The sequence below is a fragment of the Pinus tabuliformis genome, chromosome X (genome assembly GCF_031772625.1).
Source record: "Pinus tabuliformis cultivar Carrire ecotype Pingquan chromosome X, CPIR1, whole genome shotgun sequence".
Lineage (NCBI taxonomy): Eukaryota > Viridiplantae > Streptophyta > Pinopsida > Pinales > Pinaceae > Pinus > Pinus tabuliformis.
The window spans coordinates 679,959,522-680,103,700 of record NC_142308.1 but is presented as its reverse complement, the minus strand read 5'-3'; the positions used below and the strand labels follow the sequence as shown (position 1 = coordinate 680,103,700).

At 40.1% G+C, this 144,179-nt stretch overlaps 1 protein-coding gene and 1 pseudogene across 1 annotated transcript; one reads left to right on the top strand and one right to left on the bottom strand.

Moving 5' to 3' along the window:
- Positions 1 to 62,546: 62,546 nt before the first annotated feature.
- On the top strand, positions 62,547 to 64,134 carry LOC149141808 (THO complex subunit 1 pseudogene; annotated as a pseudogene).
- A 4,152-nt stretch (positions 64,135 to 68,286) lies between these two features.
- On the bottom strand, positions 68,287 to 138,725 carry LOC149141807 (nuclear pore complex protein NUP43-like). Its single transcript, XM_089449240.1, has 4 exons — positions 138,581 to 138,725; positions 138,171 to 138,408; positions 69,033 to 69,106; positions 68,287 to 68,784 (listed from the first exon to the last, which is right to left on the bottom strand). The coding sequence occupies exons 2-4, from the start codon at positions 138,211 to 138,213 to the stop codon at positions 68,731 to 68,733; spliced, it is 171 nt and encodes a 56-aa protein (XP_089305366.1). The 5' UTR covers positions 138,214 to 138,408; positions 138,581 to 138,725; the 3' UTR covers positions 68,287 to 68,730.
- Between the last annotated feature and the right edge of the window lie 5,454 nt (positions 138,726 to 144,179).

Here is a 144,179-nt window from a genome sequence, read left to right as displayed (position 1 = left end):
ACACTATTATTTAAATTTAAATAATATTGAATGATAATATATATATAGATTATTATTAATAAGAAAGGGATTATAAAAATTTTATATTTTAGATATACCCAAATTAACTAATGAACTCTCTTAATATATGAACTAATAATAATGAATTATAGGTTTTAGCTATTTCTAAGAATATTAATAGTTAAATTAGTGGTTTGACTAGGACCTCTGGTCAAATTAACCGTTGGAGTCTCTGCACACTCTATTTAATCAAGCTAAGCCGGATTGGTTCTTCAACTTGTCCTGACGATGAACCACACTGGTTGGTTCGAAACGCGTCGACAAAAGATTGGTTATGTGATTTTGCCGAAGATTTTCTAAACAACGATACAATATTTTATTAGTTGTTTTATTTTTGTGATGAAATTTTTGTCTTTATTATTTTTTTAATTTAATTAAGCTATATTTAAGCTAAGTTGCAGGTATTAGCTACTATGTAACCATTGTTATTATATTATTATCAGTTAATGTATCAAATATTTGTGCATGCATAGTTTGTGTATATATAAACACACTTGTTTATAAGAGGTAGGATATATATATATATATATATATATATAGGAGTTGTCTATAATGCGACTTTTTGAGATTCCGGTGACGGAATCCGGCGGAAGAAATTGAGATGAAATCATGATTTGTTGCAGTTAAAATGGTTTTTTTAACTGCATATTCGGATTCAGCACCCTGAAAAACCCCTGGGACGCTTTCATTGTGCAGAAATTAGCTATCAAACTTGGATTCCAATAAATTACTACCGGATTTTCACCGGAAAAAATCGCCAGAAAAGCTTTCAAAAAGTTGCGTTAAAGACTACTGCATATATATATATAGCAAGTGTCTCCTCATAATCCACTCCCACTCTCTAAGGAGAACCCTCTCTCATTAAATCTCACTTTGAACTTCTCAACACTACTATCTACAATATGTTTGATCTTATAGAGCCACATAGAGCTAACAACTAAATTCCCATTTGTTCTTGATATTATGTCATAAACATCATTCTTCATGGAGGTGTACTCCACTCTCACAGCCTTGCCAAACCTACTAGAGTACTAGTCCAAAATTGAATGCCTCACAATCCAAAATTTTGACATTATTTTTTCCATCTAACATTTTTTTATTATAATAAAAATAAATTAATTAATTAATTAAAATAATAATAAAAATTGATTGTTGGGATTGAGTCGTTGTATCTCCACTATTTATTAGTTCTCTAATTCAGCGATCCATCTGTCCTCATGATGAACCATGGTAAATGGTTCGAAAAGCGTCGACATTATAAGCTATATGTGATTTCTCTGGAAAATATTTGGTATAAATCTAGAATGTTGTTCATTAATAATGTTTAGTCTGGAAACTTCATTGAATGCCTACTCTCTTTAAAAGTGCTCCTAGGAGTCTTAAAATGCTCTTAAGCATCCCTCAATGTTTGAAAAAGTATCGACGTCTCCTGAGAAAAGTAGAAGGGGCTCTTATCTCCCCTGATCTCGAGACATTAATTTTCTTCTCTATCTGGTTTTCAACTAGATATTTGAACTCCTAAATCTTATTAAAGTCCTCATCCTTGGTCTTTAAGAATTAAATCCAATTCTTGCAAAAAAAATCATCAAGAAGGGAAACATAATGCATGCTTCCTATTATTGCCATTATTGACATCAATGCATAAACATCTAAATGTATTAGTTCTAAAATCGCCTTATATTCTCGTTTCTTAATTAAGAAGCCTTGGCATCCTTTCCAAATGTTCAACCTCTATATACGCCATGTTTCTCAACAATAAAATTTGGAAGGCCTGGAACTATCTCCCTCGAAATAGGCAATGCCTTGTGATGCAGGTGCCCCATTCTCTTGTGCCACAACTTGCACAAGTTGTCATTTTTATGCACCAAATCTCAAACAAGTTCACTCCACAACCTATAAAAAATGTCTTTTCTAACCCTTATTACTGATTTGTTAACTTTCATGAATATTCCACTGGACATTTCGTCACAACATATCTGATATATTATACTTAAAAAGCTGAAATCTAGATTATGAGGGTTTATTTCTCTTTAGATTTATGGATCTATAGTTTATTGTTTATTGCATATGCATGCAAATAAAATTATGCAAAAAATAATAAAAGTGAAATAAAAACTCATAAACCATGATTTGACACAAGAGATAACCTGGGAAACCCTTTTGAGAGAAAATCCAACTAGAAGGTGAGGCCTTTATGTTCTCTTTCTCTAAATATAAAATGGTTTCGAGTACAAATAAGTAAGGCCTATGACCTATGGACTACTATAGTCCACAATCCTCTCAATATTATCTCTCGCTATCCCTCTTGGCTACTCTGCTCATCTGTGGAAAAATTGCACTTCTCTTAGTGGCCCGATTATAACGCAACCTGATAGCCTAGTAGTGGTCAAGTTTGACTCCCTCAACTCTAAACCAGAGTAACAATATGGACTCTTCTAGAGTCTTCTTCATCATAATCATGTGGCTAGCTCCTTTTCCATGGGTTATGGGGGATGACGTGGAATTTTCTTGAATTATGGTCATCAAAATGAGGAGGTCAACTTCCAAGTGGCATAACTTTTGTACGCAAACTCCCATTGAGGCGATTCTTGCACTGTTAGAAATGTCTCTATGTAAAATATGAAAAAAAAGGTGTCGCACTATAGCAACAGAGTTGTACCCTCAAAAAATGTCGTTTGATGTCTCAAAATGCTCTTGGAAGGCTTCAAACCTCAATTTGCCAAACTGCGTTCTGCTGGTAAAAATGGTCCTATGAGTTGATTCCTTCACTTTTTCCATCTGAAAGATTTGAGATGGATTACAAACAATACCCTGATCCAATATGGATCACTTACCTTCGCTTTATTTTGGCTAGAATCCATTGACCCGATGATAAATTGTTGGTTCTTGCTACAAAATCCCTTATCGTCCATGACTAAAATTGAAAACAAATATTTCCTGAGAGCTAAAACAAACAAGACATCATCAAAATATAAAGAATTTTCCAACTAGTGTTGGAAGGGAATAATACCAACTCCTACTATTGAGTACTTGGAATCATCACCAAGCTCAACATGTACTCTTAAGTCCTCCTTCAAATTATAAAACAATTTCCAAATTTATGTCATATGTTAAGACGACCCACTATCCACATACCACACATCCCTCAAAATCACGTTAGTAAAAATATATTATTAATAAATCCTTCTCAAACATGGCAGCAAACTCATCTATTTAAGTTTCTATAGAGATTATTACATATTTCTACTACTACTTCCCTTTATCCTTCTTCTTCTCTAAACACTATGATGCATAATGATCGTGCCTATGACAAATGAAACACTTAGTTTTACTAAAGTCCTTTCCTAGTTGTGAACTTGACTCCTCACTCTTTCCCATACCTTGCTAGGTCCATTAGCTATGCCCTTGTTTGACTAACCAAATAGAGCTAGGTCATCACAACCCTTCTTGCTTGCCTTTGACTCCATTTGAATCTCCTCTTGGATGTAGCCATCCCAAAGCCTCTCAAAGCCAATAAATTTTTCCTAAGTGAAAGTACCTTTGAAAAATGGTTCCTATGATGTTAGGAAACCATTCAATTCCAAGTTCACTACCTATATATCTACAAACTTCTCCCCAACCATTGCAAAATGATCATGAATTTGTTTGATCTTCATAATGTAACTAGTGACTATGTTTGATCTAATCGCATCTATAGATCTGAGTTTGTTCTATAATATCATCTTCTTATTTGGTTCTAATTATTGAAGAAACTAACCAAGGCATTGGACATCTCCTTTGTCATAGTCTTATTGGATGCAAGAAGGATCATATGATCCTTTATGGCATTCAGGGTCATCCTTTTGGCCTTCACTTCCTCAATTGTCAAGGTCTTGTGAATCTATAAATAGAGTTACAATGTCCTTTACGATACTCCAAATATATTCTCTTTTGGTGAGTGTATACCTCACCTTCCATGCTAAGAAATTTGGGACACCATCCAATCTATCCTCACACCAAAGGGTTGTCGCTACCACCTCTGAGATCTATTGCACAAATTCTCAAATCAAAAAACAAAATTTTGGAACTATCTTATTGTTGGTCCTCCCAAGCAATAAATCTACTCATTCAAATTCCTGAGAATCTCAACCAAATATCAAGCTCTAATACCTTGTGAGAGTTCCAAACCCTTGGTTACTAATGTTTGTGTGATCTCAATCAAACAAGTAAAATGTTGAATTTAATTAAATTTGAAATTAAATTTTAGACCATAGCATCAATCACATAAGTTGGAAATTAAATAGTGGAAGCATAACAATTAATTTCACCCGTACATATGGAATTACTCCTTCAAATCAGCTTTCAATTCCTTCAAAAAGACTTCCAAGGAAGACTCCATAGACTGCCCAAAAAAAAAAAATTATACTAAAAACATCATAAATTTAGCATGTAGAGCCTATTAAAAATCCCATAACAATAGGAAACTATTATATGACCTACAAGACAACCTATATAGTCTGTCTATACAACTGTATGGATCCATACCAAACTTCCCCCATACGATTGTATGGATCCATATGATACTACCCCATACAACTAACAAATCCATACGGTTGTACAACTATATAAAATTGTTGTGTGGGACTATGTGCTACTAGATATGTCTATTTCCTCATTGTATACTCTCATTCTCCCTCTTTGTAGCTCAATTTCTCAAGTGTGTTGAAATTTTAGCAAAAACATTATTTTTAATATTACTCTAGTCTAAGCCATGCATGAGATACAATTTTAGACTCAACTACTTGTTGAATGGTGTTGTAATTGATGTCAACATATGTTATTGAATGCTCTTAATATTTGTTTGGATTACATTATTTGGAAGCTCCAATGGAAGGATGGTTGGAAACCCTAGAATCCCCACACTTGTTGAAGTATTTGGGGATGTAGATTAGTGATCTTGGAATCAGGACCATTGTCATTGGATGTTATTCATCATGTTGATTCCAACTGTATATCATGCCTCGTGGCTCATCGTGGTTTGCAAAATATGCCCTTCGTAATATCAAAGCACCACCTAGTGGTCCAAATCCCCAAAGGGAGCTGATATGGCAGTTTACTATTGGTTCATAAGCTTAGAAGAAATTTATCACAGTTGCAGAAATAATTATTAAATTAATGGTGGCTTCAATCTATAATTTGAATTCCATCTTCCTCCTTCATTAAATTCGGCCTAAGGTTAATAAAGGGTTTTGGCTCCAAAATAAAATAAAATAAAATATTTAAATTTTAAATTTTTCCTTCCCTCCATGTATTGTCGGCCTGACCCTCCAAAATCTAGTTCAACCTCTATAAATATTGTGCATCTACTCTCCAAATGGGCAAGTGAGTTTCACTATTCTCTTTGAAATTATTAACACAGTTAGCAGAGCGATTAGAGTTTGATCCGTTGAGCAAAGAGAATTGGTATTGCTGTTGAAAACCCTATGCCACTATTACAGATTGATAGAATTAGAAATTTGTTATTTTTGATGATTGATATTGAGCACAGTTGGATCCAGTCTGAAAAATGTGAAACGTAGTTTGTCGATTGATCAAGGTGGCAAGGCGGTGTGAGGTGTTGGAAAATAGGGAGGCTTATGATTTACTGTGATTCTCCTTTCTTTGATAATTGTTTGTGAATGTTGTTTACTTTCTTTTAATCTTTATTAAGTTCTTTTCATCAAACAATTACTAAAACGTAAACATGAAGATCATAGAAAACAAAAGTACAGAAGGTATAGATTCCTATCCATGGAAAAACCCCTCCAAGGGGAAAACCCAGAACAATTCTCTTCTTATAGAATAAAATCAAAGTGAGATATCCAAGACCCATGACGACAAAGATTCTAACCTTCTAGATGCCAAGTCAAACCCTTCCTTCCTTTTTCAACTTTAAACTTCGGCCCTCCTTCTTCTGCGAGATTTCAGAACCAATTGAGTGAATTTTGTGTGTCCAAATGAGCTCAAATCATCCTCTATTTATATTATCCATAGAGGTGTGAATAGACATGTCATTTAGGGATTGGTTAACTTGACAGGTAGGTCGACTTGGCATCTAGAGGGGTTTTAATCCAAATTAAATATTTAAAATTTATTTTTCCTTTTTCTTTACAATAGATTTGTTGATGATGTTGGACCCACCAACATTCAGGGGATCTCCTCGGTATGAAGTCCCAAATAGACCTCACATTATTTGTTGTAAGAGTCCCAGGTTGCCATTGTCTTAAAGGTTTGCCTTGGCTCCTACTTATCAGCACATGAGAGTGGCCTGCTTTATCTTCAAACAACGAGGTTCGCATGCCTAGTGAGTGCTTAGTGTTACTTGTGTCAAGGTTATTTCACCATAGAAGGAGAGGGTGGAAGTGAGTCTCAAGTCGAAAGGGAATAGTCCCAACTTTGTCAAAGGCACACAACACAGCAAGACATGTGCAGCTTTCAGCAGAGTAGTCCACACGGATGCGACAGTCACAAACACACAGTGAAAGAATAGCACGTACAACACCCAACGGAGTAGTCCACACGAGTGTGACAGTCATTATAACAAGTTTATGAGAATGGTTATGTCGAGCGTCTAGCGGTATATCCCACATAGGTGACACAACGTTAAAAAATTATAAAACACATTTTCCTAAGAATATGTATTAGAACAACCAAAATAGTTCAACTATTTTAACACAAGTTAAAGCAACATGCATTACAAGTGTCCAAAGAATAGTCTTACAAACAAATAAAATACATGTGTGAAAACGTGTTGGCCTGTTATCAGGCTTCTGAATTAAGTGAAAGTTCTAAGACACATTGGTACACCATTACATCACTAACCCCGATAGTGGGCGTTGGAGCCACTGCTTGCTCCTCAACGAAAAGACTACATACTCTCAAGGCTATGTGCGAGGAGCCAAGGTGAAAATTCTTTTGCATGTACAAATAAGGGGTATATATAGCCAAGGGTGAAACTGACCCTTGTAACTATTCAACTTCCATCGTGAATTTTTGACTTACATGACTCTTCAACTTTACATGTGGGTCTCTTGGACTTCCACGTTACATTACATTGATTACAACAGTATGGCCTACAGTAGTGATGTGGCCGAGATGACTCATGACATGACTCGACATGACGAAGCTGGTATCTTCATGCTATTGGTGGTGTTCAGGTCAAGTTGCAATGTAGTTGAGTGATGGATGTGCTCTTGGTGTATCATATCTTCACCTCCATATGGCAAGATGTGCAAAGTATTCGATGGTCTTGGTGTTCACTTGATGTTGCACATGCATGTCTCTCCTTTGCTTGTAATTGGCATGCTCAATGTGTTCGTCCGTTCGAACAAGTTTCCTTGCATGCGCTCCATGTTCATCATGTTCATCGTTGCGACATGTTTCATCCATGTACCTGAATCTGCAATCACTCATGACGAGACGACATCAAATCCAAAAATCTCCTAGTCTACCATGATGCATTATCTTTCACTTTTGGGTGCGGGTGACCAGCAGATACGACAAGGCTTTAAAACTTCGTAGAGCACATTTCAGGTCGGGATGCGGGCTCTGGGAACTGTACATGAAAATTGCGCAGAGGTCACTGGGAGGCTGAGATTGGCAACCCGAATCAGCAGTGATTATCTGTGGGATCTAGCTCGGCTTGAGGGCAGATCTGCACAATTTTTCCAGGGAGACAGTGCAAGCAGCAAGGGGAGACAGGCAGTGAAAACTGCACAGATTCTCTGGGGAGGCTGGCAGCGGGTTGCGGGAAGCTACTAGAAAAAATTGTGCAAAGTTGGGAGGTTGGCATGCAAGACATCCTTGCATAGTTTTTGGGTTGAGCGGGATGTTTTTGGTGACAGTTAGTCGAGTCAACTCCAGGATTGCACAGTGTAGACTGCTTGGGAAGCAACCTCAAGCTCTACACAATTCTAGGCAGCAGTACTTTTTTACTGAGGGCTGACACTGCACAGTGCAGCGCAGCGAAGGTTCGGTTTTTGGAGGGTGTTCCGTTCAAAAAATTACCAAGTGTGTGAATAAGCGACTTCGTACATGCATGACCTTGCGAACACACACTCAACATGACTTGAAGAAAAGATACCTCAAACCATCAAGACAACATACACTCAGTGTGATTGACTGACGGTGTAAGCGACAAGTGCAACACTTGTGATAGATCGTTGAACGACCACGACGACACTTGCATGATAGTGCATAAAACTTAGTGTGCAAGTGTGACAAATTCTTACATAGCAAATACAACTTGTACACACGAAGAGGGACCTTGTGCATAGCCAGAACATGGTTGCAAGCATGACATTGTGACCAACATGCTAAAAGATGTTTGTTGAATGGTCAAGCGAGGAGGGTGCAAAGACTCAACACGAGCTCACGGGATGAGCCCGAGTGCTTGCAAACATCAAGGAAAAACCCAAGGAAGGCTCTAAAATTGGATGCATACCAAAATTTTGGAGGGTGTTGCAGCCGCTACAACACTTGACGACACACTAGTTGAATTCCAGCTTCTCTGTTTTGGTTCATTGACAGCACAGGCCCTTGGTCTTTCAGGGAGTATTGAATCATTGTGTGGTTTACTTCGGCTTCCCCACTTACCCCATGGATAGACATGGTTCACCTTTCACCAACACAGTCAAACACAACGACAAGTTTCAACTTGATCACAGTGTTTCGAAATCAGGAAGGGTAGTATGGCTTGCTAGTTAAAAAAAATCAAAATATAAGTTTTCATCTTTGGTGTTGCTCCACTACCAGCAGGCTTGGACAGTGCCCCAGTGGAGTCACATAGGAACACATGCATTTCTCCACTGCCAGTGAGCCTGGCCAATACCCCGGTGGAGTTGCATGCTTCACCTCTCTTCGCAAGAATCCTTTCTCTTCTTTCCCCTTCGCTTTTTTTTTAAGAGGACTATGCATAGGCACTTATTTATTTTTGGGGTGGAAGAGGGATCCCGACTTATTGAGAGAAGAAGAGATTGTTCCTTCAAAGAAGCATGTAAGACCTTTGACAAAGGTTTGCTCGTCTAAATTTTTCTCTTCTCTATTTCTACTATTTGGATGTGCTTGAACACACAGAGCAGAAGGCTGAGTATAGGCATGGGTTTTCCCAGTGTGGACACAGGTTCATGGTTGGAACCAAGCTTCCCTTCTAGACGGTTCATATTTTCCATCAAGAATTCACCGACTGAAGGTTATAACCAAGCACAGAGAAGGCAGACACGGGACTAGCCTGATGCAATGTCACAAGACTCTTTGGATCTCATCCACATACTCATTAAAAAGCCAGTACTCAGTAGAGGATTGCACTTATTTGCAAAACCAAAAATAGAATGATACTAAGCAAACAAAACAAAAAAAAAACAAAAATAGTAAGCAAAGCGAAAAAAATAACATGCAGTAAACAAACTATGTACATGACGTGGGGCGTGGCCCAGCCTACTGAAAACAGAGTTTCAGATCTTGATCATTGATAGGAAGGTTGTCGACCCTCTCGTCAAGTGATTGTTGATGGTACGTGTGTGGGCCAAGCTTCTCCTGAACCAATATTAGACTCTCAGGTTCTACTACCAGAACTTGGTTGTATCTCGAAATACCATTAACTAAAGACAACATTCCTACTCCAAATACTACATGTAACATACGTTCTTATGACGGCACGGGGTAGTTGTTTTTGTTCTGGGAGCGGTTCAAGTTTCAGAAATCAATGCATAAGTGGATTCCCACAGATTTCTTATGTACAGAACTTAAATTAGAAACCCATGTAAAATAACGAACTTTGTAAGTGATTCGAGCGTCCAACAACTTAGTCAGTTATTTCTGTATCAGGGGTTCAAGTGACGGATGTACTTTCCGCAATTTGTGCTACAATGGCTTGACCCCTTCTTGATTGGAATCACGTGTTGGATTATTCGCATGTCGTATGTACTCAGGCCATCATGTGCCCACGCAAAAACATCCTAATACTGTTTGAACAAGCCGACAAAAACTTGTTGCTCCTGCGGTGTGTAGCACATACCGAGACTAATGAACTTTGGATCGTGGTCTGTTCTCAGATTGATCTATTCGTTCATCATGGTGGAACAGTGGGTTTTGCTATTTCTTGACCATTGAAAGTAGTTTTGCAAGTCATAAAGCCTTTTGAGAGAAACCACACCCTTGGGGATGAGGTTGCCTTTATTTTCATCAGTTATAGCTTGTAGGGATTGCTCGTCCTCACCTTCATCAGCCGTTGCATTCTTGAAGGCATCAATGATGTCCATGAAGTGCAGTATCTGTTTATCATTGTCAAAAGCACGTAGATTAGTTATGTTATCAAGATAGAAGGCTTATACAAAATTTTAATAGTAAATCTATCCCTAAGTAGTGACATGCTAGCAGCTGTGTTTGCTAAGGTATCAGCAGCTGCATTACATGTTCTTTGCACAACAATTATATTGAATGCTTGGAAGTTAGAGATTAGTCACCATACCTCTTGCTGGTAACTTTTGAGATGAGGTGATAAACAATGTATGGTGTTACGTAACTATCGTACCACAATTTTTGCATCGCCTACCACTTTGAGCACATCAAATTTGAGGGTAATGGCCTTTTGCAAGCCCAACAAGAGTGCTTCATATTTAGTAATGTTGTTTGTGTACTCGAACTCCAAGCGGCTCGAGACCAAGTTTTTCCTGTGCTTTGGGTAAATCAAGTCACACCTGGCTCCATAGCTATCCTATGTCTTTGATCTGTCAAAGTACATGGTCCACAACTCATCTGTACATGGACTATTCGATGCGCTTGTACTACTACTACTGTTGCCACTGCTACTGCTACTTCTACTAGTGTTACAATGTGTTGTACAAGTTTCATTTCCATCAGTTGGGCAAGGAAGGAGACCCAACTGTATGTCTGGTGGGGTTGGAGCTGGCTATGTGAGATAACACCCCAATGTTGTTTCCAAGAGGCAATTGCTGAACATGAGCTCTGCGAAGGCCAACGGTTCATTCTCACCATTGATGGGAGTGATGTTATGCCTCATGTATCTCTTGGATAACACCCGGATTTGATTTCTTTTTCCCTTATACAGAAGCCATAAGTGTGACCAGTCTGTAGCAAAGTACCCATTCAACTTGCTAGACCAGTCTCTGCTGAGCAGTAAGCCATATGCTTCTAGTATGTCCACAACAACAATGTTTATGCACTGGTGAACTCGGCCGTCATGAGATAGTCAGATGATCACATCCTAAAGTTCACTAATGGTTGGCACACATGTCCGATTGAGTTGGATGATCTGCGCGGATGTCTTGCTACATTAAGCATTGATCTTCTTGGCAATGGAGAGTGGCATGACATTAGCTAATGCGCCAGAATCAACCAAACAATTGTGAACATTGCAGTTAAAAATTTTGAATGAAAGAAAGAATGGAGGGAAAACAGAGTTTGCTTCTTCCATCCAGAGTGTGTTGAGCACAGTTGTGAGTGAACCAGGAGATGTGCTTGCTCCCTTGCTAGTAGAGGTTGCGTTGTCTGTAGATGTTTTCCCCAGTGCGCGCAGCAAAATATCCCGCTGACTTTGAATCTTAGCTAACTCGAACAAAGAGATGTTTGCGTGAGTTTTCTTCATGTCTTCCACAATGTTGTAGTCAAGAGCAGGTAGACTCACCGAGATGTTCAGGGTCAGACCTGTGTTCGTACTGTCTGTCGGAGTGTTCTGTAGTTTGCTTCTCATGGACGTACTCTTGTTCGTTGCTGTCTTCACGAGCTTGCTTTGTGTTTTCTACTTTTGGATGGCTGGTGGATCAACCTTCATCGGCAGTTCAAGCTTTTCTTGCTTTTCCCGAAATGTAGGGGGAGCCCCTTAACTTCTAATACTGTATCGACCACTTTGTTTTTGGGGCTGCTTCTCGATGTTTGTCTTCTGCGTTGCTTGCAGGAATTGATACATGTTGATTACCTTCCCAGTGTTGGATGCCTCGTCAGGTGAAACATCTTCGTCATCGTCTGTGTCTCTCAACTGGCCTGCGTACTGCTCACTATGTTTGGCATATGGTTTCATGCTGATTTTGCAACTCGTTTCCAATCCAAACAAGACCCTTCCGGGTGGTTGTCTTCATGGAATGAGCAAAATTCATCATTCGTGCACTGTTCTAACTAGAGCTCTACATAGTTTTAGCCGGGAAATAGTTGTTGCCTGATGACATGCTTCCTTTCTGTTGTCTGGGAGGCCAGTGGCTCACGGATGTGTCAATCATTCATGTTGGAATTTCTAAGTCTAACTGTTAGAAACCCTTCATGTACTTTACTTATTTATTCCTACCTACTTGTTTTGTTAATTAACAAGTTATTTACCATGTAAATACTAGAAATAAATACAAGTACATGCTCAACACATTACAGATCATCAATTGAAGGAAACATAAGCAAGCACACAAGTGACATCGTTGTTTTCAGACTAATGTCCCTAGAAAAACACAATGCGGGAAAACTAGTGCAGCTATCTGAGGGTTTGATTTATTAAGTAGTTTCAGAATACAATCTAGGTGCCAAATTCGACTCACCCAACAAAGAAAAATCTCGATGGTAGTACCTCTCTACTCGAAAGTATATATTCCAGTTGAAACCCCATATAAACACTCTGGCAGCACCACAGCTCCAATCTGCCCCACGAAACCCCAACGTTAGCCTCTAGGGATTGCGTCAGCTCTCTCTGGCCCAACATTAACCTTGTGTCACTCTGGCTTGGCCTGTGTCAGCCTCTGGAGGCACTACATCAGTCCTTTGGCCCTCTGCGTCACTCACGCTGGCCCTCTGAGGCACTGCGTAGCTCCTGGTTGCCTCTGCGTGAGCCCTTGCTGGCTCTGCGTGAACCCTTGGCTAGTTTTGTCCCTCTCTCCAGTTATTGTGTTGATCCTCCTGGTGCTATCTTTGCCTCTCTGCTTCTGTATTCACTGCCCCTCAGCTGCAACTCTGATCACTCTCTCAACTTTCTCAGCAAACCCAGCCCCAGAAAGTCAAAATCTTGATCTCTTGGTGTGTTCTCCAAGTGACCCTCAAGCCTCCTCTTATACTTTTCTTGTTGAAAAATCAACGGTCAATATTAAGTCCTTGATTGAAAATCAGTAAGTCTTTCCTGATTTTATCGAACCCAACTTATGTGATGTTAGGGCCTATCTTACCAAAAAAGGTGCACCCACCCTAGCTCTACCTTCTAAGTGGCTTTACCCAAGTTCCCTCACGGAGTTACTGAAGCAATATTCTCCTCGACCCATGGGTATTCCTATCTGAGTCCGGGGAGAATTTGGGTGAGGGTAGCGGATTCCTCGGTTTAAGTTAAGGTGGGCGGGGTCAAGGTGGTCATGTATAGGAGTGAGTGGTTGAAGGTGATTCTTTGGGTGAAGGTGGCTGGTCGAGTCATTATATCTGTGTGGGTGGGGATCCACATTTATATATGATTTCGAGATATGAGCTATTCACCCAGCAAGGGGGGAGGGACTAATATAAAGCCGACGACATATTTTTGTGACTCCACGAATGAATGGGCTTCTACCTAATGTATGTGGGCTTCTACCTGGGGTTCATGTGGGTCTCTTGGTGTGTTCTACAAGTTTATACTTAGGGACTCCATTAAAAATATTAATTATTTTAATATCTCCCAAACTGTTTAGAATCTGCCCAAACCCTTTCTGGGTATTGGAGATCTCATGTACCTTAGCCTCTCCACCAATTTCAGGTGGCTAGAGCACATCCGATGCTACCCAAAATCAACACTCCCTCTTAGCGAGGATTGTGCTCTAGCAATACTCCTCATTGAGTATCACCTTGATCATCTGACATCAGTCCCTGTGCTGATGCTAGGCCTACTGCCCATCATCTGCACTGTTGCATCGTGTACTACTGCCCATGGCCCTGCCACTACCACTACTTCATCTTCACTACAACCCCTCTTATCATGCTACATCGTGTTTCCCATAACACTGCCACTGCTAACTATTGCACTGCAACTCAGTTACTGAGAAGTAAGTAATTGATCTCCCAACTCTAACATCTCTGCCAGGCTAGAAAAACTCCCGATGCTGAAGCTCCCTCTGTCACTGACAAGTGCTCCCTCTCTGACCTCTGCATTGCTACAACTATTCCATGCATCTCACACCATTGCACACCTATCTGTGTCATCTTGCACTAGTGCAACACTCCCGTGCTTCTCACACTACTACCTCACGTTGTCTTGGGAATCCTGCACTATAGCTCCCTCTGTCACTCCATCCGCATCCGTCTCTATTGACATCCGCCAATACTGCTACTCCTCTTCGGGGCTCCCGTAGCAAGGTCTAATCCAAGAGGCTGGGTACCTCAAGGATCCTACCTCTCATCACCTGTAGTTCGTCTGACTATAGCATGATGTCTCCCCACTTCCGCTCAAGTGGTGTGTGTGCACTCATGGCACAGTCATCGTCTGTCTCCACTTCCTTCTCTGCCCTTGCTGGTGCAGCCTTGGTCTCGGAGGCCACTCCCTTGCTCTTCTTCCTTGGACATTGGGTTTCATAATGACCCAACTCCCCACAGTGGAAGCATTTGACCTTGGAGAGGTCCTTCTTCTTCTGTTTCTCCTGCTTTCCCTCAGATGCTAGGGCAACATCCACCTCCTCCTCCTTAATTCTGATCCCCTTGCCACTACTTCTCGTCTTGTTCAGGCTTCTGATCTCTTCTTGGCGAAGAGCAGCCCACATTTCCTCCCAATCTGGAAGGGTTGCCCTGCCCAATATGCTCTGGACAAACACCTCCCAGTCTTCTGAGACTGCGTTCAGGGTTGTTCTCACCATCAATTCTTGATTCGGCATGGCCCCTATGGAAGTCAGCTGATCCCAAATCTCCTTCAATCGACCGAGGAAGGGGTCAATATGTTCTCCCTTCTACATCTGGTATGATCACAACTAATTTTTTAGCAACATCCTTCTTTGCACAGAAGTATGTTGGTACAATTTCTTTAGGGCCTCCCACATCTCATTTGTCATGTCCTTTTCAGAAATATGTGGTACTACATGGTCCTTGACCCCGTCAAGAATGATGCTCTTGGCCCTCGCCATTGCCTCCTCATACTTGTCGTTATCATTTGTGTCAACTTGGATAGCTACCGTCCTCAAGGCGAAGTGCTTGACACGATTCCTGTCTAGAACGGATAGGATTCTAGCCTTCTAGACTACGAAGTTTAAGGCTCTGTCCAGTCTTTCCTAGTCTCTTACCCCGTTCACTGCCATCTCGCTTCTCCTCTACTTCCCTCTTGGAAGTTCTTGGTGTGACTCCCTCTGAGCCTCGATTTCCCTCCTGGAAACGCTTCTGCCAATGTCGATATGCCCCCACTCTGATCGTTAATGCAGGCGCACCACTGATTCAGATTTCTCAGCTATAAATCATTGGTAGCAACTCCCTCCTCCTTGGCCTTGCCCTGTTAGGTACTGTTCTAACTACAGTACCCCACCAGCTCCACTTTGCAACTTACCCACAGCCTCCTAAACCCCAGCAAACTGAAGGTTAGAGCTCCTAGGCTCTGCGCAATCCCAGCACTGGAAAATCAGCTTCCTAAGTCAACTGTGTTAGCCCTCCTAGCCTCTGCGTGGCTCTGCATGAGCCTGTCTTTGCCTCCCTCAGCCTCTGCGCTGCCTCTTCTTGGCTCGAACTTGATGACGCAGGCACTGCATCACCCCCTCCTTGCTGCTTCTCTACTAGGAACAACTTCTGTCACTCGGGACAACTGTTTTCTGTTGTTGCGGCTCTGCTCAGCTGATGTCCTCAGTTCTCTTGTGATCTGCGACCACGCTCTAATACCATGTTGGAATTTCTAAGTTTAACTATTAGAAACCCTTCATGTACTTTACTGATTTATTCCTACCTACTTATCTGTTAATTAACAAGTTATTTACCATGTAAATACTGGAAATAAATACAAGTACATGCTCAACACATTACAGATCATCAAGTGAAGGAAACAGAAATAAGCACACAAGTGACACCATTGTTTTTGGACTAATGTCCCGGAAAAACCCAATGCGGGAAAACCGGTGCAGATATCTAAGGGTTTGATTTATTAATTAGTTTCATAATACAATCTGGGTGATAAATCCGGCTCACCCAATAGAGAAAAATCTCAGTAGTAGTACCTCTCTACTCAGAAGCAAATATTTCGGCTGAAACCCCAGATAAACACTCCGGCAGCTCCACATCTCCAATCTGCCCCACAAAACCCCAGCGTCAGCCTCTAGGGATTGTGTCAGCTCTCTCTGGCCTAGCGTTATCCCAGTGTCACTCTGGCTTGGCCTCCGTCAGCCTATGGAGGCACTACATCAGTCCTCTGGCCCTCTGTGTCACTCATGCTCGCCCTCTGAGGCACTACGCAGCTCCTGGCTGCCTCTGCGTGAGCCCTGGCTGGATTTGTATGAACCCTTGGCTGGTTTTGCGTCCCTCTCTCTGGCTACTACACTGATCCTCCTGGTGCCATCTCTGCCTCTCTACTTCTGTATTCACTACCCCTCATCTGCAACTCTGATCACTCTCTCAACTTTCTCAGCAAACCCAGCCCTAGAAAGTCGAAATCTTGATCTCTTGGTGTGTTCTCCAAGTGACCCTCAAGCTTCCTCTTATACTTTCCTCGTTGACAAATCAACGGCCGAGATTAAGTCCCTAATCAATGGCTGATATTAGATCTGGCTCGATCCATGTCTTTTGGACCATTCTAACACAATTTTATATTAATTCACATTAATATTTTATTTTCCCTGTGTTTAGACTTAGGGACTCCATTAAAAATATTAATTATTTTAATATCTCCCAAACTGTTTAGAATCTACCCAAACCCTTTCTAGGTATTGGATATCTCATGCCTTAGCCTCTCCACCAATTTTCGTGGCTAGACCACATCTGATGCTACCCCAAATCAACAGTTCGTTGTTTCAACTCAGACACTTATGTTGCCAAGTTCTTGACAAGACGAGTAAAGGTTTCAATGTCACTTGCTTCCTTGTCTTTAGCCTTGCTCACCACAGCTTGGGGCTTTTTGCTCGCATCTCTGGAGTCTTTTGTAGGTTCATCATCCTTGATGACTCCAATCGCACGCAAGTCCTTCTCTACAATGATTGCCTCTTCACATTTTTCTAATAACATTGGTTTCACAACTCGCTTATACTGGTTGGCAGAGCGGACATGTAGTAGTCGATGATGATGGAGTCATGAGGTTTTGTGTCCACTGCAAACTTATTCAATATGCACAAAAAACTTTGATTGAAGTCTTTTACATTTTCTTTCACTCCTTCTTCAGACTGCCCAACCCTTTGAGTAACATGGTCGAGGTTTTGTCATCAACGAATTTTTCCAAAAATATTCGTTTGAACATAACCCAGTTATGGATGGAGTTGATAGGAAGGTTGTGATACCATACTGTTGTGTGGCCATCCATGGTACATGAGAACAGTCTGCACGCAATGTCGTTGTACTGTAACTCGAGTGTCTTCAGTTGTAGGTAGAAGTTGTCCAAGTTATCTTCTGCCTTCACTACTCTGTCAAGATCATACTTTGTGATCATTCTCTCTGAATTCTTTGGCATCCTGTGCAAAGCAACTGGGAGAGCCAATGGTCACTGACTCATCCATTCCAAGTTTTGGTCAGCCATGTATTCTTCTTCTTCGTCCTCCTCCTCTTCTTCATAATCTGATGGTTCTGGCTCTAAGTCTGTTGGTTCGTCTCCGCCTCCACCTCCTCTGTTGCCTTCCCCTCCGCCTCCTATACCGGAATCTGAGCCCAATATCATGAGGGTGTCTCGTTCTCCCTGTGGAAGACTGAAGGTTCCTCTTCGTTCTCAACGGCTCTGCCAAACTTTTGAGTGTGGCAAGAACTGCTTCTTCCACTGATGATACAACAACTCCTGTGGGAGTGTTCTTTGGCTTCCTTGATGCGTATGGAAGATCTTGTATTCTTGGGATCAATCTGACTGCTTTCGCAAACTGATGGGTGATGGGACAGACGGAGCAAAGACGCTGATATGAAATTTCATGTTCACGTCTGGGAGGTGAGGAGTAACCAACTTCAAAGTTGCGCATAGGTGAAAGGGAGTGCGAGTTACTACCTTGACTAGATGATTGATGAGTGCGAGTGAGAGGACATTCAGCCATAAACAACTGGCGGCCCTCCTTCTAGCACCATAAATGTCGACAGTGTTGGACCCACCAACATTCAGGGGATCGCCCCGGTATTAAGTCCCAAGTATACCTCACACTATTTGGTGTAGGAATCCCATCTAGTATGATGGCCCATTTCCATTGTCTTAAAGGTTTTCCTTAGCTCTTGCTTGTCAGCACATGAGAGTGGTTCGCTTTATCTTCGAACAGCGAGGTTCACGTGCCTAGTGAGTGCTTAGTGTTACTTATGTCAAGGTCCTTTCACCACAAAGGGAGAGGGTGGAAGTGAGTCTCAATTCGAAAGGGAATAGTCCCAACTCTGTCAGAGACACACTACACAGCAGGGTGTGCACAGCTTCCGACAGATTATTCCACATGGATGCAGCAGTCACAAACACACAATGAAAGGATAGCATGTACAACACCTAGCGGAGTAGTCCACACAAGTGCGACAGTCATTATAACAAGTTTATGAGAATGGTTATGTCGAGTGTCCGGCGGGATAGCCCACACGAGCGAGACAGCGTTAAAAACTTATACAACAAATTTTCGTAAGCATATTATTAGAACAACTGAAATAGTTCAATTGTTTTAATGCAAGTTAAAGTGACATGCATTACAAGTGTCCAAAGAATAGTCTTACAAACAAATAAAATACATGTGTGAAAACACGCTAGCATGTTATCAAGCTTTTAAATTAAGTGAAAGTTCCAAGACACATCGGTACACCATTACATCACTAACCCTAATAGTGGGGCATTGGAGCCACTGCTCACTACTCAAAGAAAATACTACAGACTCTCAAGCCTATGTGGGAGGAGCCAAGGTGAAAAGTCTTTTGCATGTACAAATGAGGGCTGTATATAGCCAAGGCTGAAACTGACCCTTGTGACTGTTCGACTTCCCTCATGACAGTTTGACTTACATAACTCTTCAACTTTACATGACTCTTCAAATTTACATGTGGATCTCTTGGAATTCCACGTTACATTACATTGATTACAACAGTATGGCCCAAAGTATTGATGTGGCCGAGATGACTCATGACATGATCGACACAACAAAGTTGGTATGTTCATGTTGCTGGTGGTGTCCATGTCAAGCTGCAATGTTGTTGGGTGATGGGTGTGCTCTTGGTGTATCATAGCTTCACCTCTGCATCGCAAGGCGTGTGGAGTCTTCGATGGTCTTGGTGTTCGCTTGATGTTGCACATGCATGTATATCCTTAGCTTGTACTTGGCATGCTCCATGTGTTCGTCCGTTTGCGAAAGAGTCTCCTTGCATGCGCTCCTTGTTCATCACGTTCGTCATCGCACCATGTTTCATCCATGTACCTATATCTGCAATCACTCATGATGAGACGACATCAAATTCAGAAATATCCTAGTCTAGCATGATGCATTATCTTTCGCTTTCAGGTGCAAGTGACCGAGAGAGAGGACAAGGCTCTAAAACTGCGCATAACACATTTTAGGCCGAGATGTGGGCTACTGGAACTATCCATGAAAATTTCACAGAGGTCACTGGGAGGCTAAGATGGGAAACCTGGATCAACAGCAACTATTTGCGGGATCTAGCTCGGCTGGAGTGCAGATCTGCGCAATTTTTCCAGGGAGATAGTGTAGGCAGCAGGGGGAGACTAGCAGTGAAAATTACGTAGATTCTTTGGGGAGGCTGGCAGCGGGTCGCAGGAGGCTGCTTGAAAAAACTGTGCAAAGTTGGGAGGCTAGCCTGCAGGACATCCCTACACAGTTTCTAGGCTGAGCAGGATGTTGGGCAACTGGGAGACTTCCAATGAAAATTGTGTAGTTTTCAAGAGGAGTAGCAGGGCAGCTAACAGGGTGACTGGCTGGAAAAGCTGCACAATTTTTTAAGACAGTGTAGTGACAGATAGCGGTGTTTGTCTAGCATGTCTGTGCAATTTCTTCAGTCAGCAGAAGCGGGCATGCTTGGCAGCTTCTATGCAATTTTTTGGGGGAGTGAGGCCCGGGGTCACTGCCCATTCAAACTCTTCGGTTGACCAGTTGGAGGCTTGATGATTTTGCTTGCAGGAAGCACAGATTAAGATGGCTTGCTGAGAAACTTCTGCGTTGTTCTGGGTGATAGTTAGTCGGGTCGACTCCAAGATTGCACAGTGTAGACTGTTTGGGAAGAAACCTCAAGCTCTACACAATTCTAGGCAGCAGTACATGTTACTGAGGGTTTAAACTGTGCAGTGCAGCTCAGTGAAGGTTTGACAATTGGAGGGTGGTCTAGTCGAAAATTGACCAAGTGTGTGAACGAGTGACTTCGTACATGCATGATCTTGCGAACACACACTCAACATGACTTGGCGACAAGACACCTCGAACCATCAAGACAACATACACTCAGTGTGACTGATCGATGGTGTGAGCGACAAGTGCGACACTTGTGATAGATCGTTGAACGACCGCGACGACACTTGCGCAACAATGCATACAACTTCGTGTGTGAGTGCAACAGATGCTTACATAGCGAATACAACTTGTACACATGAAGAGGGACCTTGTGCATAGCCAGAACATGGTTGCAAGCATGACATTGTGACCAACATGCTAAAAGATGTTCGGTGAATAGTCAAGTGAGGAGGGTGCAAAGACTCAACATGAGCTCACGGATGAGCCCAAGTGCTTGCAAACATCAAGGAAAAACCAAAGGAAGGATCTAAAATCGGATGTAGGCCAAAATTTTGGAGGGTGTTGCAATCGCTACAACTAGGTCCAAATATGGGTTTTTCTTATTGTTCTTTTACATAAAATATATAATGATATAGGTACAAATACCATTATGAAGACCAAACCTAGTTACTTTTCCAACACCCCCTTTTAACTAAGGAGGTATTCATAATGACTCAACAAGTTTATCTCAAGTTGAAATATTCATATAAGAAGGGATTTGGATTGATAAGAATCAATGATGATGGTATCATCATATCCAACATTGTCACATTACCAAGGCCTTGACAGGTACACTTTATCTCTCCACAATATCAAAGCACAATGTTGGGAGGTATTTAATAGGACACCACACCTCCTCTCTGAGGCACATACTCCACCTAGGATACTCGGAGTATGTCCTCCATCAAACCATTTCCCTCAAGGAAATGTTTGTCCACTGGACTATTATTTATCCAAGTCCATGTACTTGACTTAGGATGACAATCCTAATTCATCACAGTACATGACTTAGGAATGTTTGTCCAAGATGCTTATCCAATCCACCATTCTCCTTATCCATGTCCATGTACTTGACTTAGGATATTAATCCTAATTTGTCACAGTGCTTGACACAAGGAGAACCATGTGTCCAACCTAACTTCCTCTCAACCTGAGAGGAGAAAATCATGCTCACTCCCTCTTAATAGGGAGAGTGCATCAACAAGCCTCAACTTGTGTTAGAAGTACTCACACTACCCTTACATCAGCTACATGTTATCTTGTGGAGATTTGTTGTAGCTTCCTTAACCAGCCCTCTTATCATTGAGTTTATTCATATGCAACTTTCAAACTAGGGCTCCAAATCTGCCTCTTTAGAGATCATGATCCTGCACTTGAGGTCTTCACTTATTGCAACCAGCATAGCATCCTTCATTGCTTCCCATCCACCAAATCTTCCCATTTTCCATTCTTTAGGTCATTTCAGAAGACTGCTCCTAGGGACACCAAAAATTCCCTAAATTTGTGACAAATCAAATGCTCTTGTCACTTTTCTTAGGGTTTTCAGATCTTCCCAACTTGTCAACATTCTGGCTGCTCCATAATGTTGTACCTAGTGTTTGCATAGTCATCCCTCTAAATATCATTCCATCTTCACTGAAATACTCCATCATAGGGCTTCCGGATCTGACTACTATCTATCTTATTATTGCTTCAAAGATGATAGAACTTAGGACGTAACAATCTATCCCCATGTCAACAATATGCCTCCTTGCATTTATTGAACTAGGTCTTCATGCAACATCCCTCCTTTCACTAATTTGCAAACCCAAAACCACTTGAACTATAAATAACCCTCTTGACTGATGTTTTGTTATTCTGAAAGTTTGATCCTTAGGGCATATAAGCAACCCTCACTTAGCCATTTAACTTCTTATAAGTTATTGATCTTAGGGCTACTTATACCTCCACTAAGAGTCCAGAAAGGCAGTGTACTTAGGCTAATATAAATTGGTGTTCAACAACACATGTGAACAGACCTCCACCTAGCAATAACCCTCTACAATGATCAGCTCTCATAGACCTTCCTTGCCACGGCTACTTGTCCAGATACCTTTTATACCTTTGGTTATCATCTTCAGGCATGCAGCCTATATCTCCTCACTGTAACAACTCTATTTCTTGAGAGGTATTGCACTTGTGGTCAACTGTTGTCCTAAACCCTTTAGGACAGACCTCCACATCCAGTGCTTTTCTCCAATGATCATGACCTCTTTACTTCACTTCCAGTCACACACTTAAGATGTGATGCAGACTTCTTTTAAGGAGGAGACAAAGCCTAGAAACCTAGCGTAGGAGTATCCAGATCTGTGACTGCTTGACACAGTGTTTTCCAAACATCTGTCACAACTCCTTAGGGTCTCAACCCTCTACAACTTGAATATATATGATGCCTAACATACATACTTCTAGAATAGACACATGACGTGGCTAAGTATGCATTGGAGCAGCCCTAAAATAGGGCATGAATCACAGAAGTAACCTTCAAAATAACACAGAAAAATACCTTATTGAGGGCTGAAAAGTTTACAAATATTCTTCTCCTTAAGCTGAGCAAACTCATCTACCTTCCAGACATAAGACATACCTTCTTACTCCACTTTTCGTCCTCCTTACGTTATGTTAATTCCCAACGCTAGTCGATTCACATGAGAAAAAATGTGCTTGTCTTTCTAAATTTGATTCTAGTCACAACAAGATAAGCTCCTTTCGAATATCATTATCACAGGTTTGTTTTTGTTATATTGATGCTTCTAGTTATGTCAATTCCTTTAGAGATTATGTAGAGTATCTATTATAGTTATTTCTACCCTAGTCGCAAACTTCTTTTCCATGTTTCACAGACTTCTGGAACGTTACCATTGTCATACTAGGGTTACTTCTGGTCCTCTTAAACACATCAAAATCACTGTGTCATATGTCATTCTCTGTCAACATAGAGATGAAGAGTCTAAGCCAATGTAGTATGTGTACCGCAGGACTGCATGCGATCACAAGGATTTGTCAACGAGTCCCTTTTTTTTTTCTTTTTTTGTAGAATGTACCTTAACGAATCACAGGATAAGGAAACTAGGCATATGTGAGGATCTGTCAAATTCTCGCGCAACAGTTTTTTTGTCTATATATTACTCATTTTAATGTTGTTCATAGTTTCTCATTCTGTTGATAGGCCAATTCAATGTACAGGTCTGTGAAAATTTTCGGTGCCTCTGATCTAATGAAGTCATGTCATTGTGTGATGAATGTGATCTATACCACAACCATTGTGTGCCATTGATGCGATCCATAAATGTGATTTCAAACCAATGTTATGAGCCATTTCAATCATTATAAAATGATATGTGATTACTGTAATGTAAAGGAGCCATGTGATCACGGTTATGTGAGTTTCAGAATACGATCCTCAGAGATCATATATATAATTTGTGCCATAGAATGAGTATGATTAAGTAATGCTTCAGCATTAAGTACGACCCATTCAATAAAAATATGTGTCGTGTACTTTGAAGCGAGCTACAACAAAAGTGAACCATGGATAGAGTGATGCGAGTCACCCAAATACAATTAAGGTGTCATAGACATGAGCTTCTACAAAAAAAAATATGAACTCTAAATACAATACATGGATATATAGATCGGGCCACTAGATGGGTCATCTTGTTGAAATGTGAGTCACAAAATCTCAAAGAAATGCGGCCTATTTGATACTCTGTCACTGCGCATCTCTTGCATCATAATTTTTAGCGAATCTCTTGGAATCACAGTCTAGAGTTACCACAAAGCATTGTGGAACTCTTGCTGCATATCAGAATAATATGACTCATGCGAACAAGTGCTTAGAGCGAACCTCATAATCGAACCATCTCATATATAGATGCGAGTGACTTGTCTAAGCCTTAGATCTATAAAGTGCATTCTCGAGTCATCATAAATGTGAGCTTGTCTAAGCCTTAGATCTATAAAGTGCATTCTCGAGTCATCATAAATGTGAGCTTCAAATGCCACAGTGTGGTGCCATATTGACGATCCATACAATGTATATAAGCCACGGTTGGTAAATATGAATCTCAAATGTGAGTCACTTTGGAAATAACGAGCCAACTGTAAGAACAAGCAATCGATAATTTCAATGATCCAATGTAATGTTACCAAAGTGTAAAGTCATGCGAGACAGTTGACAGAAATATATATATATATCAAAGTGTAAAGTCAGGCGAGACAGTTCACAGAAATATATATATATATAGATGCGGACTTCAAGCATCGCACTTCGGTCTTTATTAATCGATCCTATTACAGTAATGCAAGCCCGGGAGGATACATGAACCATGCCACAGGGAGTATATGAACTTCTTCAGAAAACCGAGATTATTCAAAGATGCATCCCACTTCAAACCAAATGCCAACAAATTATGATCTTCAGACCTCTAGCTTCAAACCTTTGCTCTAATACCATGTTGGAAAATAGGGAGACTTATGATTTAGTTTGATTCTCATTTGACAACTACTTGTAAATTTTGTTTACTTTTTTTAATTTTTATTAAGTTATTTTTATCAAACAATTATCAAACTTAAACATGAAGATCATAGAAACAAAAGAACACAAGACATAGGCTCCAAGCCAAGGAAAAACCCCTCCAAAGGGAAAACCCGGAAAAAATATTTTCTTATAAAATCATATCAAAGTGAGATATTTAAGACCTGTGACCACAAATATTTTGACCTTCTAGATGTCAAGTCAAACCCTTCCTTCCTTCTTCAACTTCAGACTTCGACCCTCCTTCTGTGATATTTCAAAACGAATTGAGCGAATTGTGTCCGTTCAAATGAGCTCAAATCATCCTCTATTTATATTTTCCAAAGAGGTGCAAGTAAAGATGTCCTTTGGGGTTGTGCCGACATGGCAGGTAAGTTGACTTGGCATCTAGAGGGGTTTTGACCCAAATTACATATTTAAAAAAAAAAAAAAGCTTGTACTTTACAATAGGTTCAAATACGACTTTGACTCTTTGACTCAGAAAAACCTAGAAGCATGAATAACATGATTATCTAGTAAAATAATAATAATGAAAAAATAAATCTTCTTTTTCTTCATTTTCTTTTACATAAAATATGCAATGATATAAGTACAAGTACCATTATGAAAACTGAACCTAGTTACTTTTCCATCACAAGGCAGGAGAGTCGCCCTCTCCTTCATGTTGGAGCCCAATAACACTTCACGGTCACAAGGTTGTGCTAGGGCAGGTTGGAGCCTGCACAGGGCATTGGAGTGTTTGTCCAGTTGCAGCTAGTAAGGAGAGTGTTGGAGCATCCTTCAATATGGAGCTTGTAAACCAAGGCATTGGAGTGTCCTCCTAGATGTAGTTGGTAAATCAGGGCATTGGAGCATCCTATAACTTGGATCCTCCTCAGTTAAAGCTGAAAATATTTATGTAAATTTTATTGAAAGACAAATATTAGGAAGTGTTCAGTGGTTTTTGTTCTGAAGGGGTTTCCACCTAAAAAAAATTGTCTACTATCTTTATTATTGTGCATTTTTTAATGGTGTTGATGAATGTTTATATTTATCTTATGCTAATAACAATTAATGCTCTATAAAGTAAAAAATATACTAATTGATAAGAAATATTGATTCACCCCCCTCTCAGTATTTCCAACAATTGGTATCAGAGCCAAGTTCCTTCAGTTGCAGGTTAATAATTGGAATGCAGATATCAAGTTAATCAGTATGGGAAAGTCAAGGAAGCAATTCGCCAAGTGTTTAAAGGAATCAAAGGAAGTCCCTGATATTGAAACAACTTCAGAACCTATTATAATTGATGAAAAGAAATAGGTTGGTCCAATTCCTCTATTCAATGAATCGAATTTTGCATTTTGGAAAGCTAAAATGGAAGCCTATTTGCAAGCTCGTGGATATGAGGTACGACACTTTGTTGTATTTGGAGATAAATCTTACGACAAATCTAGAAGTTACAATAAAAAATCCATGATGGTAATTCTTAATACTCTGCGAGACACTGTAAAAGCAAAAGTCGGTCAATGCTCAACAACCAAACATTTTTGGGAGAAACTTCAAGATCTCTATGAAGGTCAAAAACATACAGTTCAAGATAAAGATGTTGATAATTTTGCAAATCCTCACATCAAATAATTTGACAATGATGATGCAGAAGAAGTAGAAGAGAACATGGAAAAATAATTAATTAAAGCCTTCAAGGAATGGGATAACACAGAAAAGGAAAATCGCACAACAAAAGAAGTTGTTCTCTTGAAACTCCAAGTGAAAGAATCATAAAAGAAAGAGAAAGATTTGGCGAGCCAATTAAAGGAATCTAATCAGAGGTATATATCTAAAATTGATCAAAAACAAAAGGAACTAGATGCATCTTCAATAGAAACAAGCTCAGAAAGGAAAATGAAAATTAGAAGGAACAAATACATGTTTTTTTTACAGAGAATCAAAAAAGGTCACTCTTCTAAAGCTATAAGTAGAAGAAGCAGAAGAAAGGAGAAAAGTCTTGAAAATTCAATTTCAAGAAGATATTAATCAAAATAAAAACAAACTTGATGTTTCCCTAAATGAAATAGACAATCTCAAGAAGGATTAACTGTTGGATGACAAAAGGAAGAATAATGGCATACCTCAATTGAAGATAAAGGCAAAAGAAGCAGGTAAATCTCCATGTAATGAAGGCACAAGCTCCAAGTTCCCATAAAGAAAGATTGATGAGAAAATTGACAACAGGATTCCTCAAAGATCAAATTGAGATAAAGGACAAAAGAAGGATAAAAATGTTATTGCTCCAAGAAGTAATCAACAAAAGGTTGCTCCTCATCCAAAGAAGGGTGACTACAAAAATTCATCAAGAAAAATCATATCATCCAAGTACACTAACATGTTTAATGGATATTTCTTTTCATGTTCTAACATTGGGAAGATGGCCAGGGATTGCAGAATGTATGATAAGGTTAACTTTCAAAGGTATTATCAAAACCCTAGAAGTAGGTTTGTTGGATCGCAAAACAAATTTCAAACAAACTCTGTCAGCTTAAAGTATATCTCACTAATTCAATTATTCAAGACCAACATTGAATGTTACTAATGCCATAACTATGGGCATATATCTCGCGATTGTAGGTTAAATATGGACTCTTATAACTCTAAGACTAGGTACAGGAAGTTTTAGAAAAGAAAATAGATGCAAGAAGACAAAGCAAATGAGAAAGTCTCTACAGTCATGCTTTCATGTTTTGTAAAAGAAAAAATCCATGATGAATCAACAAGAACATTGGAAGATGTCAAGATTCAAGATGATCTGACCGAATAATTGGTTCATACATTATTATAAAGAATCCAGCATGTTGACTCCCTATAAATATTGAAGAGGGGGGAGTCTTTGTAGTAGAAATTGTACTTTTGAAAATCTGTATTTTTTGAAAGGTTGATAGTTGGCAAATATGAAGAAGTATTTAGAGTGGAATTTTCAGTGGAATAGCTTTAGCAGATAAAGTTAAGTACAAAATCGCAAAAGGACTCATGTCGTTGATTTATAGACAGGTAGAATCAATTATGGAAATTTGTATGAAGCATAGCATGTTAGGGGGAGATAGGTTGTTTATTGCAACAAGAAGAGGAAGACATTTTTTCAGGGGGAGCAACGATATGTTACAAGAAAATAAAAGCAGACAACTTGTCAAGGGGAGTCACCCCTTTCCATTGATATCAAATGGGGAGAGAAATCAGGACGGGAATATCAAAGGCATGGAGTCAAGAATAGCATTGATCACAAGAGAAATATGTGTTTCCCTTAATGACAAAGGGGGAGGTTGTTAAATGGTGTTTTCATTGATGTCAACATATGTTATTTAGCGTTCATATTATTTTTCTGGATTGCATTAGTTGGATGCTCCAATGGAAGGATTGTTGGAAACCCTAGAAGCCATGCACTTGTTGAAGTATATGGGGATGGATATCAGGGACCCTTGAACAAGCAAGTAACTTAACATTGTGAAACACTGATTGTAATATATAAAATGATACTTTCATGAGGGGGGGAGACAAAAATGAACCTCTAGAAGGAAATAATAGTACTAACCTACAAGGGACACACAGGGAAAGAAATGTTTGTTAGTTATCTAGAGAAATAGTTCACATAGACACAACAATCATTAAACCACATAAAACACACCTTCAACAAGATAAGTACCAAGGCCATCGAAATAGTTGAATTTCCTTAGTACATATGAACGAAACATATATAGTAAAAATCTAAAGAATAGTCCTAAGACATTCAAAATACATACATGAAAATGTGTTGGCTCATCGAGCTTCAATTATAAGGTGAAAGATCCAAGTACACAGTTACAATGAGTAGTGGAACATTAATTCACTTCTTGTTTCTCCAAAGAATAGTTTTCTCTCCTATGCCAAGTAGAGAAGCCAAGACTATCTCTCCAAATCTTAAGCCTCCAAAATCCCTTTGCTTGAGTTATGAGGTTGCTTTTATAACAAGAGGAATGACCTTTCATAACCTCATGACTCTTGGACTATCCTCATGATTCTTGGACTTATACTATTTCCTTTGGACTTCTAAACAACTCTTAAACTTCCAAATGACATTTTGACTTCTCTAAATGACTTTTAAAATTCCATGAAACTCTTGTCCATATATGACTATGTGATTTTTCATATTCCACCTTTGACTCTTGGAGTTCCACACATTACATTTTTTCATTTTCCTTGAATATAGATCATTACATTCCATTTGATGATGTGGCATGACACATGGACACATATTAACTATTATGATGACACTTGTACAAGTTACAACTTGACAATGATGACATGGAATTCATGATGAGGTGGCAATGCCAAGTTGTCTCGGTCCATGATTTTCTTCATGTCCCCATGATATCTCTCTTTAGTGCTTCTTCTCCGTAGGTGTTTCTTTATGATTTCTCCTTGCTATCTGATTTGATCACTACCTTTTCATGTTGAGATCATAGTACTAATGCTAATGAAGATCATTCATGGCAAGGAAAAATCAGTCTTAAAGCATCTATTCTATCCCTACCTAGCTCATGGAATGATCAGATTATGATAGGTCTATTAGAGGGTTAAGAGAAGGCTTGATTAGGATGTCACAGTCAAACTCAGCAGTGGCTTAGGAAGACTCCAATATTCAATTTTATTGCACTGAAGGCAATGAAAGATCAAGGTTCACAAGAGGCCTTCAAGGTAAGCTTGTGAACTCAAGCAAGAGAGAGAAAACTCAAGGGCGTAGGGCGCAAGTCCGAAGCATGAAGAAAAATCACTCGTTCGTTTAGGGTGCCCTTGTGCACTCAAGGTACAAAGGAGGGCACAAGGGCGCACAACAAAGGAACAAGGGATTAGGCTTCGAGCCTTCCCGGTGCACTTATGTGCTCAAGAGGAACTAAGAGGATGCATTTCTTCGAGTTGAAGGAATGTGCTCAAATTAAGGATTCACACTTTGATACTACACCATGCGCCCTAAGGGAAGAGGGAAAGATGAAGGCTTCATGCTTTAAGAGTGCCCCAGAACTAACTTTGGTGATATGCAAAGGTTCGACACATGTAGAACTGAAAACAATAAAATTGACACCTACGACAGGAGGAAAACATAAGACGACACTTGCAAAATGTGACTGAACTTGAAAGAGGCACATGCGAGAGCGAAGATAACATGAATATGACACTTATCAAAGTGAAAACAAGCAAAAGCGACAACGGAAAACGTAAAAGCGACACTTTTGAATGCAATAGTATGCAAAAGCAAAAGTTGAGAAAACTCACTGAAATAGAAGTACAAATGCAATGAAAGTGAGGGATATTTTCAACGAAAGTGTGCATTGGCCATCAACATGAGCTAAACATCACACAAGAATGGTCTTGATGGAAGGTGCTATGCTTTTTCAAGCTAGCATAAAAGAAGCATGCTCCTAAACTCTTCAAATATTGAGCATGTGTTTGCAAGTGAATTGACATTTTAAATCCATGAATAATACTTAAACACTTTGTGAAACATTATTTGACCATGAAGGGACCATAGAGAAATAGATCATAAGATCCTCAGTAGGGTCCAAAATTCAAGTGTAGGCAAAATTTTGGAGGGTGTTGATCGCAACGTCAACACTTGGCAACATACTGGTATAACTCCAACTTCTCTATTTAGGTCTAATTCTCTAAGTGTAAGGTCTCCGTCTTTCAGGTTTCATCTTGGAGATTACCTTGGCTTCCCCATTTAACCCGCTCAAAGATATAGTCCCCTTCATTCCCTTACTCGGTTAAACAAATAACAAGTCTTGTCAAATCACAATCGTTTCGATCTAGGAAAGGATAATATATACATGTGAGTTGAAGATAATCAGAGTATGAGTTTTCATCTCTAGCGTTTCTCTATTGCTAGTAGGCCTAGATAGTACCCCAGCAGAGTCACTGCAGGAACACAATCATTGCTTCATTGCCAGCGAGTCTGAATAGTACCCCGGCGAAGTTACTTGTTTCACCTCTCTCCGCAAGAAGCCTTTCTCTTCTTTCACCCTTTATTTATTCTATTTACAAAACTATGCTTAGGAACTTATTTATTTACTGGGAAGGAAGAGGGATCCCAACTTATTGAGAGAAAGAGAGGTTGTTCCTTCAGAGAAGGTAATATAGACCTTTGATATTGGTTTTCTCGCTAATTGATTTTCCCCTTACCTTTCTCTACTCGATTGGATTAGCAAGAAAAACACTATTTACTTACAATGTCAGGTTGGGGAATGAGGATCATAGAATAAATACGGGCTTTATAGTTCAACCAAAGGCTTTCTGTTCAAATGTATCATATTTTCCATTTAGACATCATTGAATTTAAAGATATAGAAGAGGTAACAAATTAGCCAAGCATTGTTCGTCATCACAATTTCCCTTTTCAAGTTTTGTCACATTGTGTTTTGAGCCAAACAAGAGCATATTTCATGCAAAGTATTACTAAACAAAACAAAAATAAAATACATGACAAGACAACAAAACAAAATAGAAGAACAAAGAAAATGGAGGCGGAACATAAAACAACATGTAGAATATACAATAAGAAAACAAACAAATGCAAAGACTTGATGGAGAGCAGGATAGAGGGTGGATGCAATGTGAGGGAAACTAAATGAAACTAAGACTACTCCTTACCTAATCAACTAGAAGGTCAGGGATAAGTGTAATGATATGTCCAATGTAGTGATTGTCGTTCCCGACCTGCAACCACAAAGATACGAGCAATTAAAAGTTATATAAAACAATTTCCAATAGAAAAGATAAGAACTTTGAAAACTTGCACAACTGACTGAAGGTCTTTCTTATTAACAAAATAAGTTTCCATACTAATCGATTCTTGCAAACATCATAAAAGATCAAAACTTGTTATTTGCAATGCAACTTGTCAGGTAAAATTTCTCTAACCATTCAACAATTAGATCATGATATTCATGATCCAATTCAAGGTAAATTCTCATGATATCTAAAGACCCTAAGACTGATATTTGATCATGATATTTGATGATCCTAAGACTGATGAAAAGGTAAATTCTCAGTTAAAACATTCAAATCACAAAGAGAATCTCTAGTATAATTATGAAATTGGTCAATTAACATATAAGATTCTCGAACCTCTATTGGTTCCCTTTGTATCCAATTACATGCAAAATCAACAATAAGAAAGCTTAGGGAATTCAAAATAATTGTTGACATTGTGAATCCAGGAAACCAATCAGGATACTAAGTTGACAAGAGATTATAAAGATGTGTCAAATCAAACCCAATACTTATACCAATGTAAAGGTTTTAGTTGGTTAAATGATTGAATAAATTGCAATAACTCTAGAAAAGGAAACGTGACATGGAGATTACAGCTTCATGATATGCACAAAAGAGATAATATGATGATCAGATTTGAAAGAGTTTAAGGGAGAAAATCCTTTAACCCAAAATTACCTTTATCTCGATCATCAAAATGACAAGCCTTGAAATCATAAAAATCCATGAAAATGTGCTCTCCAACCCTCATTATAGCTGATGGGGTTGACATGAGAAGGAACTAACGAAACAAGAACCTTTCATTGGATCAGAATTCTATCTTGAAGATCCACTTGAAAAATATTGGAATTCCCTTAAGAATGAACTCATAACTAGTCGATGAATGTTAAGGAAATAATTATGCGTGAAAATTTGGATCCAACTTAGTTCAGATATCTCAATAGGATTGTGAGGACCCAACATAACCATCAGCAGAAGCTAAAGTGCCTCGACTTCCTGACAGATCTCAGAACTTTCTGATGGTGGATAATCAAATTTGAGTGGCTTAAAAACATCAAAAAGTAGACATGCACGAATATCATCTGATGTATTAATGAAAACACTATCAATGCCACTCGTTGATAAGATTTATGATTAAGAATATTAAACTCTTGAAGGATAGAAAATTGAGATACATCAATTTGAAAAATCCCTTGATCATTCAGAGTTGGAACATATTCCTCCTAGCTTACAAAATATTTACAGTTGAATAAATCATGAATAATAGATTCAAACTTTTCATCATCTTGTTGTAGTATCACACTATCTTGTACCTGATTGCACCCATGATTAGTCGAAAAAAGATCAGAAGGATTTAGGGGGGATGATGGTGTGACAAACTTATCAAACATATATGGGTACAATGAATAGTGTGCTAGAGGTGAATAAGGATTGAAAGACTCAGGAGGAGGAGGAGAAATTGTACTTAAATCATATTGAACTTCAAATAAAACTGGATCAACATCATTTTCATCAGTATAATGGTCAAATATAGGCATACCAATATGACACTCAGATTGACCAGGATCTTCCAAAGTTCCAAAAAACTAACAACTTACCACTTTAGATTTGTCATCCAAGGATGTATGAATGAAATAAGATTTAGGATCATTCTAAATTAAAAGAGCCTCCCAATTCACAATTGGAGATTGTAAACTGCGATAAATAGATTATGAATTAAGACCTTGCAAATCCAAGCCCTCAAAAGAAGAGAAGATATCATCTGATTTACTTGAATGTTCACGCCCACATGTATTAATGGAAGCAAGGATGTCATGGTGGTGGTCATCCAAATTATCAACTCATATGCGAGGTTCAGATTCATTTGATAGGTTATCAAGGTTAGAAGATCGGAGCTCAACTAGAAAGGCAAGATTATCATATTGAAAGAGGGAGGAAAGATAAGACATATCTTCAACACTTTGCTCCTCTACATGTGAAATACAACTACCTTGTTCTTGATTATCGCTTGAAACAACAGGTTGAACACCATTATGAGTTGAATTACATGAAACAAGCAGATCATGAAACAAGGAATCATGAATGATCCGAATTGGATCCATAGAAAGACTGTCAAGAACCATGACTGAATCAAGTCGAACAAATCTCTAAGGAAATCCAAAACAGTATCAAAAACACCCTGAACCAGTGGCAATGGCAGCTGATGTGGAATGACGAGGACCTCGGTCAAAGCGCGCTGACCGAGGCCCATGGAGACCGCGCAGGAGGCCAAAGTAGCCCCTGGGAGCCCCGAAATGGGAAAAGGGTGAGGTTTTTGATGCGCAATTAGTGCTTAGCTAATTGCGCATCACTAGGTGAATAGGGCCCTGAAGGGGAAGCCCGAGCACTCGGTCACATCAGGAGCCAGGAAAACCGCGGGCAGAAAAAGCGAAAAACGCTAACATATGAAGGCAGGACCCGCGCACTGGAAAACCAGCAGTATTGATCGAGGTGCCCTTGAACGGTAAGAGGTTTTGGACAGGACCGGAGTGATTCCATACACCGATCAACACGTGGTAGGCGGAGGTGAGAGAAAACCGTCGTTGATCACGCGCTATCAGTTGAGCAAGTCAATCGCGCGAAATGTGTGTATGGCGTCAGATCTGGAGGGCCCAAATCGGATGGCTGAGATTGCACCTGATGGAAAGAAGTGGAATCGACAGGGAATTAAGCCGCGTTCTAAAGGGATTTGGAATCCATTTGACCACCACGGTGGAGGAAGAATGCATCCACAGCGTAACTGAAGAAACGAACCGACGAAGCATGCTAGCACCATTTAGAGGAGGACAAGTGGCCACTCCCTGAGAATTCATGATGACGTCGAACAGGGAACTCCAAGTGCAGTTGCAAAAGGTGAATCGATAGAGGTGGAAGAGGAACTGAACAAGCATAGGGGATGGATGGATAAAAGCCATGAACAGAGACAGTCGAAAAAAGTCAAGTTAGACAGTTATTCGGAGTCGAGAGATTGAAGAAGTGGAATAGTGAACCCTGAGAGGAGGACTAAACATAGAGAACAGTAAAGCAAAGTAGAAGAGACAGAGGGCCGAGCTAACCAGAGGCAGCATCGAGCACCAGAGAGCTTGAAGATTCAAGCCATCCCATAGAGGATCTGTCCAGGCTTAGCACCACCTTGGGCTCTTGCCATTGTAGACCAGAAGGTCACAGAGCTGGCAGAAGAAGAAGAATCTGTGTACTCCAAGTGGCTTGGGGAATCCAAGAACCACCATGCCAAGCAAAATCTGCTTCAGGAGAACTCATATTGAGTCCCTGTATTGTAATTTTTCTGCTGAAAGACATAATAAAACAAGGCCACCACTAAAGCTGGACCGAAGACATAGCCCTAGAGAATAGGGTGAACTCCTTATTAAAATTGTTTGTGTCTTTGTCTTGCTTACTATATTTCTCTATTGTCTTTCCATTTTACTATCTGTGTATTGGAAATCTGATCGATCCGTTGTTTCAATAACACAGAACACACACCAGCACATGAGTCTGTAATACCTTAGTTTAATAAATCTTTAACTGATGTCACTCATAGGGTGAATATCAAATCAAGTGGTATCAGAGCTCTAGGCTGTAAGGTTAGACAAGCTTTTGTTGGTATAGCTGTGAATGCTCACAAGATCAAAGCTCAAATTAGGAGAAGGAGAGTTGGTGGAAACTAATCCTGAAATTGGGAGAGTCTATCCTTGAAATACCATGTCAGAAGAAAGTTCTATGGGGCCAGACCCTCAATTCATAGAGAGTTTCCTAGCTATAAAGTCTATGGTTGAAGAAATGTACAGAGACTTTAGAAAGCAAAAGGTGGAAGATGCATTCGGCTCTAAGCAAGAGAAAGAAGAAGATGAGTCTCACTTCCATGACAACTCCAAAGGAAAGGGGAAATAGGAAAACTTTCTCACACCTCCTAATAGACCTGTACATAATAAGAAAGCATCTTTGATTAAGTTAGATGTTAAATTTGATTTGCCTATATATGATGGAGAGCTAAATGCTGAAAAATTGGACAATTGGATTAGACAAATTGATGTGTATTGCAGGGTACAGAACATAAACTCAGACAAGAGTAAGATTCAGCTAGAAAGCCTACGCCTAGGAGGCACTGCCTTGGTTTGGTGGGAAGGTAGAACCCAAGCTGATATGAAAAGACATGGTAAGACCATCTCTGTCTGGAGTGACTTTGTTTCTGCAATCAAAAAACAGTTCTATCCATTGGCCTACATGTAGCAGGCCATGATGAGTTGGAAAACTCTTCGGCAGTTGAAGGGGAAAAGTGTACAAGGGTATACTCAAGAGTTCAGAAAGAGAGCATTGACGTTGGGTATCTCACTAGACTCACCAAAGACTCTTTTGAAGTACATTGGTAGTCTACATAGCTACATCAGGCATACCATCCTCATGTTTAATCCCACTAGTATAGATGAGGTATCTGTACAAGCTACTCATCTAGAGGCTAGAGGAAAGAATGGAAATCCAGAAGTTGGGGGACCACCCCAACCCACTGTAAGCAAGATCAAGGAGAAAAGAAAACAGAAGTGGAAAGCAAGGAAGGCTAACACTGCACAGAAAGCCAAAGCTTCATGCACTTACTGTAAAAAATAGGAGCATGATGATGAGCATTGTTGGATTCTGCATCCAGAGCTGAGACCTAAGAAGTATGAGGGCAAGAAGAAGAAGACAGCTACAGCTATTTAGAGAGATTTGGGGTCAGACTCAGGAGATGAAACAACTATAGCAGCCACAGGAATAAGAGGTAAGAATTCTGAAGCATCTACTAGTAATTTTGCTCAATTTTTTATTGATGAAGAAAATGAGAGAAAAAGACATGAGCTTTTCCATATTCGAGTTATTTCCAAAAATCAAAAGATTGATACTTTGTTTGATAGTGGCTCTCAAGTAAATTTGATTTCTGAAGCAATTGTAAAGAAATTGGGATTAGCAACTACACCTCACAAGAAACCATACCCATTAGGATGGTTGAATGATAAAGCACAACTACAAGTGACTAGACAGTGCAAACTCAAGTTTTCTTTTGGGTCAGCATTTGTAGATGAGGTTGAGTTAGACATAATTCCTTTGGATATATGTGGAATTGTTTTAGGAAATCCTTACGTGTATGATAGAAAGGATATTTTCTATAGAGCTGAGAACAAGTATCTACTGGTTAAAGATGGAATCGAATACTTTGTAAGAGCTCATAAGCTCAAGAATAATTATACTCTCATAAACTCAGGACAGATGAAAAGAATGATTAATTCTTGCAAACAATTCTTACTAATGGTTGTAAAGGAAAAGAAACCTGATAAAACCAATGCATTTGATGGCTGTAATGCTGAACAGCAAGCTGATATAGAAAAGGTTGTTTCAGAGTATGATGTCTTGTTTCAATAACCTAAAGGTCTGCCACCCAAAAATGGAATAGTACATGATATTATTTTGCAGCAAGATGTTCCATTGCCTAACATTGGGATGTACAGGTTGTCTGCTTTAGAGAATGTTGAAATGCAAGAGTTTCTCGAGAAGGGCTTCATTACGCCTAGCACATCACCATGTGGGTCACCAATCGTTTTGGTGAGAAAGAAAGATGGCTCGTGGAGAATGTGCATAGATTACCGAGCACTGAATAAGATAAAGATCAAAAATCGTTATCCCCTTCCTCACATAGATGATCTTTTAGATCAATTGAAAGAAGTTGTTTATTTCACCAAGCTGGATTTGCACAGTGGATACCATCAGGTCAGAGCTGCAGAGCAAGATGCATGGAAGACTGCTTTCAAAACAAAGCAGGGATTGTATGAATGGCTGGTTATGCCTTTTGGCTTAACTAACACTCCTGCTACTTTCATGAGATTAATGAATGATGTACTCAGACCTTTTCTTGATGATTTTTTTACTATGTATCTGGATGACATTCTGATTTTTAGTAAAATGTGGGAAGAACATTTAAAGCATGTTAAGCAGACATTAGATGTTTTGAAAAGAGAAACATTTTATGTTAAACTCTCAAAATGTGAATTTGGCAAAACATCTCTAAACTACTTGGGTCATATAGTAGGGGGAGGTGAATTGAAAATAGATCCCTCTAAAGTGGCAGTGATTGTGAACTGGCCTAAACCCCAAGTCTTCTACAGAAGTAAGAAGCTTCTTAGGAGTAGCACAATATTGGAGGAAGTTCATTCCTAACTTCTCCTCGATTACAGCTCCCTTACATGCTTTAACAGGATTGAATAAGGTGTTTCAGTGGGGAGGCAAACATCAGAAAGCCTTCGACACCTTGAAAGAGAAAATCAGTACAGCACCTGTACTAGCACTGCCAGATTTACAAAGACCATTTGAGATCCAAACTGATGCCAGTGACTATGCCATGGGAGCAGTGTTGACACAGCACGACAAACCCATATGTTATCATTCTGAGACTTTTAATCCTGCAGTAGTTAACTATCCTACATATGATAAAGAATTGTATGCATTAGTTCAGAGTGTGAAAAAGTGGAAACATTATTTAATGGGCAAAGAGACAGTAATACATACTGATCATCAACCACTTCAATATCTACACTCCCAAACTAAGTTGCAACAATCAAGACACTACAGATGGATGGGTTTTCTACAACAGTTTCACTTAGTCATCAGATATAAAAAAGGCATACATAACAAGGTTGCAGACATGTTATCTAGACCCATTATAAATGCATCTACCATACTTAAGCATAATTCTGTGCTACATGAAAGCTACATAGAACAATATGCTCAGGACATGGATTTTAAAGATGTATATGCAACTTTGAGTCAAGGCAAAAGAGTAGAAGAATTGGACTATCACATAAAGGACCGACTCTTATACCATTGTGGGAAACTCTGCATTCCACAAACTGAGAGAGTAAAGATAATTAGGGAAGCACACACTTCTCTGATATCAGGTCACTTTGGGGTAAGTAAAACAGTTGCACAGCTACAAAGATTCTGCTATTGGCCGAAAATGAATGAGACAGTTTCTAGATATGTAAGAGGGTGTGCCATGTGTGCTAAAAGCAAGCCCAGCAATAGAAAACTAGGCTTGTACACTCCATTGTCAGTTCCTTCTCACCCTTGGGAAAGTGTTTCCATGGATTTTGTTGGAGGACTGCCTAAATCTAGGAAAGGTCATGATTATCTATATGTTGTTGTGGATAGGTTCAGCAAAATGTGTATTTTGATACCTTGTAGTAAATAGATCACAACTGAACAAACTGCAAAATTGTTCTTTGAACATGTATGGGTTCATTTTGGATTACCCACTTCCATCGTATCTGATCGATACACCCGATTTTTGGGGAAGTTTTGGTCTAGTCTGTGGGAACTGATGGACACCAAATTGAAGAAAAGCACAGCTTTTCATCCACAAACAGATGGCCAAACAGAAGTAGTAAACAAGACTGTGATCTAGTTACTGAGAGGTTATTGCAGTAAACATCCTAAGCTTTGGGATGAACATTTGTGTTATGTGCAGCATGCTTAGAACAGATCCAAACACTCTTCTACACAGAGATCTCCTTTTGAGACCTGCTTTGGTTTCACACCAAGGTCTCCTTTGGATTTTGTCTTTGGTAAAGATACCATGGTTAATGGACACAGTGATGTGGACAAGGTAACTAGGTTCATTGAACAGATCCAGGAGATCCATCAGGCAGTATAGGAACAGCTGGAAAAGAGCAAGGCCAAGTACAAGGCTAGGCATGATAAGCATCGGATGGAGCATAGTTTTCAAGTTGGAGACCAAGTCTGGCTGTATATCGGCAAGGACAGGATGCAAGGTGAAGGTAAAAAGCTAAATCCTATCAGGTATGGACCTTTTAGGATACTTGAGAAAATTGGTGAAAATGCTTTTCACCTTGATCTACCAGCTTACATGCACATCTACTTAGTCGTAAATGCAGATTGTTTGAGATTGTTTGAACCTTCAATGATTGAGGACCCTGAAGAGCAAAGTCAATTACCTTCTATTGATGACCTGCTACCTGAATACCTCAATGAGTTGTAGGAAGACACAGTGCTGGATAGGAAGGTGAGGACAACGCGCAGGGGAGAAGTTGAATACCTCAGGATTGGGCTCAAAGGTTCAAAGCCAAGTAGTGCAAAGTGGATTGAGATTGGACAAGTGAGAATACAGTACCCTCACTTAGTCGATGCTTGAAAACCAACTTTTGGTGGTCCAAAAGCTTTTCAGTAGGGAGGCCGTGATCCGAATTGGATCCATAGAAAGACTGTCAAGAACCATGACTGAATCAAGTCGAACAAATCTCTAAGGAAATCCAAAACAGTATCAAAAACACCCTGAACCAGTGGCAATGGCAGTCGACGTGGAACGATGAGGACCTCGGTCAAAGCGTGCTGACCGAGGCCCATGGAGACCGCGCAGGAGGCCAAAGTAGCCCCTAGGAGCCCCGAAATGGGAAAAGGACAAGGTTTTTGATGCATCGCTAGGTGAACAGGGCCCTGAAGGGGAAGCCAAAGCACTAGGTCATATCGGGAGCCACAAAAACCGCGGGCGAAAAAAGCGAAAAATGCTAACGTACGAAGGCAGGACCCACGCACTGGAAAACCGGCGGTATTGATCAGGGTGCCTTTGAACGGTAAGAGGTTTTGGATAGGAGCAGAGCGATTCCATACACCGATCGATGCATGGCAAGTGGAGGTGAGAGAAAACTGTCATTGATCGCACGCTATCAGGCGAGCAAATCAACCACACGAAACGTGCGTATGGCATCAGATCTGGAGGGCCCAGATCGGACGGCTGAGATTGCACCTAGTGGAGGAAGAACGCATCCACGGCGTAACTGAAGAAACGAACTGACGAAGCATGCTAGTGTCATTTAGAGGAGGACAATTGGCCACTCCCTGAGCGTTCATGATGACGTCGAACAAGGAACTCCAAGCGCAGTTGCAGAATGTGAATTGATAGAGGCAGAAGAGGAACTGAACAGGCATAGGGGACGGATGACTAAAAGCCATGAACAGAGATAATCGAAAAAAGTAAAGTTAGACAGTTAATCGGAGTTGAGAGATGGAAGAAGTGGAACAGTGAACCCTGAGAGGAGGACTGAACAAAAAGAATAGTAAAGCAAAGTAGAAGAGAGAGAGGGTCGAGCTGACCAGAGGCAGCATCTAGCACCAGAGAGCTTGAAGATTTGAGCCATCCCATAGAGGATTCGTCCAGGCTGAGCACCAGCTTGGGCTCTTGCCATTGTAGACGAGAAGGTCACAAAGCTGGAAAAAGAAGAAGAGTTTGTGTACTCCAAGTAGCTTGGGGAATCCAAGAACCACCCTACCAAGCAAAATCTGCTTCAGGAGAACTCATATTGAGTCCCTGTATTGTAATTTTTTTGCTGAAAGACATAATAAAATAAGGCCACCACTTAAGCTGGACCGAAGACATAGCCCTGGAGAATAGGGTGAACTCTTTATTAAAATTGTTTGTGTCTTTGTGTTTCTTACTGTATTTCTCTGTTATCTTTCCATTTTACTGTCTATCTATTGGCAATCTGATCAATCTATTGTTTCAATAACACAGAACACACACCAGCACATGAGTCTGTAATACCTTAGTTTAATAAATCTTTAACTGATGTCACTCATAGGGTGAATATCAGATCAATGAATCATGGATGATGGAGGTTGAAGGGTATCAAAAATTAAATCAAATTCAAGAATTGAATTATGCACATTGATCCGATCTTGAAAACCAGAGGAATAAGTTTTCATTTTAGGCTCCATGCAATTATAGGACCATTCCAACTTTTCCTCAATAGGATGTGGATCATAAGAATTGGATGGAGGTTGAATGGATGAACCAACAGTTTGATATTCATATTCCCCAACTTTAACATCATCACTAGGGGGCATCCAAATTGGTACTGGAAAAGGAGGAGGATAAGGAAAAAAAGGAATAGTAGGTTCCTCCTCGGAAGATTGATGTATCCCATGGTTTGCAAAAGTTGGGGAGAGAGAATCATCCAAGGGTTCAGATGAAAAAGACCTCAAAGAGAGTAGAATCAAATTCTGAAATTTTTCCATAATGAAATTTGAATCAATAACTCCTTCAGGAAATTCAGAACAAAAGTGAAGAAATTGATTAAGAAAGTCCTCTGAAGATTCATCATGTTCCATTCTAAGAAAATCAATTCTATCACATACATCTTGATAATCATACATGTTGAAGGCTTCACGAAGCTCCTTAACAAGTTGCTCAAGTGAATGGATAGAAGCAGCAGGTAACGTATGACACCATTTCTTAACTCGACCTTCAAATGTGAGGGTGAACAACTTGGCCATGACATCTTCTTGTAGCGGCTACAACCACCCTCCAAAATTTTTCCTTAGCTTCGTTTTAGAGCCTCCCTACCAACCATCCTCAACAGCATGTCTTGCACTGTCAAATACGCGAGCTTCAGTGGTTTTCTAGCAGATTGCTAGCCTATGCATGGTATCTTGTTGCATCCCCCTCACAGGTTGTTTCTCCAGACTTGGTCCAGATGTAGGTTGATCAGCTCCCTCAAGAAATTGTGCAATTCTGGAGGGGAACTAGCCTTCCCTCTAGAAATTGCTTAATCCTCACTGGCAGCCCATTCGGCTCCAGAATTGTGCAATTCTGCCTGTCAAGCTTCACTGAAAAAACTATGCAATCTGTAATAGCAGGACTGCTCAGCCTAGAAATTGCGCAAATATGGGCAGTAGTTAGTTGCTCAGCTCAAAAATTGTGTAATCCCTCTAGGAAGCCAGCCCAGCACCCCTCACAGAAATGCGTAAATTTTCCCATCAGTCAAGCAAGTTGTTGCATGTGCCATTGGGTTGACTGGTTCCACCTAGGCCCGAGAAAAAATGGACTGCTTCTCCCAAGGTAGCATGCAAAGACATCCCTTAATTTAGGGATCTATTTTTAGTAGCTGCAGGTTACATGCAAGGATCATTTCAGAAACCTCCCGCCAAGTATCACTTTTGCTAGATTTGTGGCATGCGCGTCACAACCTCGATTTTATCAAAACTCATCAACTGGACGTTGCAGAGCTCGTTCCTCACATCGACCTTGCAGCTCTGACATCCCACATTGCATCTAGGAGTCTTCGGCACATTCAGCTCAGTTTTTTTGGGGTAAGCCTACATTTCATGTCTTGTGCTACATTTCTGTCACTTTGTGTGCATCGCTTCATGTGAGTGTTGTCTGCTTGATTTCAGTGAGCACTTGTTGTCGTTTTGATGTATGTTAACTTGTAGAAGCATCGTTTCAGTTTTTGTTTGCATTTCACGGTTGCTGCATGCATGACAATGTTTCGCATAGACGGTCACTGTTGCGGCAACTCACTTCACACACATGCATGCTTTCCCATTATCTAAATATTTCACTTGTTGTTTTCATGAATAATCATTCACTCTTGTTTGCCCTCATCTCACCATGCATCCAGACTTCTCATGTTTTTAGTCGTCCGTTGACCGGTCTTGGCTGCCTTGGCCTGGATCGTGCCCTACCCGACTAGCATTGTGCATTTCCGAAAGTGAAGGCTCTTCCTTCCCTCCAGAAATTGCGCAATACTGGCCCAGCACTAACCTCCGGACTTGCATTGCGTAATTCTTGGATCCAGTGTCCTAATGGCCAAAAAACTACGCAATGAAGTTTGTTGCTTGCATATCGCTGCTGACTAAAATTGCGCATTGCGTAGTTTTAGTCCTCAGCAAGCCAAGATGGACTATGCATTATGTAGTTCCAGCAGTCAGTCAGCCTCCTGACAGCCTGGACTATGCCGTGCGTAGTTTTGGCAGTCAGTCTCCCGACCTCGCGGCGGAAATTATGCAACCTTCACAATCAATCACACATGTATGTTGCAAGTCAACGCTCAAGTTTGTTTTGGTTTTCGATTGACAGATTGGTTGCCATGAGTGTTACTGTGTCTCCAGGCATCACAGGTGTTCGTCCATCTCTCAGCAGCCCAAGTACAATAGCCTTCAGGAGAGCAAAGTCAAAGGACACCGTTGAGAGCCCAACGGGGTTTGCAGCCAAGCAAGGGTCTATGAGCTCGCCTACCTATGAATACATCAAGTTGTTCGTAGACAAGGACATCAATACAATATGGCAAATTCATTATAGCAAGCAGCACCATCAGTAGCGGCAGAAGGCAGCACACCTACACGCAATGAAAGTAAGAGGACGGTTGTTGACAACACAGAGGCAGCAAAAGTTGCAAGCTCAAGTAGATCCACTAGTGATGAAAGAAACTTTGGAGACCGAGGCTACGAGGTGACGGCACGACATGAAGATCGCGCGAAGGCAGAGAATGGAACAGAGAAGTAGTTGCATGTACTGAATCAGCAACTCAAGGAAGAACAAGAGCTGCATAGATGAGAGAATGAGTTGTAGTGGGAACAGGTATAGCAGACAAGGTGAGCAGTGTTGTTGATCGCATGCAAGGGAATTCAGCAGCATGAATGTCATTGTGCGCACACATGCGATCCCACCCATTTGGCACACTCACCGAAGCGAAGACAAGAAGCAATTCCAACTAGAGCTAAACATGTATTTTGACAACTTGATGCACACGACCACTAGCACATTCTTAGAGAACAGTGTATACACTATGCATCAACATGTTATCGGTTCAGTCACACCCAGGACAACCATGTGCATGCTATCAGACGAGTTGGATAGAGGATCCATATCAGTGCACCAGGATGCAACGAAGGCAATAGTTCGCTTCAGCAAGATGTCACCATTGAGCGCACGGACACCATCACAGACAACCAAGCTTGGCATCATCTCACCACCTTCGACCATCATAATGTTGTCAGAAATTTGGTCACAACAGTCTGAGTGTCAGTGATGTCTTCCATGGCTTGCTCACACAATTTTGTCTCACATGGGCACATGTGCATTGTAATGTAACGTCTTATCAAGTGGAAGTTCAAGTGTCGATAGTTGAATGTAACAGTCATAGAGTAGTTGAAGAGTCATGAGGATAGATGAACGGTCTCAAAGGGGAATGTCAAGGGTCACCCCACCCTTTGCTATAAATAGTACCTCATAACTCATTGTATAGGCTTTTGCTCAGCCAAGCTTCCGATAGGAGTATCTTAGAGAAAGCTTGGACAATATTGTAACGAGCATTGGCTTCTTCACTGCGCATAGCTAGTATATCTCTTTGGAGGAGTAGGCGGTTGTGGTTGTAGCGTTGCGTTGTTGGAACTAGTGGTTGAAAATGGACGTATTGTATGACTAGAACTTACACTTCTTAATATAACAAAGCCAGCACATTTCATGCATATGTTGTATTGTATTTCAGCTATCTTGTGTACTCTAAATGATATATGTATATGTTTTCTTACGCATGCATGTGTAGCTCTTTCTGTATATGTATGTAAGAATCTTTCTGAAATGTTTTGTTGGTTTAACCATCACTTTGGATTGCTAGATAACTTTCCTTCCATGTTGTGATGCATCTTTGCTCGTGTGTTCTCTTCTTAACTCCATTCTATCACAGGTTTCCAAGGGGCGCACTCACCTCACCCTCCGTGTGTTAGAACCTCTCATGCACCTTCCTTGACTTACTGCATATGTCACACCCTTGCTACCAACAGGGACATCTTACTTGCCTCTGTGTGAAACCGTGGTCAAGGCATTACCGTATGACCCACTACTGGGACTCTTACACCAAACGGTATGAGGTCTAATTGGGACTTCTTACCGAGGAGAACCCTGACATGTTGGCGGGTCCAGTACCGTCAACATTTTGGCACTAGAAGGAGGGCCAGATGACAAGCTAAGTCCTCACATCTATTTTGAATCTCTGCATATCTATCATGACTAACTATAGAGTTTCTCTTCCGGAGTGTATGTCTTATGGAAACGACTTCATTATCTCGAAAAATCTCTCGGATAACTTGTCACATAAAACATACGATGGTGGAGGCCACGTAGCCTTGGTTAGGCACACGGTCGGCGTTGTAGGCTCATGTGAAAGACATGGAATATTTGAAGAATACATGACCTGCGCATTGTTCATCTACATGCTTCGAGGGCACCCAATGCACTGGTGTGCCACGCTGCCCGAAAAATCTATTCATTCTCTTGCTCATCTAGTCGCAGAGATAGACCATGATTTCAATCACTTTAACCGTAAAGCACTCGATAAAGAAATTCTGAAATTATGAAAAGCACCTGATGAATCCATTGAACAATTTCACACACTCTTTTGTCATCTTACATACCAATTTCCTGAAGATGAAATTGATTGGGAATTTCTCGATGCGAGATTTGAGTATCTTCTTTACATATTCGAAAATCCACAATTTTTGAAATCATTCGAATCCCGCTCAACACACTTTGGTGATGGAGCTATGCAATCACAAGCAGGCACAGTTGCTATCACAAGTGACTGTCTGCCTTCACCTCATCAGACAGCTCCACCACTGTAGAATGATGTGGGAGATTATGCACACACACCTGTTGAACTGTCACTTCCTCCCACCCCACCTTCTCTTGATATCTGCACAGATTTGGCTTACAATCCTATTGGTGTCACGTGGATTCATTCCTCCAACCTCCATCCCCGCATTCTATTGATCCTCTAGATTGTACTGTCTTGTGTTCTTCCATTCTGGACTCCTCACTTGTTGTGAACGAGGATCAATTTGTTGACGGAGTTAGTGTTTTGTAGCCAACCTGTGCCATCATTCATGATGAGTTTGTGTGGGAATCTAAAGAATAACCCATGGTGAAAGATGAGCCCCTTCCATCACCCGATTTATCTTGATATCCCTTTTTATTCTGCCACTGTTGATTTCCCACGTGAAAACTCATTTCTGGATGTTTCTACTTCTGATCATTCACAGGACACATTGGATGTCAGTGTATCATTACATTGCGGAGAGGACACATCTTCCTCCGAAAATCCATCCAATCTATCATCTATCATTTCTGAAAACACAGAGAGTGAACATACTTGCTCCTCATCTACCCCTCTGCATGATTCATCAAATCATGAGGATTCTGAAAAAATCCCGAATTTTCTTATCTTGTTTGTCATGATCTCTGTACTTCTTCATTCAATCACAATGTTGATTTAATCATTGTTAATATGTATAAGACACTGGTCTACGATGATCTATCTATCGACGAAGTCGAAACCCCCCAGATTGTCGAGGCACTTCAGCCCAAGCTGATGGTTATGTCAGGCCCTCGCTGTCCTGAGGTTGGTTTCACTTCCGATCAAGAAATTGTTGAAACACGTAAGGCTCCTCATCGCTCCCTGCTTTGCATTGAAGATCAACCAAACACTCAAATTTCGCTTCCTCCACTAGAATTACACGATCCCATCGTTCATGCATTGGAGGAATCTTACACAACAAGCACACTTGCGCAATGTAAGTGGTCTACCTTTCTCACGTTTTATTGCAAGTCACAATCAAGAGAATGCATACACTCAACATCTGCATGCAGTGTAGCACAACACCATGGCAAGTCCACAGAGTGCATGTCATGCACTTTCACTCATTTTTGTTCTGTGGATGCTTGTAAGATCGGAGTGTGTTTGTCTTCATCATTATATCTTTCATGCTTGTTGGTTTGCGCAACTATGAGGTTCGTGAACCATTCCTTCACCAACATGGGTCAACCAATGAATCAATGGCTGCACTGGAAATATCACTTCACGTGATCAAGCCCATGCACTGTTAGCTTAGGAGTAGTAGTGTGTGCTTTTGAGTTGTTGCAAGCATGCTTATTTTCTTACTTACTTCGCATGTTTGTTTGTCTGCTTTCTTGTTTGCTTTCCACTTTGCTTTCGCATTTACTTCTGCTTCTTCTTTGTTTTATATTTGTTTTCTTGTTTTGTGCTCGTAGGTTAGTTTCACATGAAACCGTGTATGACTCTTGAAACAAGCTAGGTAAAGTACAAGAGGACTTGTACAGCGATCAACATTTGGGTATCTGTTGTCCGCTCTCTTATGTAAGAACATGTTGTCTTCATTCCATGATACATCAATGGAAAATACATATTGTTCGAAGTGAACCTTCATGAAAACACAATGCTTTCGCGCTAACTAGTATCACCTACTCTAGTCAGTTGTTTTTAGGTTAATCCTTGATCCAAAATGGATCTTGGATAGAATTCTAAGTTTAAAGTGTTCCTCACAGAGGAAAATGAAAGTCCAAGGATGCTCCTGGAAATAGTTGCATTGCATAGATCCTTTCATTCTGAATCTGATGCAATTTGAATGGAATAAAACGGACTTCGGATGATGAAGTTATCGCAAAAAAAAAAGTTTGCCTTTGTTCCTTTGAAAAGGAGGCAAATTCTTCCAAAAATGGCATAAAAGGCCTTACAAAGAAAAATCGCATCGGAAAGGTTAAGCGGAAGACTTAATACAAGGGCAGAAGGAACCCCTGACTACAACCTCCGACTTATCGCATCGAAGGTAGGCCTTCGCCCAATATCAGAACCCCTGGGCCGTAGCGAATGCGATATGCCGATTGCGATTTGCGATTGGAGCCGATAGCGATGATTGGAGATATCAACAGTCGGCAGATCAGCGATCGGAGAAGGTTGAGGACCATGCCCCAAGGCCGTTGCGACAGCGATATGCAATATGTCGATGGGGGTCGATAGCGATACACCGATATCGGTGATCGGCGATCGTCGACCGGTAATCCTCGATACAAAGGCCCAATGCACTGCGATATGCCGATATGTGAATTGTGATAATGCGACCAAAGGTGGACCCGATAGGGATTATAGACCCGATTCATAAATTTTGAAATCCGCAAATTCGAGATTTCTGTGTATTCCCGTGTATTGAGGTTTTTAGACCTCCCACCTATGCAATTACGATGTGCCAATGAAAGGCGGACCCGATAGGGTTTATAGGGGCAATTTCATAGATTTTGAAGTCTGGGATTTTGCACCTGATAGTGCTTTTCCTGTGTATTTCCATTACAAGCCCGAAATGCGTTATTTCCTGGATTTTGTCCTCGAAAGAGGCCGCCTGTGTATTTCCTTTGTAACTGTCCCATTCTCCTTGCCACGCTGTAAGCAAGCGTTTGCAACAATGATGCAAGAATGCGCTACATGCATAGAGCCAGAGCCACAGAGCCAGAGCGCCAAAGGGCCAGATGCAGAGCCACAAATCCGGTGAGCTAGAGGGCCAATCGAAGAGCTGAAGAGCCACAAGCGAATGATTCCTCATGATGAGAGACAGAGGAACAGATGGGGGATCCACAGAGTCAGAAGATTCCATAAAATCAAAAATAGCACGATCAACAGGCGGCGCTCGATAAAGAGCTCAAGTTATGTGCACAGAGGCCGAGAGAAATGCGTAGAGGCAGCTTGGAGAAGCCCAGAGCTATTTGAACGCTGAGGAATCCAAAGGGAAAGCACAATGTATGCTGAGGGAGCGCAGAGAGTTTTGAAGGTCACTGGAAGGTTGCTGAGAATGCACGTAGAGGCTGAGAGAAGCTCGTGAGAGACAAAGCCAGAGCTAGAGTCGAGAGTGAGAGCACCAGAGCCGCAGATCCAGAGTGCTTGATAGAGGCATAGCCACCAGAGGTTGGAGGCAGAGCCTCAGAGCCAAAGAGCTCACAACAAACTTCTAGAGCTGTGATGCTATAGTGAAGCTGCAGAACAATAAAGGGTCGAAATGATCAGCTGTTGCTAGGGTCCAGAGTTGGCTGAAGACAAAAGAAGGCATTCCAGAGACAGTGAGGGAATTCTGAGGGAGTTGGTGCAAGCTAGAGTAAGATTGCTCAGAGCGCTGATTGAAGGAGTCAAGTCCAGAGAAGCCTAGACCTGTTTGCAGAGTGAGGGTAGCCAGTGGGATAAGATGGCATTCTAAACCCATAGGTTCAATGTAAACCAATGGAGTCGAGCATGGAGCTTGTAAAAGAATTTATGCCTTAATCCCAGAGAGCCTAGTTGAGTTGACTATAGCTCAAGGAGACGTACCACAAGGGTTTTGGGTGAACTCCATATTAAGCTTGTTGTCTTATGGTTTGTTTACTTGTTGCATCTATTGCTATGTGTATGATCAGTTTAAGTAAATAAACTAAAGGCATTTGGTCAATTAAAAATAAACACAAGCATACATCTATTTCAAGCATTATTAATTCCACAATTGGTTAATCATAACGTCTTGGGAATATTTAAGCTTTGGAAGTGGGAGAGGTTCTTGTAAGCTTGACAAGAAGCCTATAGTGCTCCATTTTCAAATCAGGTGGTATCGGAGCTAAGTTTGGTTAACCCCACCTTCAAGAAGGTGATATCAAAGCTGGTTATATCAGAGCAAGTGGTGTCAAATCAGAATGCTTGATTGACAGAGCAAGAATTGCTTGTCTAAAAGGTGTTTAAACAGTCAGAGGTTGATTGTATGCTTGTTGCGGATTGACTATTGTTTGAGTTTACAGAGGTGAAGGGAAAGCTATTGATAGCTAAGTCCAGGAGAGGAAAAGAAGGAAGAAGGGTTGAAGGCATTATTCTTATCCCAAAGGACCTCAAAGCAATCCTTGAAGCACAAGAAGGCTTCTACCTCAAGAGTGCGAAGATTGTATTCTTGGGGAATGCAATGGTGTGAAGCATACCTTGCAAAAAGAAGGTGTATATCAGCATACACTTGAACCAGAGAGTTGTGGAAACTATGAAAGCCTTGAAGAGATTGATGGTGTTCCAAGGGGAGCCACTTCTTCATTCAGTTCACCTCCTCAAGAAGGCAATAAAGGTGAAAAAGAAAGGTATAAATCTGGTTCTAACCATATTCCTTTTGATTATGTTCAGCATGATAAATTTCCATGTAAGCATTGGAAAAGAATTGCATGTTCCTTTTGTGGTTTGGATAACCATAATGTTTCTAGATGTTGGAAGAGAATGGCCATATACAGTAAAATTTTAAAGAAAATGAAGCAAGAAGCCAAAGGTTCAGTGAACAAGGCAAATCATGCTGTCAAGAGGATGCACATTTGTTGCACTTACTGCCATAAGCAAGGACATGTTGCTGCAAATTGTTGGACTCTGAATCTGACAACGCATCCACAAAACTTGAAGAAGGTGGAAAGAGAAAATGGCAGGAATGGAAAGGAAGATTCCATGATTGATGTGTTTTAGGATGATTCACATGTTGATGTTGATGTGCAGACAAAGGTAGCACCTTTGAAATGGATTGGTAAGAAATGGTTAGAGTTCTTATCCAATTAAGATTGCATGTCTTTTTGCATCTATTTTGCATTCTTTGTTAATGGAATGCAAGTTGCGGGATTTTTCCAAGAAGGTGAATGGAAAATTTGAGTAGGAGACTCACTTTATTGTTGCAACATTATATTCAGTTCAGCTTCGAAAGTACAATGTGCTTAAGCGAAAGTTGAAGGATGAAATGCATGCATGATCATGATATGCATGAACACAGGGATGTTGATGTTTTCCTTGTATTTGAACATGTATGTGTAATTAACTTGTAGGGTTGATTGCTTTGTTGTAACATGCACGTAATATTGACGTGAGAAAAGTTGATTTGGTCTCCAAGATGGAGATGATGATGAAGTGTTTCACCTTTTGAAAAGAATCCTTGAGATTTTTTCTACATGCTTGACTTGACAGGTCATTTGTTTTAAAGGCATCTTTGTGGGCTTGTTATCTAGTCCATCATTTGTATGTAGATGTAAGACACGGAGGTGTTCACAAGATGTGAAAATCTATTTCTTTTGTTGAATCAGGAGTTTAGGCCATCCAGTTGTTTTCTGTATTTCTGTTGTTGTTAACAGTTGTTGTTGACAGCTTGTGAAATAGGTACAAATGAAAATATTGTGAAGCAGATGAAACTTCACATTGGTTTGAGCCACCCTGGATTAATGATCAAGGAAGAGAAATTCAAACTACCTTTTGTGACCATCTCAGCAGGAGTTCTGCATGAAGTCAAGGAGGAAAACAGTTCTTCACAGGAGGACCAGCAAATCCAGGAAGGAAAGTGGTCAAAGGCTTTGGTTCAGAGGCACTATGCAAGGCAAGTGTATGAAGGCTAAAAGAAGAGTGTGTTGTTACTCTCATTTACTGTTCAGATCAGTATGTCAGTCTTTTGGAGACGAAAAGTCCTTTTAGTGGGAAGGCGTGATCCAAAATGGATCTTGGATAGACTTCTAAGTCTAAAGTGTTCCTCACAGAGGAAAATGAAAGTCCAAGGATGCTCCTGGAAATAGTCTCATTGCATAGATCTTTTCATTCTGAATCTGATGTAATTTGAATGGACTAAAATGAACTTCGGATGATGAAGTTATCGCAAAAAGAAGTTTGCCTTGTTCCTTTGAAAAGGAGGCAAATTCTTCCAAAAATGGCATAAAATGACTTATAAAGGAAAATCGCATCGGAAGGGTTAAGCAAAAGAATTAAGGCAAGGGCAGAAGGAACCCCTGACTATGACCTCCGACTTATCGCATCGGAGGTAGGCCTTTGCCCGATATTGGAACCCCTGGGCCATAGCGAATGCGATATGCAGATTGCGATTTGCGATTGGAGCCGATAGCGATGATCGAAGATATCGGCGGTCGCCAGAACGACAATCGGAGAAGGTTGAGGACCATGCCCCCGGGCCGTTTCCAAAGCGATATGTGATATGCCGATGGGGCCGATAGCGATACGCCAATATCAGCGACCGGTAATCCCCGATACCAAAGGGCTAATGTACTATGATATGCCGATATGTGAATTGCGATAATGCGTCCAAAGGTAGACCCGATAGGGATTATAGATCTGATTTCATAAATTTTGAAATCCAGGAATTCGGGATTTCTATGTATTCCCGTGTATTGAGGTTTTTAGACCTCCTACCTATGCGATTGCAATGTGCCGATGAAAGGCGGACCCAATAGGGTTTATAGGGGCGATTTCATAGATTTTGAAGTCCGGGATTTTGCGCCCGATAGTGCTTTTCATGTGTATTTCTGTTACAAGCCCGAAATGCGTTATTTCGTGGATTTTGTCCTCGAAAGAGGTTGCCTGTGTATTTCCTTTGTAACTGTCCCATTCTCCTTGCCACACTGTAAGTGGGCATTTGTAACAATGATGCAGGAATGTGTTACACGCAGAGAGCCACAGAGCCACAGAGCCAGATGGCCAGACGCAGAGCCACAAAGCCAGAGCACCAGAGGGCCAGACGCAGAGCCACAGAGCCAGTGAGCCAGAGGGCCAGTCGAAGAGCTGAAGAGCCGCAAGGGAATGATTCCTCATGATGAGAGACAGAGGAACGGATGGGGGATCCACAGAGTCGGAAGATTCCACAAAAATACAGAGAGCACAATTAACAGGCGGCGCTCAACAGAGAGCTCAATTTATGTGCACAGAGGCCAAGAGAAATGCGCAGAGGTAACTTGGAGAAGCCCAGAGCTGTTTGAACGTTGAGGAATCCAAAGGGAAAGATCAGTGTATGCCAAGGGAGCGCAGACAGTTTTGAAGGTCACTGGAAGGTTGTTGAGAATGCACGCAGAGCCAAGAGAAGCTCATGAGAGCTAGAGCCAGAGCCAAGAGCCAGAGCCAGAGCCGAGAGTGAGAGCACCAGAGCTGCAGAGCCAGAGTGCTTGATAGAGGCATAGCCACCAAAGGTTGGAGGCAGAGCCTCAGAGCCAAAGAGCTCACAGCAGAGTTCTAGAGCCGTGATGCTGTAGTGAAGCTGCATAATAGCAAAGGGTCAAAATGATTAGTTGTTTCTGGTGTCCAGAGTGGGTTGAAGACAGAAGAAGGCATTCCAAAGACAGTGAGGGAATTCTGAGGGAGTTGGTGCAAGCTAGAGCAAGATTGCTCAAAGCGCTGATTGAAGGAGTCAAGTCCAGAGAAGCCTAGACCTGTCTGCAGAGTGAGGGTAGCCAGCGGGATAAGATGGCATTCTAAACCCATAGGTTCAGTGTAAACCAATGGAGTTGAGAGTGGAGCTTGTAAAAGAATTTATGCCTTAATCCCAGAGAGCCTAGTTGAGTTGACTAAAGCTCAAGGAGACGTGGCCCAAGGGTTTTGGGTGAACTGCATATTAAGCTTGTTGTCTTATGGTTTGTTTACTTGTTGCTTCTATTTCTATGTGTATGATGTCGTTTGTTGCACTATCTCATTGTACATGTTGCATATCAGTTTAAGTAAATAAACTAAAGGCATTTGGTCAGTTAAAAATAAACACAAGCATACACCTATTTCAAGCATTATTAATTCTGCAATTGGTTAATCATAAGGTCTTGGGAATATTTAAGCTTTGGAAGTGGGAGAGGTTCTTGTAAGCTTGACAAGAAGCCTATAGTGCCCCATTTTCAGATCAATCCTTGTTAGGTCAGTCAAGTAGAGTAAGGTGAGGGGGAAAACCTTAACAAGCACGTCAGAGGTATACATAAACTACTTCTTTGAAGGAATGACCTCCTCTACTCTCAATAAGTCAGGACCCTCTTCCGTCTCTGAAATGAATAAGTTTTATGCACAGTTATGAAAACGAAAAATGAAAAAATGAAAAAGTGAAAATTTTCCAAAAAAATGAAAAATGAATCAAGTGAAAGAAGATAAAGGCTTCTTGCACAGAGAGGTGATGCAAGTAACTCCGCCAGGGTACTGAACAAGCTCACTAGCAGTGGAGGGATGCTTGTGTTCCTAAAAGACTCTGTCGGGGTAATGTTTAGGCCTCTTGGCAGCGGAGCAACACCAAAGATGAAAATAAAACTTTGACGACTATACTGCTTGTGCACCAATATACCCCTCATCCCCAATCGAAACAATTATGTTGGCTTGGCTTGGAATGTGTGTTGACCGACCAAGGGCTTGGCATATGCTACATCTTACAATCAACCAAGTGTGGAAACCAAGACGAACAGAGAACTGAACAATACTTCCGGAGGTGTTATACTTTCCCTTCACGAACAAGGTCCATTCAAAGAGCTAGAGTTATACCAGTGTGTCGCCAAGTGTTGTAGCAGCTACAACCACCCTCCAAAATTTTTCCTTCTCTTCGTTTTGTTTCCTCCCTACCAACCATCCTCAGCAGCATGTCTTGCACTGTCGAGTACACGATCTTCAGTGATTTTCTAGCATATTTCCAGCCTATGCGTGGTAGCTTGTTGCATCCCCCTCATAGGTTGTTTCTCCGGACTTGGTCCAGCTGCAGGCTGAGTAGCTCCCTCAAGAAATTGTGTAATTCTGGAGGGGAACAAGCCTTCCCTCCAGAAATTGTGCAATCCTGACTGGTAGCCTGTTGGGCTCCACAATTTCACAATTCTGCCTGTCAAGCTTCATTCGAAAAACTGCACAATTTGTCCCAGTAAGACTTCTCAGCCTAGAAATTGCGCAATTATGGGTAGCAGTCAGGTGGTCAGCCCAGATATTGCACAATCCCTCTCGGCAGCCAACCCAGCTCCCTCCCAGAAAGGGATAAATTTTCCCATCAGTCAAGTAGGTTATTGCATGTGCCATTGGGTTGACCATTTTCACCCTTGACCGAAAAAAAACTAATTTGCATGCATGGACTGCTTCTCCCAAGGCAGCGTGCAAAGACATCCCTTGATTCAGGGATCTATTTTTAGCAGCTAGAGGTTACATGCAAGGATCATTTCAAAAACCTCCCGCCAAGTGTCATTTTTCCTAGATTTGTGGCATGTGCATCACAACCTCGATTTTATCAAAACTCATCAACCGAACATTGTAGAGCTCGTTCCTCAAATTAACCTTGCAGCTCTAACATCCCACATTGCATCTAGGAGTTGTCGGCACATTCAGCTCAACTGTTTTGGGGTAAGCTCACTTTTCATGTCTTGTGTTGCGTTTCTATCAATTTTTGTGTTTCTCTTCCTGTGAGTGTTGTCTGTTTGATTTCAGTGAGCGCTTGTTTTCGTTTTGATGTATGTTTTCTTGTAGAAGCACCGTGTCAGTTTTTGTACGCATCTCATTGTTCTCGCATGCATGACAATGTTTTGCATGGATGGTCACCATTGCGGCAACTCGCTTCACACACATGCATGATTTCCTATTTTTTTAATCTTGCACTTGTTTTGCACTTGTTGTTTGCATGAATGACCATTCACTCTTGTTTGCACTCATCTCACCATGCATCCAGACTTCTCATGTTTTCAATCGCCTGTCTTCCGGTCTTCGTTGCCTTGGCCCGGACCGTGCCCTGCCCAACTAGCAATGTGCATTTCCAGAAGAAAAGGCTCTTCCTTCCCTCAAAAAATTGCACAAGTCTAGCTCAGCACTGACCTCCATACTTGCATTGTGTAATTCTTGGAGGTTATGCCCTAATGGCCCCAAAAACTGTGCAATGTAGTTTGTTGGTTGCATATCACTGCTGACTGAAATTGCGCATTACGCAATCTCAGTCCTCAGCAGGCCAGGCTGGACTCTGCATTACATAGTTCCAGCAGTCAGTCAGCCTCTTGACATCCCAAACTATGTTGTGCGCATTTTTGGCTGTCACTCCCCTGACCTCCCGGCGGAAATTGTGCAACCTTCACGATCAATCACACAGGTATATTGCAAGTCAGTCCTCAAGTTTGTTTTGGTTTTCGACTGACAGATTGCTTTCCATGAGTGTTGCTATGTCTCTAGGCATCACAGGTGTTCGTCTGTCTCTCAGCAGCACAAGTATAATGGCCTTCAGGAGAGCAGAGTCAAAGGACACAGTTGAGGGCCCAACAGGGTTTGCAGCTAAGCAAGGGTCTATGAGCTCGACTATCTATGAAGACATCAAGTTGTTTGTAGACAAGGACATCAATATAATATGGCAACAACATTACAACAAGCAGCACCATCAGCAGCAGCAGAAGGCAACACACCTGCACGCAATGAATGCAAGAGGAAGGTTGTTGACAACACAGAGGCAGAACAAAGTTGCAAGCTCAAGCAGATCCACTTGTGATGAAAGCAACTTTGGAGACTGAGGCTATGAGGTGATGGCGCGACATGAAGATCGTGCGAAGGAAGAGAATGGAACAGAGAAGTAGTTGCATGTGCTGAAGTAGCAACTCAAGGAAGAACATGAGCTACATAGACGAGAGAATGAGTTGCAGCAGGAACAAGTACAACAGGGGGGCAACATGCACAGACGAATGAAACTATGCACGTACAAGTTATAGATCCATCCCAGCAGCTGGCACAGAGCAGACAAGGTGAGCAATGTTATTGATCGCATGCAAGGGAATTCAGCAGCGTGCATGCAATCCCACCCATTTGGCACGGCCACCATCACATGCCTAGAGAGCAGCATATACACTATGCATCAACATGATGTCGGTCCAGTCGCACCCAGGACGACCATGTGCATGTTATCAGACGATTTAGACAAAGGATCCATATCAGTGCACAGGGATACAACGAAGGCAAGAGTTTGCTTCAGCAAGATGTCACCATTGAGCGCACGGACACCATCACGGACAACCAAGCTTGGCATTAGCTCACCACCTTCGACCATCACATGTCAAAGAATTGGTCTCACCACAATAGTCTGAGTGTCAGTAATGTCTTGCATGGCTTGCTCAAGCAATTTTGTCTCACATGGGCACATGTGCATTGTAATGTAACGTCTTGTCAAGTGGAAGTTCAAGTGTCAATAGTTCGAATGTAACAGTCATAGAGTAGTTGAAGAGTCATGAGGATAGATGAACAATCTCAAAGGGTAATGTCAAGGGTCACCCCACCCTTTGCTATAAATAATACCTCATAACTCATTATATAGGCTTTTGGTTAGCCAAGCTTCCAATAGGAGTATCTTAGACAAAACTTGGACAGTATTGTAACGAGCCTTGGCTTCTCCACTGCGCAGAGCTAGTATATCTCTTTGGAGGAGTAAGTGGTTGTGGCTATAACATTCCACTGTCTAAACTAGTGGTTGGACATGGATGTATTGTATGATTGGAACTTATACTTCTTAATATAACAAAGCCAACACGTTTCATGCATATGTTGTATTGTATTTCAGCTATCTTGAGTACTCTAAATGATATATGTATATGTTTTCTTACGCATGCATGTGTAGCTATTACAATATATGTATTATGAATCTTTCTTAAATGTGTTTTTGGTTTAACCATCACTTTGGATTGCTAGCTAACTTGCCTTCCATGTTGTGATGCATCTTTCCTCGTGTGTTCGCTTCTTAAATCCGTGTTATGACAAGTTTCCAAGGGGCGCACTCACCTCACCCTTTGTGTGTTAAAACCTCTCATGCACCTTCCTTGAATTACTGCATATGTCACACCCTTGCTACCAAAAGGGACATCGTACTTGCCTATGTGCGACACCGCAGTCAAGGCATTACCGTACAACCCACTGTTGGGACTTCTACACCAAACGGTCTGAGGTCTAATTGGGACTTCTTACCGGGGAGATCCCCTGACATGTTGGCGGGTCCAGTGTTGTCAACACATCTTTGCGAAGAATTTTGTTAGAGAGACAAAAATGCATAAATTGAAAGAAGTGTCCAAGGACAGTTAGTTCACTCTCACTGTCAAACTTGAATTCAGACAAATCATGATTGATTTCCACATGGATGGTAAAATCAAGCTCTTTAGAAAAACATCTCGGGATTATAATTTGGGAAAGAGCCATTTAAGATAAGAGATTCAAAACAGACTCAATGGGCACAACTTGTCATCTGACCCTCCTAGCACCAAAAATGTTGACGATGTTGGATACAGCCAACATATAGGGGGTCTCCCCAATGTAAAGTCTCAATTAGACTTCACACTGTTTGGAGTAGGAGCCCCATCTGGAGTATCAGCTCAGCCACCATAATTGTAAGGTCTTCCTCGGTTTCAATGAATAACATAAGAGACTATATACATAACCCTTGAACAAACAAGTAAGTTTTTGTTGTGAAACATCGATTGTAATGTATAAAAGGAGACTTTCACGAGGGGGGGAGACAAAAGTGAGCCTCTAGAAAGAAGTAATAGCACTAACATACGAGAGACACAGGAACAAAGAAAGACCTATTAGTTATCTATCGAAATAGTTCACATAGACACAACGATCATTAAACCACATACAACACACCTTCAACAAGATAAGTACCAAGGCCACCAAAATAGTTCAATTTCTTTAGTACATATGAATGGAACATATATAGCAAACATCTAAAGAATAGTCCTAAGACATTCACAATACATGCATGAAAATGTGTTGGCTCGTCGAGCTTCAATATTTAGGTGAAAGATCTAAGTACACAGTGATAATGGTGAGGCACTAGTTCCAGTAGTGGAAACTTAAGTCACTTGTTTCTTCTCCAAAGAATAGTTTTCTCTGCCAAGTAGAGAAGCCAAGACTAAAATCCCACTGCTTGAGTTATCAGGTTGTTTTTATAACAAGAGGAATGACCTTTCATATCCTCATGACTCTTGGACTTCTACTATGTCCTTCGGACTTCTACTATGTCCTTTGGACTTCTAAACATTTCTTGAACTTATAAATGACTTTTATACTTCTCAATATGACTTTTAGACTTCCATACAGCTCTTGTCCATATATGACTATGTGACTTTGCATATTCCACATATGACTCTTGGACTTCCACAAATTACATTTTGTCATTTTCCTTGAATATACATCATTACATTCCACATGATGATGTGGCATGACACATGGACACATATTGACCATTATGATGACACTTGTTCACTTGATAATAATAACATGGACTTCATGATGAGGTGGAAATGCCAAGTTGTCTTCCTTCCTGTTTCATCTTGTGTTCTTAATGGTAGAGTTGATCTATGCTTCATCTTCATGAAAGATCCACTTTGTTGCTTATCTTCACCCTCCAAAAGGTCTTTGATCAATATTGGAATCCTTTGAGTCATCATGCAATGTCTTCTTTCTGTTTCGATCCATGATCTGCTTCATGTCTCGATGATAGCTTTCTTTAGTGCTTCTTCTCTGTACGTGTTTCTTTATGCTTTCTCCTTGCTATCTGCTTTGAGCATTACCTTATCATGTTGAGATAGTACTCCTGCTAATTATGATCATTCATGACAAGGAAAAATCAACCTTAAAACATATATTCCATCCATACCTAGCTCATGGAATGATCGACTTATGATAGGCCTGTGAGAGGGTTAAAAGAAGAAGGCTTGATTAGGAGGGTGAATTCAAACTCATCAGTGGCTTGAGAAGACTCCACTATTCATTTTTATTGTGTTGAAGGCAGTGAAAGGTCAAGGCTCACAAGAGGCCTTCAAGGTGCGCTTGTGCGCTCAAGCAAGAGAGAGAGAGAGAGAACTCAAGGGCGTAGGGCGCAAGTCCAAAGCACAAAGGAGAATCATCCGTTGGTTCAGGGTGCGCTTGTGCGCTCAAGGGATAAAGGAGGGCACAAGGGCACACAACAAAGGAACAAGGGATTAGGCTTCGAGCCTTCCCAATGTGCTTGTGCGCACAAGAGGAACAAGGAGGGCGCAGTTCTTCGAGTTGAAGGAGTGCGCTCAAATGAAGGCTTCAGGGTTCAAGACTGAGTCATGCGCCCTAAGGGAAGAGGGAAGGATGAAGGCTTTGTGCTTCAAGAGTGTGCCAAAACTAACTTTGGTGATATGCAAAGGTGTGACGCACGCAAGAGTGAAAACAATAAGGAAAACATAAGACGACACTTGCAAAATGTGAATGACCTTGAAAGCGACACATGCCATAGCGAAGATAACATGAAGACGACACTTATCAAAATGAAAACGAGCAAAAGCAACAATGGAAAACATAAAAGCGACACTTGTGAATGCAACGGTGCACAAAAGCAATAGTTGAAAAAACTCACCAAAATAGAAGTACAAATGCAACCAAAGTGAGGGAGATTGTCAACGAAAGTGTGCACTGTCTATCGACATGAGCTAAAAATCGCACAACCATTGTCTTGATGGATGGTGCTATGCTTGTTCAAGCTAGCATAAAGGAAGCACGCTCATAAACTCATCAAAGATTGAGCATGTGCATGCAAGTGATTTGACAATTTGAAACCAGGAAGAAGATTTAAACACTTTGTGAAACATCATTCGACCATGAAGGGGCCATAGAGCGACAAATCGTAAGATCCTCGATAGGCTCCAAAATTCAAGTGTAGGCAAAATTTTGAAGGTTGTTGATCTCAGCATCAACAGGTTGAAGGAATATTTATTAAATTAATGGTGGCTTCAATCTATAATTCGAATTCCATCTTCCTCCATTAAAGTCAACCTAAGGTTAATAAAGGGTTTTGGCTCCAAAATAAATAAATAAATAATTTTAGTTTTAAATTTTTCCTTCCCTCCATGTATTGTCGACTTGATACTCCAAAACACAGTTCGACCTGTATAAATATTGTGCATCTACTCTCCAAATGGGCAAGTGAAATTCATTATTCTCTCTAAAATGAAAATTCGGCCTTGAGAATTGTTGAAGACTTTATGTGGCTTGAAAAGGGTTTTGTTTGTTTTTCATTTTGGCAACAAATCATATGCACTCAACATGTGATGATTTATAGTGATTTGCAGACTATGGAACGACAAGTCATCTTAAGGGAGTTGATGTTATGAATTTAATTCATAACAAGTAAATAATTAAAATAAATGTAAATATTAAATAATCAAATATTGATTATGTTAAATAGTCATTAAGTTGAGTGAAAAGGCATGTCTAAAACGCATGCCTAGTCATGAAAGAACACATGCTTAGGTATATATATGCGGGTCCTCATTGTAACATTCATCACTTATATTTTTTTATATATATGAAATTATTATTGTCAAATACCTCTGGTGTATTTTTACATTCAAACCGACAAGCTATCAATTTTTATGCTTCAGTGGTATCGGAGCCATGGCGCACAATATAATCATGCGGGTCTTTGAATGTTGTTCGCCGCACAATGTGCCATTACGTTCATGTTGTGATTGCATTGAGCAGTTTAATAAAATTAAAAAAGCATTTCAGCGTTTAGAAAAATCATATGCATAAGTTAAAGCATGTTGAAAGGAAATCAATAATAAGGAAGATAATAACGACAATGAAGAAACAAAACTAGGTGAAGCAGGAAAAGAAGATTTTGATAATGTTGAAGATGAAGTTGATCTTGATATAGATGGGAATGATACAGATGAAGATGATGAAGATGTGAGGATTATTGATTCTGATGATAAAAGGGAAATGAAAATGATTGATTCTGATAGTGTTGGTGAAGAGGAAAATGAAAGGAATGGAGAGATAAGAAGTGGAGGGAATGAATTTGAGGACGTAAATACAGTTGTTGATGATGAAGATGTGGGGATTACTCATTTTGATGATGAAAAGGAAGTGAAGATGACTAATTCTGATAAAGGAGATGAGTCAGATTTAGATAGCACAAATAGTTAAATTGGAAGTGTTGTGAAAAGGGACTTTGCTTCTATAATCACAATTGAGGATGAAGTGGAAAATGTTATTCTCAAAGCAGGAGAGATGCTTGAGAGTAACTATGGAAATTTACATAAAATCCGATCGAAGAGGAACAGACGAACTAACAAAGGGGTACATTCTCGGGCTACAGTAATAACAATGAAAATGGAGATTCCTGATGGTGCTTGGGAGGAAGATCCAGATGGTATAGCACTTGCAGATGTTATCAACGGGAATCTTGCATACAACATAAAGATTTTCAACATTCTTCTGGTGAATAAGTGATTCGATGCAAGAAATGAATGTAATAGTCGAAAATATATGTACCTTCTTCCATCTGAAGTTATAGGCATTTGAAATGCCAGCAATCCTAAAGAAATGACTGAGGCAATGACATCAAAGCAGCGTTCATTAGAAAGGCATAGTCTATTTGGAGAAAATATAAACAACAATCATCTGCCAACAATCTTGTTCCACATAGAAGACAACGCCCATCGTGTTCCTTCCCTGAGAGTTGAACTCTATCAGCATCACTCTTCTCAGGAAAGAACCCCTGTCCCCATTTCTAGCCATGACCAGAGAGACCGAGTATGGGAAATATTCAGAGATGCATTAATGAAGCTAGGCCATCCATCCACATTTGCACTTCAGGCATTGCAGGAGGTTGTGTGTCCTAAGAACCAGACTATGCTCAACCAAGATGAAAATCAGTTGCTAGAAAAGGGCTTGAGGGCCTTGTTGCAGGGGTTAGTGACCTTTGCAGTTGAGGCTGGAAAAGCACCATGGGGAATCAATTGCAGAATAGGATGCAGAAAACAATTGTGGGCTTATCCTCAAGCTTCTTGATATTGTGCTTTATCTTTGCCAAATGGGTCATGTAGAAGGAGGCCTCATATTCCAGTTACTTGAAGATTTGACTGAGATGTCAACAATCAGAGACTGTAAAGAGGTTTTTGGGTACATTGAAAGCAAGCAGGAAGTTCTTGGAAAGGCAGAACTCCTTGGGAGAGGGAAGCTTGTCATGCTCAGGACATGCAATCAGCTCCTTCGTCGTCTATCCAAGGCAAGTGATGTGGTCTTTTGTGGTCGAATTCTTATGTTTCTGGCACATTTTTTCTCACTCTCAGAGCGTTCAGCAGTTAACATTAAGAGAATTTTCAACACATCCAATGACACAAAATATGAAAACCCTGATGGGATTTCTTCTGTTGAGTCCAATTTTTATCAGACATTCTGGAGTTTACATGAATACTTTTGCAACCCTGCTCCAATGATTCACAGTCTTCCTAAGTGGCAAAGCTTCACTGCAAGTTTAGCAATTGTGCTAGATGTTTTTGAAAACCAACCACTTGGTGATCATGTTACAAGTGCAAATGCAGATGATATTGGTGAAGAAGTTCAAGATCATCAAATAGCTTCTAGTGCTGTTGATGAAGATGATCTAGAGGCTGCATTTTCTAGTGTTAAATATTTGACTAGCAGTAATTTGATGAGTTTGGAGTTAAAGGATCCTAACTTTAGATGCCATCTTGTGCAATGCTTAATTGTTCTTGACTATCTCAACATTCAGGAAGCGCAGGATATGAGCAATAAAGTCCAGGCGGGGCCTGTTATACCGACAACTAACGTCTTAACAAAACCAACACCCGTTAAAGGAAGGAGGTGTCCTCTACCAATCGATGTGTCTGGTCAAGAGTTAAATAGCTTGGTTCTAGTGTCGGTTTGGTGCATATTGATTAGTGGATTCGGTGATATAGCATTGGTCAAACCCCTGCTGAACAATACTTCCAACTGTATATCCCTTGTCCATTCCCATCCTTCTTACACCATTCCCCCACAGATGTTGCAACTTGTTTCCCCCACGAATCATCACCTGTGCCCCTGCGTCGAACGTCGTTCAAATTCTCTGCCCACGCATTATCTGTTTCGCTGCCAAACTAACTCTGTTGTTGTCATTGCCACTTAAGCTGCCTGTTAAATTCATACTCGTCCTCGATAGCCACCGTGTCATTGTACTCAGCACGTTCGACCCTGTCCGTAGTGGTCTGCCCAAGCAGCGCTAAAAAACGGGTTCAACGCACTAGACGGGTCCATGTCCTCCTTTGCGTGTTCAACCGGTCCGAGTCACATTTTAGTTGCCTATCGGAAGTTGCATATTATTGGTTCGTTGAACCATATATTTATATATTAAATAACTATATCATATAATATATATATATATATATATAGTTAACCAAAAAAAAAACCTTAGGATTATTTAATTAGATTGTTAAAAAAGATTATATTAAAAAAAATTCATATATATATATATATATATATATATATATATATATATATATATATAACCTTGGATTCAAAACAAGGATATCCGCGAATTATACAAAAGGAGGCACCAGTGACCAATTATTAAAAATGACGTGAGCCAGATGAAGACAATTATTCGAAGTTAAGGTAAAAGAAACTGCCAATAATACAGCTTTGAGGACAAAGTTTTTGAAAGAATAGGCTATGTTATGAATATAATTCATAACAAGTAAATAATTAAAATAAATGTAAATATTAAATAATCAAATATTGATTATGTTAAATAGTCATTAAGTTACGTGAAAATGCATGTCTAAAAGACGTGCCTAGTCACCAAAAGACACGTGAGCAGATATATATATGCAAGTCCTCATTGTAACATTCATCACTTATACATTTTTATATATAAAAAATTATTATTGTCAAATACCTCGTGTATTTTTACATTCAAGCCTAAAAGCTATCCGTTTTTATGCTTCGGTTGAATTCTATAAAGTTTCATTGCTAGAGTTTCAATCTTGTCTTTTCTTTTGGTTTTGGTTATCATCACATGTTGGAGCATCATCGAAATATTTTCAGCACTTCCTCCGGGCACAAATCTGAGACACTCAAATGTGAAAATTAAGTGATGTCAAAGGGAATTCAGTCGGGATTAATTGTTTCTTTATGGTTAATGGGTATTCCTTGTGGGTTGGTCTCTTGTTAAATAGACCGTACGCACATTTATATACATGCAACATGATTGATCATCAAGGATGTCAAAGTCCATCAGCATAGGGGTCGTCAAAGAACCAGCAAACCTAACGTATTTCAACAAAATTGTAGCATCTGTTGAGCCATGTAAGAAGTCGAATCTCAGTTCTCTTGTGCTACATACGACTTTCTCTCAGCTAATCAGATTGGCGACCTTTGTGGACAAGACCATGGGCAAGAGCCATCGTGAACCAGCATGAGGTTAGTATAGTGTGTCTTGTATACTCACATGGACATGCGAAGATCCAAATAACCACCAACAAGGATTGACTTATTTGTAATATAATGAGATCGATTCATATGCAAGGCACACCTGTACGCGATGGATGAGTAAACACAGCGAATTGGCCATGTTCATCAATATTGTGTATGAGTTGTTCACACATTAACCACAAGTTCAGTCCTCTACTTATATGGAAAGACAATTGTAACTTAATCAAAACAAAATATTTATGTTACAAACGCTTCTGACTTGGTGGTTCACGCATTTCAAAGTCACTAAAGGTTTGGGTTCGATTATCCAAAATAGTTTGTCAAAGATAAATAATTTTTATTTTCCAAATTGACAAAGGGTTTGCATACTACTGGCAATCATTTTGTTGTATTGGCAGCAGGACATTGCATTTTGTAGAAGTGCCCCCAAAAAGGGTAAAGTGTAAAACATTTAGTTTTATCAGTTTTTATGGGTTATTGAACTCATTGTTGATCCAAACTTAAAACCAAATGAAGCATTGTGACCGTAGCATAAAGACAACCCTTGTTCGTGACATGAAAATCTTATTAATATATTATGACAGTATATATAACAGTGGACTTAACATATTTTATTCTACTAGGGTTTGAGTGTAAGAGCATCCTAAGCCTATGACATAGATAGTGATAAAATAATACTAATGTGAATATGTATGACAGTTAGGGTGCAACTTGATGTTATGTGAGATATGCTGACAAGGTTTGACAAAGACTGCAAGAGTGAAGGTTTGAACGCAGAGTATACCAGGCAAGCTCCCTTGACAAAATGTGGTTTGATAAGTTGACATTGTGTGTGTATATATATACATATCATGTTAAAGTTAGGGTTTCTGTTTAAGTTGTAGTATGGGTTTGTTGCTAGAAGTTTCAAGGTTATTCGTTGTTGATCTGAGATACATTGTTGAAGACATATTAATGTTGCCAAGGTATGACAGTGTGTTGATTATGAAGCTGGGGTTTAATGCACAGGAGCAAATTTGATTGTTGAAGCAGAGTTTGTATTGCAGAGATCAGATTGGCGGTTGAGCAGAGTTTTGGCATTTGATTTGAGCATAACTGACAATATAGGGTTTGTTGTTCATATTCAAAGATTCATACTAGCAGAGAAACTATTGATGCAGTGAGCAGAGTGATTAGGGTTTGATCCTTTCAGAAGACAGAATTGGTATTGTTGTTGATAACCTTGTGTCAATATTGCATATTGATAGACTCAGCAGTTTGTTCCTTTTAATGATTGATATTGACCACAAGGTGATCTAGTCTGAAAATTGTGAAACGTGTTTCATTGGATGATCATGGTGACAAGGTGGTGTGAGGCAGAAGAGTGGAGTCTCCTTCACGTTGGAGCCTAAGAACACTTCCAAGTGGCAAGGTGGTGCTAGGGCAGGTTGGAACCTGCAGGGTGCAACCTGCATAGGGTGTCGGAACATCCATCCAATTGCAACTGGTAAGCAATGTGTTGGAACATCCTTCAGGTTGGACCCTGTAAACAAGGGCATTGGAGAGTCCTCCCAGTTGCAATTGGTAAATCATGGCATTGGAATTTGTAAACCAAGTGGGGTTGGAGCCTCCCTCAGTTGGAGCTGAAAATGTTGATGTACAATTTATTGAAAGACAAATATTAATAGGCATTCAGTGACTTTTGTCTCGAGTGGGGTTTCCGCCTAAAAAATGTCTATATTGTCTTTATTATTGTGCATTGTTGAATGGTGTTGATTAATGTGTATATTAATTTAATGTTAATAATAATCAATGCTCTATGAAATTAAAAATATACTAATTGATAAGAAATAACGATTCACCCCACTCAGTATTTCCAACACTACTGAATATAAAACTTTTTTATCTTAACAAATAAATTACTAAATATATTTTTGAAATAAAATTACTTTTTGAAAATATTTCTAACTACTTCACATATTTACACTAAACATATGCAAAAGTTCTCGAGCAGCCTATGATTCTTGTTATTCTCAACAAGTCTTATGGGGTGAATAACAACAAACTATAACCATCCTCGTCTTCTAGAGCATCGACTTTCCTTGAAGCATAGTGAGTCTTTTCCATTCTAAAACTCTATGATTTTAACATGGTTTTGGGGGCAATTCTTTAACATTTAACAAAAAAAAATACATTGATTTTCAAATTGTAATTATTATTCACAAAATTGAAAGAATATCAATGCGATTTTAATCTCTATTATATAATCTATATTTTAAAATTGTAAAATATTGTTAATTAATAATATTTAATTAATAATATTCCAAAATATTTTTATGCATTGAAAGTAATAATTTAAACAACTAATAAAATTATTAAAAATACCATTCTTTCGGATGATTCAAAATATAAACAAATAGATAGTTTAATAAGTATGGTATCAAAATTTTTATCTATGGATTCAGCACTTAGTCATAAATAAAACAAATGAAATTTGTTATATTTTAATTGTTCTTCACACAGAATTCCCATGTACACAGTAACATCTTCTTTTGATATCATATATAATATTGATATGGATTGGTGATTATATAATGGTATTCACTTTTCAAATTTGTGATTCCAATGAATTCTTGCCAGATCCGAGTAAATTAGACTGGAAAATAGACCTCAAAATCTTCCAAAAATTCTAACAAATAACGTAGGATTTATATAAATTGTAAAACTCTACATTTAACTAAAAAGCTTCACTTTCCCTCTTTAAAGTTAGAAATTTTCTAAATAAAAATTCTCAATGTATGTATTTTTTTTTATATTTATGATAGTAAATCCATGACACAGATTTCAGCAACGACATTTCATATGATAAATCCATGAAACAAAAGTTTCGGCCTTTCTAATTATTCTGGCGAAAATTAAGAATTTTTAGTACACTCGACTCTCCTTAAGATAATACAGCCTTGCCACTTAAAATGCAGAATCGTTGTCTGAGAGAGAATTCCCAATGTAGAGCATTGCCATAGTTATTATGGCCTCTAGGTATTATGACCAAAATTGAGGGAAACTTTATTATAGTCGACAGTTTTTCTTAAATATGGATGATTTTAAGGTGCACATGACTATTGTATCATTGATCCCTGTCTGCTTTGGTCGAGTCCTGCCCCTTCAAAGACTTGATTAACGCAAAAAGGAAGATATTGAATTATCACCCAATGGTTTATAATACCCCTATTAATTCATTTAAGATTTTGAAGCCCCCTTCTAAATACAGGCTAGAACAGCAACTAGTTTGATAGCATAAATGGGCTATCGATTATGACCTTTTCAGAAACAGAATTGTTTCCCATTCCAAACCGCATATTACATCCTGCACAATTTAAATCCAAAGGAAAGCGAGCACTGTCAACAACAAACATGGACAATTCAAAATGGTTTTTAAACATCCTCCTAAATTATACTTTGCAAAAAACAGATATTCCACATATTTGTCAACCTTGACAAATTTACAGGCAATTCAAACATGAATGTTATGGCTTGCTAGTTCAAGTGTTCTCATTAACTCCTATTAAGTAACTAACTGACCCAGGAATTAAAAGAAAAAACAACACAACTTACACTGGAATTTTCTGGATCAATATCAAAAGTATTAATTGCACATGGTTCTGCAAGAACTTCGAGCGGCGCCTCACCTATTCACATCAAATTTTAACAATTTATCTAAAGAACATAAAAATACGTTCTCTAATCTACCACAAATCTGTAGCTCCAGTTATCACGTTTTGAAATTTATACTTGCAATACTAGGTCGCAAAGGAATTTTTCCCTTGGATTAAAAGTGTCAGTAGACTCATAAAAAGGCAAACCGTTCAATATTGCACGTCAATCAAAGCAAACCTGCTGTCTTTCACATTCCTTTCAATGATAACAAGCAGTATCGCTGAACTGATATGGCAACCAATATTTACTGTGCTATTGACCCATTAATGCGTGGGGGCGTATATGCCCACCGTTGGATATAAGCAAGTACATTATCCAGCGGTGGGTATATACAGCACCCTGCATTAATGGGTCAATAGCACCGTAAATATTGGTTGCCAAAAGATATGGATGGCATGGTAATCAAGTCCACAGCAACTCAACAAAAAACCTACATTATGACTAAAAGAAAACCCTAGCATGCAATTTGGGACGTTCTTAATACAACATTGATAGCCATGAACAACCAATTTTCCATGTATGCAAAGTGTTTGTCCACCATGACAGCAGTACAAATCAGCTAATAAAAAAATCAAAACTAACACTTTTTTCTGTATTGATTCAAACCATAGGCAGGGTAAAGATCACTGAAAGTATATAAAAAATTGTCCATGCAGTCTTCTCATGGAGACAGAGAGATATCATATTAGGTATTATGATGTTTGAATAGTTAAATATTTACTTCAACTATTTCCCGGTACTTGCACCAAAGCTAACGACATCCATGTATCAATGAGAAAGTGAGGTCTGAAAATTCTGCAAGGTATTCTGGCCTGTCCTTTTTGTTCAGAATCGACATTAACCTGAGTCAAATTTCAGATTGGCACACACAAGTATGTAACTGTCAAAATTGGCACAACATCATACTTCAAAAGTTGTGCTTCTAACATCCGAGATGAGTACCTTGGCTGGAGATCTGCTGAGAAAATCATTAGCCTTTTTTGTTGAAGATAAGTGGCCCATTTCAAATAGCAGTGTTCCTGAATCTTACACTCAATTCAGAAATTGAAAGGGTCATTGCTCAGGGTGCAGGACTAAGTAACTGGATTCATCCCCCCCACCCCCCCCATCCCCCACGTGTCCTGAATCCCACATGTCGGACACGATTCTCGAGGGACGCGTGTTTGATTCGTGGGTCGATCAAGTCCGAACACAAGGGATTCATGGACCTAGTGAATCTGATTAGCCCAAGAATGTCACGATTTTGGGATGTGTCCCTCTCCAAAAGTATGTCGCGGCTCTTTAAAAGCCCAATTTGGATTGCTTTCTCTTCATTGTAATGTGTCTCCCTTGTTGTGGGTGTGTGGGAGCGAGTAGCAAAGGGTTTAGGAGCGTTTTGGAGGTCATTCATGCAACCAGTAAGTGCATTTCGCTTTCATCCTCTTGTTGCAAGAGGAATTGGAGCATATATGGGAATTTGTATAGTTTGAAGAAGAGCAGACTTGAGCAGTCCAGGACAGAGACAATGGTGTATGTGCACACCAACCTTCGACTTATTTATAGGCAGAGGGAGGAATGGTTGAAGGGAAAGATAAAGATGGGGGATGTCTTTCCTGATGATATAGGTTTGAACAGCAGTGTTGAGTTGGAACTGGCCAATTGGATCTTAATGAGCCAGTGCTAGAGCCTGTCACTTTTGATGATCGTGATACTCTTGGGGGGTCATCTTCCACAACAGCAGATGCAGAGATTACATTGGATACAGAGGAGGAGGATGTAGAGGAGACTATTGGTGACCGTCACATTGATGTTGGTTTTAATGATGATGATTGATGAGCTACCTACTACCTTGTAGTTGTTTTGTATTTGCTATTTCTATTTGCCATTGCCATTCCTAATCAGAAGTCCTTAGGACTCAATTCCGTAATACATTTTGATTTTGATGACTTAATGAGAAAACTGCAGTTTATTGTTAATTTTCTGTCTTCCTCATATTGGATCATTGATGAATCTGTCACAATTGTATTTGTATGCATAATGTTACAAATTTATAATGTAGAATCTAGATGTATGTCTGAATTTGTATCATCCTGAGAATTTGTGTAATATGAAATATCTATTTAGTATGATATATATATATATATATAGCATGTCCTGTTTTGGGGGGTCTACGTGCCTCGTGTTGAACAATCAAATTTGTGTCCTCTGTCCCTGTGTCTGGTTGTTGAAATATGTAACTAGGTTCAGTCTTCATAATGACATATGTAATCATGATTTTATTTATTTCTTGTAAAAAGAAAAATAAATTTATTATTGTCATTCTTGAGGCATGGGTTTCATGCTCAAGGGAAATTGAGGCATGGATTTCATGTATGGAAGATCCTCTTGGGCATGTTACATATTCTAAAGGAAAATTTAGTTGGGTCAAAAAAATAGTCAAAGACCCTCCAAGACCCTGTCAATGTGCAAGCAACAAGTCGTCCTTATCTAGTGACAAGTCAGCCTTATCAAGTGACAAGTCGACCTAGGGACAGTGACAAGTCGGCCTACAAGATGTGACAAAAAGCCTATATATGAAGGACTCGGCCTCATTTGTAAAGGAAAATTTAGTTAGGTCAAAAATATAGTCAAAGACCCTCCAAGACCCTGTCAATGTGCAAGCAACAAGTCATCCTTATCTAGTGACAAGTCAGCCTTATCAAGTGACAAGTCAACCTAGGGACAGTTACAAGTCTGCCTACAAGATGTGACAAGAAGCCTATATATGAAGGACTCGGCCTCATTTGTAAAGATCATCCAAGCAACTCACAATAAGTTCGATCAAGAGAAAGAAGAAGACCTAAGAGGAGCAAAGAAAAGAAGATCTAAAGGAAGAAGTAAATCGAAGTATTTTTGAAATGTTTTGGGCTAAATCTCCTCACACATGCAAGATCTAGGGCATCACTTTTGTTGCAGCAAGGAAAAGTTGCAGAAGAAGCCAAATTTTTGTGACAAGAAGACTCTCTTTGCAAGCCGAGTTCCCAAGGAGGAAGATCCTACCCAAGCGAAGAAGAGAAGGCTTTCAAATCTACTCCAAACTGTCCACACGTATGAAACTACAGAGATTTTAAGCAGGCCAAGAATTGCAGACCTGTGGAAGAAGCCGAGATCTTGAAGAGAAGACGAAATCTGAAGTGTTGCAACAAGTTTGACCAACGTTGACTTTGTGGAAGAAGAGTTGATCAAAGGAGTGACTTGACTTAGTCTTGGAGTGGTTTTGGGTCAAGGGCCATAGGTCTTGGAATTCGTCATTTGAAGTTCTATAAAAAAAGAGTTCTTGCGAGTATTTCTCTCAAGAGGAGAGGTTTTGGCCCTAGTTGATCACCTATATCTTGGGTCCTCCTCTCAAAAGGAATATCAAGAAAGGTCAAGGCATCAAAGAGGACATCGAACCATCAAAAAGGGATTCATGAATGTCAAACAATCTAAGGAGTATCAAGAAAGGAACTAAGGAATATCATAGAAAACCCTAGCTCATCCAGAGAAGGGTTCCATACTTGAAGCATTCTTGGGAAGTTCACACATTTTACAATCATCATCTCACGTAGAAGCAGATCTCAAGGACCCCACCTCCACTAGAAGAAAGAAGGATTACACATTGAAGCATCTTGAAGTCTCTACATCAAAGAAGAAACATTGTCATCATCATCAAAAGAATCAAGGTGATCTCCCTCTCTGAAGAAAGGATCACATCACAAGCATATTTGAAGAAGGACATCTCTGGAAGAAGCATTGCCATCTTCAAGGAAGCAAACATCACCATCAAAATCAAGAAGGCATCAAGTTGAAGATATCACCATCAAAGGATCATCTTCACTTGACAAGTATCCTTATATCTATCATTGAATCTACTATCAAAATGACTTCATTCTTCAAGGAGAGCAATAAATTGGTTAGGTCATCAAATTTCTTTGCATGGAAGAAGAGGACAAATTTGATCCTCATGGAAAATGAAGTCATTGGGCATGTTAAAGGTTCAATCACTGAACCACCTGTTACACTTGCCACCTACACCTGCTAATCAGTGAAAAAAACGCTTAACCCCACAAGGTGTGGTTGGTGGCAAGAACTAAGAGAAGGGGTTGTCACCTATTCCCAACTTTCTCCATTTAAGCTATCTCCTAGATTAGCTAAGGGGGGTGATCTCTAATGAAAAGTTATATGATATGAGTCTCTAAGAGAGGTTAATTTGGATTACTTGTCAAAAAATAACTTGTTTCCAAGAATTAAACAAGCATATGAATAAATGAGCAAATTTCAATGATATATTCAAAGTATAGACCAGTGCCTTCAAGTAAATAACAATAGTTTGCTCAAAAATGAAATCAAGATACAATGATAGACAATCCTACAAAATCAAATGTTAAACCAAAATAAGCATAAAACATCGATTGAAACTATAAAGGAGACAGTACTTGAAAGTAAATGCCCAATTGACAAGCTAATGACATCAATTACTCATGAGCTTAAATGATCATCAAAGCAACAACGTATGAAATAACTTTGAAATAGAATTGCATCAATGAAAGAATTTCCAAGTACAAGAAAGTTAAATGTCGCAAAAGTAAAAGAATTCACAATACTTGCATAATAAATGCATCTTGAAATAAAGAGATATAAACAAGACTCAAGTAAATCCAAGATAGCATAAGTAGGAAAATTGCATTTGCAAGTAAAGTAAAGATGTGATGTAGATGTGCTCTTGGTTTATTTTATTAGTTGCATTCAACAGCAAAGTTTCAATTGAACTCCTATCCCCAGACCTCACCCTCGCTCGAAAATCAGACCTGACAGTGGGGTCAATAAAGGTGGAGGGTTCCTAAATTCTATACAACCAACTTAAGTTGGAAGCAAATTTTAGTTATGCTTGGTACATGTAAAATTTGCGAAAGTAGTTTTGCATTGTCCCCGCAAGGATTGTGGAATTTGAGTATAACAGAAAATGATAAGAATAGGAAGTAGAGTTTAAAAACTCTAGTAGTATAATAATCTTTGATGATACAAGTAGCCTTTAGCACATCCATGGGCATGGAGTCTTCAAAAAATCTTTAGGTGCCACTCCAGTGGTCAACACCACCAAAGGAAGAAGCTCAAGCTCTAGCGAAGTATATGAAGGGGGAGATAAGGGCTCAAAGAATCCTTATAGAATCAATCAAGGATTCTCTCATCCCTTATGTAGCAAAATTGGAGAAGTCAAAAGACATCTATGACAAACTGGTAGAATTATTCTTCGTAAGCACTGCAGGAGAAGTGATATCTTTGAGAACTGAGCTATATAAGATGAAGGTATCAAAGGAAGAAGGGATAGCCTCATATCTTATGAGGGTGTCACAAATACGAGACCAACTACAAGAGTTGGGGGAAATAATGTCCGACAAAGAGATGACCACCGTGGTGCTCAATGCACTACCTGATGAATGGGGCAACTTTGTATCAAGCATCTATGGAAAGAAGGAAGCCACCCCATTCAGTGAACTCTAGTCATTGTGTAAGATTGAAGAAACCAGGTTGAAGGCAAAGGCGATGTAGGACCAAGCGAACAAGTTCAAGCATTTGCTGCCATGGCTAGGAGAACAGAAAAGTTTGGGATGTTAGGACCTCAAAAAAAGAAGAAGATCAATATGTCAAAGATCCAATGCTATTGTTATTAGGAATATTGACATTTCAAAAGAGATGTCCAAAACTCAAGAAAGACAAATTAACCTGAGTCAAATTTCAGATTGGCACACACAAGTATGTAACTGTCAAAATTGGCACAACATCATACTTCAAAAGTTGTGCTTCTAACATCTGAGATGAGTACCTTGGCTGGAGATCTGCTGAGAAAATCATTAGCCTTTTTTGTTGAAGATAAGTGGCCCATTTCAAATAGCAGTGTTCCTGAATCTTACAATCAATTCAGAAATTGAAAGGGTCATTGCTCAGGGTGCAGGACTAAGTAACTGGATTCATCCCCCCCACCCCCCCCATCCCCCACGTGTCCTGAATCCCACATGTCGGACACGATTCTCGAGGGACGCGTGTTTGATTCGTGGGTCGATCAAGTCCGAACACAAGGGATTCATGGACCTAGTGAATTTGATTCGCCCAAGAATTTCACGATTTTGGGATGTGTCCCTCTCCAAAAGTATGTCGCGGCTCTTTAAAAGCCCAATTTGGATTGCTTTCTCTTCATTGTAATGTGTCTCCCTTGTTGTGGGTGTGTGGGAGCGAGTAGCAAAGGGTTTAGGAGCGTTTTGGAGGTCATTCATGCAACCAGTAAGTGCATTTCGTTTTCATCCTCTTGTTACAAGAGGAATTGGAGCATATATGGGAATTTGTATAGTTTGAAGAAGAGCAGACTTGAGCAGTCCAGGACAGAGACAATGGTGTATGTGCACACCAACCTTCGACTTATTTATAGGCAGAGGGAGGAATGGTTGAAGGGAAAGATAAAGATGAGGGATGTCTTTCCTGATGATATAGGTTTGAACAGCAGTGTTGAGTTGGAACTGGCCAATTGGATCTTAATGAGCCAGTGCTAGAGCCTGTCACTTTTGATGATCGTGATACTCTTGGGGGGTCATCTTCCACAACAGCAGATGCAGAGATTACATTGGATACAGAGGAGGACGATGTAGAGGAGACTATTGGTGACCATCACATTGATGTTGGTTTTAATGATGATGATTGATGAGCTACCTACTACCTTGTAGTTGTTTTGTATTTGCTATTTCTATTTGCCATTGGCATTCCTAATCAGAAGTCCTTAGGACTCAATGCCGTAATACATTTTGATTTTGATGACTTAATGAGAAAACTGCAGTTTATTGTTAATTTTCTGTCTTTCTCATATTGGATCATTGATGAATCTGTCACAATTGTATTTGTATGCATAATGTTACAAATTTACAATGTAGAATCTAGATGTATGTCTGAATTTGTATCATCTTGAGAATTTGTGTAATATGAAATATCTATTTAATATGATATATATATATATATATATACACATATATATATATATATAGCATGTCCTGTTTTGGGGGGTCTACGTGCCTCGTGTCGAACACTCAAATTTGTGTCCTCTGTCCCTGTGTCTGGTTGTTGAAATATGTAACTAGGTTCAGTCTTCATAATGACATATGTAATCATGATTTTATTTATTTCTTGTAAAAAGAAAAATAAATTTATTATTGTCATTCTTGAGGCATGGGTTTCATGCTCAAGGGAAATTGAGGCATGGATTTCATGTATGGAAGACCCTCTTGGGCATGTTACATATTCTAAAGGAAAATTTAGTTGGGTCAAAAATATAGTCAAAGACCCTCCAAGACCCTGTCAATGTGCAAGCAACAAGTCGTCCTTATCTAGTGACAAGTCAGCCTTATCAAGTGACAAGTCGACCTAGGGACAGTGACAAGTCGGCCTACAAGATGTGACAAAAAGCCTATATATGAAGGACTCGGCCTCATTTGTAAAGGAAAATTTAGTTAGGTCAAAAATATAGTCAAAGACCCTCCAAGACCCTGTCAATGTGCAAGCAACAAGTCATCCTTATCTAGTGACAAGTCAGCCTTATCAAGTGACAAGTCAACCTAGGGACAGTGACAAGTCTGCCTACAAGATGTGACAAGAAGCCTATATATGAAGGACTCGGCCTCATTTGTAAAGATCATCCAAGCAACTCACAATAAGTTCGATCAAGAGAAAGAAGAAGACCTAAGAGGAGCAAAGAAAAGAAGATCTAAAGGAAGAAGTAAATCGAAGTATTTTTGAAATGTTTTGGGCTAAATCTCCTCACACGTGCAAGATCTAGGGCATCACTTTTGTTGCAGCAAGGAAAAGTTGCAGACGAAGCCAAATTTTTGTGACAAGAAGACTCTCTTTGCAAGCCGAGTTCCCAAGGAGGAAGATCCTACCCAAGCGAAGAAGAGAAGGCTTTCAAATCTACTCCAAACTGTCCACACGTATGAAACTACAGAGATTTCAAGCAGGCCAAGAATTGCAGACCTGTGGAAGAAGCCGAGATCTTGAAGAGAAGACGAAATCTGAAGTGTTGCAACAAGTTTGACCAACGTTGACTTTGTGGAAGAAGAGTTGATCAAAGGAGTGACTTGACTTAGTCTTGGAGGGGTTTTTGGTCAAGGGTCATAGGTCTTGGAATTCGTCATTTGAAGTTCTATAAAAAAAGAGTTCTTGCGAGTATTTCTCTCAAGAGGAGAGGTTTTGGCCCTAGTTGATCGCTTATATCTTGGGTCCTCCTCTCAAAAGGAATAGCAAGAAAGGTCAAGGCATCAAAGAGGACATCGAACCATCAAGAAGGGATTCATGAATGTCAAACAATCTAAGGAGTATCAAGGAAGGAACTAAGGAATATCATAGAAAACCCTAGCTCATCCAAAGAAGGGTTCCATACTTGAAGCATTCTTGGGAAGTTCACACATTTTACAATCATCATCTCAAGGAGAAGAAGATCTCAAGGACCCCACCTCCACTCAAAGAAAGAAGGATTACACATTGAAGCATCTTGAAGTCTCTACATCAAAGAAGAAGCATTGCCATCATCATCAAAAGAATCAAGGTGATCTCCCTCTCTGAAGAAAGGATCACATCACAAGCATATTTGAAGAAGGACATCTCTAGAAGAAGCATTGTCATCTTCAAGGAAGCAAACATCATCATCAAAATCAAGAAGGCATCAAGTTGAAGATATCACCATCAAAGGAGCATCTTCACTTGACAAGTATCCTTATATCTATGATTGAATCTACTATCAAAATGACTTCATTCTGCAAGGAGAGCAATAAATTGGTTGGGTCATCAAATTTCCTTGCATGGAAGAAGAGGACAAATTTGATCCTCATAGAAAATGAAGTCATTGGACATGTTAAAGGTTCAATCACTGAACCACCTGTTACACTTGCCACCTACACCTGCTAATCAGTGAAAAAAACCCTTAACCCCACAAGGTGTGGTTGGTGGCAAGAACTAAGAGAAGGGGTTGTCACCTATTCCCAACTCTCTCCATTTAAGCTATCTCCTAGGTTAGCTAAGGGGGGTGGTCCCTAATGAAAAGTTATATGATATGAGTCTCTAGGAGAAAGGTTAATTTGGATTACTTGTCAAAAAATAACTTGTTTCCAAGAATTAAGCAAGCATATGAATAAATGAGCAAATTTCAATGATATATTCAAAGTATAGACCAGTGCCTTCAAGTAAATAACAATAGCTTGCTCAAAAATGAAATCAAGATACAATGATAGACAATCCTACAAAATCAAATGTTAAACCAAGATAAGCATATAAACATCGATTGCAACTATAAAGGAGATAGTACTTGAAAGTAAATGCCCAAATGACAAGATAATGACATCAATTACTCATGAGCTTAAATGATCATCAAAGCAACAACATATGAAATAACTTTGAAATAGAATTGCATCAATGAAAGAATTTCCAAGTACAAGAAAGTTAAATGTTGCAAAAGTAAAAGAATTCACAATACTTGCATAATAAATGCCTCTTGAAATAAAGAGATATAAACAAGACCAGTGTTACTTGGGAGCGGGAGCGGGAGCGGGGAGCGGGAGCGGAAGCGGGAGCGGGAGCGACCATTTTCAGAAGCTCCCGGTTTGGGAGCGAATCCCAGAGCGATTTTTTAAAAATATATATATTTTTTATATTTTTTAATTTTTGATACATATATGTCAACAAAAACATGTAGAATGATGAAATAGACATAAAAAACATAAAAAAACATAAATTGATCATTGAACCATATCACATCAATCATCTAGAAATTATAATCGTCATCAACCTTAGTAAAATAATAAATTAAAATAACATTCAATTCAATTACATTTATCATCATTGATCACCAAAGTAACAAGTTGTACTTGTAAGCCAAGTTTAACCATTACAAGAAGTAATATCGAAGATATTTCTAAGTCCTAACTTCTAACTGTTAACATGATATGAAATGTTAAAAATTTATAAAATGAAACATGAATAATGAGATGAAATGAAACAACTTTAGTCTTTCACAAAGCATCATATTCATAATTCACAATCATTACCAATGAGTTATAATTGCCAAGGCCCAACTTCAAACTTCAAATTTTCATTGTCACAGTGATATAATGTTTACAAAAAATATCATAATGTCATAATGATATGAAAGAGTCAAGAGTCAAGAGTCAAGGACTCAAAACTCAACACTGAACAGTTATGAAAACTAAAGTGACAAGTCTAATAGAAACTAAAAAAGACAAGTAAACTGTAAATCTACAAGTGGCCCTTGCCACGAGAGTCTCCAGGAGTATAAGTAGGTCTTGGCGGTCTTCTAGGAGTCTCCCGCCCAGACCGACGACCAGAACTAGAGCCTCCACGCAAGGGTGTCGATGGAGGTGGCGACAGCAATGGAACAAGACTCGGGCCCTGAGAACTGCTACTGGATGGTGGAGGTGGAGGTGGCATGGCTGCTGCAGCTGCTTCAGCTTCATCCCGTACAAGCTCATCTTCTAGTTCTTCCATATGTACAATGCCATCCTCCAAATTGTCGTCCTCAGGGTGATTGTCCCAAATTTTATATGTGGGATCTTCATTAGCCCGATCACAGTAATGGCTCAACAACCTCAAATTGTAGTGCACATAAACCAAGCTTTCTGCTCGGTTTTCGTTGAGCCTGTTTCTTTTCACATTATGTATATAACTGTAGGTGCTCCAACACCTCTCTGCAGAAGAAGAATTTACAACCTGTGCAAGAACTTTCAATGCCAATTTTCGCAAAAGTCCGTCGCCACCATATGTTTCCCACCATGTGAGAGAATCAAATTTATCTTTGTCGTCCATTGCATGGAAGTTACCATACAAACCACTGCCAGTGAAGTATCTGCCTATTTCAAGGCGCACAGCTGCACATTCCTCCCTGTCAGGCACCAACTTTTCTAATGCATCCAGATATCCTTTAGTTACCTCTCGATCTAAATGGGGTTTGGTCCTAACACCACCCCCTGCTGCAGGTTTGCCCAACCAAGAATCTGAGTAGTATTTTGGCGTAAGGATATACGCCAAGCAATGTAGTGGAAGGTTAAGCCTTTTCCACCGTTCACACACACAATCGTGAATCAGATTGTACAAGTCGGGATCTCTGTTATTAACAATGTCTTTTATTTCCCCCAACATGGTATCCATTTGCTCATACACCTCGCCAATCACTGGTTTGTCTGTATCTGCAAACCGAATCATGTTATAAATTGGCTTGGTGAAATCCAATACCTGTCTCACAGTTGTCCAAAACTGCCCATCAAGAGCGGCCTCCTCCACCGTTTCAAAACCTGCAATGTTAGCTACATTTGTAGCCCTTTCCTTTAACACCTGCCAATTTGGACTTGATACCATGCTAGCTAAACCCTCTCTTACCTTCAAAAGGCGCCTGAAGGTGAGGTAATAGCTACCAAATCTAGTCCTCGCAATCTTCAGCAACTCCAATCTCGAGTGACTGCGGAAAAGGCCATGGGTATTGCTATGATTTGTAATAAATTTTATCATTTTTTTTCCTCTCTTGTACAAATCACCAATCCATTGGTATTGTTCATTTTTGTTTTTGACAATATCATGCAACAGAAGGTTCAATGTGTGAACCAAACATCCAGACCAAAATATGTTCGGGTATCTATCCTCAATAATTGCTCCCGCTGCCTTACAATTAGGAGCATTATCAGTGATGACTTGGATGACATTGTATGGGCCAATACGCTCAATTGTTTCAAGCAATGCTTCTGCAATGTTGATAGCGGTCTTGAACTTGTCTGAGTAATCATGTGCAGCTAGAAAAATGGGACCACTTCGGGACACAGCAAGAACACTTATCAATGGCTTGCCTTTTACATTTGTCCATCCATCAGATACAATGGACACCCCATTGTCAGTCCAAGAACTTGTCATTTTATTCAAAGAATGTGATATTTTTGCTTTTTCATGATCAAGGCCAACTGTTCTTGCCTTGTCATACCCAGGGCTCTTGTATCCTTTAGGGGCATCATTTATGGCAGAAACCATTTCGTGCCAATAAGGTGAGCGTAGAACATTGAATGGTATCCCATTTGCATAGAGGAACCTGTAAATTTTTGAATCCACATCATTCCTACACCCCTCATCAAGGAAATCTGATATGGTTCTACGGCGTAAAGATGATGACCCTGAGCCTCCATGTCCATATCCACTGCCTTGGGAGGATGCTGAAGGAGTTCTTTGTGAGCTTTCAAAGAAACCCCTTGATCTTTTTGCTTTGTATTGGGCGTCCTCCTCTTCCTTTATGTATTTGGCTCTATCTGCTGTTGACACCGCGTCGCAAGTTCTGATTCCTATTTGTTTCTCTCCATCCCATGCCCTTTTCCCGCAAAGGTGTCTTCTCAAACGGGTGTATGAGCCTGTGAAATCATTGTTGCAATGGGGGCAATGAAATTTAGTGGTTCCACCCCCTCTCCCTGTTTCAGGCCTCTGAACATATTTCCACAATGGAGTTTGGTCTTGTTTAGTTTTTTGACCCTCATGTTCACCCTCCACATCCTCCTCACTGGGGTTTTCACCTATTTGACTTCCTCCGGCTTCTTCATCCACCTCTTCAGTTTCAGGCCCCCTCCGTTTCCTACTCTCCACCACCATAATAACCAGAAAAGGGACCAGGAAGAGGAAAATGCCAATAAAAATCCCCAGGTCCATCGTGTTTGATGTTTGTAGGGTTTGAGTCTTGAATCTGCAAATTAATTTAGTTTATTGGGATTAATTCATTTAATTTATTAATTTAATTTAAATTAATGATCTTTAAACTCAAACAGGTAAATTAAACTAAACAAACTAACTACCTAACCAACTAAACTAACTAAATGATTAAGTTACTTACCTCTGCAAGCTTGCTCCTCGCTCCTTGGCACTTGCTCCTCGCTCCTCAGCTCTGGCTCCTTGCTCCTCAGCTCTTGCTCCTTGCTCCTTTGCTCTCAAACTCAAGCTCAATCTCATTGAAATGATTTTGTTTTGGCCCATTGGGCTTATAAACCCAAAAAAATTAGTTAAATTTTTTGTTTTTTTCGGGTCCGCGGAATTTTTTTCCGCCGAACCGCTCCCGGTTCACTAAAATTCGCTCCCGAAGCGTTTTTTAATCCCCGGGAGCGATCAGGGAGCGATCGCTCCCCGATCGCTCCCGGGCATTAAAAAGCGCTCCGGGAGCGCGGGAGCGATCGCTCCCTGAAGCGCTCCCTCACAGACCAGGGAGCGCAAATTTTTTTACGGGAGCGCGCTCCCGACCCGCTCCCGCCCGGAGCGCGCTTCGGGAGCGGGTTCGAAGGGGGGGGGGGGGGGGGGGGGGGCGCTCCCCCGCATCACTGAACAAGACTCAAGTGAATCCAAGATAGCTTAAGTAGGAAAATTGCATTTGCAAGTAAAGTAAAGATGCGATGTAGATGTGCTCTTGGTTTATTTTATTAGTTGCATTCAACAGCAAAGTTTCAATTGAACTCCTATCCCCAGACCTCACCCTCGCTCGAAAATCAGACCTGACAGTCGGGTCAATAAATATGGAGGGTCCCTAAATTCTATACAACCAACTTAAGTTGGAAGCAAATTTTAGTTATGCTTGGTACATGTAAAATTTGCGAAAGTAGTTTTGCATTGTCCCCGCAAGGATTGTGGAATTTGAGTATAACAGAAAATGATAGGAATAGGAAGTAGAGTTTAAAAACTCTAGTAGTATAATAATCTTTGATGATACAAGTAGCCTTTAGCACATCCATGGGCATGGAGTCTTCAAAAAATCTTTAGGTGCCACTCCAGTGGTCAACACCACCAAAGGAAGAAGCTCAATCTCTAGCGAAGTATATGAAGGGGGAGATAAGGGCTCAAAGAATCCTTATAGAATCAATAAAGGATTCTCTCATCCCTTATGTAGCAAAATTGGATAAGTCAAAAGACATCTATGACAAACTTATAGAATTATTCTTCGTAAGCACTGCAGGAGAAGTGATATCTTTGAGAACTGAGCTATATAAGATGAAGGTGTCAAAGGAAGAAGGGGTAGCCTCATATCTTATGAGGGTGTCACAATTACGAGACCAACTACAAGAGTTGGGGGAAATAATGTCCGACAAAGAGATGACCACCGTGGTGCTAAATGCACTACCTGATGAATGGGGCAACTTTGTATCAAGCATCTACGGAAAGAAGGAAGCCACCCCATTCAGTGAACTCTAGTCATTGTGTAAGATTGAATAGACCAGGTTGAAGGCAAAGGCGATGTAGGACCAAGCGAACAAGTTCAAGCATTTGCTGCCATGGCTAGGAGAAAAGAAAAGTTTGGGATGTTAGGACCTCAAAAAAAGAAGAAGATCGATATGTCAAAGATGCAATGCTATTGTTATCAGGAATATGGACATTTCAAAAGAGATTGTCCAAAACTCAAGAAAGACAACAAGAAAATGTTAAATTTTTTGATTGTTTTATGTTGTATCAGTTACTTTAGCCCAAATTACTTTTTCATTAATCAATCATAAACGTAACTGAAAAAAGAACAATATATGCAGTGACAAAGAAGACAACAGCACAACCATAAGAGACAGTAGATTGGTCCAAGACCAGGGAAAAACCCCACAAGGGGGAAACCCTTTCAAATCTTCTTCTTTAATAGATCATCATAAAAAGATTTCAATAGATAGTACAATGAGCTCAATACATATGTTTGCAATAGATACCAATAAATCAAATCTACAGATCTGTACAATAGCAGAGGGAAACCCAGATCCACCAGATCACTGAATTCAACTAAAGCCAAGATGTCAAGCCCTAGATCTAAACCCTAGACGCTCTCATCAAAGTTGTTCGTGTGCGTCCGAAACTCCCAAGACGCTCTCTCGGATACTGTGTGAGGGTGTCTGCGATTGCTCGGATGCTCTCAGGAAGACTTTGTGTGTGCGTGAGGGTAAAATACACCAAAAACCCTTGGACGCTCCCTTACAGTTGTTGTGTATGCGTCTGGGACGGCCTGTATGCTCTCTGGACCACTCTGTGCGAGCATCCGAGGACTAATGCAACCAGATCTGACTCTGAACCCCTAGACGCTCTCATAAGCCTGTCTACCAACATCTAGGGCTCTTTGGACGTTGTCTTGTCCACTCTGTGCCAGCATCCAGGGACTAAAATGCCCTATTCTGTGCCAGCGTCTAGAACCTAGAAAACCCTAACTCAGAGCGAACCTCACACCTGTGATTTCGGACCCTTGTGCGAACTCCTTCCGTCGAACTTGTGCGAACCAAGACAAAAGAGAAGAATAGAAAATGGCTTGATCAATGTGATGAAATGAACTTGAGGTCGCTTCTATTTATAGGCTTTCCTGAGGGTTCACTTGGGGTTAAGGTTGACCCAAGCCAACCCATTCCATAATCTATGTATGAATAAAATAATTCAAAACTTAACTTCCTCTTGACCAAATTGGGTGATCTTTAGGTCGATTTTGGTCCTCTCGAAAAGAGGAATTTAATGCAAGCATCATCTCGATCATCTAAGTCGTCCAATGTGGAATTTGACCCTAGTTGCAAAAATTAACAAAAAAGGAAAGAAAGGAATGAAGCCCATATCACCGAAGTAGAAGAACCTGAGAAGAAAAAATCAAAGAAGGAAGAAGTGAAAGATCTCTACTATGACTGAGATAATCTTCTTCACTTAGTTCTTTTCAGTTTTGTGAAAGATAGCTATCATGGTAGGAAGCATTGTAAGTATGATAGGATGCATCATATTAGAAGATGGCATCATATTAGAAGCATACGATTGAAGCAAGAGCTCATGACATCATTATAGAAGCTTGAAAGAATAGCTAAAGTAGAAGTCTACATGGTTGTAGCAGTCCTCATAGAAAGGAAGTAGCTCATGGTAACCTCATTGAAAGCATAAATGAAGAAAGTCATCTACCCTGATAAAAGATATAAAGAATTCATCGTTATTCATCATCATTAGGAGGGACCATTTGCAGGATGAGGATAATCAAGATCCTCCATTAGAAGGTTCGCATGTACTTGGAAGAAGCAAGTGTCTCGCTGATCATTCCACCTTGTGTGGGATCTATGGTTTAGAAAGAAGATGATATGATGACGAAGGAGTGCAGCATGTCAAGATGGTTAAGTACTTTCAAACAAGGAAAGGAAGTTGTCAAAGGAAGTCTAGATGACCAAAAAGGAGAAAAGAGGTATGTATATGTTTGATAGATTAAATCATGTCATAGTTGCAAATAGCATGGGTGAATGCTCTATCTCATGAGCATGATCGAAGAAAAAGGATCTCTTCCTTTGGTAAGATGCATGAAGGCATATGTCTTGAACTAGTTCACATATTTACAAGATGAAATCAACATAATATGTCCTCATATGGAATATGAGGTGGTTGACAAAGATGGAGGAACTATGTATAGAAGTTCTTGGGGAACAATATGTGAAGAAAGGAAGAAGAATTCGTGAAAGATGCAACTATAGTCACATAAGATAAGTGATCAACATCCTATGACTAGAAGAATTGGCTATGACATCTCCATAGAGAAAGTATGAAGACTCTGATGAAGTCTGTAAAGGAAGGAGACCCTTGACATTGAATGTCTTGGAGATGTGTTTATGAATGTGCAGGATGTTGATGTTGCAAGCAAGCAGATGTCATGATGAAAGGCCATCATAAAAAGTAACTTTGATTTGATGTTCATTTTGATTTTTGAACAACCTCTGGTTGGGTTGATACAAGGCTACTGAAAGAGAGTTGTAGATGTCACCTACAACTAGTACTCATAAGAATGGATGGAAGATCCTGAAAGTAACATGACTTGAAGAGTTAGCAGAATGAAGAAAAACTAGATGTGGACTAGAAGATCACTTTCCGAAGAAGGACATGATTGATGGTTCAACCCTATGGTTCGTCGAAGGAAAGTGATGAATGGTCGATGCCCTTTACGAAGAAAATCTAGAAGATGAAGGCTTCATAATGAAGAAGATGAAGTTCGTGACATCAAAAGAAGGAGCCATACAAGTAGCTGAAAACTACCATGATCTCCACCAAAGAGCAAAGAGTTGTTGTTGGTAGCAAGTTCCTACTTAAGAAGGAGCTTGGACAAGTCCCTAGATAAGAGGGATCTTGGGTATATTCCTTTTATAGGAATGAGTATATCTTCCCTAGTTGAGAGGGAGAGATAAAGTTTAAACACATTATTCTTATCTTCATGTTGTGAAGAAAGAATCGAGGATTGGGTAGGCATCTAAAATTGATTTTGATACTCTTTGAGGATGTGGTAGGGCATCGAATAGGCAATAGGCAAAGGGAGGAGTGGTTGATGGGAAAAACAAGGATGTGGGATGTGTTTCCTGATGATATAGTTTTGGAAAGCAGTGTTGAGTTCGCATTGGCCAACTTGGATCTTAATGATACAGTGCTAGACCCTGTCACTTTTGATTATAAGAGCAGGTCGAAGGGATGGAGAGAGACACAATTATGAGAGCATCAGTTATCTTGGCAGATCAAGCTACCCAGTTCACAGATTAAGTGAGGGAGCAGTTCGAGCCAGAGGGAGAATATCAGAGATAGAGTAGTAGATACTTTAGAGAGCAAGATTTCGAAGAATTTCCCAGTGTTTTTCCAATGTCGGAGAGGCATGAAAAGGGAGGTCAAATTCTTTTGCAAAGAGGGTCATACAGGCAGTGCTAGTTAACCAATCCAAGGGTGTGAGTCGTTGGAAGAGGTTCGTTCCAGTTGTCAGAGGCCAAATCTAAGTCCAGAAGGCAGAGTGAATATTTTCCATAGGTAGATGGAGGCTAGACGACACAGTGGAAGGCAGATTTGGGGTTGTGCATATTGCCCAGAGCCAAGAGTCTGAATTCCATGTAGAGTGCAAGTTTTCCATTGTGGGGTTCGAGCAGGCCAAAGAAGGTCGAGATTGATTATAGAGGGAGAAAATCTTCTCCAAATTATTTCGCTAGTATATTTGTCAGAGGATTGCCAGTCAGGCATCCAAATTATTGTACTCTCAAATTTGTTGGATAATGATAAAATAAACCCTCATTTGTTGCACCGTTTTTGTTAAAATTGGCAACTAGGACCAAACACCATGTGGGTCATCTTATATATGGCAGCTGATATTTTTCTTGGATCCCTCTCATCGAGAGGTGTAGGATTGATCTAAAGATCATCCAATTCCAATAAGTATTAATGGAGATATGAATTTATTTGTGTTATGGGACAATTCGTCAAGGTCGGCCAGCAACCAAATAACCCCCACGTGTGCTCAACGTTTTAGTATAAAAGGAGGTGACTTGATAGTCATTTGTACACACACTTCACTCTTGATTTCTCTACACTTGCTTTGGGATTTAGTGGAAGAGAGATCTAGGAGGAGGATGCCCTAGCCAAAATCTTCCCTAACCAAGAGGACGCAGTCAAGTGAGAAGCCCTAACGCAATCAAATGAGAAGCCCTAACGCTATCAAGGAAGAAGCCCTAATGTTGGTATCTACGCAGTCTAGAAGGATCTTTGTTTATGGGTCGTAGTGAGGGTTTGTTGTAGGTGACATCACGGTGAGAAAGGGTTGTTTTGCGGGTAAGTTAAGGGTTGTTCCAAGTGCGTATTGCTGGGAAAATTAGATCGAGGAACAACAAGTGTGGAGGCCGAGGAGCAGCGTGGCATTTCTGGAGGAGAAGCCGAGTTGCTGTAGGTACAACGGATCTGTTCTAGGGCCGGATTGAAGGGTTGTAGGGCCACAAGGCTTAAGGACAGACTGATGTTGTTTTAGGGCTGTGTGGTGAAGGATTGGAGGGAGGTCGAAAGCTACTGCAGTTGTTGCGATAAGCCATAAGCCATAGCCAACAACCAGGCTACTTCTGGGTGCTTCGTTTGGGGTCAAACAAAGCCAAAGGGAATAGCGTAGGTGTGGAGGGTTATTCCCTTGGAGAACTGCAGCCTTTAGAAGGTTGTTTTGCTGATTTGTATGGAGGATAAGGGTTGTAGAGTGATGCCCTAACCAGTGATGCAGTGCAGTAGTGCAGCGTGGTGAAACAACACATGGCAGCAAGGGTACCTGGTGCTGCTCAGCAGCAAGGGTACATGGTGCTGCTCAGCAGACGGCATGGACAGCAGCAAGTAAGGTGACTAGTACAACATTGCTAAGGCTACATGGCGTTGCTAACTAGTGAAGCAAAGTACATAGGACAGCAAGGTACATAGTGTCGTATAGATGCATGGGACAGCAAGGTACATAGTGTTGTATAGATACATGGGACAGTTGTGACATGGCACCAAAGGTACATGGGACAGCAACAAGCATGGACAGCATGGCAAGCATAGTGCAGCATGGCAAGCATGGACAACATGGACAGCATGGCAAGCATGGTGCAGCATGGCAAGCATGGACAGCATGGATAGCAGTGGCAAGCATGGTGTTGCAAGCACATGAGACATGTTGTCTGACAACATGGTTATGACACATGGGACAGCATAAGGTGTAGTAGTATGATTTGTACAGCATGGTCATAAGGTCCAGCATTGTGATGATGGGTGTAACATGGTCAAGCACGGTGAGGTGCGGCATGATGACGAGATGTAGCACAATGATAGGTGAAGGAGTCACCTTGGAGAATCAGTTGAAACGGCATGTCTTCAACTAATCTCATGTATCATCTTCTTAGAGATGATCTATCCTCTTATCTAGATAAGTCAAAGTGTTGACTTCTGTTGTAAATGTACTATCTCTCTCTCTCTCTCTCTCTCTCTCTCTCTCTATTGAACTATTGAAGAACATATAAGAAGAATTGATCAAGGGTTTCCCCACATTGGGGTTTGTCCCTGGCTAGCGCCACATCTTGTGTCCTCTTGTCTTGGCTTGTCTTCTGTGATTTATGTTTATGTTCTATCTGTAGTTTACTTTAATGCTGATGTGATTGCTAATCTGGAAAAGATATTGAGCTAAGAGTGAAAATTGAAATAAATTGCTCTAAGCATAGAACATACCTAAAATTAACATGGTATCAGATCTGAGGTGAAGACAAAGCCCAAGCAAGAGTGAGAGCAATCACCGAAGATAGTTGGGAAAGGAAAAAAGGCTCAATGGGTTCCTCATCCCTCTTCAAATTCACCAAGGGTGAGGTCGAAGCAGAGAATATTATCCGAGTGGCACAGTGGAAGCATCTGATGGCCTACCTAAAGATCACTTCAATGGGAAGTCCAGATCTAAGGGTGGAAGGAAAGGCAGATGGCTTGCTTGCAATAAGTTCAGCCATTATGCAAAGGAGTGTTTGAATGGTAGGGACACACCACTTGATGGTGATAACAATCACTCCAAGGACATCTTCAATGATCGAAGATATGCAGGTCATCAAGGAAATAGTCGACTCTTCAAAGAAAGCAAGGAACCCCAGGTATGAAGAATCAAATGTTGTTTATGGTAAGATAAAGAAGCGTTATCTTATATTGGCCCTCTCCATCACAGTCTTTGGGAATCTGGCTTATTGATTGTAGTGCTTCAAGGCACTTCATCGAATAGAAGGGTGCTCTCTCTAATTTGGTAGAGATGGAAACAATTGTGGGATTATACTTGGAGTCAATGCCACCTATCCCAGAAGGGGTGTAGGGAATGTTACCCCTCAATTGAATGTGTAACTCGATTCATTTACAAGAATCTCTTTTATGTACCTGAAAGCAAGAAGAACCTGGTGTCCATTTCGACAATGGAAGTCAAAGGTTTCAGGGTGGCATTCATCGATGGAAAGGTACGTGTTTGAAAATAGAATTTTCAAAGATGCTTTTACTCGTGGGTTCAAGATTGGCAATTTCTATCCAGTTGCAGGATGGTCCATTGGGGAACATGTCAGTTGACACATCTCATCTATAGCACCGGAGGTCTGCTTATTACGAGGCCCCACCCGATGTGAGTTAGATGGTGACAGGGATGCCTAAATTCAAGAAGAGCATAAAAGTACATGTCTGAGATGTACCGAAGGAAAATCTTACAAGGGGACCATTCCCCTCATGTAGCAGGTCCACAGGATTGGAACAACCCTAGGAGTTTGAGATTCATGATCGGGAATCTCATGTATACAGGTGCAAGAAAGCCCTCTATGGCTTGAAGCAAAACACCCTCGGCGTAGTATGAGAGGATTGATAGTTGTCTAATGAAGCTGCGGTTCACTAAGAATGAAACCGATCCAAACCATTACTCGAAGGTTGTGGATGATAGACCTCTCATACCGGCGCCTTCTGAGGATGACCTATTTCTGACAGGTGCAAACCCTCTCATTTGCAGAAGTAAGAGGGAGTTGGATTCCGAATGTGGAATGGTAAACTACAAAGCTCGTGACTACCTCGAGGATCTTAACTTTCAGAAGTTATATGGTAGTGATGCCGGACCAGATTTGGGAAATGCCTCTGAGTTTCATAAACTCATTCGCGTTGATGTTCTTGGTGAACTTCCATCGAGAATTATGTTTTGCAGTTAGCATGTTGGGCCCATATTTGAGCCTCACTGGATTGGTGCCAAGAATATTCTAAGTTATCTTAAGGGCACAATCTCTCATGGATTGAGATACACTGCCGGAAATGTGAAGTTCGAATGTTGACTAGGCAGGCAGGGTGGAGGATCGCAAGAGCACTTCTGGGTGTTGGTTCTCTTTAGGTTCTGCTACGATATCCTAGATGAGCAGGAAGCAAAAGATGGTTGCTTTGAGCACCGCTGAGACCGAATACATAGCTACGAGTATGACCTCGTGTGAAGCTGCCTGGTTGTGGAAGCTCTTCAGTGAGTTGTTTGTACACATGATGGATACCACCGTGATCTTCTGTGTCAACGAGAGGGGAATTCGATTATTGAGGAATCATGTATTCTATGATCGCTCCAACATATAGACATCAGGTACCACTTTATCTGGGATATGGTACATCTATGAGCAAGATGGCTCCATCGCATTGGGACTGATGTTTAGGTCGCAAACATTATGTCGAAACCCCGGGGAAAGGTCAAATTTGTCACTTTTCAGAATGACATGGAGTCGTTGAGAGACCCTCTTATGAGGGTCCTGCATGATGCATGCATTGAGCTCTAGGAGCTCCGGAGGGCTTCGGGTACTTGGAGTAACAAGCAACCATAGGGCAACTCACCCTCCCCTAGTGGTGCGCAATGTACAGGGTGAATGGTTCAGCCTTCCCCTGTGATACCTCGTGGCGACTTATGGACAGGATGAGAGGTTCTCCTGTCGAGGCATCCTACCCATGCAGTCTGGGACTCATGGGAAGTACCTCTCATCTAGCCAATGAGTAGGGAAATGGGGTTAGGGACCATAGTAGTACTATAGATGGATGCATAGTTGTATCTACCATACTCCCTATGCTAGGATGACCTCCATTGATCTGGGATCAATGAAACTGATATGGGATCGGTATGAATGGTTTGAGACACCCTCTTGTGATATTGATCTGGGATCAATGAAACTGACTTCGGGTCAGTAGGAGTGATATGACTCACTCTCTTAGAACTGATCTGGGATCAGTAAGAGTGGTATGACACACTCTCTTCATATGGAACTAACTTCGAGTCACTAGAGAACGGTATGAGACATTCTCGACCAATTCTTCTTCTTCATGGTTGAGCAGAGCAGAGCAGTGCAGGGCATTGATGGCAAAGATAGTACAGTCTGGCATATGGATCAACAGATGGAGTTCTCCCTAGTTGAGAGGGAGTGTTAAAATTGGCAACTAGGACCAAACACCATGTGGGTCATCTCATTTATGGCAACTGATATTTTTCTTGGATCCCTCTCATCGAGAGGTCTAGGATCGATCTAAAGATCATCCAATTCCGATAAGTATTCATGGAGATATGAATTTAATTGTGTTATGGGACAATTCGTCAAGGTCGGCTAGCAACCAAATAAGCCCCACGTGTGCTCAACGTTTTAGTATAAAAGGAGGTGACTTAATAGTCATTTGTACACACACTTCACTCTTGATTTCTCTCCACTCGCTTTGGGTTTTAGTGGAAGAGAGATCTAGGAGGAGGAGCCCTAACCACAGTCTGCCCTAACCAAGAGGACGCAGTCAAGTGAGAAGCCCTAATGTTGGTATCGCAGTCTAGAAGGATCTCTGTTTATAGGCTGTAGTGAGGGTTTGTTGTAGTTGACATCATGGTGAGAAAGGGTTGTTTTGAGGGTAAGCCAAGGGTTGTTCTAAGTGCGTCTTGTTGAGCAGATTAGGCCGAGGAACAGCAAGTGTGGAGGTCGAGGAGCGGCGTGGCAATTCTGGAGGAGAAGCTGAGTTGTTGTAGGTACAATGGATCTGTTCTAGGGCCAGATCGAAGGGTTGTAGGGCCACAAGGCTTAAGGGCAGACTGATGTTGTTTTAGGGCTGTGTGGTGAAGGATTGGAGGGAGGCTGAAAGCTACAGCAGTTGCTATGTTAAGTCGCAAGCCATAGCCAACAACTAGGCTACTTCTTGGTGTTGCGTTTGGCATCAAACAAAGCCAAAAGTAATAGCGTAGGTGTGGGGGGTTATTCCCTTGGAGAACCGCAGTCTTTAGAAGGTTGTTTCGTTGATTTGTATGGAGGATAAGGGTTGTAGGGTGATGCCCTAACCAGTGATGCAGTGCAGTAGCGTAGTGTGGTGAAACAACACATGGCAGCAAGGGTACATGGTGTTGCTCAGCAGCAAGCATGGACAGCAGCAAGGCAACTAGTACAGCAGTGCTAAGGCTACATGGTACTGCTAACTAGTGCAGCAAAGTAAATAGGACAGCAAGGTACATAGTGTTGTATAGATACATGGGATAGTTGTGACATGGCAGCAAAGGTACATGGGACAGCAACAAGTATGGACAGCATCACAAGCATAGCGCAGCCAATGTTTTAAGACTCCGACTCCGACTCCGACTCGGCCGAGGATCGACTCCGACTCCGACTCCGAAACAGTAATGACTCGGCCGGCTCGATTTCAATGACTCGGTCGTTGTAAAAAATACATTAAATATTTATTTTTTTTATAAAAAAACATAATTTTAAAGATTTTAAACATAATTTTAAAGATTTTCATTCATGTTTCCAAACACACAGCATTATAATATAGATGGAAGACAACATATGATCAAAGTAGGCTCATGAACCAATCCATTATATCAAAATGGTACCCAATGGCAATACATAGTCAACTGTCATACATGATCGAAGACTCAAAACAAAAAACACATAACCAAGGAGGCTAGAAATGGCCTCTACAACAAAAGTAAACTGTGACGGTGACCAGACTCCAGTACTAGTACTACAGTACTACTGGGCCACTGGCTAGTAGCTACTGTCAGAGGAGCCAAGATCACGTCGATCAATCTCTGGATCATCATCATCAGAGTCAGACAGGGGGCCCCATGGCTCCTCCTCATCATCATCATCCCCAACTGCAACTGTAGAAGTGGTACCACTAGCAGGCTGTGCAACTGCAGCAGATGCAAGCTGAGATAGAGTAGATATGCGGTTGCGCTTCTGTCGTGGCTGAGCAGAGGAAGCACCTACAACTGGAGTCCTTGCTGGCTATGAGACTGAGGCTGGTGGATTGGGATCTGCATTCAACTGAATAGGCTGAAGTTGAACAGCATGTTCAAGTTCAACTGATGTCTCCAAATCTAAATCTAAATCAAGATCCTCATCAGGATCAAACTCTGCTGGACAACTCTCCACTACCCAATCTGATGTTGGATCAATGTCTTCCAACACAATGGGATCTGAATCAGGTCTTTTGTTCAGCAAATGGTTTCGTCTAAGCCGAAGGTTGTATTGGACAAAAACTAGATCATTTAACCGTTTTTTATCCAAACGGTTTCTCTTCTTTGTGTGAATCCTCCCAAAGACAGCCCAATTGCGCTCACACCCAGATGCACTGCAAGTTTGACTCAAAATACGAATTGCAAACCTTTGCAATTCAGGAAAATGGCCACCAAACGTCTCCCACCATTGTGTTGCAAAAAACATAGGAGTGTAATGAGTTAGCTCAACAAAATTACAAATTATATCTAACTTTCAAATTATAAACGATTTAACAAACTTTAAAAAAAAAGTAAAACTATTAAGAATTTGAAAATTGAAATTTTTGTTTACCTAGCTCATCTGCTTCTCTTGCAATCTTTGCTAGGTTCTTCCCAAAGGTACCTGCTGCATTGCTGAAGATATTGGCCTGTCGGTGTATCTCCAGCTGATTAGACTCCAATGGGATCATGCGTTCAATGCAATCAACCAGTCCATCTCTGACCTCCCCCCTCAAAGCTCCTGACTCCTTAGCTTTATAATGATACCGTGGGTTCAAAAAATACCCAGCTGCATGTATAGGGCGATGGAGTTGATTGTTCCATCTTTCATCAATGATTGCCCAAATGGGCCCATACTTTGCCACTCTATCCTTGTATACCGTCTTTATTTGCTCCTTTGCTTGATCCATAGCCTCATAAATGAAGCCCATAGCCAACCTTTCCCCATCCACCAACCGCAACACCTTAACTAGTGGCTCAGCAAGCTTCACAATCTTTGCTGCCTTTCTCCAAAAAGTTTCTTCATGGACTTTCCTTTTCAATTCTTTGCCTTCTGGTTTGTTAGACCAATTGCTTTGATTCCATTCATCACTGGAAAACATCTTTTGCAAGTTTCTATGTTGGGAAAGCATAGATTGCAATGTCAAAAAATGTGTAGCAAATCTAGTGATGGCAGGCCTAATAATATCCTTGCCCCCAGTGTGTTTCCTCATGAGGCTCAAAACCAATGTATGATTGTAGATAAATTTTGTTATGTTTTTGGCATGATCTATAGTGTTTTTGACCCAATCTAATTTTCCAATATCCTCAAGCATGAGGTCTATGCAATGTGCAGCGCATGGGGTCCAAAATATGGTCTTGTGTTTTTCCTCTAACAGTTTACCAGCAAGAACATAGTTAGAGGCATTATCTGTGATGATTTGAACAACATTAGCCACCCCCACCTCCTCAACAACCTGATCCAATAGCTGAAATAACAAGTGGCCATCTTTTATCTTATTAGATGCATCAACTGATTTTAAAAACATGGTTCCCTGTGGGCAGAAGACAAGAAAGTTTATGATGGTATGGTTTCTTTGATCAGTCCATCCATCTAACATGATGGTACACCCTGTTCTTGCCCATGAGTCCCTGAACTCTTGCAAATACTCATTAATGGATTGAATTTCTTTCTGCAAACGAAACCCCCTTAGCTCATGCATAGAAGGCCCTTTGAAGCCTTTTCCAGCAGCATGTATGGCATCAAACATAGGCTCATAATATGGTGAACGAGCAGCATTAAAGGGGATATCAGCATCATACCACCATCTAGCTATGTAATCACAAGCAGTCTCCCTCAATTCTTTCTTCCAATGGTCATCTAAAGTGGGCTGCATTTGAGTTTTACTAACTTCAGGACCATGTGCATCTGATGGAGAGGAGGGAGTGAAATAACTTTTGATAGTCACATCACCCTTTTTCAAATTCATTCTACCCTTTCCCTTATCTTGAACAGAACCAAAAGAGGGAGGAACATATCGAAAAGGGTTGGATGCCTCAGTTTGAGGGATAGAGGAAGAACCCTCAAAATCATAGTGGGGGTTGGTAGCCATCATTTTTTGTATCTCCCTCTTCCTCCCAATTTCAGCCTGTATGTCTTTTTGCCTAGCCTTATCTTCTTTAAATTTCTCAAAGCTGGCCAACAAATTCTTTCTAATCTCCCCAATTTCTGGTGAGGTACATGGGGTAATTCGGCCTCTAATCCCTGCCAAGTGTTGTTTCAGCCTATTAATGCCCCCGGGACCTTCCTTAATTTTCCTATGGAAAAATTTGCATTGCATTTGACTATCAACCATTTCAACATATGCCCAAGCAGGATCTCTTGCTCTAGGTGCCATTTTTTGACTAGGAAATGAAAGCAAACAATCTGAAAATGACAAAAAAAAAAACATTGATTCAATGTTCATTTATTTGACAAAAAACACTCTCTAAGCTTTCTAGATATGCACCTAAAATTTACTAAGCAAAAACAGACTTATAGAGGTGGAAAAAAATACCTCCAAGCACAAACTGCCTCCTCAAGCTTGCTCCAAGAATCAGCTCCTCAATGCTGCTCCAAATGGCTGCCCAAGAAGCTCCTCACTCCAGCTACAATGCTCCTCCAAGACTCCTCACTGCTGCTCCAAAACAAGCTCAAGAACTGCTCACTAACTCTCAAAGAAGACTCTCACTCAAATGCATAAGACTGTTGTGAGTGAATGAGAGCACTTGGGTGTGTTAAATAGGGTTTGGGAGGGGGAAATGGACCCCAAAAATCATTTAGCATATTCATATAACTGTTTGGGGTCCAAACCAAACAAAAAACATTTAAAAAATCCATTAAAAAAATATATTTTTTTGTTGTTTACGCTGCCTGGGCCGTTCCTTTGTGACTCGGCCAAGTCATATCGGAAACGGTCGGGTTGGCCAAGTCATGGGTGACTCGGCCAACCGGACCGTTTCCATGGCCGGGTCACTATCCTTGCTGGCGAAACGGATCAAGCCGGCCGTTTCGGTTTCGAAACGGCTGTTTCTTAAAACAGGGAGTGCAGCATGGCAAGCATGGGCAGCATGGCAGGCATGGTGCAGCATGGCAAGCATGGACAGCATGGATAGGAGTGGCAAGCATGGTGTTGCAAGCACATGAGACATGTTGTATGACATCATGGTTATGACACATGGTACAGCATAAGGTGTAGCAGTATGATGTGTACAACATGGTCATAAGGTCCAGCATTGTGATGATGGATGCAGCATGGTGCAGCACGGTGAGGTGCAGCATGATGACGAGATGCAGCACAATGATAGGTGAAGGAGTCACCTTGGAGAATCAGTTGAAGCAGCATGTCTTCAACTGATCTCATGTATCATCTTCTTAGAGATGATCTATCCTCTTATCTAGATAAGTCAAAGTGTTGACTTTTGTTGTAAATGTACTCTCTCTCTCTCTCTGTGTTGAACTATTGAAGAACATATAAGAAGAATTGATCAAGGGTTTCCCCACATTGGGGTTTGTCCCTGGCTAGCGCCACATCTTGTGTCCTCTTGTCTTGGCTTGTCTTCTGCGATTTATGTTTATGTTCTATCGATAGTTTACTTTAATGTTGATCTTATTGCTAATCTAGAAAATATATTGAGCTAACTGCGAAAATTGAAATAAATTTCTCTAAGCATAGAACATACCTAAAATTAACAGTTTTTCCCTTCGGGGTTTCTCCAAGGACTATTATTTTGAAAATATTGGTGTCAATTTTATGTGTATGCATCTATTTCTTAGTCCCATATTTTATTTCTACAACGTATTTTATTGTGAAGAATTTCAGTGTGATTTATTCGTTATTTGTGTGCATCTATTTCTCATTCCCATTTTTATTTCTACAAAGTATTTTATTGTGAAGAATTGCAGTGTGATTTATTCGTTATCTGTCATAAAACAAATAAATTGCTAATCAGTTAGGAAAATAAATTCTAGTTGTTGCAATTTAAGGAAATTTCACATGGAATCAAAGCGTTATTGATCATATCAGAGGCTTAGAGGCGAAAGATCAAGAGATCGTGCAGTTTCAAAGGGAGATCTGAAGCACAGGATTCAGATTTGTGCAGACCAAGCCAAGGGTGCAAATTGCAGAGGCAGTAAATTCGATTTCTATATCCAATCCAAAGGAAAAGTGTGAATTGCCTCAGAGAAGAGTTTGCAAGCAGTGTGGTTGTCGAGAAGCAATTTTGGTGAGCATATCAGTTGATTCGCAAAGTAGATCTGGGCACAGAAGATTTGTAGCAAGGGTTGCAATTGTAGATCTGCGTTGGGCAGAAAGGGAAAAGCACACAGAGGAGATTTCCAGTTGATTTCTCAAAGGATTTCTAGTTTCCAGTTTGTCAAGAGGAGATCCGTGATTTCCAACAACATAAGGTCATAATAGAACTGCCAGACCAGTTGGTGTGAGTTTCAAAGATAGCAGTACGTGTGCTAGATTCCGAAGAAGGACTTTCAAGAGGTAGAGCGAGTTATCCAGTAGAAGCAACAGGCAGTGCGAATTTCGGGAAGCACACGGGAGGTGAGTGCAGGATCAGATCTTCCAGTACAAGGACAGCTCTGCGCATTCCAAAGGAAGTGCGTGTAGCAAAAGGAAGGCCAAGCAGAAAGGAGAAGGAGATTTTCAGCACTAGTCTCCAGTTTATTTGAGTTTCGAAGAGATGGCCACAGCAGGACTCAAAGATCAGGATAGACTTGATGGAGCCTCTATTTTTGGCGTTTGGAAAGCCAAAATGTAATTCCTTTTTGATAAGCATAGCTTGAAGGAGTTTGTGACGAATGTCATGGTAGAACCAGCAGATTCGCAGCAACTGGAAACCTTCAAGAAGGAGATGGCCAAGACCAAGAGGATGGTCCTAGACAAGGTTCAGGATCACATTGTCCCGCATATTGCAGATAAGAATACGGCAAAGGACATGTGGGATGTTGTTGTGAAGCTATACCGGGATCCATCGATGAATCATAAAATGATTCTCAAGGAGAAGCTGAAGACCATAAATATGCAGAAGGGTGAAAATGTAACCTCCTACCTCACCAGAATTCAGGGAGTCTGTGATGAACTTGGGGACGTAGGAGAAAAACCAAAAGATGCTTAGCTAGTACAGATAGCTCTAAACGCGTTTACCAAGGAATGGAAAACTTTTGTTCAGTGGATCACTCGATAAGATCAGCCTCCAGGTTGGGAACGCCTTTGGAGTGACTTCAGTTAGGAAGAGCTTTGGCTCAGTGTCGTAGAAGGGTCTATGGGCAGCAACAGCGACGGACCGAAAGTTGAGAAGGAGGAAGAAGAAAATGTAGCCCTTGCAAGTAAATGGAAGGCGAAAAAGGGTCCCAATCACGAACAGAACTCAAAAGGAGGTGAGAAAAATGACATGTCCAAGGTCAAATGCCTCGGATGTGGTGAGTTTGGCCACTACGTCACCCATTGTCCTAAGAGGAAGAAGAAAAAGAAGGGTCAATAGCAAACATCAACTTCGGCAGAGATAGATATGTTAAACACACACACAAATAATGGACAACAGATTAAGACAAGTGTGAGATACTTTTCGATTCACAAAGATATACAATAATACAATCCTTATGACCATTGGTTTCATATTCCAACGTCTCTTGGACTCCCTTTGATTGTTCAACTTCCACACGATAACCCTTAACGGATTAGGTGTCCAACATTCCCCCCTTAATCTGAAGGGGTATATACAAGTCCAAGAAGAGAGTTATAATACAAAAATACAATAATCCATGATAGCAATAGTCTAAATGAGATCTCTAAAATGAAGGCATAAGGTGGGAGAACTCAAGGTCTCAACTAGTAGTGGTTTAAGGATGACCACCAACACTAGAATGCTTATTGCAGTTCTTGGAACTCTTCCAAATCTGGCTAAAAGTTGAAGTCTTATGCTACAGGAAGTGCTCCCAATTTTTGTAAAAAGGGAGACCTTTGGGTCTCAACCTGGAAGGCTTAGTGTGATTCCCGAAACAATACCAAATCTGGCAAGAAGTTGATAGTCTTCTGCTAGAGGAAGTGTCCCTAATGCTTTGAAAAAGGGAGAACCTCAAATTGAAAAGGGAGGTCTCAACTTGCGATGCTTTGAGGAAGGACAACAACCAAAAAGCATGCTCATGTGCTTCTCTATCTCCGGCTACAACTCTAAATCTGGGTATGGTTGTTTCTGGTTGTAGGCTTAGGCAACAGGGTCAGGTTGTGGCTCAAGCTCGCTTGATTTATATTTGAAACTTGTAGATGACCATCAATTTCCCCCCTATCAGATATAAGGTGAGAAGATGAAGAAAAATCAACTGCAAGGCTTTTCAATATTCAAGAACAAATCTTGTGATATGATTTAAATATCTTCTTGGATGTTGAAGCCCATTGCCATGAAGTGAACCATCCAAGGTGAATCTTGTTCTTGCAAGAGGCTTGTTTCTGAAGCATTTGTTTGAATGATGATTGTGCTGACCACAATGCTCACACGCATGAAGATCAACACAATGGTTGTTCACATGGCCAACTCGATCTGTTGTGAATGATGAGCAGGAACAGGTGAATATGAAACGTCATGAAGAAATCCAACACTCTGAAATTATATGGGCTTCGAATAGTCTGGAATATGAAAGGACACATCCTTGTCATATCCAAGGCCAGTTGTGTTTTTGTTGTTGAAAATCTCTTCCCAGGGTCTGTTAATGGGCTTGGGAGGTGCAGGCTGAATTTTTGCATCTACATGCAAATCTTCTCTTTCACTGATTTGATTAGTTTTTCACTGTTGATGGGAATTCGTCCCAAAGTCAAATAAAGGATTGCTGTGAACAAAAACAAGTTCAGAATGAAGCTTACGTTGTTGTAACTCATCTTGCTGCAGTTGTGACTCAAGGTACAAAAAATCTATCTTCTCTTGTGCATTTTGTAGACAAATTTGAATATTAGACAGAGTGTCCTTACTAACTTAAACTATCTTCAACAGTAGATATGATTAGAGTTCTCAATACTCTAATAATTATCAAATAGAGCCATTGAAAAGGAACTATCTGCTGATAATGGTTCCAAAGAGCTTTCAATTTCCAAAACAGTGAAACACTTACTCTATGTTTTTCTTTTTTAGTAATAATCTCAGCAACATAAAATATGTCTCGTATACCAACAAACCAATGCACAAACTTACAAATCAAATTGATTTAATATGCAAATGTCAATACTTCAATACACCATGTTAACTTAAACGTGTGCATATACCCAATTCATATGAAATGAACCATCGTATCATAGTCTTCAAAGGAAACTCAACGCACAACATTCAATCATAGCACCTACTTCAACACAGATAGCATACATATGAACCTGAAATAAGCCAATGAACCAATGTTTCCCGCAATGAAAAAAATACATTTCAAATCAACTCTTCATCACATACCATACGCCTTTCATACACATATATGTGATTCAACGCACACGGTTTTCTAAAAATATTCAACGCAACCCTTAAAAAACTATTCGACGCAGCATATATATACCACGATCTCAACGTATATACCACAACCTTTCAAAAAATATTCAACGCATAGTTCAAACCTTTCAACGCAAGAGTAATCTCACCATATAAGCCTGCAATTCAACACATATCAAATACCAAGGAGACTTCAAACACAAGCACCGACCAGCAATGACCAACAATTTCAATGCACCGATTTCCAAGTTTCAATGGAGTTTAACTCACCATTCGCAATGCCTCAACTCAGCAGGAGTTTAGCTCACAGTGTTTCAGAAAAATCCAACACTTGTAAAACAACAACGCAAAAATAATTCCACACTATTACTTTCAGTGTTCAGTACTTACAACGCAAAAACTTAAATGGAGACCTTCACTATTGCAAGGAATCATCCGCGGGAACAACTTTCATCACAAGTAGCATTTAGAATTTAACACTTAACTCACTAACTCACGCTCCATTCGACATTTGCGACTTTCAGCAGAGATGAAAGATTTGATGCCTTTGTTCCACAGGAAGCTCGTTCCTATTGTGGTCGCTTTCCCAACAAATAAAAAGGAGTGACTCGACTCACTAAGAGAGAGAAAATCATGCTACAGGTGGTCATTTTTTGAATTAATTCTCAAAACAGCATGCAGCAGGGGTGCAAGAAAACAACAGAGAATGGCACAAAAAGTGTTGAGGGGAGGCAGGAGTTGAAGATGACAGGTCTGACAGGTGCATAATTGACAAATGATCGGTCTTTGCTCTTACAAATGCTCAAAAAGGCACAAAACCAATAAGGAGGAGAGCGCATGTTTACAAAGGCCACAAAAACAAGTGGCTCACACTTGAGCAGGACAAGAGATTGCCCACTATGATACCATGTTAAACACACACAAAAATAATGGACAACAGATTAAGATAAGTGTGAAATACTTTTATATTCAAAAATATATACATTTATACAATCCTTATGATCGTTGGTTTCATATTCCAACGTCTCTTGGACTTCCTTTGATTGTTCAACTTCCACACCATAACCCTTAGCGAATTAGGTGTCCAACAAGATGAATTAATCTCTAGATTGGACGAATTTGCATTGAAAGTAGCTATACCTCCAGATGGAGGAGGGGCATGATGTTTCAGAATTGTAGGATTGGGCAGGGTCCATGGAAAGAACATTATTCTTCACATGGATCAAGTCCTTTGCTACGAGAGTCCACAATATTTCAGTAGTAGGAGGGTCGAGATATCAGTAAGGCGCAGTCAATTATGTGAGAGACAGTGCAGAGCTAGTTGCAATCAAATATTTGAGTGATAGTGCAGAGCCAAATGGGCATTCTTGTCACTCAGATTGTATAGGCACGGCACAACAACTTAGGTCAGGAGTTGTCACTTTGATCCCTGACCTCTCTGTTCTAGTTTTCTACCAATAGTAGGTTATGGGGGGTAGTCCCTATGCAAGACTTGTTGGCAATCTACAAGTTTGAGAGACATTGTTCAATGGCCTAGCCACTTGGTTGATTTTAGCAAGTTTTAAAGGATTTGATTAGATTATTATGACACCGGTGCCTTATGGAATCAACTTCTTGCTTTGAATCAATTAGAGACCAAGTAACTCGATGAACAACCACTGCTTGAACGCTTAACTATCCTATATGCTATGCAAATGTTATGATTTAGGTGTGATGCAAGAATCTTGGTTGCTCTCAATCATATGCCTATTCTAGGTGTATCCTTCCTCTTAACTATTTTGAAGCTAGTCTCTAAAATCGGTTGTGAGAAAGTGGCCAAGGGAAAGCATGCAGAGGCTTGATTAACGATACCTCCCCTTAGGTACTAGCCACCTGGTGCCTAGTATCGTGGCTCTGATGACTGCAAGATCACCGTGTTTAACCACTAAAGAGGTCATAGGCTCCTCAAGCTGGATGAAAAGGTGTTCCAATCTCTCTATCAACCAAACTCATGCTTGGAGGTAAGTTAATTAATGCACGACTAACTCTAGGATGTAATGCAAGATGGGTTGAGTGATTCTTTAAGCAAGATTGTTAAATAATTTTAAGTACTTAGTTAATTTTGAGTTATGCACAAGTACTTATCAACAAAAGACAATCCTAACCAAAGAATATGTGCCAATTTTGCAAGTGCCAACAAGATACAAGAGATAACCACAAGATACAATTGCTCAAATATAAGATGAATGTTGGACCCATTGGACCCGCCAACATTCAGGGGATCTCCCCAGTATGAAGTCCCAATTAGACCTCACACCGTTTGGTGTAGGAGTCCCATCTGGTATAAAGGTTCGGTTGTCAAATCCTTAAAGATTTGCCTTGGCTCTAGTTGTCATCACGAGAGAGGGATGCAATGGTGTCTTCGGAAAGCAAGGGGGTGTGCCTGGCGAGCGTTCAGTTGCAACTGTGTCAACGTTCTTCTACTATAGAGGGGGGAGAAAAGTGAGCCTCTACGTGAGAGGTAATAATACCACTCAAGAAGAGACACACGCGAACCAAAAGGATCCGTCTAACATCCAATGGAATAGTCGACGACGGATGCGACGGTCGTTACAACCAACCAATAAATGAAGAAAGATATGTCTAGTATCTCGCGGAATAGTCGACAAGGATGTGATAACAATAACAACCGTTACAGCGCATTCTCAATAAGGTAAGCACTAAAATAACCGAAATAGTTCAACTATCTTAGCACATGTGAAAGCAAGCATGAAATTCAAACATCCGCAGAATAGTCTTACAAGCATTCATAGTCCATGCATGAAGAACGTGTTGGCCTTGAAGGCTTTTGTTATTAAGTAAAAGTTCCAAGACACATGTTTACAATGTACATCACTAGCCCCAATAGTGGGACTTTGGAGCCACTCCTTGCTCCGCAAAGAACTAGTTGGTCTTGTTGCCCTAAAATTGTCAAAGTTCCAAGGAAGTGGAAGTATCAACTTTTTAAACAAGGATCGGATCACATATCAGCAGTCTGTGTGTCATAGTCATCTATTCTGCAAGTTATATATTGTAAATGATCTCAGTAAAACCATGAGTCTATGTAACAACCTAGCTAATCCTATAATTTGATGACGAATTCCATCCTAGGAGGTTTTTTAACCTCGTTGATTACCTATGTTTTTTGACACAACTAATCAAAAGAGTTTTTTCCCTCCAGTTTAAAACCTCAAAACTAGGGTGAAATTTATTGTCGAATTATTAAGTGAGTCCTAATTCTTTAGTCGAGTCTAATGTAAAAGCGGTTTGGGAATGATTTAAGCTAATTGGCTTAATTATTTGATTACAATTCACTTGGTTTACTAGATCATATTGAGTCGCAGATGGGTTATGTGTCTAAAACGAATGTGTATTCCCTCTTGGAGTCTTGTAAATGAAAAATCATGTCTTAGAGGGTTAGAAAAATAATTAATCCCCTCATGTGTAAATTAATTAATTTTTCTGGGAAAATAAAATTAAATCCTAAGCCATAAAATTAATTAATTAAAGTCAAATTTAATTGTCTTAAGAAAATAAACTCTCCAAATGGAAAATTTCGTGGGTCTTAAAGGAATCAATTTTTAAAGGTCCTCCACCAAAGGAATATTGTCTTTTTCAAGAAAATTTGGACCCTTAAACCTTGGTGGTTAAGTCAAAGTCAATTTTTTTAGAAAATTAGTTCTAAATAATTAATTTTGAGCTAATTAAAATGGAAATAAATGATAAATTCGAAAATTCCTCAAAAATAAGAAATCAAGGGCCAAAATTAAAAGATCTTGAAGTATTTATCAACGGCCAAGATTAAAAGATCTTGAAGTATTTGTCAACGGCCAAGATTATTTTGACAATGATCAAAGAAACTAGTCGTTATTTTTCCATTTGGAGGATTCATCTATAAATTAGAGTCATTTGAGTCTCTAGTCATCTTGATCTCTGGCTAAAATTGTTGTTGAAGCATTTTTCTAAACTATTGTCACGTTGGCAACTATTTTTCTAACATAATAAAAGACTTTGGGGTGCAACTCCAGGTATTCTTGTTTCGTTGATTTGTGGCATGTATTGATAATACATAGTGTTTGCAGGTACTCAATCCTTGGTCTCCAAGTTCACAGACTGTGGGCAAGGGTTACTTTGCTTAAATCTCTGGTTTTTATATGGTGGATTTAATCTTCCCTTAGGCTATAGTGATCATTAATTTTTCTTATGCGTTCTAGCCATTATTTTATGTAAAAAATATTCTCTCAAAATCCATTTGAAAACCCATGTATATTTTGTAAAGAAATTTGTAAATTTAGATTGTAAATTATCTTTCTAACTTGGGTTGGGGTTTTTCGACTCATTTTGTATATATTTGGAGTTTGGGTGTTTCTATTTTCATTTTTGCAAATTAGATCAAGGAGTTAAGTGGAAGAAGAGCTAGATCTAGGCCCTTGAGGGTAAAATCTAGTATCTTGAATTTTTTTGCAAGGTTTCCATGGAAGAAATTTCAGATAATCAAAGATCTGAAGCATAAAAAACATTGGAGCAAGGGTTTCAAACTTTTTTGGGCTTCTAGCCCCAGTCCTGCTCTCCTTAGCCTCAGCGTCTCTCCTTCGACCCTCTGCGTCTTGATTTAGGGCTTCTCTTGGACTTACCATGGGGTTTTGAGGCTTCGGCCTCCCTCCTCCTCCTCTCCTCGACCTTCCTAGGCTTGCTGCTAGACCCTCCTCCTCTCGACCCCCTTCCCTAGCGCCTTCCTCCCCTAGTCTTCTCGGCCTCCCCTCTTCCTCTCGGCCCTCATCTCTCCTCTTCCTTGGCTGCAAGCCCTTAGTACCTTGTGGAGCCTTTAGGCACTAGGCCCTAAGCCTTAGGCCTTGGCCTTAAACCCTTATTGTTCAAACGCTAGCCTCACTGGGCAAAGCGTTGGCCCTTCTTAGCCATTTTCTTTATCCTCGTGCCCCGATCTATCATCCTAGCCCATTTATCCCTGCAAATTTGCTTCCCTTAGCCTTATTATCGAATTCTTGGCCTCTTTTGCCCCAAAATTGACTTGAAACATTAATATGAAGATTTAAGGCTAAATAGTTGGCGGTTCGCAAGCGGCAACGTAATCCCAAAGTTTCAACGATTTTCAATGTTGGGATCTTCAAGGCCTTGGACCTAAGATTTGACCTCCAAACCCTTATTTTGTTTCAGTTTTATTACAGCAGTCAAATCATTAATTTCTAATCCCTAAAATCATATTTTAATTGGTCAAAATCAATTAAAATTGCAAAATCTAAATTTTCACAAGTTTTGGCCACTTGGGCATCTATAATTTGACCTAGATCTAACATTTTAGCTTGCTGGAATTTACTGCATAACTGTGAAATTCAAGTCTGAAATATTTCTGAAACATAACTTGATAAGAGTAAAAAAAATTCAATTTTCAATTTCCAGCAAAGTTTTACTATTTTTTGAAATATTAGGGCGTGTCTTAAGTATTTCTAGCTTTGCTGATCTGTCACTCTTTCACTGTTATAATAAACATATAAATTCCAAAATTTCTGAATCACACCCTCTAAATAGCTCTAAAATTTTATTTTTCCAATTTTAGCAAAATTTTGCTACTTTTGGACATCTTGGGCATTTTCTTGAGCCTCATTAGCTTCTTGATCTGCGATTTATTCATTTTTGTTATAAATATTTCAAATTTGACAATTTTGTTGAAAACATACCTTAAGAAGCCTAATACATCTGAATTTTCAGTTAGATAAGTTTACTTGATAATTGGGCATATTATTGTGATATTGGGCAAGTATAAGCATTGCTAATTCAGCGTTTCCTTACTATTGTCATAAATTGTTTATTGTTGTCATAAATTGCTTATTGTTGTCATATTAGTCACTTACTGCTCATAAAAAGGATCATTGGAACTAAGTGTTTTCACATCTTGTTACTTATTCCTAGCATTTACATTGTTAAAGTGACTAAACATCTCTTAGGCATTAAGCACTATAATCTTGTTTTACATCTTCGATAATTGTGATTGGCATCTTGATTAGGTTAATTCATTGGTTATTTAACATCTCGTGAAATATTGTTGAAATTTGCACTTGTATCTATAAGCATTTTATCTTGTTTAAGATTGCAATTCACTGTTCATAAGTACTCTTAAAAGGTTTCTAATCAAAGTAGTTAAACAACTTAAGAAAATCTTAACACAAGATAAATCTCACTCATAATCTCTTGCATAAGAATACTAGATATAGATCTGCATTAATAATTTATCTGCTAGCATAAGCTAGGTTGAGAGAGATATAGGACAACCATTCTTATCTAGCTTGAGAGGCATAGGCAACTCTTCAGTGGTTAACATAGTGACCTTGCAATTGTCAGAGCCACAGTCTCTGCAATGCCGGAGGTATCGAGGGATATAAGCCTTACAAAAGGTATCGTTAATCAAGCCCTACCCTGCTTCCTATTATCCTCCTTCCCACAACCTACCTTGGAGCCCAACTTCAAAATAAGTTAAAGGAAAGTTACACTTAGACTAGTAATTTAACTAAAATTTACCAAGATCATTTCATCTCACATAGGTCCTAGGACTTGCACATCATATAGGTTAGTCAATCATTCAAGCAATGGGTGTCCATCCGGTCATTTGGTTCCAATTCATAACAAGCAAGAATTTGTGACTCCATTAAGGCACTGGTCTCATAATAGAACAAATATAATTTAATCAATAATCTTGCTTAAATTCAACCAAGTGGTTGGGCCACTCATCTGTGTCTCCCAAGTAAGTTGGTTCTCACCTTGATTTCCTTCACTTCATTCCATAGGGACTACACCCCATAGTCTATTGTTGGGAGACAGCTAGAACGGAGTGGGCGAGGATCAGAGTGACAACCCCCGTCCTAAGCGTTGTCGTGGTGCTTGTATAATCCGGGCAACAACAGGTCTCTCTAATGCCTTGCGGGAGGAACCAAGGTGAAAAATTCTTTACTCATACAATGAGGGAGTATATATAACCAAGGGTGACTCTATGACTACCCTCATGACTGTTTGACTTCCTATGACTTTTCAACTTACATGACTCCTTACATTCCATGTGTGTCCTTTGGACTTCCACTTTTCAATACATTTAAATACAATATACATGGTCCAGAATAGTGTTGTGGCATATGATCACTCATGACATGACATGACATGAAACTGCTAACATGGACTGCTTCATGATGTGGCAATGTCAAGTCATTGTTGTTGCTAAGTGCTAGATGTCTTCTTGGATATGCTTTCTCTTCAACCCAACATGGCTAGGTGATGCAGAATCTTTAATGATCTTTAGTCTTGGATGGTGGTTGCAAACTTGTGTCCCTTCGATTTCTCTCGATTGATTCACTTGTGAGTTTAGCTACAAGAGAGTCTTTAGGCATGCTTCCCTCCTTCTTCTTCGTCATCTTGCCATGACATGATAGTGTACCTGTTCTTGCAATTCACTCATGATGAGATGACATCAATCCGTAAACCCCCTAGTCTAAGATGATGCATTTTGATCCATCAACTGAGCCCGGGACAAGTGACAGGTTGGGAAGAGAGGCTCAATGATTGTGCATTGCGCAGTTCCAGCAGTCAGGGAGGAGAGCTTGAGATCTGAGACTACGCAGTGCGCAACTCAGCGAGGCCTAAAGGACAAGACAGCGCAGTTTCTGGAGAAAATGGGGTCTGGCTGAGGGAAAGGACACTGGGAAAGCCAATTGCGCAGTTTCTGGAGAAAATGGGGTCTGGCTGAGGGAAAGGACACTGGGAAAGCCAATTGCGCAGTTTTGGAAGTCAAGAGAGGTTGGGCTTTTGTGCATTGCGCAGTTCTAGCAACCAAGGGAAAAGCTTGAGGGTTGAAGGTGTGAAATTCGCAATTCAAGGCAGGCTGGGAGACATAACTATGCAATTATAGGGGCCAAGGTCGGGAGTCGGGCACAAGAATTGTGCAATGTAGTAGCCCTGGGAGACAGGGACTACGCATTGTGCAATTCCAAGCAGCGAGGTCACAGCATAGAGCGCTGAGACTGCGCAGTGCACAGTTCAGTTGGGGTCCAATGAAGCTAAGTTGCTCGATTAGGAAGATTTTTTGAAAATGGCTAAGTGTGGGATAGGTGATGAACTGTGATGAACCTTGACTGTGATCACACACTTAGCATACTTTGACGACACGACAACATAGATCATCAGAACACATGAACAAAGCATTTCCCTCCGTGTGACTGCCTCACGACAAGATACGACAAGTGCGACACTTAAGATAGGCTTTAGGACGACCGTGACAACACTTGTGCGACAATGCTCAAGACTTTGTGTATGGATGCAACAGATGTTTACATGGTTGGGACAACTCATATACACAAAGACCAACCTTTGAAACCATCATAATAAGCTTGCAGACATTGCCCGACAGCCAAACATCTCGAAAGACGACAGTTATCCCAACATGCAAAAGGTACCAAAGCACTGCAAGAAAGCTCATGAAATGAGCTCTAGTGTTTGCAACAACAATGTAAAAGACCAAGGAAGGCTCTAAAATTGAGTGTAAGCCAAAATTTTGGAGAGTTTTGCAACAACTACAACACTTGGCGACACACTAGTTGAACTCCATCTTCTCTGTCTTGATTAACTTCTTTTGTGTAGGGCCTTGGTTCTTCAAGGAGTATTGATTCATCGTGCAGATTACTTTCGCCTTCCCACCTACCCCACGAATAGACATGGTCCCCCCTATACCTTCTTAGTGGAACACAACATAAGCTTCAGCATAATCACAATGTTTCGAGTTGGGAAGGGTAGTGTAGCTCAAGAGCTTAAGATTTTCAGAGTATAAGTTTTCATCTATGGTTTTGCTCTACTGCCAGCAGGCCTAGACAGTACCCCGGCAGAGTCACGCATGAACACAACATTGCTCCGCTGCCAGCGAGCCTAGACAGTACCCTGGCGGAGTTGCTTGCTTCACCTCTCTTCACAGGAAGTCTTTCTCTTCTTTCACCTTTATTTATTTATTTAAGGAGAACTTTGCATACGCACTTATTTATTTTGGAGCAAAAGAGGGATCCCGACTTATTGAGAGCAGAAGAGGTTGTTCATTCAGAAAAGCATATAGAGACCCCTAATTTAGGTTTGCTCGTTTAGATTTTCCCCTTCTCTGTTTCTACTAGTTGGATAAGCTTGAAGACACCAAAACAGAAAAACTAAGTATAAGCATGAGGTTTCCAGACTAGACATGGGTTCATGGTTGGACCAAAACTCTCCTTACGGATGGATCGTATTTTCCATCGAAACTTCATCAGCCAAAAGATGTAACCAACATAAGGAAAATGGATAGAAGGCTAGCCAAATGTTGAAGTGTCACAAGACTCTTTATAGTTTGGCCACACACATACTTAGAAGCCATGACATATTCATGCACAACACTTATTCACATAACGGAAACCAAAAAAAAATTCAAACAAACAAACAAACAACAAAAGAAAAGACTATGTACACAGTGTAGGGCACAGCCCCAGATTTTCATTGAAAATATTGTTTCAAGTCTTGGCCATTGACAGGGAGAGAGTCAATCTTCCCGTCAAGTGATTGAAGACGATAAGTGTGTTGGCCAAGCTTTTCGTGCATCGTGAATGGCCCAATCCACAGGGACTAAAACTTAGTGTGTTTGCCTTTGTCCTCATGGGCTTTATCCCACTTTAAGACTAAGTCACCCACACTAAAGTTGTTTTTCCCTGCAGACTTCTTGTCGAACCACCTCTTGATATGATTCTGGTGAAGTGAAAAATTTTCTTTTGCTTTCAACCTTTCTTCCTGTAGCTTATGAAGGGTGTCCATCCTACGTTGAACTAACAAACATGGCTTGCCTTAGGATTCTTGTGAGAGCTGGAGAGTAGGCAAGTAGATGTTTGGCGGGAGGATGGCTTCTTTTCCGTACACCAGGAAGTAAGGGAAGGTTTCGGCGTGACTCACTCAGACCATAAGGCATTTACCAAAGTAGAGTGTCAATTTCGCTGCTCAGAGAATATGGTATTTTTGATAATGCGGATAAGGTTCTTATTTGTGGATTCAGCAAGACCATTCCCCTACAGATAATAATTAGCTGAGTGTTTCAATATGATACCATTTTCCAATGCAAAATCATAAAGTTTTAACAATGAGAAGTATGTTGCATTGTCAAAAACAAGTGAAGTAGGAACGTCGAACCTGGAAATGATGTTCTGCTGCAGAAAGTTGATGACTTCCTGATCATTCACCTATTTTAGCGAAATTGCTTCTATTCACCGCATGAAATAATTTGTGGCAGTTAGGATGTAGCAGTGTTAGTTTGATGAGTGCGGGAAAATTTCCCCAATAATGTCCAAGCTCCACTATTGAAAAGGCTCTTCCACTGCAATGGGCTACAATGGGGCGGATGACGTCTTGTTTCTTTCGACACACCTTTAACAGACAGAACACTTGCGGGCATAAGCATGAGCATCTCTTAATAATGTAGGCTAGTAAAAGTCAGCCTGCATAACCTTATGCACTGTGGTGTTGCCTGCGAAGTGTCCCCCGACTAGTCCGTCGTGCAGATCATGCAATACCCTTTCTGAATCATGTGCTTCCAAATCCTGAGCAGTACTCTGTTGTGGTGCTTTCTGAATAGCACCCCATGCACCAACTGATAGGATAATGCTTTAAGCTTGAGTGCCCTCTTTTGTCATGCGGAAAAGTGGGAGGGCACTATGTCATGCTCAAGGTATTGGTGCACATCCGTGTACCAAGAGTTTGTGCTTGTAGTGGGGTGGGCTCGCTCAACGTTATACATCTCAATTTCTTGCTCCCATCCTGAAAGCTCTTCTTCTTCCACCTTCGCATTTACTGCTTTTGCTGCTAGTCAGCAGAGACCATGGCCCTTGATAGTGTCAACTGGCTTGATTTCTAGATCATACTCTTGCAACCCAATCATCCAGTTCGCTCTCCTTTCACCCAACTCTTGTTGAACAAGCAGTGATCTGACTGTTGGGTGTGGGACAAAGATAACACAATGATTTTTCAATAGATAGGGCTGAAAATGCTTACCGCCTTGTATACTGCAGAGGCTTGTTTGTCCACGGCAGGATAGTTAAGCTCTAGTCCTTGCAGACTTGCGCTCATGAAGGATATAGGTCGCTCATTATTCAATTCATCCTTCTGAGTGAGTATAGCAGTAAGAGAGGTGTCGGAGGGGAAAGCGTAGAGCAAGAAATATTTATTGAAGTCTAGGCTATACAATGCGGGTGCTTCTGCTATAGCCTGCTTAATACAGGAAAACACGTCCTTTTCCCTTTTATCCCATTTGTAGACTGCGTCTTTCTTCACCATCTGTTGTATTGGTTTGACAATTTGGGCATAGTTGAAGATGAACTTGTGGAGGAAATTGATTTTCCCCAAGAAAGACTGCATGGCCTTCTTATTCACTAGGAAGGGAATCTGCGTGATTGTCCTGACCCTGTCTGGGTCTACCTTAATCCCACTCTTAGCAATGATGTGGCCCAAGAGATTACCCTCGGACACTACGAATATACTTTTCTTGGGATTTAAGGATATCCTGTACTTGCGACATCGCTCAAAAATATTCTTTAAGTGGCGTATGTGGTCTGACCTTTATTTGGAGAACACTGTTACATCATCAAGATAGACCACTACGCTCTACCCAATGAGTCTGTGGAAAGCGATGTCCATAGCACGTTGGAATGTTGCACCAGCGTTGATTAGCCCAAATGGCATTCGTCTGAATGTGAACATGCCCCACTTCATTTGGAACATGGTTTTAAGTCTGTCAGGCTCTACAACCAAAACCTGGTTGTATTCGGAATAACCATCTAACAGAGAAAACATTTCAGACCCCGATATTGTTTGCAATATTTGTTCCATGGACGGCACGGGGTAGTTTTCCTTGTCCGAGGCGCGGTTGAGATTTCAAAAATCTACACACAGGCGGATTTCCCCAGACTTCTTCCTTACCGAGACCAAATTTGACACCCACGTTGAGTGCCGCACTTTGTATATGATCCGGGCATCCAACAATTTTCTCAACTCTTTCTGAATAAGAGGCTCAAGCGTTGGATGTACTTTCCTTAGCTTCTGTTGGAATGGATTGGCCCCTTCCTTGATTGGTATCACATGCTAGATGATTCGCGTGTCATATGTCTTGAGTTCATCGTACGTCCACGCGAAGACATCACGGTACTGCTTGAATAAGCAGATAAAGGCTTGTCGCTCTTGTGGTGTGCAACAAGTACCGAGATTGACATATTTCGGATCCTTATCTGTTCCCAAGTTAATTTGCTCATGCGACAATGTGGAATTGTGGGTCTTAGCATTGACAGGTCCCCGAAAGCTATTATGGAGGTCATATAGCTTTTCCAACGATACCAAACCCTTGGGGATGAGGTTTCATTCGCTTGCACTGGTTGCTTCTTGCAATGCCTTTTCGTGCTCGTCCTCATCGATCATTTTGTCTTTAAATACATCAGCGTTCGCCATGAAGCACAATATCTGCTAGTCATCATCAAAAACACGTAAATTAGTGATATTGTCAGGGACGGAAGGCTTATAAAGAATTTTAACAGAAAAATTGTTCCTCAATGGTGAAAACCTAGCAACAACATTTGCTAATGCATCTGCAACTCTGTTATGCATTCTTGGAACAGAAATAATATTAAAATCTTGGAAATGTGAAATAAGACAACATACCTCTTGTTGATAACTTCTAAGATGAGGTGACACACAATGTATGGTGTTACGTACCTGTCGCACCACAATTTCTGAGTCACCTACCACTTTCAAGATGGCAACATTGAGGTCAATGGCTTTTTGTAAGCCCAAGATGAGTGCTTCATACTCTGTAGTGTTGTTTGTGCACTCAAATTCCAAGCGGATAGAGATCAAATGTTTTCTTTGCAGCGGGTCTATTAAAACACAACCAGCTCCAGAGCCCTCCTGCATTTTGGAACCATCGAAGTACATAGTCCAAATATCATATGTACAGGGATTAGGAACTACACTAGTACTACTACAACTACTGCTAACTGTACAAAGTTCATTATCACCAGTTGGACAAGGAAGGAGATCCAACTGTGTATCTAGTGGAACTGGGGATGGCTGTGCAAGATAACACCCCAGTTGAGTTTCAAGGAAGAAATTGCCGAAAAGTAATTCTGTGAAAGCCATCAGTTCATTATGTCTGTCCAAGGGAGTGACAATGTGTTTCATATATCTCTCTGATTCTACCCAAATCTGATTATTTCTACCCCTGTACGGAAGCCATAGATGTGACCAGTCTGTGGCAAAGTATCCTTGTAGCTTACTAGACCAGTCTCTGCTCAACAACACTCCATATGCTTCTAGAATGTCCACAATCACTATGTTGATACATTGGTGGACTCGGATGATAAGTGGATGATGACATCTCTGAGTTCACCAATTGCCTAGACATGAGTCATGTCCAGCTGAATAGTTTGTGCATCTGTTTTGTCCAATTTAGCATTGATATTTTTGGAAACATACAATGGCATTACGTTCACCGATGCACCAGAATCAATCATGCAATTGTGTACATTGAAATTGAAGATTTCGAAAGTTAACAGGAAAGGTGGGCAGAGTGTATTTGCATCCATTGTTAGAGCATTAAGTACGAATTCGAGAGAACCAGGAGACTTACCAGATCCCTTGCCTGAAGAGGTATCATTACCTGTAGAGGTCTGCCCAAGTGGCCATAAGAGGATGTCCCGCTGGCTTGTGATTTTTGTTAATTCAAACATTGAAATGTTTGCACGAACCTTCTTCATGTCATCAACTACATTATAGTCCACAGCAGGAAGAATGGCTAAGGTGTCTGGGATGTAACTTGGTTTGTGGTTTCCGGAGTGATGGTTTTGTCCATACTGCTAACGAAAACACTTTTCGTTGAGACTACTTTCTCAGACTTGCTCTGAGTGTTTTGCGCTGAGTTAGTCGGTGGGTTGATTTTCCTTAACAAATTTTCTTTAAATTTTTGCTTTGACAACTCAATTGTAGTGGTCGGCCCTTGGCTTCTCAAGTTGTACCAGTTGGTCTGCTTCTGTGTCGGACCATCACTCGGAGGTTGTTTATCGGCAGTTTCCTTTTGGGTTGCGAGTATACAATTAAACATGTTCACTACATGCCCGACGCTTGGAGTTTCATTGGTAGCAGTAGCTTCTTCCTTTTCTTCTGTAGGCTCACTATGCTCTTCAACAAGTTGCATAGCAACCATGCTCATGCCTTGATTCCACTATGGGCATGTTTTCTCTGAATGATGTTCTTGATGAAACATGCAATATTGATATGTGCCCAACTTCTTAATGTTCAACATGACATTGGAGCTCTGCGCAAACTTTGTCGGTTGGTTGCTGCTACTGCTAGAAGCTGCAATCCTTCTGAACAGGTTGAATCTGGGAGGCTTGTTGCTCACGGTGGTCTTGCTTGACCTCTGTTTGAGCTCTGCCATTTCATTAGACAGAGACTTGACAAGACAAGTCAAGCTTTCAAGATCAGATGGTTCTTTCTCTTTAGCCCTGCTCACAGAGGCCTGAGACCTCTTACCCATGTCCTTGGAGTCTTTTGTTGGTTCATCGTCTGAGATGACTCTGATTGCGCACAAGTCCTTCTCAACAGCGATAGCCTCTTCATAATTTTTTGTTAGTGTTTGTTTCGTAGTTCGCTTCACAAACTACGCAATGCTTGCTGGCAAGGCAAAGGTGTAGTAATCTATGGTGATGGAGTCATGAGGTTTCGTGTCTTCCGGAAATTTGTTCAAAATGCGATTGAACCTCTGGTTGAAATCTTTCACTTTTTCCTTTTGCTCCATCTTAAGATTACCCAGCTCTTTCAATAACATGGCGGGGGTCTTATCATCAGCAAATTTTTCAAGGAAGATCTTCTTAAACCCCCTCCAATTTTGGATGGAGTTTGGAGGAAGGCTGTGATACCATACAGCTGCTCTACCATCCAAGGTACATGGGAAAAGTCTACATGCAACATCATCGTAACGTACCTCAAGTGTTTGCAGATGCAAGTAAAAGTTGTCCAAATGGTCACTGTCTTATTAGGGTCATACTTCGTTAAGAGCTTCTCCAAACGCCTTAGCATCTTGTGTAGAACACCCATAAGTGCTAGTGGGCCTTGAGTCATCCAGTCCAGATTTTGGTCTGCCATGTCTTCTTCTTCGTTGTCCTCCTCTTCTTTATCAAAATCTGATGGCTCTTCTTCCTCTTCTTCTTCTCCGCCTATCCCACCGAAAGTTGTGTCCGAGAGTAGAACATTGTCTCTGTCACCACCATGAAAGAGTGGAGGCTCTTCTTGTTTTTCCACAGAGTCTGCTAATTCTTCAAGAGTGGCAAGAACCACGTCTTCAAGAGTCGAAACTACTATCCCCGTGGAGGTGCTCTTGTTCTTCTTTCATTCATAGAAGCAAAGTACTACAGGCTTACTGGATAATCATCCCATCCGGAATTTATTTCCGGTAAACTAGCCTATCACATTTGTTCGCAATCGCAATCGATAGTCTTCTTTTTTGTGTACTAACAAACAAGTTCTCAAATATCTCAGCTTGCTAACCTGGAGCATAAGGAAGACTAATTACTCCCGCGATCAATCCAACAAATTTTTCAAATTAACGGGTTATAGGGCAGATGACCTGAATTTGATCATATAGAATTTCACATTCAGGCCTGGTCTGAGAAGAGTCACCAAGTTCAGAAGCACAAGTAGGGGAGGTGCAATGAACGTTGATTCCTTGACCAAAAGATGGAATGATGGGGTCGGTGGGTTTATCAGCCATAAAATATTAGCTACCCTCCTTCTAGTGCCAGAAATGTTGACAGTGTTAGACCCGCCAACATTTAGGGGATCTCCCAGGTATGAAGTCCCAATCAGACCTCACATCATTTGGTGTAGGAGTCTCATCTAGTATAAAGGCCCGGTTGTCAAATCCTTAAAGATTTTCCTTAGCTCTAGCCATTATCACGAGAGAGGGATGCAATGGTGTCTTCAGAAAGAAACGGGGTGTGCCTGGTGAGTGTTTAGTTGCAACTGTGTCAAGGTTCTTCTACTGCAGAAGGGGGAGAAAAGTGAGCCTCTAAGTGAGAGGTAATAGTACCACTTAAGAAGAGACACACATGAAACAGAAGGATTTGTCTAACATCCAGCGAAATAGTCCATGACGGATATGACAATCGTTACAACCAATAAATGAAGAAATATTTGTCTAGTATCCCACAAAATAGTCCAAGAAGATGGGACAGCAATAACAACCATTACAACACATTCTCAATAAGATAAGCACTAAAATAACCGAAATAGTTCAACTATCTTAGCACATGTGAAAGCAAACATGAAATACAAACATTCGCAGAATAGTCTTACAAACATTCATAGTCCATGCATGAAGAACGTGTTGGCCTTGAAGGCTTCTATTATTAAGTAAAAGTTCCAAGACACATATTTACAATGTACATCACTAGCCCCAATAGTGGGACATTGGAGCCACTCCTTGCTCCTCAAAGAACTAGTTGATCTCTCTAATGCCTTGCAGGAGGAGCCAAGGTGAAAAGTCCTTTGCTCATACAATGAGGGAGTATATATAACCAAGGGTGACTCTTTGACTACCCTCATGATTGTTTGACTTCCTATGACTTTTCAACTTACATGACTCCTTACATTCCATGTGTCCTTTGGACTTCCACTTTTCAATACATTTGAATACAACATACATGGTCCACAATAGTGTTGTGGCATATGACCACTCATGACATGACACTGCTGACATGGACTGCTTCATGATGTGCCAATGTCAAGTCATTGTTGTTGTTAAGTGCTAGATGTCTTCTTAGATATGTTTTCTCTTCACCATCGTATGGCTTGGTCATGCAAAATCTTCAATGATCCTTAGTCTTGGATGGTGGTTGCAAACTTGTGTCCATTCAGTTTCTCTCAATTGATCCACTTGTGAGTTTAGCTACAAGAGAGTCTTTAGGCATGCTTCCCTCCTCCTTTTCCATCATCTTGCCATGACATGATAGTGTACCTGTTCTTTCAATTCACTCATGACGAGACGACATCAATTTGAAAACCCCCTAGTCTAAGATGATGCATTTTTATCCATCAGTTGAGCCCGGGACAAGTGACAGGCATTGCGCGATTCGAACAATCAGGGGGGGAGCTTGACCTCTGAGATTGCGCAGTGCGCAGCTCAACGAGGCCTGAAGGACAAGACTGCGCAGTTTCTGGAGACAGTGGGGTCTAGCTGAGGGAAAGGACACTGGGAAAGCCAACTGCGCAGTTTTGGATGTCAAGGGAGGTTGGGCTTCTACGCATTGCGCAGTTCTAGCAGCCAAGGGAAAAGCTTGAGGGTTGAAGGTGCGAAATGCGCATTTCAAGGCAGGATGGGAGACATAACTGCGCAATTCTAGCGGTTAAGGTCAGGAGTCGGGCACAGGAATTCCGCAGTGCAGCAGCCCTGGGAGTCAGGCTAAAAAACCTCGTATGATGAAATTCGTCACCAAAATCATAGGCTCACCTAGGTTGTTACATAATTAAACGATCGTACTAGCATCATTTACATTAAAATTTGCAAAAATTAGGTTTACAATGACATGATAATTGGCTGACTGATGATTCTGATTTTTGAAAAAAAATTGTCCAACTGCTTCCTTGGACTTGTGACAAAATAAGTGCAACAGACGCAGTCAGATTCTCAGTAGACAGTGCAAAGCTAGTTGCAATCATAACTAGTGAGGCAGTTGCAGGCGCACATTAGATCAGTAGAGATCAAGTTTCTAGTTGCAGTTGCAGGAGATTCAGTTGATTGGAGGAGGCAGTGCGAATTGCCTAGTTGCAAGATGCAGGAGCAGTTCCAGCCAGAGTGAGACTCTGAGAGAGAGATTCAATTCCTAGTTTTGCTTTAGAGGGAGATTAGGTGAGATCAGGCTCACTATTACAGTAGTTACAGTAGCAGCAGTGTGAGGTAGATCAAAGTATGCACAGTGACTTATTCGCAGTGATTTCCAGTAACTCGGAGCCAAATCAGTTAAAGATGTGAAGAAAAGGAGATGCATCAGATGTCAGACATTAACAACGTGGATAGTCCAACTACAGGATGTAGAGGAATAGTTTGTTGGGGAGAGAACACCTTCCTCACCTAAGAGGGAGAGTTAGTTTTTGGATAGTATGGTAGCATCGAACAAGTGTTCTAGTCTCAGATGGTGCTAAGAGGCTAAGGAACACAGGATCTCCAAAACCTAGAAATGGTTTCGCGAGATATGGCTCTGAAACAACTTAATTAAACTAATTAGCCAATAATTAAATTACTTCCTAAGTCTAACTTAGGGAAGATGGTTAATTAAAGTTAATTAATTACACATGTTCGAGATTGCTCTAGAGACTTCTCTTGATGAAGTCTAATTGATCTTAGCCATTAATGGAGATTTAATCTTGGATGTTGAAGTCTCAACAAGAGATTATAAGAGCAACTCGAAGGGATCGAGAGAGAGACAATTGTGAGAGCATCAGCTCTCTTGGCAGATCAAGCTACCCAACTCGCATTTTAAGTAAGGGCACAATTCGAGCCAGAGGGAGAGCATTGGAGAGAGGGAGCAATAGATACTTTTAGGAGCGGGATTCTGAAGAATTTCCTAGTGTCTTTCCAGTGCCAGAGAGGCAAGAAAAGGGAGGTTGAATTCTTCTACAAAGAGGGTTGTATAAGCAGTGCGAGTTAGCCAATCCAAGAATGTGAGTTGCCGGAAGAGGTTTGTTTTAGTTGTCAAAGGCCATATCTAAGCCCAGAAGGAAGAGCGAATATTTTCCAAAGGCAAAGGGATGCTAGAAAAGCCAATTGGAGGCAGCCTGGCACTATGCGTATTGCCCAGAGCCAGTGGTCTGAATTCCAGGAAAAGTCCAAGTTTGCTAGTGTGGGGTTCGAGCAGGACACAAGAGGTCGAGATTGATTTCAATGGGAGAAAATCTTCTCAAGTTTATTTTGCTAGTATATTTGTCAGAGGATTGCCAATCAGGCATCCAAATTATTGTACTCTCAAATTTGTTGCATAATAATAAAATAAACCCTTATATGTTGCACCAGTTTTCCCGTCGAGGTTTTTCTGGGGACTATTAATCCAAAAATATTGGTGTTGATTTTGTGTGTGCATCTATTTCTCAATTCCATATTTTACTTCTACAACATATTTTATTATGAAGAATTGCAGTGTGATTTATTCTTTATTTTTCATAAAACAAATAAACTGCTAATCAGTTAGGAGAATAAATTCCAGCTACTGCAATTTAAGGAAACTTCACATATTGTGCACTAGAGGGAAAATGTCAAACACAAGGAGAAAATCACCAAGCAGAAAAAAAGTTGAATAAGGGAGAGGAAGCACACACCCACTTTGATATCACGTTGAGATTACAAGAGATATAAGGATCGAAGGGAACCACCAACAAAAACTAAATCAATGTGAATCATAAGTACATCATCAAGAGAAGGGAAGATGAACCAATGAACAAGAGAAACAAAAGTTATGGTGCCCATAGGCTAAAGAATCAATAACTGAGTCAATATGATGAGATGATACAAATGAGAGCTTGAGTTTTGTATTTATACACAACTCAAGTGTAATGTCCCCAATTTTTGGATTGTCTTGTAGCGAGATTGGGAGGGATTTCCAGAGCTTATGCCAGCCAAGTCACAGGGGCAAGATTACATTATTGGTGGGCTCGGAGGGCTTTCAGGATTTTATGGGGCCGACTAGGATCACTTCCATCTTTCATCATCAAGATCAATTTCGCACAATTTGATCTTTGCTGCATTTAGATGATTTCCTTAAAACAGAGTTATTAACGAGCATATTTTTATTAATTACGCTTAAGGTGTTGTTTCGGGTTGGTTACTTGGTGAAACACCTTAGTGTAATAGCTCGTTGGAATAGGGATGAAGAGATCTACAAGACAGAATGATGAAAAAGGGATTTGGGAGGCCAATGTGATCATGGTGGCAGTTTAAGCATTTTCTGGAGATAGAAGTGACTTTAATTAGTAATAAAAAGTTACTTATTAAATAAAAGGAGAAAAGGCGTTTTTATCTTAGGAGTAAATGAAAGGGGGCAAAAGCAACTTGGAAAATAGAAGGAAAATGCACTAAGTGGCTTATTAATAAAATAATAAAAGGATATTTCTAGAAGATTGGAGAAGATACAACAAAATCTTATAAAATGGGAGAGAAGGCCATTTCTCATTCATTCTGATTTTGTTGAAATTTGTAACTAGGTTCGGTCTTCATAAATGTATTTGAGTCACTATTAAATGTACTTATCAAAAGAATGAAGAAAATACTTATTATTATTATGACTTATTAAATCATGGGTTTCATGATTGGGTCATCATGTTTTTGGTCAAAGTCCCCATTGAGGACTTCTAGGATTTATTCTGAGTCATTAAAGTCTTTGTACATTAAAAGAGACCCTTCTTGGGCTTTCGAATCATGTAAAAGGAATTTTTTTTGAGTCAAAAATTGAATTTAGTCTCCTCCACACCAAGTCGACCTCAAGCAGAGTAATTTGACCTCCCCGAAAGGCTATATATACAAGGCAGTCGAATTCATTTGGAGCATCTATCTCTCTTACACATAGTTCGATATCTGAAGCTTGAAGTTGGGCAGTGCGAAGTGAGTAAAGGGCTAGAAGAAGATATGGAAAGAAATGCGAGTTTCTAGAGGAAGATAGAAGACCTCAAGATTGAAATTTTAGGACAACTCTCACTCACTTCTAAGGTGTATAAAGGGAGATCAAAGTTTTTCTAGTCTGGTGGAAGTTGTCGCTGCTACTGCTACTGGACCGACGCTGCTACTGATGCTGCTAGGTTGAAGTTTCTTTTGAAGGGTTATCATCTGCATAAAAATTTGAGGGTTGATTTGGTGTGGAGGAAGTCTTTGTCTAGGTCTAGAGTCCTGGATTATCTCGAGAAACTATTGGAGGGTCTAGAATCCTGGATTATCTCGAGAAACTATTGAAGGAAGAATTGTTGACTAGGTTTTCCCCTAGATAGGTGTTTTGCCCTAGTTGTCCGCCTACATATGTTGTCCTTGTGCTATTGTTTTGGTAATTTATTAATGAACTAAAAGATAAAAGAATCACAAGTAATTACCTAAATAAGAAAATCTTTTTGCGTTTCTGATTTTCTAACATGGTATCAGAGCTAAGGTGAAGGAGGAAAAAGGCAATTTTGAGTATCCACTGAGAGGAATCCAAAGGATTGATCAAGGGATCATATAAGGAGCTCTTATAAGAGAAGAAGATCACTATCTTCAAGGACAATGTCTAACACAATAAAGAGAGAACAAATTGGAAGGAGCATCAAACTATAGATCTTGGAAGAAGAGAATTGACCTCATTATTGAAAAGAACAAGGTTTTGGATTTGGTCAAAAGAAAGGTGAAGAGACCTACTAAAGAATCCAGTGATGTAGACAAGGTGAAGGTTTTGGATTTGTTCAAAAGAAAGGTGAAGAGACCTACTGAAGAATCCAGTGATGCAGACAAGGTGAAATATAGAGGGTCAGAGATATTAGCTATGACACCGATGATAGAAAGCATAAAGGACAATCTTGTCCCATACATTTCCAATATAGACCATGCTCAAGAAACGTATGAAGCTTTGTCAAAATTATTCACTATCAAGAACATCGGTCAAGTAGCAAGTTTGAAGAATGAGTTAAGGACTACAAATATGACAAAAGATGATACTATGGCTTCCTTCTTTGTAAGGATATCTAGAATTAGAGATGAACTTCAAGCCATAGATGAAATTGCACCAGAAAAGGAACTAGTAATCACTGCACAGTTGGGATTACCACCTACTTGGAGTTATTTTGCTTCAGGTCTCAACAGTTGGAAAGAAGCTCCTACCTTTGAGCAATTATGGAATGCTTGCACCTAATAAGAAATGTGAATTTCCCTAGTATCCAACAATGAAGAAGAAAAGGTTTCAAATGCATACTCCGCTTCTCATAAGAAAGGACACTCCAAAATGTCAAGAGGGCCAAGAAGGAAGGTTGATATGTCCAAGATAGAATGCTACAGAATGGGTCACTATAGAAGTGATTGTCCTAACAATCTGAAGAACAAGAAAAGAAGCAAAGATCAAACCAATGTTGTTGAAGAAGGATCTCCAAAGAAGACTAAGCCCAAAGAACTGGATATAAGGGACTTACACCACTGAGTCCTTTGATCTAATCTTTAGTCATTTTACTTTTTTATTTTTAGTATTTGTAGGTGTAACACATTTTGGAAAAACATTTTTATTTGTTCTTAAGTTTATAGGTATCCCTCAAGCTTGGAGGGACCCCTCATCAACCTCCAAAGATAAGTATCCTATTAGCAATTTCATTTTTATTTTTCCTTACTTATCTAGTTTTGTTTGCACTAAATACTAATCACATTTCTACTCATATTTTCCTTGGTTAGGAAAACTTGTTGAAAACTCAAGGAAGAAGGCCTCACAAGACAAAGCATTGGAATTACAAGGTTTATTAAGAAACAAGAGGTATGTTTAAACTACAAGTTTTTAATATCTTTCTATTCAATCTTGATAAACTATTACTAACATCTTTTTGTCTAGCTTTCTTGAATCTTAAAGATTCTTGATTGGGTGATTCATCATTAGATAAATCTACCCTCCTTATATCTTTGATTACTCTTGTGGAACTACAAGTTTGAACTACAAGTTTTTGCTATCTTCATATTCAATCTTGATAAACTATTACTAACATCTTTTTGTCTAGCTTTCTTGAATCTTAAAGATTCTTGATTGGGTGATTCATCATTAGATAATTCTACCCTCCTTATATCTTTGATTACTCTAGAAAGGTTCGTTGTGAAAAAATCTAACTTAAGGGTATGTCGATAATAATGTGTGGAACCCTAGCCTACTTCGGGTTATTGTTGAAGTCAAAAGAAAATGTCTGATGTTTTGATGATGTCATGTTTGGGGTTTTGGTATGGGTATCGAAACCCTAACTTATTAGGGATGAATGGTAATCTCAAACCTTTTAAGTATTGGTAACTTAGGGTTTGCTATATTTTGTATTGTAACCCTAGATCATTAGGATTTGATAAGGATATGAGCAAGACCCTTATAACGTCCTAGAAATAAATTCCTTAGCATGTGTGTATTTGTCCAATCAAACCCTAGTCTAATCAAGTTTGTTATATGTCTAACTTTTATTGATATTTGTGTCTTTGGGTTTGACTATCGCATGTTATGATATGCTTGTGCATCCTAGATGTATAAGTTGGCCTAATTGTTGATGGTCATGAGTACTAGGGTTTGCAACTAAGCCCAAGTCGAAGTTTGATTCACTAGGATGATTATACTTGTGAATTCTAGGGTTTTGTAACTAAACCTTAGTAGAAGTTAAAATCTTTGATAAATGATGACTGTGTGATATTCTGGGATTTATGAAAAGTTGATAAAATCTGAAATTGTATTGTGGTTGTTAAATCTAGGGTTTACAACAAACCCTAGTGGAAGCTAGTCATGTTGTTACTTTGAATTGAGTTGTGATTGGTTTTGATTGTTAAAAGTGTTAGTGTCAGTCAGTTTTGCCTGTCACCAGTGATCAAATATGCTCTTACAAGGTTTTGTTAGGGGTCTCAAGTCAAATTTTAATCATTTCATTAGGTTTTCAGAATAAAATTTGGTCACTAGCTAGTGTGTCTAGGTCTATTACTGCTCCTTCAAAATTTTCATGTTCTGGTCACTGCCATCACTCAGTTGGATGTGCCATCACTGAAAGATCATCATCATCATCTCAGTCATATCACCATGGTCTTCATTCAGCTCAGTGTCACCATTAGGTCATTAGGGTTAGAGTCATCAAAATCTGTCATGTCATTCATAAATCCAGCAAATGAAGGAGTAGTAATAGGGTTTTGCTCAAAAGGTTTTGTTCCAAAGTGTAATTTATTTCAAAAATGATGTAATAAGTTCTAATTCTCTAAAGTTGCATTCAAATGTTCCAAAGCTACAAAGTTTCCAAAAGCTAAAGTGAAAACACATGGTGGGCCACCCTACCATTATGAAGAATTTGACTTTAACAAGCTATAAAGACCATCTCATTTCATTTCTCTCCCTCATATTCATTGGTAGAGAGCTCTCATTCACCAAGGCATTTCCTCAGCATTTTCACAGGCAAAGATACTCCAAAAGGCACTCCAAAACAGCCACGCTGCATTTTCCAGAACCTACGCTGCACTTTCAGAACTTCATTGTGTTTTCTCTCCTACAATCACAAAATCGGTTTTCAAAGGTTTCCAAAGGGCAATTAAAGTTTCATCAGCATTTTACAAGTAAGTTCAAGTCTTTGTACACCTCCTATCAGTTCATTTCCTTGTTTTCATGTTGCATACCCTCCAAAACTCCCTACGTTGCGTTTTTGGCAGTTCCCTAACTAGGACTGTGTAAAAATTCTCTAGACCAGATCCTACACTCATTCGATTCCATTCCATTCCACTTCCCAAATATTCCTAAAACCCCTACCTACTTCCCTAAATTTTCCTACCCTCTTTTCCCTTCCCTAAATCCTTCATCCTATCCCCTCATCCAATTCCCTTGTTTTCCTAATTAGGGTTTTCTCTTGCACACTGTCAAAATGGAGGAGGAAAGGAAATCCTATAATAAGGGAGGTCAAATTTCAAGGTTTGAACCACTCAACACTGATGAGCTGATGTCCTCCCCACTGTCCAAGCAATGCTTTCAGAATGTAGGGTGTTTAGGGTTTTGTGAGCTAGTTCAAAAGGTCAAATACCATGCCAAGTTGACCAGTTTGTTTGCCACTCATCTTAGGAGAGATAAGGTCATTGTTGCAGGTGTTAGTTTCACTATTTCAATTGAAGTCATAGCAGCAGCCACAGGGATACCCAACAATGGAGAAAAATGGTTTAAGAGTTTGGACTTGGATCTGCAAAACTATCAACCTTTCATCAAAGGTCACTATAAACAAAGCATTAAGAAGGTTTTTCCTTTTGGACAGCTCCTTGAGAAATTTGCTCCATTGATGAGCATTATTATGAAGTACTTTACATGTGAGGGCAAATTTTCTAGATTGTACAAATACCATGTTAGACTGCTCATGCATTTCACAGGGGTAAAGCCACTAAACCTACCCTACTACCTCTACAAAAGCTTGGCTAAAATGGCAGAGAAGGTGCAGCATAGATAGAGTGATCATCAAAACAGCCTTTTTCACCATGCCCTCATCAAAATCATTGTATTGCATCAGCTTGCACAAAAGAACATCACTTGGGAGACATTCATTCAGTCAAATATCTTGTTGTCTTCTGCTAGTCAATCTACAAGCCAAAGTACACCATCAACACCATCTAAGCATGTGAAGAGTGGCTCATCTAGCAGACCTGCAGTTGAGAGGACACCTAGGCCTGAGGTGACTCAAACATATCAGAGAGGCAATAGGCTTGTGTTTACTCCACATATTGTGGAAGGGGCCAAGCTTACATCAGCAGAACTAGTAGAACAGGGATCACCATCACAACATGAGGCACCTTTGCAAGATGAGGAGCCATTTCATCTTGACACTGATATAGTTGACTTGAAGTTTAATGACGAGCATAAGACAATAGAGCAGGTCATCATAGAGAAAGATGCTAACATCACAGAGCTTAAGGACAGCTTATCTAAGGCCCATTTCATGATCTCATTCCTAGAGTAGGAGAATCAACAATTGAAGGTTGAGGCAACTTTGCAAGATGAGGAGCCATTTCATCTTGACACTGATATGGTTGACTTGAAGGTTAATGATGAGCATGAGGCACCTTTGCAAGATGAGGAGCCATTTTATCTTGACACTGATATAGTTGACTTGAAAGTTAATGACGAGCATAAGACAATAGAGCAGGTCATCGTGGAGAAAGATGCTAACATCAAAGAGCTTAAGGACAGCTTATCTAAGGCCCATTTCATGATTTCATTCCTAGAGTAGGAGAATCAGCAATTGAAGGTAAATCAACTACTCTTGGAAAAGTATGAGGTTGATGTTGGCAAAGAGGATGTAAAGGGAAAAGCAGTGATTGATACAGAGGATTCAGATGAGCATCAGGAGCAGGTGACAAGGAAGAGGCCAAGGACTAGAGGCCTCAAAAGGGCACTTCAGCAACAAAGAGAACAAATGTCTTCAGTTGACCTAATTGCAGCAGAAATCAATGAAAATAGAGAGTTTTGGCTTGACAAAGTGAATTGTCATTTGGAAAAGCTTCTTAAGAGGGCTAACAGAGACAACAGGTTGCAAAGACACATGGTTGCTCATTACTACACAAGGAATCAGGTTTCCAAGATCAAGATCAAGCAGTTGAAGGAAAAACTCAAGGAAACCCTAATCAGGCAAAAAGAGAATGATAAGTTGGATTTGCTTGCTGATGCCTCCCTCATAGCATAGCATAGCACTTCAAGACTTCATGAACCAATTTTGAAGAGATTTGGAGAAATTTTGGTTTTTTGTGAATTTTTCGAATTTTTGACACAATCACAGGGTCAAAAACACAGCGTGCCCCACACTGCGCTTTTGATGGGGAGCTCCAAATCACATTTTGTTTGCATATTTGGATTCCTCATGACTTGTATATCACATCTAGCCTTTGGGAGAAGAACTTCAGCAGGTTTTGATAGGTGGAAATGGCCAAAAACTACCTAAAAATCACCTTTTTGCCCTGAGTTTTTTAGAGAACCTTTGGGAGAATGCATTTTTGGGGGGCTAAAACTAACCTTTTTCATCTCTTGAAGATTCCATCATGTAACAGACATCCACAACTTTCCAATGAGCCATCAAGATCAGAATTTGGACCTCGAGAAGGCCTTCAAAAATCAATTCTCCCAAATTCACTACACTTTCTCCTGGCACGCTGCGCTTTTCACTGATTTCGTTGTGTTTTTGCATGTAACAGCTTTTTCTCAGTTTTATCAGTTGGATTCGAGTTTTTATGATGTAATTGCTTAACTTTGATGTAATTATGATGTAATTAAGGGTAAATAGGCTTGTTAAGTTGTTTTTATGTAAGTTTAGGCCTCATTTATGAGAGTAGTTTGAGTCAAAGTTTAAATGAAGGAGTTGTTTTAACCTCCCTAGGCATTAGGGTTTGGTTGGAACACCTCATGTATCAGTTCCTAGACTCATGGATTTGACCCCTGAGAGAAGGGAGATGTTGTTTTGGTCTATATGTATCATTTTCTCAATCATAGAACAGGTTGGACATCAGAGGTTGGAACACTTGTAGCTTGTACTTCAACTCTTTACTCAGGAAATCAAAGGAGCAGTTTGCAGCTATTATCTAGGAATTCCTGTGCAGTGAGCTACTATCTAGGAATTCCTATGCAGTGAGTTTGTGATGAAGTCTTTTCTCTGTTATAGTTTTTTATGAATGATATACATCTTTATTTTCCATATCTTATTTCTTCAATGATTTTCCTTAAAGGTTATAAGCAGAATTCTTTGCATAAAGCTTTGTTTTGATGGGAATATCATTTTGTGTAATTTTCCTTCTTTCTTAATGAATTCATGGTGCACATGCTCATTAAGACCTTTTACTCTTTGAAACCCTACACTACACCGACAAACCCTAAAATCATCACAAAAGAATTGCTACCTTGCTCCTCTATATCTTTGCTGTTGTAACCCTTTGAACCTTTGACCTAGCTACCTGGTTTTCATCACTTATCCAGCATCAAAACCTAAAAACTCAAAATTGTACCTGGGCCTAACATCTTTTCCCATTCCAGTCATCATTGGTTGTGAAGTCATAGAGAGATCCCTCTCTAGTTTAGCAGGGCTAGCTGTTGAACCCAAGTGGTTTGAGGTTACCTCCTTCAGTCTCCCTTCTCAACCTTGGGATATTGTGGAGGATAACAAAAAGTTGATGTATGAAATCTAGGGTTTTGCACTAAATCCTAGTAGAAAGTCTAACATATGAATTCGAAAATTGTTAGATACATTGTAGATCTATATTTGTTTGAATTACTTCTAAGGTTTGCAATATGATGTAGCAGGGTATGTCATACCTCTGAAAGAAGCATTGAAACCCTAGATGTAATAGAAGTTGTTATGAAATGCTCAAAGTCTTGATGAAGTAGTCTAGGGTTTATGACAAAAAGCCCTAGAAAGAAGTAGAATAGTATGTGTCTCTTGTTTGTAACTGAGTTTGAGTATTTGATGTCTAAAGTTGAATGCTTCCATGATTTTGATATGGTTAACTTCATGTTTCTATAGCTTTGGTTGTACCTGTTATCTAAGTCATGCAGGTACATAATCTTCAAGATGGTAAAGATGCTTGCACCTCGTTGATAACCATGATGAAGAAAGTTATAATGGTCATGATAACTTTGATGAGAAGGATGGAAGCCATGAGAGATTCTCTGATGTCATAGAAAAGAAGTTGAGCCCGCTAAGTTAAGAGGGAGCTTGGATGAAAAGAATCTCCCTATGTTAAGAGGGAGCTCGGATGAAGGGAATCTCCCTAGTTGAGAGGGAGCTCATATCATAATCATGATGGACACCTTGAAATTGGAGACTGTATTTTGAAGGGCTGTTGAGATAAGAAAAGCCAGATATATTTGTGGAATATGTTGTTGCATGAGAAGCAGGAAAGGAAGTTGTATGTTTGAGAAATCCTCTATCAAGATTCATTTGGAAAGCTCTAAGTCCTACTAAGAAGCAACATTTGAAAGACCCCAGAGGTTTGTATCTATTTATGTACATTTGTAAGTTTGTTACTGATTGGGGTTGTGTTTGTACAGGTAAATCTCTCGTAGGTTTGGTAGCATGTTTTACATGCTTAGAGTTGTCGATCAATTTGATTGGGAAAGAATTATTGCCAATTTGTTTGATCGGGGAGGATTTGTTACCGATTGGAATAATCGGGACGTTGAGGCGTAGTGTGTGAGACATTGCCTGGGAAGACATCTGGCCGGCACTTTCTGTTGATGTCTAGTTCCCGAAGTAAGGAGGGTGGCGTTGGTCATGGAGCTCTGACCTCAGATACGCACCTAGATCACTGGGTTGATGGTTAGTAAGTAAGCTTGATGGTACCTAGAGAAGCTGAAAGCTTTAGTCCATCTTAGTCCCACTTGGGTAGATTGCCCTGATCAGAAATCTAGTCCATGGCATTGTGGTGCCTAAACTATTGGAGGACCTTGGATAGATTGCCCTGGTCAGGAATCTAGTCCATGGCATTACGATGCCTAAAATTCTTCATGGTTCATGTGTTCTGAGATCTTCATAAATGTATTTGAGTCACTACGAAATGTATTTATCAAAAGAATGAAGAAAATATTTTTTATTTTTATTATTATGACCAATTAAAGCATGGGTTTCACGCTTGGGTCATCATGTTTTAGCTCAAGGTCCCCATTGAGGACTTCTAGGATTTATTCTGAGAGTCATTGTACATTAAAAGAAACCCTTCTTGGGCTTTCGAATCATGTAAAAAGAATTATCTTTGAGTCAAAATTTGAATTTAGTCTCCTCCACACCAAGTCGGCCTCAAGAAGAGTAATTCGACCTCCCTGGAAGGCTATATATACAAGGCAGTTCGAATTCATTTGGAGCATCTATCTCTCTCACACATAGTTCGATATTTGAAGTTGGAAGTTGGGAAGTGCGAAGTTAATAAAGGGTTAGAAGAAAAGCTCGAAAGAAATGCGAGTTTCTGGAGGAAGATAAAAGAGCTCAAGATCGAAATTTTGGGACAACTCTCACTCACTCCTGAGGTGTATAAAGGGAGATTGAAGTTTTTCTAGTATGGTCAAAGTTGTTGTTGTTATTGCTACTGGGTCGAAACTGCTATCAATGCTGCTAGGTCGAAGTTGCTTTTGAAGGCTTATCATCTGTAAGAAGGTTTGAGGGTTGACTTGGTGTGGAGGAAGTCTTTGTCTAGGTCTAGGGTCTTGCATTATCTCAAGAAACTATTGAACGAAGAATTGTTGACTAGGCTTTCCCCTAGATAGGGGTTTTGCCATAGCTGTCCGCCTACATCTGCTGTCCTTATGCTATTGTTTTAGTAATTGCTTGATGAACTAAAAGATAAAAGAACATAAAGATAAAAGAATCACAAGTAATTATCTATATAAGAAAATATTTCTACCTTTCTGATCTTTTAATAAGTTTATGATTATTTCTTGGTGTTTGGTTTGGGAGCTCAAGCAAGTTTCTCTCGAGGGTTTCAAGCGAGACTCTCAAACTAGTTGCGGTGGGCATGCATTACCACACTAGCTAGTAATCATCCAATTTCGATGGACGTCATTAGCACCCTAGTTGGCATTGCGGGGAAATTATTCAGATTTCCATTTGTACTTAAATTGCAGGTTAATTTGCAGCTATCTCTCAAGGAGCCAAAATTATATATATTTGTTGAAGATTAAGTTGTTGTTGGAATCAAATTTATTATGAAGGCCAAGTTTATCTCGTCATTATCTTCAGTGGGTCAAATTCATCTCAACTACTGGGTCGAGTTTGTTTGCAAAGATTATTTATTGGAGTTGTGTTATTTGTTGGGGTTTTAACCATCTTACCGAAGCTGGTATTTATTTGTTGGGGTTCAATCCATTTTGCCAGGGTTGATATTCATTTGTTGAGGTTAGATCCATTTGCCAGAGTTGGTATTCATTTGTTGGTGATCGATTCATTTTGTCGGAGTTGAGCATTCATGAAAATAGGCCGAGTTCTCCTTTGAAAGGTTGAGTTGCTTACACTTCTAGGAGTCGAATTCTTGTGGGACGTCAAGACACTACTATACTTTGGAGACCGAGTTGTTGAGCTCAATATCATTTGCTAAGAGGGTCGAGTTTATCTCATTTCCCAGGCGAAATTCCTTGTGGGACAAGTTCAAATCTGAGTGTCAAAATCATTATCTTTGGAGGCTGACTTGGTTCAACCATTTGCCAGAGAGGTGTCCAAGTTCATAAAGTTGATATTTGCATGTAAACCCTTTATTTCAGCGAATAAAATTATTGATTTCCCTTGCAATATTCTTGTTTTACATGTTATTTATTTTTCTCACCAAGTGTTTGTGAAACTGTTTGCTCACTAAATGTTTGACAAAAGTCCTTAAAGAAATATTTGAAAATTTGTGGGTTGAAATAGCAAATTTTAGAAAAAGGGGATATTACATCAAGTTAGGTATCTAATCAAGAAATTAGGGATCCCTTCAAAAGAGGGTTACGAACCAACAAAACAAGTGCACACACCACAAGAGCATGACTAGGCCAACCTAGTCAAATACTAAGTCACCTGACATGATAAAATGGAAATGGGTGTCCAACATGAGACACAACGACCCCAGAGGAAATGACAATATGTCCTATATGAGACACGACGACCTCGAAAACAAGATACAGAGGACGCGTTAATATATATATATATATAACAATTTAGTGAATTATTACACATACAATAATGAAATATAAACAAAGATTCAAATCCCTTTAGAATTTAGAAACTAAAAGATTTACAATTTACATGATGATGATACAAGTTCAATCATACAACTAGTGCATATAACCAAAATAGCACCAAGTGCAATCCATCTCTAAACCAAAAACACATCAACAAAGACGCTCTAAATGGCCTCTAGAGTCCAAAAAAACACATGCTACAACAAATAATTAGTACTACGTATCATCAAAATCAATGCCTATATTGGGATTCTCATTATCAATATCACCCTTTAAGCATTAAAATAAGATAAAAAAGCTTAACATGTCAATCGATCATTTTTTTTAGTGAGGGTACATTTTTATAGAGGAGTTCAACAATCACTACCACCAGCATCGAGGTATATAGAGGGATCGGTGCTCTTAATTAAATATCAGTTTCATACCCTCTCACAAGACAGAATTGAATGGCAATGTTGCAACGCCCAAACTCCTGATATCCTCAAAACTATTAAGTCTCCTAGATTTTTAGTGGGATCTAAAATCTAATGAGGTCGAAACCACTCTCAAACATCTTGAAACAATTAATGGTAATTTGATTACGTAACATTAATAATGCTTCCCAACACTTAGAATCCCTTCTAACACTACCTAACTTCCCTTAGATGCACTCAAAAACCTTTGAGAGCTCCAAACCTGTGACTTAGTTACGTGAGAATGAGGCAAAAAACCAATTTTAAGAAGTCGTGGGTCTTAAGATTCGAGAATCCCACCGAATCAACTACTGCAGCAATTCGATTAAACTTCTATCTGTTAATTACTGAAACAAATATTTATTGTTTCCTACAACAAATATTAAAGGCTAAAGCTAATACAACTGCAGCCTTCACTTATTTAATTAATTTTCTCAAAAGAAGAATAGAACAATAGAGAAAGATACACACAAATGACAATATTTTTTGGCCAAATGTCCTCGAAAAAACCCAATGTGGGAAAACCGGTGCAGCAGCTCTGAGGGTTTTATATTATTAAGCAATAGATTTTGAATACAACTCTGGATGCCCTTCTAGCAATCCAGTTACCGACAAAATAAACTGGCAGAAAAACTTAGTGAGATTACCTCACTCTACCCGGCAAGTTCCGACTGATCCAGCAGCAGAACCAATTGTCCCCGGCTATCTATGAGTTGGCCCATGCGTCATCCTCAATGGCTCTGCGTCAGCTCTGCGCTGAGTTTACTTGCCTCCTAGAGCTCTGACGTCAACCATCCCAGCTCAGACATCAATTCCCCGGCAAATATCGAACTTCTACTAAAAGACTGTGTTGCTTATGTGTGAGCCCTTTTAGCTCTGCGTTAAGCACTGTGTGGGTCCTTCTAGCCCAACGTCAACCCCTCCTGGCTCTATGTTGCCTCCTCCTGGTGTCTCTCTGCCTCTCTACAGCGTATACTGTGTCTTGGAGAAGATACTCCAACCCAACTATCCTTGTCCCTCACTACAACAGCTCACTATCGAAATTCTCCCAACAGTTCCTCTGCTCTGCATCAAAAAATCAAACTTTTGAACTCTTTGTGTTTTACCAAGTGACCCTCAAGCATCCTTAAATAATCTCCTCGTTGACATTCAGCGACCCAAATTAAAAACTAATCAATGGCTAAGATCATTTCTGCTTGATCCTCGTCTTCTTCTAGAAGTTACACCCACAGTTTATATTAATACCCTTTAATTATTTTATTTTCCTAAGTTTAGACTTGGGATCACAGAAGTTTAACCTAATATGGATCACAGAAGCCTCAATTCAACAATAATTAACTTTTTTAATAAAACTGTTTCTGGGTGGAATTTCCTGAAACACTTTCTGGGTTCTTTGGAATACATGTGCCCAAGCCTCCCTTCAAAATTTGAGGCTTAAAGCGCATCCGATGCTAACAGAAATCAACACTCCCTCTTAGCGAGGAATGTGCTCTAGTAATGCACCCTACTGGAGCATCACTTTGTTTTACATCTCCTTTTGCGTTGCTAATGTCTAACATGTTGTCCACTAACCACTGCGCAAATGTTGCATCTATACTGTTGTTGACCCTGCCACTGTGAATACTGCATCCATACTACAACTCCCTCTGAAATTCTGCATCCATGATGTTGTTGGCACTGCCACTGCCAACTGCCACTGCACGCAAATTGTTGCTGCTACTCCACCAACAACAGAAAAACATCCCAAATTATTGAAGTAATTGTGTTCAGTATGATACCATGCGAATGCTAGAGCCTAACTGCTGCTAGTCTCTACACTGACCCTCTGAATCTTCTGCGCTGCTACTGACCTCTGCTCTGTGCCATCTACACTGTTGCCAACTCTGCTCTGCGTTATTAAGTCTCTGGCATTCCTAACCACTACAACTGTCTCTCCGACACTTCTCGACACCATCTGACACTAGTCCATCCTGCTACCACAAAATTGGGCTTTCGTAGCAAGGTAACGATCCAAGAGGTGTGCTCCTCAAGGATCTTGCCCATTTGTAGCTCTTTCAAACAACTCCAAATCAGCCCACCTCCCTCCTGGAGGTATCTCGGCTTTCATGGCAAACTCCTCCTCGATCTTCTTGAGCACAGCCTTCAGATCGTGCTCCTCATCTTTGTCCTTCTTTCTGAGATGACACTGAGCTACGTAGTGACCCATCTCACCACACCTGAAGCACTTTATCTTCGATATGTCCTTCTTACGTCTTCGCTACTCTTGTTGTCCCTTCGATGCAAGGGTTGCATTATCCTCCTCCTTGGGCTTCCACCCATTGCTGCTGCTTCCGTCAAGCTTACACTTGACCAAGTCTCTCCTCAGCTCCTTTTGCTTGAGAGTTGCCCACATCTCAACCCAATTCGGCAAAGTCACCCTACCCAAGATACTCTGGACAAAGACTTGCCACTCATCTGAGACAGAATTGAGGCGCAGTCTAACCAACTCTGAGTCTTGAGGTGTAGACCCCACAACAGATAACTCATCACGAGTCTCCTGAAGCTTCATGAGGAATGGATCCATACGCTCCTCCTTCTACATCTGAGCAGATCTCAGCTTCTGCCCCAAATACATCTTCCGCTACTCGGAAGATCCCTAATATAGCATAGACAACGCATCCCACATCTCTTTAGTAGTCCCTTTGCTAGCAATGTGACAGACAACATGATCCTTCACTCCGTCGAGGATCATCCTTTTTTCCTTTGCCATTCCAGCTCAGTACTTCTTCAATGGATTTGCATCTGCAAGCACAACCACCACACTGTCGACATATGTCTTGAGGGCTTGCTCATTTAGAAGGAACGACATTCTAGCCTTCCAGATGACATAGTTGGATGCTCCGTCCAATCTATCCTGATCCCTCAATCCATTGGTTGCCATCTCTGCCACAAATGTCGAAAATCTCCTCTCTGCTTCTCATTGTTGTTGCTCAGCCAATAAAAAAGTAGACTTCCTGGCAGGAAGTCTTACTGAGGAAAAGTTCCCTCATAGTGCTTCTTCCTTCTCTTTTGACGTCTTTTTTCCCAACAAAACAGCCTACAGAAAAGACTGCGTCCCACCAGCTTCTCCTCATGCTTTGGCTTCAGTGCTGCTCCCTCTGCCCCGACAAATTTTCGAATTGGGAATCCTTCCTCTCTATTGACACACCCAGAGAGAGACTACCTCAAAAATCAGCCCTCTTGGCTTGGACTGCGCCAAACCTTTGGGGTTTCGAACTGCTGCCTCCTGCAGCTTTTTCCATCTTCCTCTTCTGCTCAGAATTGGGTTCTCTAGCATTGTTCTTCTTACTTCACCTGCACTGGCTCTGATACCATGTTAAGATTCGAGAATCCCACCCGAATCAACTACTGTGGCAATTCGATTAAACTTCTCCTATCTGTTAATCACTGAAACAAACTATTTATTGTTTCCTATAGCAAATATCGAAGCTAATACAACTGCAGCCTTCACTTAATTAATTAATTTGCTCAAAAAAAGAACAGAACAATCGAGAAAGATACACACAAGTGACACAGTATTTTTTGGACAAATGTCTTCGAAAAAACCCAATGCGGGAAAACCGGTGCAGCAACTCTAAGGGTTTTATATTAAGCAGTAGTTTCTGAATACAACTTTGGATGCCCTTCTGGCAATCCAATTACAGAGAAATAAACAGGCAGAAAAACTTTGTGAGATTACCTCACTCTACTCGCCAAGTCCCCATTGATCTAGCAACAGAACCAACTATCCCAGGCTATCTCTGTGTTGGCCCTGTGTTGGCCCTGTGTAGGCCCTGCGTTAGCCTCAAAGGCTTTGCGTCAGCTCTGCGCTGAGTCTACTTGCCTCCTAGAGCTCTGACGTCAATCCTCCCGGCTCAAACTTCAATTCCTCAACAAATATCGGACTTCTGCTGGAAGACTGCGTTGCTTCTACGTGAGCCCTTCTCGCTCTGCGTCAAGCACTGTGTGGACCCTTCTGGCCCAGCGTCAACCCCTCCTAGGTCTGCGCTGCCTCCTCCTGGTGTCTCTCTGCCTCTCTGCTGCATATCCTGGGTCTTGGAGAAGATACTCCAACCCAACTATCCCTGCCCCTCACTGCAACAGCGCACTATCAAAATTTTCCCGACAGCTCCTCTCCTCTGCTTCAAAAAATCTAATTTCTGAACTTGAGTGACCCTCAAGCCTCCTTAAATAATCTCCTCGTTGACATTCAATGGCCCAGATTAGAAGTTAATCAATGGTTAAGATCATTTCTGCTTGATCCTCGTCTTCTTCTAGAAGTTACACCCACAGTTTATATTAATACCGTTTAATTATTTTATTTTCATAAGTTTAGACTTAGGGTCCCATTAAAAATAATTAATTATTTTAATATAATTGTTTCTAGGTGGAATTTCCCAAAACGCTTTATGGGTTCTTTGGAATACATGTGCCCAAGCCGCCCTGCAAAATTTGAGACTTAGAGCACATCCAATGCTACCAGAAATCAATAGTGGGCTACTTTTTCACTGGACACGTCTCCAAATTGGGACACAATTAGGGCTCGTGTCTAACACGAGTCAAACTCATGATGGACACATGTCATGCATGGGTCGCATCTGAGACATGAAATACGTGACTCAAGGGAGGTAAGGACATGTCAAGTAACTTAGGTCAAATACATAGAAAGTACAATAAAGAGGGTGCCTAACCATAATTGACCACATGTGTAAGACCATCATTCCATCACCAAGTTCCAATGACCTACTCTTGAGGTCATTTGTTTGAGTCCTACTGACCTACTATTGTAATCATACATTGGAAATTAATAAAATTATCCCATCTTATCTATCTCTGTAAAACGCAGATTACTACCAATTTTGATTCGCATCTTTTACTCTACTTGTACTGTCAGTCACCTGTTCTAAGTCAATAATGAAAACAACAAAAGGCATACCCAGAATTGAATCTCTTATTCCTAATTACTTTAGCAGAAACATAGGTAAAAGTATTGCAACTTTACCTGATTCCAAAACAGCCAAAATACCATCTTCTGAGCACATCATTACAGGCAGAATCTTGCTAGATGTAGTATCCAAGCCAGCAGATTGAGTGTAATGATCATATTTTACCTCCCAAACCTCACTTTCGGAAAGAAACCCTGAAATCTGTCTACTTGATGATCCAATGCCTGCAAGTGGAATGGGTTCTTGTTGCCGCCGAAGGTCCCATGCAAACACTGAACCAGAAGAGCCACCTACCTTCAAATTCAATTTCAGAGAGAAAACAAAACATTAGCATTTTTAAAACACACCACTCAAACAAACAAGTATATTACTTGCCTCAAGAAGTGAGATAGGATACTTTTCATGTCATTCCTCCTCACAACATGAGAGTTTATAAATAGAGGAGAGGGCTTCAAAAGAAAATTACCACACAAATATGTTTTCTTGATGGATGGACATCAATTGAATGTATGACTCCTGTGGAACTTCCACCAATCCTGCTCTATGAAAACACAGCCAATAAGCATCTTTGCAGCAAAATGATAGATGAATTATAGACAAAAGAGTGACCTAAAAAATTCTATTTATTAATCAGCTTTTATAAGCATAGCATACATCCCTGGCACAGTGCTTCTATAAAAGGCACGACTTTAGATGTGTTGCAAAGTATATACTGGTACACAACATAAGCATCTCTGCAGCAAACTGATAGATGAATTATAGATAAAACAGTGCCTTAAAAAATTTCCATTTATCAGTCAGTTTTTATAAGCATATCATACATCTCTGGCACAGTGCTTCTATAAAAGGCTAGACTTCAGATATGTTGAAAAGTATAAGCCAGTACAAAACATAACCGAACTATAATAAACTATTAAACTCTAAGAAAACGAGATCCCAATGGCAAGGTTCATCCATTCATTGTGCATTATAATTGAACATAGTAAATGTCAGTGGAAATGACATGCTTCTGTAAATCACTACAAAGTCAACTATTAAACTCTAAGAAAACGAGATCCCAATGGCAAGGTTCATCCATTCATTGTGCATTATAATTGAACATAGTAAATGTCAGTGGAAATGACATGCTTCTGTAAATCACTACAAAGTCATTTTCCCAAATGTCAGTGGAAATTACATGCTCATTGTATATTATAATTGAGCATAGTACATGTCGGTGGAAATTACATGCTCATTGTATATTATAATTGAGCATAATAAATGTCAGTGGAAATTACATGCTTCTGTAAATCACTAAATCAAAGTCATTTTCCCAAATGCAGCCAATATAAATAGCAAACAGTGCCAACATCTCTGGTGTGGAAATCTCGATATTTTAATCATCAGAAAGAGACATTTTAGTAACTTACTTCCTAGGCAACAACCACAATGTCTTTGTTCTGTTCTTAATCAGAACAAGCTAATAAATGAAGCAGCATTTAACTGAAGCATCCACTTAACTCGTTTTTTTAATAATCAAAACAAAAGACAGAAAATTCTAACAGAATGAAAAAAAAGCAATTAAAGCAATATAGATAATCTTGACTCTATAACAAACGCCAGGCCTTCTCTTCTTCCATATTAAAAGCATCTACTTAGTACTCAGTAGCTATGATCTAATTCTAATATCCAACATCTGCACAACTTATCTTGCTCATCTGTCATGCGTTAGTCTCAACATAATTCGGCACTCCACCAGATTATTTCTTTTTCAAATTTATCAGAATCCAAATTATTACGAGAGTAAATTTAAGCTCTTTATTTCTTGCTTCTATGTTTTAATCAATTGGCTGTCCAATACAGATACACAACACATCAATGACTTGGCAAGTTGGAGTGTAAGAGTCCACCCACCACATGGCAAACACTTAGCAAACTAAGAAATATATATAACTAATCCAATTTTGACAAAAAATAGATCAAATTCCATCTAATGGCATATTTATCACTTCCCTATCATTGTTTGTTTTAAGTTTTTACTAAACACTAGAAAAAAATTGTCCGCTATTGTTCACATTGACTAAGATCCTCTGTTCTTAGCTCCCTCTCATGATTATTCAAATTCTCCACGTAATGGACAGAAAATTTCTAGTGTTCCACAAGCACGCATCCTCCAAGGTGGGATGCACGCTTCCCACGCACCTAGGATGGTGGGAAACATGGGGAGATGTGGGGAGACGAAAGGGGAAATGTTTCCCCAATGTGGGCGATGTGTTTCCCCAAAAGGGGTGCTTGTGGGCGTCACCCCTCATAGAGGGCTAGGTGTTCCCCCTTAATTTGCTTGAAAACAATAATATATGAGTGGGGAAGCTTAATATTCAACCCTAGGGCCCTACTAATGCTATGTAGTTAATGGTACTATTGAATTCTTAAAATAAAAGTGACATTCTCCTTTATCTTTCATTTTCATAAGTCATTACCATTAATTCACTCAGGATGTTTTAGAGTGGTTCTAGCCTCATTAGGTTTCATATGGAAAAAGTAGAATTTTGAATCCCACTCAAAAGCCATCAGACTTAATAGTTCTCAGGATTTTGGGATTGGCGGGTTGCAATGTTTCCATTGGATTCCATCATGTATGAGGGTTTGGAACTAGAATTTAATCAAAAGCACCCACACCAGAAGCATCCCTTTTGAAAGGGAACACATCCCCCCCAATTGTCTAAAAACCCTTGAAATTTTAAAAAAATGAAATATATATAAAGATAAAATTTAAAAAACTAAAAAAATTAAAATTAAAACTAAAACTAAAAAGAAAAATACATAACAAATATTACAACCTAAATTAATTTGCATCCCCTAACTCACTTATTCGACTTACCAAGCTTACCTCTACTCTGCTTACCGCACAACACTATCTGACTTACCAGTTAACTGTTGCCTCTCCTCCCCCGCAGTACACCTTCAATGCTCATTGTCCATTTTTTATTTTCATTTTTAACTTTTGAGTCTTGACTCTAGATATCGACAACCTTAGAATCATTCTTTGACTTGGCACTCTTTACTATTTTTGAGTTTAATATATATCAATTTAATATTCTAGTCTTCAGACGTAAAGATCTAATATAGTCTATTTTGCTTAGTCCTGATTAGATTTTAGAATGACGAATGATGAATTTAAATTTTAAATCAATTTGGAATCCAAAATGATGAATTTAATTTTTAAAATCAATGTAGAATCTAGAATGATGAATATGGATCAATGTATTTCATTATTGAATCTCGTGGTGTATAGATGAATGGTGTATGTATCAATATGAAATTTGAATGATGAGTAAGGATTAGTGTATTTCATTATTTAATTCAGTGATATGTAGAATCGTGTTGATAATATCGCCGAAATATCGGCGATATTCGGAAATATCGCGATATTTTCGGCGAGACAAAATATCGCCGACAAAATATCGCGATATTTTCAGGAGCCGAAAATATCGCGATATTTCCGAAATATCGCCAATATTTCGGAAAATATCACGCGACGATTGAAAATATCGCCCGGTGACTGTAAAAAATTTCTGCACGGCCTATAAAAATCTGATTTTGGTTTTTTTTCATATCATTTTCATTTCTGATTGCTGGAGAAGGAAGGGGAGAGCTATGTGGTTGCTGCCAAGGAGGGTTTGAGCGTTCTAGGCCCTAGTATTGATATGCTATTCATGGTAATGTTAAATTCTTAAAGTAAAAGTGACATTCTCCTTAATCTTCATTTTCATCCTTTTACTTAAATTTTTAACATTACCATGAAATGACTCAGGATGTTTGAGAGTGGTTCCGACCTCATTGGATTTCATATGGAGAAAGTAGAATTTTAGATTTCATTCAAAATGCAGCAGACTTATAAGTTTTCTAGGATTTCAGGATTGGGAGATTGTAATGTTTCCAGGTGACACCACCTGCCCGAGATACCCCTGCCACCAGTAGAGGACGTGGTCTACCTCCTATAGCTCCTACTTCTAGTTCTTCAGCTTCTAGAGCATAGCAAACTCCACTGCCAACTCCACCAGCACCAGCATCTACATCTAGAGGGAAAAGGAAAGCTATGGCATTTTCTCGCAAGAGGAGCAGAGGAAATCAATAGGATTAGACTTTAGTTATTTTCTTATGTGCTTGTAAGTTGTACATGAACAATGAACATTGAATATTCAAGAATCAAGACCAAGCATATCACATTCTAATTTCTAAATAGTAAATTTTGATTCTATTTATTTTTTTAAAGTGAACTATGAACTTTGAGAAGTAACTATATTTTAATTTGATTAGATAAGCTACAACCTGCAATTTAATATGGATAAAAAACTATATTTCGGTGTATATATATATATATAAAACGTGTCCCCCGTGTCTTGTTTCCAGGTCATTGCGTTTCGTATTGAATACTCGTATTTACGTGTCCTCTGTGTCTCGTGTCCTCGTGTCATGTGACTTAGCTTAGAAAATATTGATGTATTGTCTCCGTGGAGGGTGGAGTCTAAGGAGCCCCTCTTGGAAGAGTCACCTTCATGGTTAGAGCCAGTGGCAGATGATCCATTACAGCAGGGGCAGGAAGAGGAGGACTCGGAGTCAGAGGAGCAACAGCACTCAAAGGAGGAGCAGGAGGAGGAGGAGGAGGACACTGCAGGAGCATCAACGTCAACACCATCTGCTATAGATATAGGAGAGCATAGCCCCATACCTAGCACTCATTATTTGACATTAGGTGCAGAGGCAGGGTCAGGGCCTCCTACTACTAGGGGCAGGCCTGGCAAACAGCCCATCATGTTTTCTCGTAAAAGGGGGAGAGGGCAGTGATTTCAAATAGATAGCTGCTAGTTTTATTTGTTATGCTACATATAACTCATGATGATGAGATACTTTTATATATGTGATGTTATTTTGTATTGGTTCTCCACATTTGAGTCCTTGAATGGACAATTATCAGGGATCAGCAGGATTTGGTATCGCCTTTGATGTATCATTTCTATTTGACATCATATATATCAGTGTTTTCTTCATATTTATGTGCCAATGTGTTTATTTCATGTTGTTATTGTTTTATATGTTTAAAAATCTTTAAAAAATGAATATATTATGCATTTTTTATGCTTGCCGATATTTGCCGATATTTTCGCCGATATTGCCGATAAGATATTTTCTAGACCCTCGCCGATATTTTCCTGATACCGATATTATCAACACTGATGTAGATCAATGTATTTATACTTTCATTATTGAATATGACTTTGAATATATATATATATACACACACACACACACACTGACGTCCCCCCTGTGCATCTACCCCCACCTGCAGGCCCCCGTCCCAGAGTCTTGATGGAACATAGAAGAATTCAGGTACAAACCATTCCAAGCACTAGAGTATCATGCGCATCACACCCACCAACCTATCAGAGCCGTAGGTGCATATCTCAAGTATGAATTGGCTCCAATCACTAAAGCTTTCTTGGGCATCACATCCAATAGAATCTTTCATTCTCAACTCCTCTCACAACTCGTCTACTTCTCCATGTAATCGATGGAAAACTTCAGAAAAGACTCTCTAATACAATGTTGAAATTTTGAGTGCTGATGAAATTTCACCTCAAAAAATTGCCACATATCTACACCAAAAAACATTATAGACCTAAGCTAAATCTTATTTCTCTGGAAATCCTATTAAAACTTCTAAATCGGCAGGAAATATCATTACAGGCAACATACAGAGTGTAGACAATGCAAATCCATCACCGGTTGGATCATTTCAACAGCCATTACGACAAAATCTAACCCGAAAATCGGATCTGTAGGTTACATTAGCAATCAGCAGCTAAACCATCCATAAGACCAAATCTGAAAGTACACATTAATCATGCTAAATCAGTTTCACATTCAGCCCAGTTGTTCATTACATCAGCATAATATATCAGCAATAAATTCACCCAAAATTAGATCCATATACATTAGATCCGCAAGATAGTTTGGGTCAGCAAACATACTCGTTTCTATCTTCCATGAAAGATTATCATATTACAAGCTGCAAATGCAAAATC

Coding starts and splice junctions, on each gene's coding strand:
- LOC149141807 (XM_089449240.1), bottom strand. CDS start 138,213: ATGATGTGCTCAGAAGATGGTATTTTGGCTGTTTTGGAATCAG. Junction 69,107..138,170: donor TTTGGCTGTTTTGGAATCAG/GTAAAGTTGCAA, acceptor TGATGTGAATAG/GTGAGGCGCCGCTCGAAGTT. Junction 68,785..69,032: donor TTGATCCAGAAAATTCCAGT/GTAAGTTGTGTT, acceptor TAAATTGTGCAG/GATGTAATATGCGGTTTGGA.